At 42.8% G+C, this 144,179-nt stretch overlaps 2 protein-coding genes across 5 annotated transcripts; one reads left to right on the top strand and one right to left on the bottom strand.

The window, feature by feature from the left end:
• The first annotated feature begins 21,880 nt into the window (after positions 1-21,880).
• Fam98a (family with sequence similarity 98 member A) lies at positions 21,881-36,820 on the top strand. Of its 2 annotated transcripts, XM_075955234.1 has the most exons (8): positions 21,881-22,038; positions 26,344-26,492; positions 29,208-29,342; positions 32,746-32,930; positions 33,909-33,989; positions 34,561-34,677; positions 34,812-34,979; positions 35,060-36,820. In XM_075955234.1, exons 1-8 carry the CDS (start codon positions 21,986-21,988, stop codon positions 35,717-35,719), a joined length of 1,548 nt encoding a protein of 515 aa, XP_075811349.1. In that variant the 5' UTR covers positions 21,881-21,985; the 3' UTR covers positions 35,720-36,820. The 2 variants fall into 2 exon arrangements, with proteins under 2 accessions (XP_075811349.1, XP_075811350.1); XM_075955235.1 differs by lacking the exon at positions 32,746-32,930 and having other exon boundaries at positions 21,910-22,038.
• A 5,646-nt stretch (positions 36,821-42,466) lies between these two features.
• On the bottom strand, positions 42,467-141,336 carry Rasgrp3 (RAS guanyl releasing protein 3). Of its 3 annotated transcripts, none has more exons than XM_075955038.1 (18): positions 141,045-141,336; positions 84,006-84,131; positions 81,038-81,237; positions 78,629-78,731; positions 76,394-76,456; positions 75,752-75,883; positions 74,341-74,488; positions 72,611-72,784; positions 71,908-72,024; positions 70,660-70,935; positions 62,935-63,012; positions 60,371-60,487; positions 57,329-57,444; positions 54,539-54,686; positions 47,103-47,139; positions 46,729-46,854; positions 46,049-46,410; positions 42,467-44,408 (listed from the first exon to the last, which is right to left on the bottom strand). In XM_075955038.1, exons 3-18 carry the CDS (start codon positions 81,105-81,107, stop codon positions 44,400-44,402), a joined length of 2,076 nt encoding a protein of 691 aa, XP_075811153.1. In that variant the 5' UTR covers positions 81,108-81,237; positions 84,006-84,131; positions 141,045-141,336; the 3' UTR covers positions 42,467-44,399. The 3 variants fall into 3 exon arrangements, with proteins under 3 accessions (XP_075811153.1, XP_075811154.1, XP_075811151.1); XM_075955039.1 differs by lacking the exon at positions 141,045-141,336 and adding an exon at positions 118,900-118,958; XM_075955036.1 differs by lacking the exon at positions 141,045-141,336 and adding an exon at positions 111,544-111,964.
• Between the last annotated feature and the right edge of the window lie 2,843 nt (positions 141,337-144,179).

Here is a 144,179-nt window from a genome sequence, read left to right as displayed (position 1 = left end):
TCTGAAAAAGCATGGGATAAAACCGGACTTGCTGAACATAGCGGACAATGAGGATTACTGAGAACTCAAGAACAATGGCAATGGGTTTTTGATCCTACTGCACGTACTGGCTTTGGGGGAGCCTAGGCAGTTTGGATGCTCACCTTACTAGACCTGGATGGAGGTGGGTGGTCCTTGGACTTCCCACATGTCAGGGAATCCTGATTGCTCTTCGAGCTTATGAGGGAGGAGGACTTGATCGGGGGAGGGGAAGGGAAAGGGGAGGCGGTGGCGGGGAGGAGGCAGAAATCTTTAATAAATAAATAAATTAAAAAACGAAAAAAAAACGAGAACAACAACCACAACCAACAGAAATGACAAAACCTCCTTAGCAACAACACACAGATGGTGGTCCTTGGGCAGAACAGTGAGATCTGGGAAATACATTACTTAAATCATTTGCTTCTGTGACTTCTTTCCTTAGTATTGTGAAATGACAGCATAAGAAGTCCCTTAGTGCCAGGTCATAAATGCCATTTCAGAAAGAAAATTCTCATAGAACAACTGTTCCAAAGCACAACTTGTATCTACAGAACTGCTTTGTATCTAAAACTCTCTTATGTGGCGTGAGCAGCGTAACAGATGAATGTCTTCTTATCTGAGAACGAATGAACATGCACACGGCTGCTGCCTAAGCATCATCCTGTGTTCTGTCAAACAGCAGGGCCCGTTCAGTCTGCCCTTCCTAAGCAAGTAGCCCATCTTCCCCTTGTGAGAGAAATCGACCTGGCTATGAAAAATATAAGGTGCTATTTAATAACCGTAAACTAATTTTCTCATGAATTTATGAACATGGCTGATGAGGGCCTCTCTCCATCAGTGTCTCGGTGCAGAAAACACTTGGCCTCAGCAGCAGAGATGAGGACCTGATTAAAATGCAGTGGATAAGCAGCCCCCCCCCATACATCATACAGTACTGAGAGGACCTCAGACTTTAATGTCGTAAAAACCGTGGGAGCAGATGCTGGTACTGGCTCCTCAGAGTCCTCAAGGAAACATAAATATAAAATACCAGTTATCAAAGAATGTTTAGGGGTCCCGTGGCAGCAGGGGAACAAGGGGTCTTCACAGCATAGAACCGAGATAAAGCACCCCGGAAAAGTCTGGATTTATGAGAGCCATCAGCTATAGAAGAAGCCAGAGACTTGGCTATCTCTAATAATAACAACTGCATGTAAGTTTTCCCCTGTGGAAATTATTCATGGGTCAACTTACAGTCATTATTCCCAATTCTTCCAATTAAGATTCCAGGAGAAATCCAGTCTTTCAGAATTAGCATTCTGTGGGGCCTTGTCTCCCCAGGATCCTCACCACAGCCAAGGGGGAGGAAAATAGCCCTTTCCAGGCCAACTTACAATTAAATTGCCATCTGCCATCATCAGGAAGATGTTACTGGCGACTGCACCAAGGACATCGCTTCAAGGCCACTGTAAAAAACTTGCTGCATTGATCAGTGCAAACCTGGCATCCGTTACATTTCTGGTCACTGTGACAAATGCCTAAAAGAAATAACTTAAGAGAAGCCAGGATCTTCCTAGACAGAGGGTTCAGTGGTGCACAGAACTAGCTGCTCTTCCAGAGGATAAGAGTGTATATCCCATCACCCATATGGGGCAGGTCACAGTCCCCATTCCTACAGCTCAGAGGATCAGATACCATCTCCTGGCCTCTGCAGGGACCCACATACAAATGGCACAGTGAACACACATGCATACACACTCACACATAGAAAATAAATCTAAACGGATGCGGTATTTATTTTGGCTCCCAGCTTGAAGGGGTCTCCACTCATCATGGTGGGGGAGGCAAGGAGGATTTCATGTTGGTGAGACCACATTAGACCATGGTTAGTTCATTTCAGCTCATCTTTTATCTTTCTCGGCGCCATCAGTGCACAATGGAGTAGGAAAAGATACTCTCTCTAGACTGTCTCTTGCTAGTTTAGTAAATAAATAAAATATACCTAAGCCCCATCAGATACTCGAATAAACCAACCTGGCAAGTTATGGTGTAAGTTAAAAAAAAAAAAGAGTCAGATAATGACAACCTGTTAAGGTTTTAGTGACAACTGACTGAAAATCAAAGTGTAGAAGATTCCAAACAGGAAAATAAGAGTTATTATAAGTTAATTCATTTTTATTTAATACATCAGTGTGCTTCATTGGTTGTCAGCCTCCTCTTCCATCACCTTCCACAGGTTACCATGGACTGGACCAACAAGAGACACCCTTGATATCACTTCTTACCCCTGTGCCTGAAGAGGTTTCCTGATGGCAATTCAAGATCACAAAGCTCTATATTACCCAAGATCCACTGGAAACAGCATATATTTAGGGTTCAATATTATTATTGTTACTTATCTAGGGAGATTCAGGGGTACTGGGATGCAGTTTGTTCACTGGTTGGTTTTGATAACACTAGGGATCAAATTCAGGGCCTCTTGCATGCTAAGAGGATGCTACGCACAACTGAGCTACATTCCACTACCCACCCCCCACTTCTCACCCCCAGGGGATTAATTTCTTTCCCTGACAGTTTTTTTCTAAAGAACAAAAAAGAGAAACAATGCTCTAGATATTTTTAAATCTTTTTTTAACACATCTTTTTTCCTCTTTTTTTTCTTTTTTCCCTCCTTTTTATTATTTTATAAATAATACCAATCAAAATTCCCACTTCCTCCCCTCCTCCTACTTCCCTCCCGCTTCCCCACTCACCCTCTCCCCTTTCCCTCCAGTCTTAAGAGAGGGCAGGGTACCCTGCCCTATGGAAAGTCCAAGGCCCTCCCTGCTACATCCAGGCTTAGGAAGGTGAGCATCCAAAGAGAATAGGATCCCCAAAAGCCAGTACATGCAGTAGAGACAAATCCCAGTGCCATTTATCATTGGCCCCTCAGTCTGCCCCAACTGTCAACTACATCCAGAGGGTCCAGTTTGATCCCATGCTCATTCATTCCCACTCCAGCTGGAGTTGGTGAGCTTCCATTAGCTTGGGCACACTGTCTCAGTGAATGAACCAACCCCTCATGGTCTTGACTTCCTTGCTCATATTCCCCTTCCTTCCGTTCTTCAACTGGACCTTGGGAGCTCAGTACAGTGCTCCAATGTGGGTCTCTGTTTCTGTCTCCATCCATCGCCGGACGAAGATTCTATGATGATATTCAAGATAGTCATGAGTCTGACTACTGGACAAGCCCAGTTAAGGCACCCTCTCCTCCTAGGCTGCCTAGCTGGGGTCATCTCCGTGGACTCTTGGGAACCCCTCCAGAGCCAAGCCTCTTGCCAACCCCAAAGTGGCTCCCTCAATTAAGATATCTCCTTTCCTGTTCCCATATCCATCCTTCCTCCATCTCAACCATCCCACTCCCCCAAGCTCTCCCCAGCCCTCCCCTTCTCCCTTCTCTCTTTCCCCCTCTCCTCTTCCCTCTACTCCCCTGCCCCCATGCTCCCAACTTTTGCCTGGTGATCTTGTCTGCTTCCAATTTCCAGGAGGATCTATATATATTTTTCTTTGGGTTCACCTTATTACTTAGCTTCTCTAGGATCATGAACTATAGGCTCAGTGTCCTTTGTTTATGGCTGGAATCCACTAATGAGTGAGTACATACCATATTCATTTTTGGGGGTCTGGGTTATCTCACTCAGAATAGTATTTTCTACTTCCATCCATTTGCATGCAAAATTCAAGATGTCATTGTTTTTTTTACCACTGAGTAATACTCTAATGTGTAGATGTGCCACACTTTCTTTATCCATTCTTCCATTGAAGGGCTTCTAGGTTGTTTCCAGGTTCTGGCTATTACAAATAATGCTGCTATGAGCATAGCTGAACAAATGATTTTGTAGTATGATTGGGTATATTCCTAAGAGTAGTATTGCTGAATCCTGTGGTAGGTTGATTCCCAATTTTCTGAGAAACCACCACACTGATTTCCAAATTGGTTGCACAAGTTTGCATTCCCACCAATGATGGATGAGTGTTCCCCTTACTCCACAACCTCTCCAGCATAGGCTATCATTGGTGTTTTCGATTTTAGCCATTCTGACAGGTGTATGATGGTATCTCAAAGTTGTTTTGATTTGCATTTCCTGATCACTAAGGAAGTTGAACATGTCCTTAAGTATCTTTTGGCCATTTGAAATTCTTCTTTTGAGAATTCTCTGTTAAGTTCATACCCCATTTATTAATTGGGTTATTTAGAATTTTAATATTTAGTTTCTTGAGTTCTTTATATATTTTGGAGGTCAGACCTTTGTCTGATGTGGGGTTGATGAAGATCTTCTCCCATTCAGTAGGACTGTGTCCTTTGCTTTACAGGAGCTTCTCAGTTTCAGGAGGTCCCTTTTATTTATTGTTGCTCTTATTGTCTGTGCTACTGGGGTTATACATAGGAAGTGATTTCCTGTGCGCAAGAATGGCAGACTACTTCCCACTCTCTCTTTTATCAGTCTCAGTGTGGCTAACTTTATGTTGAGGTCTTTGATCCATTTGGACTTGAGTTTGGTGCATGGTGATAGATATGGATCTATTTTCATTCTTCTACAGGTTGACATCCAGTTATGCCAGCACCATTTGTTGAAAATGCTTTCTTTCTTCCATTGTATAATTTTAACTTCTTTGTCAAAAATCCAGTGTTCATAGGTGTGTGGACTAATATCTGGGTCTTCAATTTGATTCCATTGGTCAGCGTCTCTGTTTTTATGCCAATATCAAGCTGTTTTCATTACTGTAGCTCTGTAATAGAGCTTAATGTCAGGGATGGTGATGCCTCTGGTAGACCCTTTATTGTATAAGATTGTTTTGGCTATCCTAGGTTTTTTGCTTTTCAAAGTTGATTATTGTTCTCTCAAGATCTGTAAAGAATTGTGTTGGTATTTTAATGGGGATTGCATTGAATGTATAGATTGCCTTTGGTAGGACTGCCATTTTTACTATGTTGATCCTACCAATCCAAGAGCATGGGAGAACTTTCTATTTTCTGGTATCTTCTTCATTTCTTTCTTCAAAGATTTAAAGTTCTTGTCAAATAGATCTTTCTCTTCCTTGGTTAGTGTTATCCCAAGATACGTTACGCTATTTGTGGCTATTGTGAAAGGTGATGTTTCTCTGATTTTCATCTCTGCTTCTTTATCCTTTGTGTATAGGAGGGCTACTGATTTTTTTGATCTTGATCCTGCCACATCACTGAGGTATTTATCAGCTGTAGGAGTTCTCTGATAGAGTTTTTGGGGTCACTTATATACACTTTCATATCATCTGCAAATAATGAAAGTTTGACTTCTTCCTTTCCAATTCGAATCCCCTTGATCTCCTTATGTTGCCTTATTGCTATTGCTAGAACTTCAAGCACTGTGTTGAAGAGATATGAAGAGAGTGGACAGCCTTGTCTTGTTCCTGATTTTAGTGGAATCACTTTGAGTTTTTCTTCATTTAATTTGATGTTAGCTGTCGGCTCTAGCTATTTTTAAAGTTTAACACATCTTTATACTGTTTAAAAGGTCCTTTTTAAAAAGATTTAAAATACACAACCCAAAAATATGTTGCTGTGTCATAAAATAATAAAATAAAATTGTTTTGAAATGAGAGATTTTGAGCCCCTGAAGTTCTTTCTCTACCTGAAAATAGAGCTTTCAGATAGAGCATAATTCTCATCCAGTCTCTTCACTGCGCTGAATCTCGGCATGAGTTGGCACCACACTCAAACTCGCATATTCACTTTGGTTCGATTCTGCTTCCAAGGACAGATTTATATTAATGGAGAATGAGTTATTAATAGGAAATTTCTCTGTTGCACAGAAGAGCATTATTGAGATTCTAATGAGTGTTGTCAATGTTCTTTCAAACTTGATTACTTGAATACATTCAAGTAATATATCTCCCCCAAAGAGAAGGGCAGAGGTAAACTCACTTTCATATGATTATTATTATTATTATTATTACTGGTTTATTATTACTATTTAGTTTTTAGCTGGCATACAATACAATGAGATATATTATAACATTTTCTTGCCCTTCACCCTGTTTTGTCTTTCTCTCCTCTATTCTCCTTACTACTGCAAAATCTCCCTTCTGTCTTTATATCTTATACACACATGGGTGAGGGAAAGAGAGGAAGAGAGAGAGAGAGATTTTGAGATTCCACATGCAAAAAAAAATGTTTTGTTCCCTGTTAACTTTTCTTATCCTCTCATCCTTTCAAACCCCTTCCCTCAAGATAGTCTCATTTCTATCTTCATAGTCTATTATTGTGCAGCAATTTCTTCCAAGTTTAAAAGACTTTGAGGCACCTTAACATTACTGCACCCCCTTCCTGGGAACCAGGCCCTTAGCATTACTGCACCCCCCTTCCTAAGAACCAGGACCCTGGTAACCAACCACGCCTGCACTGAAGCTTTGGGTACTTTCCATCCCCATTGTAGTCTTTCTTCAATAGACCCGGCCCCTGGAACTGGGGTGAGACGACCTGCAGGTGTTCCTCCTTGTAATCGCCATAACATTGATCAAGTAGAGTTAGCTGACCATTGAATGAACTAGTCAAAATAGTTGACAAATGATTTTTGGACTTTCCCTTTGATTCTGTACTACCCCCTCCCTGATTTTGTGGTTTTTCCTTTAAAAGAGCTTATAATAGACAAAACGGGCGTCCTTCTCCTCTCAAGGCTGAGGGACCTCTGCCGTGGCAGAATAAAAATTCCTCTTACTATTGCATCAACCGTGTTGAGAGTGTCTCTTGGGGCAACCTCCTCGTTGGTGGGGCTTTAGGGCCCAACATTTGGTGCATTGGCCGGGAAGTGCTGGTCGTCCTCAGACCCATTCCTGACCCGGTTGGAGGTAAGAGCGCGCTCGTCTGAATGTTTTATGTTTGTCTATTTCTGTTATCGTGCTTTATGTTTATGACATCAGTAATTTGGAGGAACATTGTACCTGCGCAGGGCTGGTATTTGAAAGGGACCAGGCAGTGGGACAGACGTGTCCGGGAACACTCCCTGGCCCAGCCGTGGAGGATGCTTCACAGGAAATTTATGAAACTAGGAGCGACCAGGTCATCTTAGTTTCTAGGGAGTGTGGCTCTTATCGCCCACTCCCATCCAGGTTTGTAATACCAGTTTTACATCAGTCTGTCACCGCGTGGCTCTCGGTCTTGAGTCTGTGTCTGTCGTTTTGTATTGTTGTTTTTGTCTTTGTGTTCGTTTTTGAGCTGGAATCTAGTACAATGGGACAACAAATAACTACCCCCTTAACTTTGACTTTAGACCACTGGAAAGAGGTTGAGGACAGAGCTCGCAACCAGTCTATGGTAATCCGAAAGAAACGCTGGCAAGCGTTCTGTTCCGTGGAATGGCCCACTTTGGAACATTTAATCATTGAGGAAGGCTCACTAAGACTGGGGAAGTTCTAAATAGAGACTCATTAAGCCTCGGGAGTAAACAACTCGTAAGTTTCAGGAAGTTTCTGAAGCCGGAGTCAAGAGGCATCTTCCTCCTCAAGGTTATACAAGCACTAAGGGTTGCTGAGCAGAGAAGACTCTGACCTGTTGATCTTCCTGCAAGGTCCACTTCAGGTTCCAGGGATCCAGCTTTTATACATCACTGTGGTACTGGGCTGGTCTTAAGTGATGCAGCAACCTTTGAGTCATCTATCTTTCTGTAAGTAGCCTCAATAAAGTCATTGGTTCACCAAGACAGACAGACACACACACACACACACACACACACACACACAGGGAGGGTCTCCATGTGAGTGTTTCTTCTCTTCTAAATCCCCTTCATCAAATAGAAAATTTCTTATTCACTAGAATTAGAAGCAAAAGAAGAATATAGACTGACTTCTGTGGGCAAAAAGAGGATAAAAATTATTTTACTTCCTAAAGTAACTTTTTTTTTAAGAAGGGTTTCAATGTGTAGTCCTGGTTGACCTGGAATTTGTCTTGTAGACCAGGCTGGCCTTGAACTCACAGAGAGGTACCTACCTGGCCTTCCTTAGGGCTGGGATTAAAGGTGTGTTCCACTATGCCTGGCTTTATCCTTACGTAACTTTTCCTTTACCTTCTCAGATTAATAACCGAAGACTGTAGAGTAAACTGACTGAATTTGTATTTAACAAAATGAAAATCACATGAATTCTATTGACAATGTGATGGTTTGAATGAGGCAGTCTCTCAGGCATTTGAATACTTGGTTTCCAGGGGATAGCACTGTTTGGGGATGCTCAGGAGGTAGGGCCTTGTTGGAAGAAATGTGAATTTGGGGTCAAGCTTTGAGATTTTAAAGTCTCACATTATTGCTAGTTCCCTTTCCCTGCTTCCTGCTTTCAAAATGTAAACTCAGGCCGGGTGGTGGTGGTGCACACCTTTAATTCCAGTACTTGGAAAGCAGAGGCAGGCAGGCAGATCTCTGTGAGCTCAAGGCCAACCTGGTCTACAAAAAGCTAGTTCCAGGACAGGCTCCAAAGCTACAGAGAAGCCCTGTCTCAAACCTCCCCCCCCCCAAAAAAAAAAAGTAAACTCTTAACTTCTAACTTCATAACTACAGCCACCATGCCTCCTCCCCTCTGCCATTGTGGATCTAACCTTTGGAATCAAAAGTCGAAATAAACTCTTTCTTCTATAAATTGTCTCAGACATGCTGTTTTATCACAGTAATAGGAAGCAAACTAAGACAGAAGCCCCTTGTCAACTTAATACAAAACCAGAGTCATCTGAGAGGAGTGAAACTCCACTGAAAAAATACCTCCATCACATTGGCCTGTAGGCAAGTCTGCAGACTTTTTTCTTGATAGAAGTTTCCTTTTCCAAGATGATTTTGGTATGTGTCAATTTGACTAAAGAAAACATCCAGCAAGACTGGGATATTTTTTGTTTCCACAGAGGTTTCACAGAAATTAAGAATCTAAAGAAGCAATCAGACATCAAGACTTAAATCATTTTAACAAAGAATAGGACATTTTAGAGTAGTAGACAAAAAAAGGGGGGGGAGGGGTTGGGGACTTTAAGGGATTTACACCAGATCACAGAGACTAGGAAATACACAAGGACAGCTGTTATTTCTAGTTAGATCTATCCGTGCAGAGTCACTGGAGTATGGTGCTCCAGTCTCCAGTGATACATGTCTTTGTTCTCATCTGGGTACAGGAGAGGAAACAGATTTATGCCTCCCCTGCTAGGCAGACTGCAGAACACAGAACTCTTCTTTATCTGCTCTTTCTCTGTTGCCTTTCCCTTTAAATATTCAATAATGCCAACATGGTGTATATATTTTGGGATGTTGAACCATGATACCCTTCAAAAGCATTAGTTGTTTATTTTACTAGTTTGGAAATTCTACCACTGCTTTGGGGGATATAGTTATGCATAATTAACATGGGAAAGATATCGTCTTTTTATTGTTTATCAACAGCAAAAAAAAATTAATAGAAACCAAGGAGAAGGCAGGCAATGATAATGGCTCTCACCAAACAATAACATATAATTTCCACTCTGATGAAGCATTGCATTTATATCATTCTGGTTTTTTTTTATCTCTTTGCAAGCTAAAAAGAAAAATGAGGTATTTTTGTGAACCTTCATAGCAGTTAAGTTTTCAATACACCTCCAGCAGATCTTGAGAATTTTCAGATTGTTATAATTTGAGATCTACTGGCAAGAGGCTAATGGAGCGGCTAAGACACCCTGTATTCGGAACTGTTTGTTTTTAACGTGCGGAGATGGAATCCGGGGCTTAGTGTACCAAAACACACACTTTACCACTGCTCGACACGTGCAAGCCTGAATACCTTCCATCATCTCAAACACTAAATGCCAGTTCCTCATTTTTTTTTTATGTGCATTGGTCTTTTGTCATGGGTGCTGGGTCCTCTGGAACTGAAATTACAAACAGTTGTGAGCTGCCATTTGAGTGCTAGGAATTGAACTCGGATCTTCTGTAGGAAGAGCCAGTGTTCTTAACCCCTAAGTCATCTCTCCAGTCCCACCCCACCCCCAGTTCCTAATTTATTTTTCATTTATTTACTTTGTTTTTGTTTTTTCGAGACAAAATTTCTCTGAAGCTTTGGTACCTGTCCTGGAACTAGCTCTTGTAGACCAGACTAGTCTCGAACTCACAGAGATCTGCATGCCTCTGCCTCCCGAGTGCTGGGATTAAAGGCAAACTCCACCACTGCCCTGCAAAGAATGCTTTTTTTTTCTCTGTAGCTTTGGAGCCTGTCCCAGAACTAGCTTTGTAGACCAGCCTGGCCTTGAACTCAGAGATCCACTTGCCTCAGCCACACAAGTGCTGGGATTAAAGGCGAATGCCTCCACCACCCTGCTCCAGTCCCTAATTTAAAATTCATCTCTTGTTTAACCCACTAATGAAGAAACATCAAGATGTCTTGGGCCTTAGATATTCATTAAATTTGATACTGCAGAATGAGTTTTCATTAAATATTTTTAAATGTTTTAATGAATCAGGTCCTGGGTTTTTCTATTACTTTCACCAAATGAGGATGTTAATTGTTATGTTGCCCAGACTCGCTTCAGATAAACATCTTTCTGTGTCAGTGCCCCAAGCAGCTAAGATCGCAGACATTCCCCAGTGTGTCCAGTTGATTAGAGTACCTCAACTAACTAGATGGGACTTAACTAGAGGGGACAGGCTAGGAGAATCACAGAAGAGGTGATCTTGACCAGTACTGGAGAAGGTAGGAGGGCTAACTCTGGAGGACAGTGACCAGAGGTGGACCTTGTATGCCTTTTGGTGAAGTAAATGCTTGTACTAAAGAATGCCGCCTCTAAGGAGAATGCATACCCTGCAGGCAAGCAAAAAGTCTAGGAATCCTTGCCTAGCCTCAGGAAATGTGCGTGCATCAGGCCGCTGCAGTTAGACCCCTAGAGAAGAGTAGGGCAAGGGTCTTAGCAGAGGCGACAACTCACGTGCCCATCTTTCCCAATCCCCTAGCCTTAGTCAAACATTCTCTGCCTTGCATTCCTGTTTGCCTACACAACAATTGTTTCTCTGAGTTAATATCTTTCTAATAACACCTTGCAAAAGCAACTAACTGAGCAACTCACATTGGTCCCTAACATTCTGTTTCTCGTGTAGATGCTTAAAGCCAAGGACCATTCGATTATGTGGTTTTTCTCCCAAGTTATTGAAAGGGTTGTTTTTATCGCTGCTTTGCCACTTTGCTACATGGGTTTGAGATTCGTCCTATCTCTAATCTTCATCCGGGTACTAAGATTTTAGATTCTTTCCCTCACAACACTTAGAGATATGGATTTTTCTCTTCTCGCTGTTGTTTAAATCCCTTCACTCTCAGGGCCCATTTACTAGCTTGGAAACATGCTCCAATTACAAATCATAAAATAAATGAAATGTCTTGGATCTTGGGTCATCTAGTAATATACCTCCTGGTCTCACCTTTGCCTCATTGGAACCAAACTTCTGAACGGAGGAGATGGCTCAGTAGGTAAAGAACCTGATGAACGAGGCAAATGTGAGGACCTGAGCTCAAATCCCCAGAACCCATATTAAAGCTAGACATGATAGCAGAGGCATGTGTGGTCCCAACACTAAGAGATTTGAAACAAGAAAATTCCCAGAGTTCATGAGCCAGTTAGCTTGGTGTCTATAGCTGCCAGGAAGAGGTCCTGTCTCAAACAAGGTAGAATAAGGACCGTCATTAGAAGTTGTTTTCTTACCTCCAAACTTGTACTGTTGTATGTTCATGTGCATGCGCTCTCTCTCTCTCTCTCTCTCTCTTTCTCTCTCTCTCTCTCTCTCTCTCTCACACACACACACACACACACACACACACACTTCGTAGGCTCAGTCTTCCTTTCTACCTTTCGTGAGCCATAATGCATTCTGATGTTACTTTAGCCTGCCCTTTTAGGCCAAAACAGCTCTTCAGAAATCTATCAATGACTCTGTATAATCAAATTGAGTGGGCATTTTAAAATGTCATCCCCATCGTGATTAGAAGACCAGCTAATGCTAACTGCCACTGTGCAGACACAAGAATGGAATCCTTAAGCTTCACTTGATTTAGAGAGCAGGAAATCTGAGAAGGCAAAGGGCTGATGCCCTAGAAAACTGTCTTCCGGCTCCCCTTAGCAGCAGATTACATAGGGAAACCAAGCCGAGGTCAAAGACGGCCAACCATCCCAGAGCTGGCACAGATAGCCACATGCTGAGGCTTGGGGCCCCTGTGCTTCTCTTGGGACCACTGCTTGCACTCTGTGGGTGTTTGGGCTCAGGCACTCTTGAAACGCTGAGTCTAGTAAGTGTCTGTTGGTCCCAACTTTGTACCGGGTAGACCAGAGGCTGTGACTGTAGGAGATTATATTGGTTAGGTAATGGAGGTAGAAGACCCACTCCTTCCGTGGGTATCATTCCTGGGAAAGGGATCCTGGATTATGTAAGATGAAGAAAATGGTCTGCGTGTTTTCATCATTTCCCGTTTCCTGACTGAGGGCACAGTGTGACAGTAGCTTCCTCAGGGTCCTGGTGCCATGACTTCCCATCATGATAGACTGTATCCTGGAACTGAGGGTCGAAATAAACTTTTTTTCCTTTGAGTTACTCTTGTCCGGGTGTTTTCTCACATCAGAATAAAATAACAAATACAAGTGGTTAACTAAGAGCAAATCATTAGCAAACGTGGATACTTGTTGCAAGGCTTTTGCTAGTTGGCAGAGGTCACAGTCTCCCTATGGCCTAGAATTTTATCTCAGTAGCTCATCAATACACACGGGGTTCCCTCCTGGAGAACATCCTTCCTCTACCTGCCCTTATCTGTAGAATGTCCCTGGGCCTGGAAGACTGACCTTATCTGAAAGCTGTCTCTAAACCAGACACCTGACTTATCTTTTAGCTTGTACCCTGACTTAGATCCCTGCTAGAAAGCTCCCTGGCTGCACACGTGATAACTAAGACTCGTGCTGGGAGCCTTGATAGGAGTGTGTCACTTAAGGTAAAGTAGGGTTTGTCCCAGGTTCCCCAATCTTATACATTCCTTATACTCTGGAATAGAGTTGAGCTGATTCACTGAAGTTTGTCTCCCAGAGGACTAGCTCATGGACTGCATGCAAAGCTTCCTATCTCCGCTACTGCCTTTTACCCTCTTGGCCTGGTGATCACAGGCCCAGAGGGAAAGAGAATCCCCCCCCAGATACATATTAATCTGTTAATAACATTTATACAAAGATTCCTTTTTACAATATTGAATACAAGAGTGCCCTTTACAATACAGACTATGAAAACTTCTCTATATGTCCCTTCTATCTCCTATCACTATTAGACTTACAACCCATCCTAGAAATTTAATATCTTAGCTTTCCTCCTGCAAGTCTCTTCTCATTCCCTCCCGTGTCTCTCTCTTTACTGTCCCCTTTGTGGTCCCACCAATCCTGTTACATACATGAAAGTTTAGTAAGGTGTTCTTTTCCTTTCTTTTATATATTGCACTGATTTATCTGTGTGTATCTGTGTGTATACATTGTATGACAGACTACTCACCCAGAAGGCACAAAAATACAGATGCCACCAAAATCCAACTTGGTGAACCAATGAGTTGTATTGGGGTAACTTATAGGAATATGAGTGAGGGGTTACTCACAGGAGCAGACATAACTCAAAGATAACTGCATCACCAAAGCTTACCCCAGCATGAGGGTCAGCTCAGAAAATCTGGGAACCTGGAACACACTGCACAGCTGACAGAAACTTAACAGCAAGTGTCCTTTCCAGGTATCTCAGTCAGTCCCAGCCTTTCCCAGGTGGCTTGGCTAATCTTTGTTTCTTCGAATTTGCCTGGCCACAGCTTTATCCAGGCAACTGTTGTCTCGGGCTTCTTTTCAGCTCAGCTTGTCTGAGAATGACTCTTGATAGTGTTTATATACTCTTGTAGAAGAAGCCTAGTGAATCTGGTCAGTTTCAGGGACTTCCTGGGACTATTTTGAGTTGTCTATGTCTTATCCTAAGGAGCGTCCTCGCAGGATTGAATGTTTCAATCATGGAAGAAACTGCTAACAGTAGTATGTGCCATGACGTGGAGGTCACAGAACAATCTGGGGGAGTCATGTCTCTCTTTCTACCATGTGGATCCAGGGGATGGAACTCAGGCACCTCTGCACACTAACTCACCTCACCAGCCCTAACTTCCTTCCTGATTTCTCTCTTCCGATAACGTCTTTCACATTTCAATTTCAAACTATATGGAGGAAGTGCCCACATTCATATCTCCACCTCAGCCCTCTCCACTGAACTCTGTTCTTTTATCCAGGTGCTCACCTGACAGATCCTAGAAAAATATTTCTACCTGTCCAAAACTTATCACATAATCTTGTTTTTCTGTGACTCCATGGTTTCAACTCTTAGTTGTCAGACCAAAGCACTAGCTCTTGTCAGAGACTGGGGAGTTATTAGAGATGTAATTTTGTGGTCTTCAATCCAGATCTACTGTACCAGAACCTGGACAGGGAGAAGACAGCAATCTGTGTTTTTCAACGCCCGTGTGTAACTCGGATGCACGCCAAAGTGTGGAAACCACAGGACTGAGGATAATTCACGCTGTGTCAGTCACATCAGAGACTTGATCCCTGGAGGACATCGTCAGTGACACTAGTTCCTTCCAAGCAGAGGGCTGGCATTCTAAGCACACAGAAGAAAAAGGTTCATTAACAAGTACAGCAAATACCCTGGAGTAGGAGGCTTCACATCTGTCTCAAAAGTGGTTGAGAGGGGTTTATCTAGAATAAGCTTCCAAGTTTCTCTTCAGAGTTAAATTTGTGTGACTTAACCCAGTTTTTTGGAATAATCCATTGCTTTGGAATAATCCTTTTGTAGACTATGAAGATGTGTTGCTCTCATTGTTAATAAAGAGATGACTGGCCAATAGCTAGGCAGGAAGAAGTTAGGTGGAAGAGCCAGGCTGAAAGAATTCTGGGAAGGAGAAGGGCTGAGTCACCAGTCAGACACAGAAGAGGCAGATGAACATGTTGTGCTGAAAAAAAGATACTGCCACATGGTAGAGCATAGATAAGAAATATGGGGTAATTAAGTTGTAAGAGTTAGTAATAAAATGTGATATTTTGTTTGTGATCTAACAAATTAAACTTGTCTGAAGGTCAGTGTGGAGCTAGCCACTAGTTAGACATAGATGCCAGGTAGTGGTGGCACATCTTTAATCCCAGCCCTCAGAAGGGGAAGGCAGAGGTAAATGGATCTCTGTGAGTTCAAGGCCACCCTGGGCTGCCCAAGATTGATCCAGTCTAAAAGAGAAACAGAGCCAGGTGGTGGCGGCTATGTTTTAATACCAGTACTTGGGAGTCACATGCCTTTAATCCCAGCACTAAAGAAGACAAGAAGGGATATGGCTGAGTGGAGAGAGAAATATAAGGCAGAAGGAGACAGAAACCCAGCGTTTTCAGTTTGAGGATTCCTAGAGACAGAATCACCCTTTCAGTCTGAGGATTCAGTAGAGATAAGGACTAGTGACTGGCTGTTCTGCTTCTCTGATCTTTTAGCACTTACCCCTATATCTGACTCCAGGTTTTTATTATTAAGATTAATTAATTCATGCTACAACAAACCTAAGATATCGGTCAAGAATTTATTTATTTATTTATTTATTTATTTATTTTTGGTTTTTTCGAGACAGGGTTTCTCTGTAGCTTTAGAGCCTGTCCTGGAACTAGCTCTTGTAGACCAGGTTGGCTTTAAACTCACAGAGATCTGCCTGCCTCTGCCTCCCGAGTGCTGGGATTAAAGGTGTGCACCACCACTGCCTGGCTGGTCAAGCATTTATAATTAATAAATGCTCTGTATGGTTATTTGGTGAGTTGGTGGTCTCAATGAAATATTCTGACTACAGTCCAGCCAATACAGCAACTCTCAATTATAATTGGTGTCTGCTTAATAAATGTTTTCACCTTCCCTTTATTGTTTGTAAACAATGATCCTATTTTGATAACAATGAAAAACAAAGTCTAATTCTTTGGATGAATTGAGAATTAAGATGTGCTGGAGACACTCAAAATTAGCCCAGCTTGTCTATCCAATCACAAGTACAAGCTCTCCCAGGACTGGGACGCAAAGGCTTTCTTCTGCTTTAATTACTTTCTCTTTCTGGTACACTCCAGATCAGTAGCATCTCCACACCAATGCTAGGATTTTCCTGGTGCCTGGTTGTGAACTGCAGTACAGGGGCAGTCTCCTTGAGGACACAAAGCCCTGCACAAAGTCATAAACCATCACAGGACAGAGTTGTTAATAGCAATCTAAGTCACCAAAAGCATAAGTCATCCTACCATAATAGCCAAGTTTTAAATAACCATGACCGACTTTTAGGATGATCCAAGTGCCTAAAGCAATACCTTGTTGTATACTTATTTCTTTCACTGCAAAGAATCACTTTACTCTTTCAGTAGAAAAAAACAATCTGGTTATAAGAGAGGGAAAGACTGTTTTTTGCCAACTAACAATCAATGCTATTAATGCCTTTTGTGTGCGCTTCCGTGTGACGGGCAAGTTGCAGGACATGCATGTTTACCACAGGAGAAAAACTGATTAGAACATTTGATGCAAGTGATATAAAAAATAAAATACAAATATACGATCCATTACAAAGGATTAGTCATGGAGTCGCCTGAGGCGGTTTCAAGCAATGCAGATTGCAAAGTCTGTAAACTCTGAAAATGCCAACATAAGTGCCTCGAGAGTTTGGGCTCAGGCATCCACATTCATGCTTCTCATGTGCTTGTGAGAAACCAGTCGAATTGCATACCTTTACCTTAAATTCCCAGGCCGGGAGGTGGGGTGGCGCACGCCTTTAATCCCAGCACTCGGGAGGCAGAGGCAGGCGGATCTCTGGGAGTTCAAGGCCAGCCTGGTCTACAAGAGCTAGTTCCAGGACAGGCACCAAAGCTACAGAGAAACCCTGTTTCAAAAAACCAAAACAAAAACCTTAAATTCCCAAGTGGGAGGAAATTCCATCCTAGCCTGTAGAGAGAATTCCTCCTGTGTGGAGCCTTGGCATCATTGCACGTGGCCTTGGCAATGGAGTAGAAGGTGAGCTGTGCACCAGGAGCACCAGCAGACAGGAGAGTGCACTGGAGCCGCCTGTGCCAACATGCTGGCTCAGCAACCTTTTGGGAGGCAATCGAAGATGTCACCTCCTAAACTGAGTCTTGAAGGCTGAGCAAGAAAAATCTGCCAGGCACTGAAGACAGAAGACTCCAGTTTGAGGAAACAAGTGGTACAGAAGTATAGCTTCGGTTGGGAGCTATCAGGTAAATCAAGAAACAAGGTACGTCACCACTTACAGCCTTCCAGTTGACCTCAATTTAGCTTTCAGAAGCTGACAAAGCAGTCGTGCAACAACCTCGAGTCTAGACATGCTATCCTAGATTATGTATTAGGATTGAATTTTATAAATGTATTAGTTAGGCACAAGTGCCCCTCTAATATTCATACATGTATATGAGATGCTGCATACGATTTTTGCTACCAATATTCATGCATGTGTTTGAAATGATGCACATGTGTTTTGTTGCCAATATTCATTCATGTATATGAGATGATGCATACAATTTTTGTTGCCAATATTCATGCATGTATTTGAAATGATGCACTTGTGTTGTATTACCAATATTCATTCATGTATATGAGATGATGCATACAATTTTTGTTGCCAATATTCATGCATGTTTATGAAATGCTGCATATGTGTTTTGTTGCCAGTATTCATGCATGTCTTTGAAATGATGCACATGTGTTGTGTTACCAGTGGCACAGCAGCTGCACCTCAATCGACTGCTGTCTCAGCTACTGCCTGTGGTTCGGCTGCGGCTGCCCTGCTGCTCAGGTGGAGGCCTGGCGGGGCTTCTACCTATGTCCCTCCACTGTCGCCTCTTCTACTGCCACCATCTTTTTTTAACTAAGTCTCTATGGTTCTATTTTACTAATAAATACCTGGAGCCAGATGCTGGGGTGAAGACCTGCTTGCTCAGAGAGGCAAAGAGAGCATGCAGCTTCTTCTTCCTTCACCTCCTTCTAACAAAGAGCACTTATCTTCTGCCTTCCCAAACCAAAAAGGGCCACCAAACCCAAAGTCCCTCCCTCCTACTTCCTGTGTGTCTCCCTATCCGACTTCCTGGCTTCTTCCCACTCTCTATGACTTTTTCATGTCAACTGGTTGCTTGCCCCACCTCTCTGGTTGATTTTACTTAAGCTTTTAAAGGCATGTATGTGATAGGGTTGAACCATGACATGACTAGAAACAAGTTTTTCCAGTAAATAATGTAGTCTCAGGGTTCATGGTGTGATCAGATATCCTGGAACACATATGAGCACATCCAGGAGCTGCAGAGGAAGCAGTGGTGTGTGTGTGTCTTTTGTCGGGGTCCCTGGCTGACAGTACCATCAGCTGTCTGAACTCTACAGGAACTTTTCATTCCCTCCTTGGCTCAGTGAGACTGAAATTCAAGACTATGCAAGGCTGCATTACATCATAGTTGGGATTCACATGCACCAAGGCAGCTACAAAACCCAGTTTCTAAAAATACAGCTCAAAGCAAGCCTAGGCATGGTGTGAACCAGTGTCAGTTTGCTTGAAGCTGCCAGCCTACTGTCCAGAAGTGAGTTGTGTGCCACTGTGGGGCTCTGTGAGTCCTCATTGGTTTGTAACCATCTCAGGTACAAAGTCTTGGAATTTAAATTGATTGACTGACTCTCTAAAGTTGCAGGCAGAGACTGCTCATTTATTTCCCAACCCCCAGGCCTGAATAATCACACAGAATCCGTATTAATTAAAACACTGTTGGGCCTATTAACTCAGGCTTCTTATTAACTAACTCTTACATCTCAAATTAACCCATTTCTATTAATCCGTGTATCACCACGAGGTTGTGGCCTACCGGTAAAGGTTCCAGAGCATTTGTCTCCTTCGGCAGCTGTACGGTACCTCTCTGACTCTGCCTACTCTCTCCCTATATCTCTGTTCAGATTTCCCACCTGCTTTTATTCTGCCCTGCCATAGGCCAAAGAAACTTATTCATCAACCAATAAAACAACACATATACAAAAGGACATCCCACGTCATAAAATTACCAGGAATCACGACACAATAGGTCGACAAACCTAAGGAGGTATGTGGGCTTCTACTACAAACAAAAGGGGCTGTCATCATGGAAAAAGCCACACATGTTCTACCACAATATTGGAAGACTTTTTAGAGAAGCTGGGGGAATATATAATTATCTTTAACTACACTGTTGCAAAAACATGCTTATAAAATTCATACTTAATAATATAGGATAGTTATGTCTGCATAAAGGTATTTATAAAAACCAGACTACAGGCCGGGCGGTGGTGGCGCGCGCCTTTAATCCCAGCACTTGGGAGGCAGAGGCAGGTGGATCTCTGTGAGTTCGAGACCAGCCTGGTCTACAAGAGCTAGCTCCAGGACAGGCTCCAAAACCACAGAGAAACCCTGTCTCTAAAAACCAAAAAAAACAAAAACAAAAAAAAAAAACAGACTACAGATTGTTTCCTGAATGCTTCATTGAATTTCAAAAGGTAAAATATGGTAATGTCTGAAAACTCTGAAAATGTATCATGTTTCTGATGATAACTTTTGCTTTGCTTGTCTTTAAAAATTAAATGTCAGTCTTGAGTAATACAACTAGGGGAAAAGAGGCTGAGTTAAGAATAAAATCTTTTTACTAAAAAGTGATTTTTTTTAAATATAACTTTTCAAGACAAGGTTTCTCTGTGTAACAGCCCAAACAGTACTGGAACTTGTCTTATAGACTAGCCTGGCCTCAAACTCATAGAAATCCACTTGCCTCTACCTCCCGAGTGCTGAGATTAAAGGCATGTGTCACCACCGCCCAGCAAAAATGATTTTTATTGTTACTTTTTTAGCAGCTTCAACATTTCCATGATAGAGACTCATTTTTACTATAACTATATACAACATATACACACTTAAACAAGTTCAGATAACTAATTTTCTTATCTTTTCACATTTTGCTTTATATCATTGTCTGAACAGTCAAGTAAAAATATGGAGGAAAATACCCTCCCGTTTCAAAATGCAATTACTATTTATGAGTGCTAAGGATCATTAAAACATGGAACTTCAGTGTGCTCATCTATAAAATGCAAACAACATTTACACAGCATGATGGGCCCCTACCATAAAATATTGGTGCAAAACCATAGTTCTTCTCCCAAATGGAGAAAATAGTTTCTTCTTCAGTCAAATGTGAGTGGTCATGGCTCAGGCACAGATTCAGATTGCCCCAAATAGCACATTCCATCTGGAATGGAGTTTCATTATTTTATAGTTACATAACACAAAGTCATAAATCAGGGGATTTCTTTTCCAAATATATTTATTGGTGGGGTCAGCAGGTGAGAAGCTTACAGTGATGTGGGAAAAACTGCTATAGTCTTTGGATGTTATCTGACAACATATCTTAGCTCAGGGTGAGCAGAAGCTTATCTAAGTTTATACATTCCAAAAACCTTTACCTCAAGTAGTCAAAACGAGGGAGGTTAAGTCAGACAGTTGGGCAGTGAGTAGGCTCTGAAGGGTATTAAAGACAATCCTATTGAGCCTTGGCTCTGGATTTGCAACTCCACAGAGTCAGGAAGTGAGAGTCAACTAACAAACCTTGAAGAACATTTCACTTTGGTGTGGTTTTCTCGGTGAAACCAGACCACCACGCATGGGTCAAGAGGGTAACAACTAGCATAGAGTAGGTGCATGACCTTCTCCCAACCCACAGAATGCAAAATTAATAACTTAAAAGTGTATTGCTAAGGATAAAGAATTTTTATCCGTTAGATGTAAAAAAATGGGAACCATAAAATAAAATCTGGGAGCAATTTTAAAACTAAACAATTATACAGTATAGCAGCATACCAATTTATGGATAAGTATAATTTTCTAATTATGTCATCACTTTGAAAAAGGTTTTTTCTCCGTTTTTCAACAGTTCTTAAGCATATAATCATAACTGAAAGCTACATACACCCAATCACGTATGACCAAAAGCAATGACAAAGCTGAGAATGGTGGCAGACGCTTTCAATCTCAGCACTGGGAAGGCAAAGGCAGGTGGAGCTCTCTGAGTTCACAGCCAGCCTACTCTACATAATGAGTTCCAGGCCAACTCTAGGCTATATATATATCAAGACCCTGTAGTTTTACACATTAAAAAAAAAAGAAAGAAAGAAATGGACAACGCAGGCAAAAAAGTTACCTAAACTGCATGCAATCAAATATACTCTACTATATTTGTTATGGAGTTAGGTCCTTTTCCCGTTTAAGGTAAAAAATGCTTGGTGTTTGGAGCAGGCTCAAAAAGGACGAGGAAAAACTTTCGACACAAGTTTGTGAAACATCCATACCAAGGGAAAACCGAGACCTCTCTAACCCTGAAAAATTGAGGCTTCTCTGAAGAAAATTAAATCTGCCATTCATTGTTCCTGACCCATCTACCCCTGCCATAGGCCACACAAATTTGCTCTTCCGTGGTGACCCGCCAGTGAGTGCAGCTCAACTGCAGAGCTCACGCCCTAGAAGCCCGGCACGACCTCCCTGAGCGCCTCCCGCGCCTGTCCACCTCGCCCCAAGTTGTGCACATGCGCATTCCAAGAGCTCCGCGCCCCCTGGCTGGGTCCGGGAGCCCAGCTGCCACGCCGCCTGTCTGCCTGCCCTTCTAAGGGCAGCCAGCGTCACTATTTTATAGTACGCATGTGCGTTCGCGGCCATTTTCAGCGGGGGAGGTGGGGCAATGGGTGGGACTAAACTGCTTGCGCACGCTCGGAACATGCGCAGTGCAGAGACTGAGGCGCCAGCTGTCGACTTGGAAGTTCCGGGGAAAGAGCGCAGGCGCGAGTGTACGCGTTGCCGGCGAGAGGGCAGCCTGACGACTCGGAAATTTGAATACCACAGTAGCATGGAGTGTGACCTCATGGAGACTGACATCTTGGAGTCGTTGGAAGATCTAGGGTAAGACCGCGGGGACATGAGTTTCTCCAAGTTCACTCTGCTGGAACCCCGGGAACTCCTTGGGCGCCCCGGTCGGAGCCACCTGCCTCTCCACGCCGCACCCCGACTCCCGCTGTAGCTTCCCGCTGGCCCTGGGACCCCGGTGCCACGTCCACGCCTGCCCTGCCGACTTGGGTCGGTCGCCCCACGTCCCGCCCGACGCTCCCTTCAGCCCGGCTCCCCGCGGCGTGTGTCAGCCGTGCGTGTCGTTGTCTGGGCTCCGGTTCTCACCACCCCCACTCCCCGAGCTCTTCATGCCTCCCGTCCTCCCACCCTACCCCCACTTTTTGGTTTGCCAAAGTTGTCTCTGCTTGCCTGTTTGTCCTCAAGATTTTCTACTCCCGTCTTGAGCTTCAACCCCCACCCTACTTCTCTCAAAAAAAAATGTTTGCTCAGTCATCTCTGCATGCACCTAGGCTTGCAAAGGCGCACGTCTGGGCGATGCAGCAGTTTCTCTAGCCCGCCCAGCTGTGCACCTAACCTTTCACCATCTGCCTTAGGGATCACAGACAGTGACTCCCGACCCTAGCACAGCCTGATTCAACTCCGGGATTCCAAGGGGTCATTTCACCCACCAAGAAATCAACACATTTATTTTTCATCTTGTATCTCCTTGGGTCACCCAGATCAAGGTACACAAATTTGAGAGCTTAGAATTTCTTGGTCTAAAAGTGATTCAAGAAAGAAAATATGTACGATTAAGTATTTGCCTGTGGGTAAACACTTCAGGGGGGAAATGAGCACAGATTTAGCTAGGTTTTTGTTGTTGCTGTTTTTGAGACAGGGTTGCACTATAACCCTGGTTATGTAGATGGCTCACAGAGATCCATCAGCCTCTGTGCCCTGAGAGCTAAGATTAAAGGTGTGACCCCTCATACCCTGCTGATAGTTGTATTTTTTAACTATAATTTTTATCAGAGATTAACTTTCGGCTTTTGGTGACTGAAAAGTCTTAAGAGAAACCTTTTTTAAGAAAGGACACCTTGAAGCCGGGCTGTGGTGCCTGCCTTTAATCCCAGCACTCGGGAGGCTGACGCTGATCTCAGAGTTCAAGGCCACCCTGGTCAACTAGAGCTAGTTCCAGGGTAGGCTCCAACGCTACAGAAAAAAAAAAAAAAAACCTGTCTCGAAAAAACAAAAAGAAAGAACACCTTGCGGTATCTTAAAGTCAACCCATTTAATAACTTGGTGTCCTAGTAGGTATTGTTCAGAAAGAAAGCATAGTTTCTTTCTTTGTTAAAATGAGATCACCATTGTCATTTCTTTAAAACCACTTTGTAAGTGACTCCGACATTAGGCAGCTTAGTTCCTGCATTGGGCCCTAAGTAAGTCCTATTCTGCTTTTAAATGGGTGTCTAACAGTGTTTTGCTCACTGATGTAAACGTTCTTTGAGGGACACTTGCTGTGTGCCAGTGCGGGGCTTACTCGGTATAAGTTCATGTGGGAGGGTCCCATGACAGCTCTTAGAAGGTTCTCTTCACTTGAAAAGAAATGAAGTTCTAGAACTCATTGATACTTATGGTTAGTGTTGAAGGAGTAGATCAAGAAGATGGGGACATTCTGTATGGGTAAGGTCAGTTGACCGGCAGCCATGGATGAAATTGCTTCCTATTACCGTTCTTTTATCCCAATGGTGTCTTTTCTTATCTGGCTTACTATAACTAATGATTCCTGCAACAGTTGCCCTCAAATAAATAGTTGAGTCAAATTGTAATATAACCCATGGGATTTTTCTGAAAGCTTAAAAAAATTATAATTTAGCCGGGTAGTGGTGGCGCACGCCTTTAATCCTAGCACTCAGGAGGCAGAGACAGGTGGATCGCTGTGAGTTCGAGGCCAGCCTGGTCTACAAGAGCGAGTTCCAGGACAGGCTCTATAACTGAGAAACCCTGTCTCAAAAAAAAAAAAAAAAAAAATCAAAAACAAAAATGTAACTTAGTTTGGTTGCATTCAAATATTAAGCCAAATAATAATAATATATATATATATTTTTAAGAAACTCACTCCAAATTACAGTTGACTACTATCCTTTATCTCTAGTGTGGCACACAGTAGGAATCGCAGTTGAATACTCTCCCTATCTCTAGTGTGGCACACAGTAGGAATTGCAGTTGACTACTATTTTTTATCTCTAGTGTGGCACACAGTAGGAATTGCAGTTGAATACTATCCCTTATCTCTAGTGTGGCACACAGTAGGAATCGCAGTTGAATATTATCCCTTATCTCTAGTGTGGCACATAGTAGGAATCGCAATTGAATACTATCCCTTATCTCTGGTGTGGCACACAGTAGGAACTTGGTAGTTTACTGTTGAGTGAATCTTGAACACAAGAAGGCATTTCTAGCTAGGCCTGGGCTTTTAAGTGTCTCTACTATGATTTTTTTTATAAAGACATGTTTGGTTTTTGTTTTTATATGTATATATGTGCATGTCAATGTATGCCATGTGCATACCTGATACCTGAGGAGGCCAAAAGCAAGAGCCAGATGCCCAAGAACTGGATTATATGAAGTTGTTAGCTGCCCAGTGTGGGTGCTGGGAGCTGAACCCAGGCATCTGTAAGAGCAGCAAGTGCCCTTAGCTGTTGAGCCATCTCTCCAGCTCCCCTACTTCTTTTAATCTAGTTGCAGGATGATGTATAATTTCTTTTTTGTGTATAGAAGACTAGACTTTATTGTAACCCATTTCATATGTAAGCATATTTTAAAGGCGTCTCAGCATATAATTTCTCTACCATACCTCTAAATACCATGTTAAGCATATTTAATGTACATTTTGATGACATTATTTTTATTCAGTATTTCACTTAAAAGAGTATAATCTTAAACTATGTTAATTTCTTTTATGATGGGCATGGCAGCACACATCTTTTTCCCTGGGAGGAAGAGACTGGCAGATTTCTGTGAGTTTGAGGCCAGCTTGGTCTCCATAGCAAGTGCCAGGACAGCAGGACTACATAGAGACGCTGTCTTTACAAAACAGGGAAAAAATTAGGTTTACTTGTGTGCATGGGCATGCTGTGCTTGTGGAAGGCAGAGGCAGGTTTGCGGTCGATTCCGTCCTTGTGCCTCGTGGGTTCCGGAATTGAACTCAGGTCTTCAAGCCTTGGTAGTAAGCACCCAAACCCGCTGAGCCATCTCACCGCCCAACAATATATACTTTAAGATTACTTGATTGATTGATTGTTGAGAGCTTGCTAAGTTACACAGGCTGGCTTTGAACCCTTGATTTTCCTGCTTCACTTTCCTGAGTAGTTGATATTCTTGGACAGGTTCCTAAAGCAAATCACCAAAAATAAGATCTAATTGATTTTTGGAAACAATTTCTAGAGAATATAAGTTTTGGTTCTGACATGATTGTTGTACAAGTACCTACTACTTAACTGGAATTTACTACTTAGTTCATTTAGGCCTAGTAAGAAGGTAAACCCTGCAGAAGAGCTTGCAGTGAGTGTGTTGATGTTATTCACTAATACGGGATTACATTCATTAAATATCTACCGATAATTGTGTTTCTCTGTTGAGGGCTTTATTTTGTTGGTCTCTGCAGACCCTAGACTGACCTTGAGTTTTTGACCCTCACACCTCTACCTCTATTACGAAGATTGCAAGCACACGCTACCATGCCCAGTTTATAAAGTGTTGGGGTTGAACCAGGGTTGGGCTGTGCTAGGCAAGCGCTCTCCCAACTGAGCTGCATTCCCAGTTTTGAAGGCTTGAAGGCACCATTGGACTGCTGTTTTGGTTTGGTTTCTTTGTTGTGTTGTTTTGATTTGTTTTGTTTTTTTGGAAAGAATGCTACTTTGTGGCTCTCATTATGGCCTCCAGGTGAAGGTGCTTGACTTCTTTTTCTTTATTTAAAATTTTTGTTAAAGGTTTTTTTTTTTAAGTGTGTGTGGTATGACTATTTGGCTTCATGTTTCTGTACCATTTGTGTGCCATGTACCCACAGAGGCCAAAAGAGGGATGGGACCCCTGGAACTGCAGTTTCAAACAGTTGTGGCCTGCCTTCTGGGCACTGAGAATTGAACCCCTGTCCTCTGGAAGAGCAACCTTAACTTACTCTTGTGATTTTTTTCTGGGCTTTATTTTTCTAATGACATATTACAGTGCTTTTTAAAATACCTTTTGCAACTTTAGGGGCTGGTATTCATACTTTATTAAATTATTTCTGTTTTACGTAAACAGTAGACAGATTTTACCTGCAAGATAACGAACGGGGCATGTTGATTGTCTGCTCACATGTAGTTTCTTATTCCCCAGTTACAAGGGCCCATTGTTGGACGATGGTGCGCTGTCACAGGCAGTGTCTGCTGGAGCCACTTCTCCCGAGTTTACCAAACTCTGTGCTTGGCTGGTCTCCGAATTAAGAGTACTCTGTAAACTAGAAGAAAATGTGCAAGCAACTAACAGTGAGTAAACCTTCACTTTAAAACATAATTTAAATAATAATTCTGAACTTTATTATTAATATCAAAGCTAGAATTTAAAGTGTTTTATACCCATAAGGAAGCATGCCAGGCCCTGTGCTCCCCAGCACATACATACACAGCATACACACACACTCACACACACACAGTGCTTTTTGATGTTGTTTTCCGGGATTAAGTAACTCTAACTGCAAGGCCACTGGATAAAACATGGGCAGAGGCTGAAAAGACCCTTTTACTCAAACAGAAAATAGAGAGTACAAATATGAAATATATGTGCATTCATTGTTTTGTTTTAATGGGGCTCACTATATAGCACAGCACAGACTGGCCTTTCTCATGATCTTTCTGCCTCAACCTGCAGAGTGCTGGGTTATCGACATGGGCTGCATTGTCTGTATTCTGTGAAACATGAATTGTGAGCTCTTGGGTTGGTGGCCAATAGGATTTGGAATGTACTTCTTTTAGGACTGCCAGATTCCAAAACCGTGTACAGTATGTAAAACGTGCGTTTTAATTCCACTGTGCTTGGGAAGAATGGGGAGACTCCATTAGGCTGCTTTCATGGCATTGGAACCCATCATTAGGTACATTGCAACCAGGTGCAGCACCCCCAGATTATGGGATTGAGTGCGCTCATATTTTCCAGTTTTCTTGACATTTACCACTGTTCGTTGACTCTGAATGAGCTTGGAACCTGACACTCCACCTTCTGCTCCTTCGTGCCATAGGTAAAGCTCTAATGGGTAACAAATGAGAACATCTGCCTGTTAGTGTACTCCGGGGACAATGTATCCCCACATAATCCCATTTTGAAGTGCTCACTCTTGCTTGTGTGTGTGTGTGCTTTGTTTCTTGGTACTTTGGAGACACCGTTTCTTGCTGAGACTCAGGCATGCCTCTTGCTCAGGCTGGTTTTAGGAAATTTTACATCAGCCTCCTATGTGCTGGGATTACTCACCTGGCTTGTTAGTATATTTAATTTGTGCAGGTTGATTATATTCAGTTCTAGCAATGGGTGAAGAGAAAAAGGAAGAGAGGAAGAGAGAGAGTGTGTATGTGTATGTTGGAGGTAGGACCTCATCAGGGGTAGAAGAGAGTAAGAGAGGGAGGGAGGAAGAGGGGGTTCTAACCCAGTACCTCAGACCAGGAACTGGACCACTGGACCACATTCTAGCCCAGGTCTGACCAATTCAATTAATAAAATCCAGTGTCATAATAATGATAGCAGACATTTTATTTATTCCTTGATTTCGAAGCAGTATGCACAGGTTGACTCATTTAGATCTGGGGCAGTTCTGTGCGTTAGATTCTATTACTCTTAGACAGTCCATGACAAAGCACGAAGAAATTAAATACATTGCCCCGGGTCACTCACATAGCCAGGATTCAATCCAGGAGAAGTTGAGGAACCAGTGTTTTTAGCCACTTTGGCATTCTGTCACTTACTGAATCAGAAATTCTAGAAACCTTTGAAAATTCTGGATCGGATACTGTCTTTAACTGGGATCGTATAGAAGCCAACGTTTAAACAGATAAGACAGTGTGGTTACCCTGCCTGTGTAGAGGGAGGGGCACCTTAGCACAATGCTTCTTCACCACCCCACCCCACCTGTCTGTAAAAGAGCCTGCAGAACTCTGGGTGATTTGATCGCAGCTGATGAAGCACTGGTGTTTCTCCTCTCTTCTGCCTTGTCTCCCGTTGCTACGTCTAATTGAGATCTGTGGAGCCGTAGAGTTGACAAGTCACAGTTTGATAAACGTGGTGAGAAAATGGACTTAGGTCTTAAAAATGACTCCAACACTTATTAATTTCTACCTGTGTGTGTGATACTGAATAGAAGAGTCAAATCAGTGGAGATGACATCCACACACCCCTTGACTTACCCACTGAACTCAGACTTTGTTTGCATGTTACTGGAATACAGAGTAGTAAGTCACACTTGCCGCCTTCCAGTTTCAGTTAACTGGGAATGTTAGATACAAGGGAAACAACTGGTGGTTGCTATAGTAATTAAACTCTTGCTTCTGTGGTCCACAAGTGGAAGAAATCAATGAGTGTAAGAGTACCTGGGTCTCTGGGCTGTGATGGATGGCAGAGGTTTGCTAGTAGAAAAGAGTGGTCACCCTGTCATTCAGTTATAACTTAAGTAAAGGCTCAAAAGTAGAAATGAGACAGGCTTTCCTGGGACATTGATGAGAGAGGTGTGGCCCTGAAAAGCCGGTATTTGTGGAATTGGTACATAGACGGTTGTGATTGAATGTACTGGGAAAGGCTCGCGTGAACAATTGGGAAGAGTCTTTAAAAGCAGGCAGAAAACCTGGATAGGGTATAAAGTAGGCACCGTTAAAAACTCTGAGGCAGGGGCGGTGAAATGTGGCTCAGCAGGAAGAACAGTTGCCACACAAGCCTGATGACCTGAGTTTGGTCCCTGCAACCCACAAGGAAGATGGAAGAAGAGACCCAACTCTGCAGAGTCTTTCTGACCTCTGTACCTGAGTGCTCCACCCACACATGATACACACAAAACAAATAATAATTTTTAATTGTCAGGTAAGGAACCTAGCCTCAAGCACAGCACAGAAGGGTTTTGCAGTGCTGTGAGGAAGGGTGCATCAGGAAGAGCTGAGGCGGGAAAAGCCTAGTGGGAACTTCTCCCTGTGATTGACACTGTCAATTATTTTACTCTTCCCAAGGTCCAAGTGAAGCTGAAGAATTCCAGCTTGAGGTGAGTGGGCTGCTTGGGGAGATGAACTGCCCGTATCCTTCTCTGACGTCTGGGGATGTAACCAAGCGCCTTCTGGTTCAGAAGAACTGCCTCCTCCTGCTCAGTAAGTTCATGGCTGCTAACTGTAGCTGTGCTCTGCTTCCCATGAGTAACGTATGGGTCATTCTTGTTGTAGTTTGTTTCATTGTGACTTGAATTCCAATCCATTCCATTTAAAAAGAAAAGTACATTTCCCCCTAGGAGCTGGTGGATGCATGCACACCAATGGTGCTGTGTTTTGATAACTGTCCCTCTTTCCTGGCCTCTGCTTTTGTGCTCCTCTGGCTGAAGGGCCTCTCCCGCTGTGCCCAGTGAAGGTGCTGGATTACCGTGGAGTGTGTCATCAACTGTAGTGGGGAGAAGCAGCGCTTGTGTGATTCTAAGGTCAAAGGGTTTGGTTTTCCTGATGGTTCTCTGGATTGGTAAATGGGGTTTGGTTTTGTTTCTAAGCACACAGGATCAGCACTTGAATGGTTACTCTCCCTACTGATCATTCTGGGGAATCATTTTATGACAAGTTCTTTGCTCCCATGCCTCTTAAAAATGACATGAAACCTAAATACAGGCAGTAGACTCGTACATTGTATTGCCTTGTATAAACTCCCAGGAAGCACCAGCAGTGATCATAGCTCAGATTCTGGTAACCTTCTGGAATTCAGCGAGGTTGTCCTGTAACAAGCAAAAGCCAGGGAGTTTTTTTGGTTTTGGAGCTGTACTGTGGTGTCTTAAAAATACTTACACCCCAGTTTTGAACGTTTATGGGTTTTTTGTTGTTGTTCTTCTTTTTAGGGAAAAAATGTATTGCAGCTTTTATGCTTAGGCACTAAAATTTCTGCAGTTACTCAGCATCGCCTTGTCCAGTATTTGTTGCTGGGGTGTATGCGTGTAGGGCCGGGACTTGTTTTAGGTATTGATGTTTTTATCCAGCTTTTACTCATTCATCCAGTCTCCTTCAGGTTGTGACTGGCCTAGCCACGGCAGTCCAGCTGATTCTTCTCTGTAGTATGATTTATCCTGGCCAGTCGTACTTGTCACTTAAGTTATCGACATCGGAAGCTAGCCACTGTGAGTCTTCCTCAGAACTCAGAGTTCAGCGTTTTCCTGCTTACACTTAAGAAAGCCACATTGACTGTAAATCTTTATAAAGTGCCTTTAACTACTTGCCACTTCCTAAGGAGACTGTACCATTTTGGAATCAGGATCATAGTTACTAAGTTTACTTTTCTGAACTGATACCTGAAGATCTTATCAAGAGTGCTCCGGTAGATAAGGGAAGCAGCTAGAGGCCGCTTGCTTTTTACATCCTTCACAAGTGCTCACCTGGCCCCTCCTTCTCCTTGTCACTGCAGCCTGCCTCCCTCAACATGCCTCTTAGTCTGCAACCTCTTTCACTGTAGTACTTCATGCATATGCCATTGCTGCTCTGTGTAACTGTTCTCATCTTGCCAAGAATCCCTTCTGCCCTATGCTAGGGTTTTCTTTCTTCCAGCACTCAGTGTCACTAACCTGAATTGTTTCGCACATTCTACTTTAAGAGAAAAATTAACAAACTTCATTTGAACTAGCAGACTTGATATAGTCTCTGAGCGTAGGGGCTCTGGGCTGTCTACTGGCCTTTTATGGTTCCCAGTCTATACTCACATTTCAGTTAAGTCAGGACTGAATTCCTAATAGATGAAGGGGGAAGATATTTTGATTCTTAACTGGATTGTCAGTAGACGTTCCCATTGGTTTTTGGATGGTTTTTTACTAGTGTCTCCAGTGCCTTTCTAGTGCTCTGAGCATGTCACTTGCTTTAAAGTTTGTTGATGTGATGGTATTAGTTAATCTCATGAATAACTGAACTAGCTCATCCCAAATTTAAACAACCAGTGTACTGTTAAATCATATATGATTTTCTAGAACAGGGGTTGGCAAACTTCCTTAAAAAGCCCAGACAATAAATGTTCCCGGCTGAGCGGACTGTGGAGCCTTAGTGGCAACTGCCCAGCTCTAGTGTTTTGGCAGGAAAGCAGCAATTGGCGTGTGAGAGCCAGTGTGACAGGACCCTGGTAAAAACCTGTTTACAGCAGCTTTAGCTATTTCCATAGCCACAGAGTTTTACTGTTCTCATTGTTTCAACACCCAAGTACAGCTTGCTCCGTGCAACCTACCAAGATTTATTAAAGCCACATGATGTGACCTCTGCAGAAACTAGCTGCATTTATTACTTTGGAATAGGATTGGTGGCTTCTCGGGAAAGACTTGCCAAAATCATGACCCCCTTGACTTCAGCCTTTTGTCCTGGGGATAGCAAGTGAGATATTCAAGCCAATCACACTTTGGTGTTTCAGACGGGATGGAATGATCTAGAAAACACCTCTCAAAAGAGTAGACGCCAACTTTGCTGAATACTCAGAAATCCTATGGTTTAGGTGGAAGTGTCTTAGGAACAGTTACAGGAATGTTATTCACGATTTAGTTAGGCCTTCTGCTGAATTACCTGTAAATGTGGCCCTCATTATACTAGGCTAAAACAGCTCACAGGGATTAATGACAGAAAGTGACTTGAGAGCCCCAAAGGATGGCTCCAAGGGTAGAGGCTCTTCCCACCAAGGCTGACCATTGGAGTGCAAACCCTGACCCGCACAGTCAAGAAAACCATTGGAGTGCAAACCCTGACCCACATAGTCAAGAAAACCATTGGAGTGCAAACCCTGACCCACACAGTCAAGAAAACATTGGAGTGCAAACCCTGACCCACATAGTCAAGAAAACTAACTCCTGCAGGTCGTCCTCTGAACCCCGTACATGTGCTGTAGGGTGCACACACATAGACACACACACATGACAAAGGACTGAAAAGCAGAAGTGATTTGAAAGTTTCATTGTGTTATGGGGGAAGAAGGTAAGGAATGTGGAGAGAAAGGGCAGGTGGGAGGGTAAAGATGAAGGAACACCCAGGAGTTGACAAAAGGCTATTGGAAAATGAGAAGACTTTTAGGAAGTCCAGTACCTTCACACTTTTATTAAAAGGTTTCGGACCAGTTCCAGACAGTCTGATTACTAGAGTGGGCAGGGCGGTTTTGTCATCATGCTTAGAAGTGGCTCAAAGTGAAAAAAAACTTATTGAAAATTGGCCATCTGTCTGTCTCCTTGTGCAAGATTTTTAACAGATGCCAGCCCCTGTTCTGGAGGTAGCGTGGTTGAATTCAAGAGTTCAGATCTTTAGGTGTGATCAACCTTGGTCTCTGGTTTCAAAGTATTTTCTAATTTTAATGAACCTGTAAACCGTGCATAAATACCTGAGTCACATAAGCAGTGTATATGTTATGTCATTAGCAGGTAAAAGTGATTTTCATTTCTTGTTCTGTCCATTCTTGCAGCTTTAAAAGTTACGTATCCTTAGGTCTATAGAGTTGTGACTCCAGACTTAACGGCTATTAACTGTAGTATCTTATTTTGAAATCTCATTTTGTTTACTTCAGCATACCTCATCTCAGAACTAGAAGCTGCCAGAATGCTCTGTGTGAATGCTCCTCCAAAAAAAGCTCAAGAAGGAGGCGGTAGTGAGGTCTTTCAAGAGTTGAAAGGCATATGTATTGCTCTAGGAATGTCCAAACCTCCAGCCAATATAACTATGTTCCAATTCTTCAGCGGGATTGAGAAAAAAGTAAGACCTTTAGTACCGATTGTAGCGTATTAAAGGCATAGTCCTACGTTTGTTTGAAATGAAGCATTAAGTTTATTTCTCTTAATGGGAACCTAATGTACGTATTAATAAGGAATGTTAATAAATGAGTTTGGGGTTTTAAGTCCTAAATGCCTTAAAGAGAAATTAATATTTTAGTGGGCTTTTTGTTTTTGTTATTTTTAAACATTGACATGTTTCTTTTTCAAAAATGAAACTTAATACTTTGGTTTAAAAGCTGAAGTAAGCTAGATATAATGTAAAAATAATTAAGATTCTTAAGGCCTTAATAAAATGATGGAACTTGAGGCAATTTTTATAGTTTTTATCATGATTATTACTATGCTTCCCCCTACTGACTGGACAGAAAGGACATTAATAAGTTCTTTTTTCTAATCCAGTTGCTTTGGGTCTGTATATTTCAAACTAGCAAACTCAATTTGCTGGCTATGAACCTAATTTAGTGTGTGAAAATAGAATCATTTTAATGCCACACACTATCAACAGAATACTGATTTTTTTTATATTTGTAAATAATTAGGAACAAGCAATTTTAATTTTAAAAAATGGATGAGTAAATAAAAGAAAATGGCATTTGTTGTATATAAAGTTACTTCCTGTCTGACTCTCCGCGGGGTGAGCGCTGTGGGGCACGGCATGTATCTGTAGTTCGTAGTCTGTGTGTTCATTCACCATTCAGCTACTGCTCATCCAGTGCCCGCTGGCATCAGGCACGGCTCCAGGTCCAGTGAAGGATCCATGCTTCTCTAGTCACGGAGGAGTGGGACGCCAGTGTCTCACCTTATGGGTCTTTGCATTTATGTTTCAAAACCGCCTCCACCTTTGCCTCTGTCAGGAGTCTTCTTCTGATGGCAAGATATGATGGGAATTGGGAAAATGAGGGAGATGCGTTATTACTTGTAGTTTTTTTTTTTATTCATTCATCTGTTTCTGTGTCAGTTAAAGGAAACATTAGCAAAAGTTCCACCTAATCATGTGGGAAAGCCGCTATTGAAGAAGCCGATGGGACCAGCCCACTGGGTGAGTCACGATCCTCCCGAGTCAACTTCGTAAGGGACCATTTTTTGTGTCAGCACTTGTAGCCCGGGTTGGCCTCACACTTAAGGCAGTTGCCTTGCCTCAGCCTTCCAAGTACTGTGATTACACCTGACTTAAAATATACTTTGATTCATGATTTGCTACCTGGACATCCTTAAAAACCATTTGGGGGACTCCATTATGGAGAAAGAGTTATTTGTGTATGACTCAGAGCACTTACCTCATAATTTGTAAATATTCATTTATTAAATAAATTGAAGTTTGGTATAAATAAATTTTTCAAATCGCCAGGTAGTTCCAAACCAAAACCTGACTGAGCTGAGCCAGCTAAAGGCAGTGAACTATGGGAAAGCTAAACAGAATTTTTGGCTTTCCATATATTAATATTTCGGGACAAACTTAGCTGTTCATAATTAGCCAGTGGGAAGGACCGCGTATGGCGAATGCTGGGGAGTCACTTGTAAAAGCAGCAGATGCTTTTCTGCTTTAGGAGCCGGGGATCAAGATCAAGCTCGTGTGTAAATTCTAACTGGTTTCTTAAACTTTGCTTCAGGAAAAGATAGAAGCCATTAACCAAGCCATAGCCAATGAATACGAAGTCCGGAGGAAGCTGCTAATCAAACGTTTGGATGTCACCGTGCAGTCCTTTGGCTGGTCTGACAGAGCTAAGGTACGCTGAGATAATTGCATTCGAACTTGGGAACATCTTTATCCTTACCTTTATCTTGAACCTTTTTAGTTGCAGTGTTTCCTGCATCGTTCTGAACAATGACACTTGTCTTTGAACATTTCTTTTTTCAACAGAGTCAGACAGAAAAATTAGCTAAGGTTTACCAGCCGAAGCGCTCAGTCTTGGCCCCTAAAGGGAGCATTTCCGTTGCTCATCTTTTGGCTGCCAGACAGGACTTGTCAAAGATTCTGAGGACGAGCAGCGGGTCCACAAGAGAAAAGACTGCCTGTGCCATCAACAAGGTGACGAGAGGATTTTGATTTTCTTTCCCATTTGTCTGTCTGTTAAATGAAATGTCTAAAATATCTTCCTTATTCCATAGGTCTTGATGGGCAGGGTGCCTGACAGAGGTGGTCGACCCAATGAAATTGAACCTCCGCCCCCAGAGATGCCACCATGGCAAAAAAGACAAGATGGCCCCCAGCAGCAAGCAGGAGGCCGAGGAGGAGGGAGAGGTGGTTATGAACATTCCTCATATGGAGGACGAGGAGGTCATGAACAAGGAGGGCGAGGTGGACGCGGTGGCTATGACCATGGCGGCCGAGGGGGAGGAAGAGGAAATAAACACCAAGGAGGCTGGACAGATGGAGGGAGTGGAAGTGGAGGTGCCCACCAGGATGGCGGTTACCGAGATTCAGGTTTCCAGCCTGGGGGCTACCACGGTGGCCATAGCGGTGGCTATCAAGGTGGTGGTTATGGTGGTTTCCAAACATCTTCCTATACAGGAAGCGGGTACCAGGGTGGTGGATACCAGCAGGAGAATAGATACCAAGATGGCGGGCACCATGGGGATCGCGGCGGCGGTCGTGGGGGAAGAGGTGGTAGAGGAGGCCGGGGTGGGCGTGGAGGCCAGGGAGGAGGATGGGGAGGAAGAGGAAGCCAGACTTACCACCAAGGGGGCCAGTTTGAGCAGCATTTCCAACAGGGAGGTTATCAGTATAGTCACTCTGGATTCGGGCAAGGAAGACATTATACTAGTTGAGGCTACAGAAATTTATATTTTGCTAGAGCTCAAGTAATAGAAGCTTAGTTTCAGAATCCTGAATCTGACATCCGTTTTGAAGGAATGTAAGACCACAGGTGGCAGGCATACTCCTGGTTGGGACAACCATTTGTCGGTCTTCATTCGATTCTCTTTTTATTATTAAACAGTTTACATAACACTGTTTATTTAAGAAACATATCTCTCCTTTCTATGAAAAACAAGATTTAAAGGCAATTTAAATTGCCGTTAATTGACCAGTAGACTAATCCAGTTAGAACATACATGCTTTTTTGAAGAAATTACTTGAATAAAATAGTTTTCATGTTTTCAATATGCAAGTTTTGAAAATGAGGATTTGCCTAGACTTTTTTTATATTTACTGCTGGGAAACCTTCCTCATATTAACAACCTGTGTGTGTTTTCCGTAAACTATCTTCTGATGTCTGTTCTCCAACTGTAGCTTTGCCCCTGATTGGCATTTTATTCAAAGAGGTTTTGTCACATGGCTTTGTGACAGCTGTTGGGTTGGTTCCTATTACATGAGCTCTTTTGCAGGTAGCACATTCAGTAGCCTTATCCTGTTGGTGGAATACTGTACCATATGCTCCTCCAAAAACCATGAACACGGCCAAAATCCAGAAAGATGACAAAAGCAAACTAAGTTGTGAACTATAGTATCTGTAGGCACTTAGTGAAGTATAGCAACTCAAACAGACTTGCATCCATTGAGACAGAGTTCCTCCTTCAACCTTGTTTTTACTTGAAATTTGCTAGAAGAAACAACAAGCAGAAATCTGTTTTATGCACGAGTTAATGCCACTGGCTCAAGCAAATACAAGTTAGTTTGCTTTAGGCAAGAGACCTTTTTGTGATGGAAGTGCACTACGGAAGTCAGATCCAATCCTGCTCTGTGCAGGAGGCCCTTTATTATTGCTGCAGAAGACGAAAGCCTGGCTGAGTCGCTCTCCACATCCTTTACCGAAATCCCACCATGCTTGCTGCCGGGTTTTTGTCCATGTAAACACTGTCAAGCTGTGAAAGAAAATGGCTGGAGGTATGTTTTGTGTGAGAGGTGAGCAATAAAGAATCTGTACATTCTCTCATTGTTTGGAGAGTTTTATTTTAGCTATTTTTCACACCAAATTGTTCTGGATATTTGTGTCAGACTTATGGCCTAAGACTTTTGTTCCCAACAAGTATTTTCTTAAGTAAAAGGTAGCTGTTTTTCTGGTTCAAACAAACAAATTGAAAAAAAAAATAGCTATTTCTGAATTTACCTTATAATATGGCTAGAAAGCTTCACTCGGTCTGTCCACTGGGTGTCGCTGTTGCTACACATCTTCGGCAAGATAGGTCCATATCCCTCCCTAATCTTTCAGAGGTTTCCTTTTCCTGTTCTTCCTTAAAAAAAAAAGTGAGACTTGGTTTTCTTGAAAGTGAATTCCAAAATGCAAAGGTACGTATTAGAAGAGAAATTGTATCTTCACTAAGTGGGAATTTTTAGAAGTTATAGTCTACAAAAGTGTGTTGTGTGTCTGTGAGCTGGGGCAAATGTGTTGAGGTCAGAGGACGCCTTTCAGGAGTTGGTTATTTCACCGAAGTAGTGATTTACTAGAGTAAGGCGTATAGAGATTTCTTGAAAAATCAAGATTTTAGGAGATAATTTTTTACATGAGCTACTAGGACATCTCTGAAGCAGACTAGGTAGACATTCCCCAGATGAGCCAGGCATCCGTGCTGAGAAACTGTGTCGGTTCTGCCAAAGGACCTGTTCATATGATGTGGAACCAACCTGGCTGGTGTCCAGCTGGACCAGACATAGACTAAGGCTGGCTGGGGGAAAGAACTGAAACCATTTCTCATGTACAGAACTGATTTTCAGGGACCAAATCAAATCTTTCTCCTTAAGCATTTCACAACTTCATTTGTGTTGCATGGGTTCTTCTTGGGCTCTGCTCACGTCCTTTTAACAACAGGTTTTAATTGGATCTAATTGCCCACTGCTGTCATTAATGGCATTTGATTGTGGTTTTTGTTTGTTTTGGGTTTTCTTGATACAAGATTTCCTGTAGCCCAGGCCAGTCTTGAACTCACTACTGGTGACCTTGAACTGACCCTCCTGCATCTCATTCCCGAGGGCTGAGGTCACAGGCGTGCACCACCACGTCTTGACTCCTGCCCTTTAAAAGGACCATTGGGTTTAAGTAGAAAAATACATTCATGTAGTGTTCATCACCACATTCAGTGTTCTGTGAGACTGAGACTGCTCCCTGACTTCCTTATTGTTTCTATTCCTTTCTTATGATGATAAATAGACATGCTCCTTTTGTTGTTCCGTGGCACAGAAATAAAAACTGGCGTGTTCCGATGTGGAACCTGTATAATTCGTCTAATTTATGGCCATAGAGAATAGGTTTAGTAGCAAGGTGGAAAGCAGAGATTAAAATGAGACGCGGTGAAGCTTGATACACTTGTAATAGGAAAACGTACAGATTGGGAGAATAATGTAGATGGCGACGTAGAAAGTATGAAGTAAGAGAAGAGCGCTAGCCAGGCGGTGGTGGCGCACACCTTTAATCCCAGCACTTGAGAGGCAGAAGCAGGCGGATCTCTGTGAGTTCGAGACCAGCCTGGTCTACAAGAGCTAGTTCCAGGACAGGCTCCAAAACTACAGAGAAACCCTGTCTCGAAAAACCAAAAAAAAAAAAAAGAGAGAGAGAGAGAGAGAAGGGCGCTCAATGTGGCTATTCTGTAACTTTGCTTGGCTGAATGCTTCTGTGTCCCCCGTTTAACGGTAGAGGCTGCAGTGAACCCTGCACGAGGCAGATGGGAACAAGAGCAGGTGGGGCCTCTAGTGTTACAGAGTCTTTTGCAACAGCTGGCATTGCCCACTCTGGGTGGAGGCTTGTCATCAGGATCTCTCACCCTGTGAGAGCAGCTCCCAGACCTGGGGTGTCTGAGAGCCTGCTGTTTTGTCTGGGTGTTTGAAACCTGTTCTTCCTACTTTTACCATCCTTATTGCTGCTTCTGCTGCTGCCGGCCACCTGACAGAGGCTCAGCCTACTGATTGGCTAAGCTATGCCTCTGCCCTCAGTGTTGGCAAGCTGCTTCAGCGAGGTGTGCTGGCTGTTCTGCTTCTTTCTTCCTTATTGCACCTCGGGTTGTTCCTCTAAAAGCAAAGATGATTGGAGAAACCTTTTGTTGAGCGACCATGTCCCATCTGGAGAAGGAACATAGAAGCGTGTCTCTGCTTGGCTAAGTAAGCTGAGTACTTCTATCATATGGCCAAAAGAGTGTTGGTACCCATCTGGGCAAACCCTTGTGTTTGCACCAACCATGGCATTGTTACCTTGGCGCTACTCACAGGCCATCAGGAAGTGGTCCCCCTCTGACCAGGTGAAGATGGTTGCAGGGCCATCTAGAGTTCACTAAGGTGATAGGGAAAGACCTCCTGGTACTTTGAAACAATCATGGTTATGGTTGTACCTTCAGAATCCTGCCCTGTAGTTTTCTCAGTATCTGTGGTGTATTCAAGACAGCAGGCCCTGACGTAAGGATGGGTTGGCTAGTGGCTTAACTGACAGTTACTGTGTTTAAGACATCCAGGATAGCAGAGTCCAACAGCTGCCAAGTAGGGTGTCAAATCTCCCCCCCCCCCGGTGTCCACTTACGTAGAGGAAAATGATTATCAGAAGGGATGCTCACATTGGTAATCATACCATTAGCAATAATGATGACAACACATTTAATGAAGTGTCTAACACCTGCTGAGTGGCCCAGACTAGGGAGGGTCACCAGGAGCTCTCCTGTCTCGAAACTGCTGAAAGAGATGTGAGAAGGGTAGGTTTCATCTGAAAACTCAAGAAAAAGCTTGGGAATAAAGGTTTGGGTTAGCTGGAACAAGGATCCAAGGATTCTGCATTGGGATATTCAGTCAGAATTATGATTCACCATGAATTCCCTTAGAGAGGAGGAGAAAGGTAATGGGTCAGACATATAATCTTGAGGAAATCACGGTTTATGGGACAGGTAAAAAGGGGGGGGGGGTAGGAAAAAGGCCAAGAAAACAGTGACATGCAAGTCTAGGTTTAGTGAGAAACAGTTACTACTATTAAAAATACTAAGCTTGGCCTAAACCTGTCCACTGCCTGTGGGTGATACACAGCCCAGAGCAGCTTCCTTGCACAGTACATGGTACCCTAGCCTGACCAATGAATCATAACGGTGCATCCTTACAACTTAGCAACTCGTAGCCAATCGCAGCTGGTCAGGGCCCTCTCCAGCCAGCCAAGCCTCGGTGCCACCACGCCCTTGTCTCTAGTTGTAAATCTGGCCTGTACTTGCGATGGTCAGGAGCATCCTACATCCTGCACCATTTGGCCTGGAATGCTTTGGGGTTCTAGACCTTTTCTTAATAAAGCTGCTTTGTAATAAGCATTTCAAAAACAAGGAAGGGAATAAGTTGTAGGCTGGGAGATGCCTTATCCATTCATGCTGTAAAGTCCCTTTCAGGTTTGTAGAATTTTGAGGGCCTTTGTCTTTTTTGTAATCGTCTGAAATACAAAGCTGGGATATGGCTCACTGACACAGTGCTTGCCTTACGTACTCATGGCTGAGTTCAATCCCTGCCACCAGCACCCTACCCCCCCCCTTTAGATTTTGTGGTGTTTTGTTTTTGAAGTGCTCAGGCCAGTTGCTAATTGAAATGCCGAGGCGATGTTTCCCCTGTGCTTCCCCAGATGAACGCCCGACACTCCCATTCTCAGTGGACATTCATCCCATGTGACTGCCACTAAGACTAGGGGACGAAATGCAGGAACTGTTTGCATCCACGTGCCCCCTAGTTCCACCCAGCTGAGTCTGGTGCAGCCAGAAGAAACCCACGCCGGGAGAAATCTTGAAAATGAAGGCGGTTCCTGTGCTTGCTTACCTTCTCTCGTTCTAAAACCCAGCCCGGTTGGCAGTGCATGGCACTCTTTAATTTTGAAAGCTAGTTTCTCTTTTCCTCCTGTCTCACTGTAAGAAGCTAAATTCTTTTAGCCTTCTAAACATATTTCTGCTTTGGCCTATTTACATGTGCACAATCAATAGATTTTTTTTCTCTAAACTAATTCATATTTTACACATTCAGTTCCTTCGTCTTGACCACCTAATTTCAAATAGGAAGAAGAGACAAGTGTTAGACCAGAAGGAGGAGGAGATGATTCTCATCATATGATTCTTAAGCATTCTCATTTATATCTCTTCTTAAAGTAACTTTTGATACAAATTTTAATTAAATAATGCTCTCTGAAGTCACTGAAACTGATGAAATGTCTTTTTTTTTTTTTTGCATGAAGGAACTGAATAGATGTATCTATAGATGTCTCCTATCGAAGCATCTGACATGTCCTAGATCCCCTGACTATAGAGAGTAGAGAAGGGGTCCAAGTTCAGTGTAAGTTACATTCCAAAGGTATGCTCTACAAATAGTTTGTTAAGTTTTATCTTGGTCAATCCAGAATCTTTCGAGTTTCCTGTCCCAGTTAACAGTTTGGTGTTCTTATCCCAGGAGTCTGCCTTCATTTTCTGACAGCAAAGCTCTTAGACATTCCAAAGGATGTTACTATGGAAGTCTGGAGACACTGCTGGGGAGCCAGACTTTCAACAAAAGGCTTCAAATGCCGATTGCAGCTGCTCCAGATTAAGCAGATGAATGAAGAATCAATGGAAATAGCTAATATGTCCTGACCTACCTAATTCACTGTGAAGACTTTGGCTTTACCCTTCCTTTTAAAGGGAATAGCGACAAGGTACTATGCAGTACTCTCAAGTGTGGGGCCAGCCTGGGCTACCTAGAAAATTATAAGCCATCCTTGGCTACACCGTGAGACCCTATCTCCCTAGTTAACCATAGAATGACACCCCGCTCAAGGAAATAAAAGTGAGGCCGGAGAGATGACTCGGGGGTTAAGAGCACTGGTTGTTCTTCCAAAGGAATCAGGTTCAATTCCCAGCTAACACTACAAGGGTAGCTCCAGGTCCAGGGGATCCAGTGCCCTCTTCTGGCCTCTATGGGCACTGCATGCATGTGGTGCACTTGCATACGTGTATGTAAAAACAGTCATACACACAGAAAATAAGACTTTTTTTTAAAAAGAAGAAAATCAAGGTGACAATGTACTATAAAAAAGAGGTCTGGAGGAAGAAACATCTTTGTTTTTCTTTGCCATGGTCTTGTCTATTTTATTGACTCTGGGAAATTGATGAAGTCATCATTAAAGTCACTACTGGTTGTAAGTCAACAGTATAATCAGAATTGTGAAGCAGTTCTGTTGTTCCTTTTGCGAACTACAGCTCCCAACATTCCCCTGGACTACGGATACCAGCGCGCGCAGGTGCAGGACACTTCTCGCAGACGCCCTTAAAAGGCGGGGTTGCCACGAGCCCCCTCTCTCTCCTCTCTTCTTCCCCCCTCTCCTTTCGTCTCTGCACACCTGTACCTTACCTGTCGTTACCCCTCCCCCATTAAAGTGCACCCACGTGGGACCGCCGCGTGTCTGTGTCTCCTTTCCTCGCGTGACGTCTCCACTCTCTAACCCCGCAGGCAAGAAAGGGAGCAATAAGAACAACAAGTTCTTTATGGACTACGGTTCCTCTTCAGTGCACTAATAGCCTTCACGTTTGCACAGTGCCCAGGCAAACACATGCTACATACACACATAGAACACACGGAATATTTTTTTTTGCTTGTGTTTTATTTTTCATTAAAGGTACATTTTTGTTTCCTTATCATGGGAAGACTGGAAATACAAAATTCCTTATGTATATGAAAACTCTTAAATATCCAAGCCAAATGGCAAGTGAACTAACTCCTCTGAAAAGAAATATAAAAAAGTCCAACCTTCTTTAACGGGTTTCTGTCTGATCTTTTCTCCAGAACGGTTTCCTGTACTTAAGTTACCATTTTCTGCTTTAATTTGTTAACATGCATTTAGCTGTATGTATGACTAGTAACAGATAGTGTATATACACAGACCCGACAGCACTGCCCTTAGAGGCGCTTGACACTGTTAAATCAGTTCGTTTCCAGCTTAATCTCAGCTCCTATTAATGACTTGACTTACTCTTCAGTATTCCCAGTCCAGATCCTTTCCCATTCCAGAGCCGCTGGAGTACATTACATCAGCTCTGCCAAAGATTGAAGACCCTGGAACTGGGGCTGGAGAGATAGTTCAGTGGTGAAGAGTACTGACTTCTCTTCCAGAGGACCTGGGCTCAGTTCCCAACCCACACGGTACCTAAAGATACCAGAACCACTTAGCTTTCATGTCCTCATGCTCCCGGTCTCTAAGGACCAGAGCAGAACCACCAGTTAGTTTTTACATCGGATACATACACAGTAGCCCTCCAGTGTGGACCAGGGTACTTCTGTGAAAGACTAGTCAGTGGGCACCAGATGGTCCCCTCAGTGACAGACTCAACCACCTCAATTTTTCTTAGACAGAATCTTGCTAAGTTTCCTAGGCTGACCTCAGACTTGAGGGTCATCCTACCCTTGCCCCAAGCGGAAAGACAGAGGGGTGTAACCCCATCCCAGCTTTGTCTCCATCTCTAAGCATCAAGAATCACTATCATAAGATACACATCCAAAGGAAGACATCTAAATTATTAATAATTTAAACTCATAACTAGAATATCAATCCAGAGTTGAAGCTTATGGTAATTTTTCTTTCTGTGAATATTCTTTTAACTGTGGGTAAGAATTTATTAGGAAGAAATTAAGTTACCTTTGCATCCTGAAGTTATCTAAAACCTTCAGGCTGCTTTAGGCTTTCCAAGCTGGTGTTCTCTTTTTCACCTACAAATTCAGTGGGGTTGGTTTGCTTGTTTTTCGTTGGTTGGTTTTTGGTTTTGTTTTCTACTAAATTTTATCCCTTGGAACTCGATTTGATTTCGTAATTAGCATTCTATTTTGGGAATCCTCAGAAAGATTGGGAACACAATTAGGTGTCCAGGCATACCATTTTTTTCCCCACTGTAGCTAGTAGGACTACTAGGGGAGCTTGGGGGCTGTGATTCTCCTTAGTGAGGCAGGATTGGTGAGACCTAGGCAATACACACCACAGCCACTGTGTGGTAAGACAGTCGAAATATCACACAGCTAACTGGCATCAGAGGAATCACTGCTTTCCAGAGTCTGAAGAATGCCTTTGTCCCTCAGCGAAACTTCAAGTCCCAGTCCCATCTAAAAGGTACGCAAAGGAGCTCAATCTCAACACCTTATGAAATACCCCTACACACACACACACACACACACACACACCACGCACACCGATTTATAAAAATAACGTTATCCAAAAGGGCCAAGTTTTGAATTTAGAGAGCAGATATCACACACATGCGCCGGAGCTTGCCTTCCCAGTGTATAAACGGCTCTAGAGAGGTGTGAGAAACTGCCCACTACAAATAACAGTGTTTGTGGCATCTCAGCAGGGGCAGAGTGTGGGAAATAAATAGTTCAGAGTCGGGATAAATCCTCTGTCCTGTAGTCCAGTCACGGAGATCCCAGGATGACAGGAAGCCGTGAACATGTGCGCATCTCTTTTCCAGGCTGCTCCCAGAGCTGGAAATGCTTCCCGCAGCTTTTCTTTTCCCCAAAGCTGACATGATTGCCTTTAGTATCCCCAGCTTGATCTCAGCCATCCTGCAAGACAAACCAAAGCCTGTTGCATAGTTGGGTCTCATTTAACAAAAGCAGGGTGTTCCTAAAATGCTGTTTTCCAGGCGACCGTGAGGGAAGACCAATGACCAGTCCTTGTAGTTTCCATATCTAGGAGGGAATTAAAAGATCATAGAGCCAAACAGTTAGGGCCTGAGCCTGTGATCCCCGCTACCTTAGATTCAGAGGAGGATCCCTTGAGCCCAGGAATTGGAGGCTAGTCCCAGGCAACCTAGTGTGACTCCGTGTCACAAAAATAAACTTAAAAACAAAAACAAGACAAAGCAATGGAAGGTATCAGAAAGATGGGCCAGTGTTTTAAAGTGCTTGCTGCACAATCATGAGAAGTAGAGCTTGAAATTTAGCAGCCCTGTAGCAAGTTAGATGTCCTGGGAAGCCCTGTAACTGCAGCTCTGAGATGGTGGTGGAAGAGACAAGAAGACTGGACTGCTGGAGCTACCTAACTCCCAGCCTAGCAGAGGAAAACGTGACCTCCAGATTCAGAGATAGACCCCCCAATAAAATAGAAAAACAATAAAATAAAAAGGAGAGAGGAGAGGGAGAGAGAGAGGAAGCCACCTAACACCTATTTCTGACCTCCGCGCCTGCACCTAGGCACGTGTGCACAGGTGCACATATTCATACACACATACATGAAATACTCAGACACAAACAAACGAATTCTAAAGAGAACCAGATCATTCACTCGGCACATGGACGTCTTACTCTGTGAGCCTAGAGTTCATATACAGTACACGAGGTGTTCCCATTGGGTGCTACACGAAACATTGGTCCCTCCTTTAAAATGCTCCTTGTTCGAATGTTTCCATCTCAGAAATTCTTTCTATAACATATAGAAGGGCACTTAGAAGATGTAGGTACATATATATGTATATGTTTGGCTTTCTATAGGTACACTGTATATTCATAATACATATTCATACAGTGTGAATTTGATTTACCAATAATTGCATTACTTTACAGATTAGGCGTATTTGATGTCCCCAAATCTATTTTCTTAATACACCATAGACTGTTGACTATTGAATTATCTCCCTCTTGAATCGGTTTATAATTTCAGCAGATTCTAACATTCCATGTGCATACCAGTTTACTTAGGGTGACCCGGATGTGACTCTTGGGTGACAGAGCCCACTTTGTAGAACCTTCCAGCCTCCACATCTTGGATTACCACCCCCTCTTTTTTTTCTGCAACACCATTAAGTGACTCTGTTTTAGCACAGGCAAGAATCTAACTCTCTGTTTACATGTCTTCCCTGAGTTTGAGCCTGACTCTGGCTTGGGAAATGAAGCTAATGTGTAGTGCACTGGTCTTTGAACATATGCAACAGTTACGGGACCCTGATGCACCATTGCAATATAGACATGACCTCCTCACATTGCGGAATTCTATTTTCATTTTCTGCATGGTGAAACAGACCCAAGGGATGAGAAATCATCATTCTGGGGTCCAATAACTAGCTAGTAGCTCTCAAAGGGATGCATCTTGATTTCCAGTCATACTGCTTTGGAAGCCATGAGGTTATTGTCCAGAGCCACCATGCCCATATCAGCACCCTCAGTCTCCTCCTTTCTGATGCTACTTGTGGTTTCACAGCACTGACCTCACCATCCTGTTTGGCTTCATCTTGCCCTTCATCCTGGTCAGGTTCAAATGCGGTGCCTCGGTCTACAACATTCACACCAGGCTGTGCCACGGGCTTCTCGTTTTCCCACTTGGCAAAACCTTTGTCCTTAGCTGCTTTGTCATGGAACTTGGATTTCATTTTGGGGAATGTGTGGGACCCCGAGTCTCCCCAGCCAGCCTCTGACCACACAGGTTCTGTCTGCGTAGCTTGACTAGTGGTGGCTCGCTGTAGCCTCACGGAGATTTTACGAGAAGAGCCCGTGACCAGTGTGATGGCTCTGCTGTCCAGGTCCCGGTGTCCAGCAGTGACTCCAGGAAACTCAAACACTTCATCCTGCACTAGAAGGAAGAGGAGAGTGATTGTTACCTGACGTCAGTCTGTGTAATAGCAAACCATCACTGTTAGTAAAGATGCCAGGAATCTGATATGCAAGGTCTCAGAGGAACCGGCGTGGCTAGAATTAAAATATCAGCAGGTGAGCATGTTAGTGAGTTCACCAAAAAGGCCAAAGAATTAAGGGGTTAGCATTCCGAGAACTCTAAGAAAGCAACTAGCCTCGCTGCTTATAGGACTCAGACCCCTAAGTAGACACAGAACACAGATGACAGACAGGTGTGGAGAGACACCATGGCAGTGAAAAACATAGAGATGCTTACCTGGGGGCAAGGCTGGGCTTCCAGGCAGCGACCCAGGATTGCTGCCCAGCGAAGGTGCCCGGGCAAGTCTCCTGCAGGCCAGAACCAGGAGGTCTTTGCACTGTTTGTGACAGTTGGCGCCACAGTCTGCAAAGATCCCAAAGGTGCCACAGATGAGTGCGAAGCCAGCATGCGTGTCTGACCCTCCCCTCCCCCACATCTGGATTTCAGGGATGAAGTTGGGAAGTTTAGAGCCTTCTTTCAGCACACTTTTAACCCTTCAGCTTCCATTGTCCCAAGAGACCCAAGTTCTCCATCCGGCCAAGAGAGCGTGTACGGTTTAATCCGACAGATTTATTTCCTACCCCAAATGTCCGTGTCTTAACAGGTATTACCTTTGCATTTGTAGCCTTGTTTGATTATGCCCCAGAGCTGAAACAGAAGACAAAGGAACGTCAGGACATGGGAAGAGAAGCCTAGAAAGAAAACAAAGCCATGGAAAAGGAAGCCCTGGGAAGTTGGGTGACTGGCAGCTCACAAACAGGATGTAGCTGCTCTGGACACCCTTCCTTTGGAAGAGGAGCCTTCTCCCAGCCCCTTCAGCTGTGGTGACAGTTTCCCTTTTCTTTCTCAGAGCCAACTGGTAGTTGGCATGGAAAATTAGAGTTAGTAAGTTGATATGTTGCTCAGATGTCAGCGACTCTGAAACCAAATGTAGAAGTGTACCAGCCGGCCTTCCTGTCTTCCTTTATGATCCGGGCTGCTTTGGCGCCCCCTGCAGGAGCTGTAGCAGTCTCCGCGTGCACTTAACTAACTCGCCAGGTAAAGAATGGGCGACTGATCTTACGCATCACGTCTGCAGCAAGGCTGCGGGAGAAGTCACAAAGCCTCCTACTCTGCCAGCCAAGGACATGGTGACTTTCACGAAGTTAGCTAGTAGGAAGTGACTGCTAAATAAAAGCTACAGGCGTTATGAAGGACATAGTTGCTATAAAAGACCTCAACACACCAGAATAAAAATCAGACTATAAGCACCATACTAAAGCTCCACACTGTAAAGCTGAAACTAAGCGTTTTATACGACCCTCCCAGGAACTAGAAGAAACAACAGCCATATTCTCCCTAAATGGTCAGTTTCAATTTGTCGCCTGTCAAGTTGGGATCTTAGGCCCCAGGCCCTTGAATCTATCCCAGCCCCCAGGCCTGGTCTGGACTCCAAATCCCAGCAGGCCAGGTCCTGACCCCCCCTCCCTGGGTATTTAAATGATCTCCCAAAAGAGGAACACATAGTCCCTTTTTCTTCCTTCCGGTGGTCGGTGGTTGCATTTTGCGCAGGTTCCCGGTTCCCCCTCGGAGCGCAGAACTCCCATTAAACCTGGATATTTCTTAATTTGGCTTGTTTTGATTTGGCTTGATTGGGAATTTTGCATCGGCAGGGAGCTCATGTTAGGAAATATTCCTAACATCACCGACACCTTAATCCTTAAATAGGAAGGTGGAGGAAACTCATGCTCTCGGTTCCCTTCTCTTTTTTATTTAGGTTTTCCTATGGAGGCCAGGCTTGTCTCGAACTCCCAATCCTCCTGCCTCAGCCTCACAAGCATTGAAATTACAAGCATGTGCCTTCCATGCCTGGCTTATTTTTTCTATTATCCCCTCTCCTCGCCTCCCCCTTCATGCAGAGGCAAAGACCAGGCTGCTGTGGCTCCAGCTTCTCCCTGTCTGGAACACCTAATTCTGTTCTGTGGAATGACATGGTGCCTGGTTTTAGAATCTAAAATTGCACAATCTACAACCTTTTACTGGAACTGTAATTTTGTCCTTTGACACGACAAATGCCTTAGGTTCAATGAGGGAGGTGTTTGCAAATCAGTCTTGGCTGTGGTGTAACGTCCTGGCAGAAGTGAAGATAGTGAAGATATTCTAAAGAGATCCACATTCCCTTCCCTTGCCCCCTCAAGCTATTGAATGAAGCAATGGTCCCCCCGGAACTGGGACTTCCAGCAATCTCATACCCAGAGAAGGAAAAGGTTGAAGTCTTAGGCCAGCAAGAGGAGGGGCTTGTTTCCCCCCAAGAATTCCCACAATTCTCTGACAGCTTCTCAGATCACCTGACAGGAGAGCCTGGAGCAATGGGTCAGAACTGAGCCAAGCCACACTTCCAGGAGGACAGCTTGGTCATGTATCTCCTTGTTCCTCTTCTCATTGTGGCCACGTTGAATAGCCTTTTTTTTTTTTTGTCTAGTTGGCATCTTGAGGTCAGGAGGCTAAGCCTAGCTTGGTGGGTGGGGCTCCTGGGTCTGAGGTTCCGATCCTAACAACTCCAGTAACAGTGGGAGCTTCCCCCTCCTCGTAGCTCTTAACACTGTGAGGAAGGTGCCCTTGCCCTGTCCTTCCTCCTACCTTCTCATAACATTTGCCCGGGGCAGCAGGGACACCTGCACATTCAGCATTAGGCTCAGCTCCTTTTAGTTTAGGCTTAAGATGGGAAAACCTCATTAATGGGTTAGGTGCTTGTTGCTTGCTTAATAAATTGATGCTGAGCCGGGCTGTGGTGGCGCATGCCTTTAATCCCAGCATTCGGGAGGCAGAGGCAGGCGGATCTCTGGGAGTTCGAGGCCAGCCTGGTCTACAAGAGCTAGTTCCAGGACAGGCTCCAAAGCTACAGAGAAACCCTGTCTCGAAAAACCAAAATAAATAATTAATAAATAAATACAAATTGATGCTGAAAGGAGCGGGGCCAGCGGCCTCCTGAGCCGAGTGGGAACTCTGTTCACAATGCCCCTGAGGACAGGCATCCGGCCCCAATAACAAAAGCAGTTGCCAATGCAGAGTGATATCAGGGCAAGAGGGTGGCTGCCCCTTTCTCTCATGAAGACAAGGAAATTCTGCCAGGGGAACCCAGAGATTCCTTTGACCCTTCATAGTGCCAAGATCTTCTAGAACACAGTAAAATGCAAATGCCTTCTGGCAGGGCTACAGTTTGCCTCAGGAAAGATTTCTTTACCAGAGACAGACAGGTGGGCTCGTAGTAGAGTACCACAGGAGACCAGATGGGGGCAGAAAAGGGAAGAGGGTGGTCAGGTTAGTTACAGGTCTCAGGAGCCCAGGAAGCTTTAAAAGTCATCTAGTTGGCTTCTGCCATAGGCGTGAAGATAACGATCCAGGAAGTAGATACCTTGCAAGTCCCAACCGGGAAAACTTTAGGAGTGATGACATTCTTACCACTGCCTCTGGGTCGCATCTGTATGAACAAAGCCACTAGAACGGAACCAGAAGGAGACTGAAGAAGAGGCAATCTTAGAACTAGAAAAAGAGATCATTCTGAGTGAGGTAACCCAGATCCAGAAAGACAAATATGTATGCATTCACCTATATGTGGATATAAGCTGGTGAATTTGATGATAACGAAATTACAATCCATAGACCCACAGAGGTCAGGTACAAACTAAGGGATGAGTAGGGACAGATAGACCTCCATAATGGAATAGAATAGATAATTATGGTTGGATTCGGGGGGGATCAAGTGAAGAGGAAAGGGGGGAGGAGGGAGGGCATACATATGAGGAGAGTCAGGTAAAATTAAGGACCATTTGAGGAGTAATATGGAAATCTAATATAGTTAGAAGCCTACTAAAATATATGCATGTATGAAATTGACCTAAATAAAATCTCGAAATAATGGGGGAGACACCGTCCCAACTGGACTTCTCTTGTCACCAAATGAAGCTCACTGTACCAGGACTGGGTTACCTCTAATTGAGCTGTGTGCCAAAGGGGTCCCATGGGAACCTCCAAACAACGCAGGCTGTTGCCAAGACTATAGGCTGTTCTCCACAAACTGATGGCAAGGTCCTGTTGCTGAAGACAACACTAAGTGACTCACTGAACACAGAGACGTGGAGCTGGTGCCTGCATGATCCTTCACCCTCGGTTCCAGTGTCTTTGGTACATGTCTCTGTGTGCTACCAAAGGAGAAAAATAAACCCCAACTCAGCCACAAACCCTTTGATCTACAACAGTGTCCTGCCTGTATGATGCTGGTGCAACAGTGGTTCGAAGCTTGTGGGAATAACCAACCACTATCTGATTTGACTTAAGGCCCACTCCACCAGATGGAGCCCATACCCAGCACTACTCGGGTGACCAATAACCTGAAACTAGATAGGCCAGAGACCTGAGGGGAGCCAAACCACTGTGCTGCTAAAGGAACACAGCATTAAAATGACTCCTCAGGACATTCCCCTAGGTCATAGGTCAGTGCCTTCTCAGCCATTGTCAGAGAGGCTTCCTCTTGCAGCAGACAGGAACAAATACAGAGACCCACAGCCAGACATATGCAGAAAATGAGAGGCCTTGGAGCACTCAGCCCTAAATGGGATGTCTCCATCAAATCCCTCCCCTCCAGGGTCAGGGAACCCTACATAAAAGGAGGCAGAAATAGTGTAAGAGTCAGAGGGGACACCAAGAAAAAAAGGTCCTCTAAATCAACATGATCAACACATATATGATCTCACAGAGACCGAGGCAGCACGCACAGGGACTGCACAGGTGTTTGGATCTATACTATGACTTCCAGTTTAGTGCTTTTATGGGATTCCTGGGAATTCAAACAAGTGGGCCTCTGGTGTATATCTGTTTCTTGTGCCTTATCTTGGGCTCTTTTCCTTCTGCTTGCTTGTTTTGTTCTGTTCCAATGTGTTAGTTTTTGTTTAACTTATTTTATTCTGTTTTATTATTATCCCTTAGAAGCCTGTTTGTTTTTTTTTTCTTAAAGAAATAAAGAGGTGGATCTGGAACGGAGACTGCATGGGGAGGAAATGGGAGGAGTAGAGGAAGGGAAAACAATAATCAGGATATGTTATGTGAGAAAAAAATCTATTTTAAATAAAAAGGGGAAAGAAGAAGAAGGAACAGAGGAGGAGAAAGAGAAGGAGAAGGAGGAAGAAGAAGAAGAGAAGGAGGAGGAGGAAAACAGGAGGAGGAAGACATAGCATCCTTTCCAGGTGTGGTGGTGCTTGTGTTTAATCCCAGCATTCAGAAGACTAAGGAAAAAGGGTCTCAAGTTCAAGCCTATCTTGGACTATTGCATGAAACCCCACCCCACCCCTAAAGATAGGACGCCCTAATGAAAGTTCCAATATGTTATTAGCACCAACTGCAGAGCTGCTGCAAAGAGATATAGTCAAGCAAGAGTCCTTTCAGGACTTGGTTTGCTGAGCTCACTTAGGAGCCAGGAGGATACACTGCCAGGAAAGGCACTGGGTCAGTGTGCCAGCCAACAACAGCCAGAGGCAACCCAACTTAGGTGAGTCTTGGGAGCATTTCCCAGGCTTCTTTGATCTGAGACCATGGGCTTGTACAATACTTGACATTCTTTACAATATAAAGAACACTGGACTGAGAGTTAGGAAAGCTGGCTGGGGTTCATGCCCCAGCTGCCAATGACTTACGTGACCTTGGGGAACTAACTCTCTTCACTTCTCCAGCCTTTGGTTTCTTCTTCTATAAAATACGGGGATTACCAACACACTTTCAGTTCTGGCATCCTGATTCTGAAATATATGCACTGCCTTCCTTGCCCTTAAAATAGAATTTATTTCAAAAGCAGATGGCCCAGGCACTGGAAAATGGTTCCTGGCAGTCTCACAATTCCTTTCAAGGATGTACCTTCAGAGTTGTATTTATAAATCCCTTGAAAAATCAGCGGACCCTTGAGTATTAAGTGAGCAAAGCCCAAGTCAAGCTGTACTAATGAAATTAAATAAATTTCAAAAAATGAAAAGGGCTATAAACTTAAAAGAGTTAATTTCAGGCAACCTCTAAATGTGCCAAAAGAATACTTTCAGAAAGTTTACGCTGTTTCCTCTTTGTCCCAACCCCTTGATACTTTCAGACTTGTAACTTGCCTGGTATTATTTATCTCCCCAACAACTTGCCAGGTAAGCAGTGTATTGACTATTTTTTACAAATAGGAAAGCAGACATCATGGTAGTCATTAACTTGGGCCCACAACACGGAGTAAGAGGGGCAAAACTAAGGTTCAAAGCTAAGGTTCGAGACTCCAGGTCCAGAGTTGTGTGCTTCATACCAGGAATAGCAGAGCACAGCAACAGCAAGTGTACTCAGATGAGTGGGCAGAAGATGCGGAATCCAACGTCGACCTTCTTCTTAGAAGCAGGCATCCCCACGTAGGAGGAGGCAGCAACGGCTTCCACGCTGAGACTGAATAAGTACCTCAAATCTGTCCTACACCGCTAAAGACCAAATAAGCATCCCAATTCCCAGTTCTGCCTTGGCAAGTCCACTCAGTCTGACCTTTCCGTCCGAAGGCTCAGGCTTTTGCAGTGGTACCCGTGGTTTCACCCCACTTGCATTTTCAGGTTTATCTACTTCCCCAAACTCCCATGGGAATAGAGAAACAAGAGGCACACGAAAAAGAAAATGCATTCGTTGTACAATAGGGTGGTGCGGTGAAGGACACACCCAGCGGAGATGCTACTGTAAGAAAAGGAACGTCTCTGCCCCTGGGACTGATGAGGCAAACTGGCTAGAATGGTCTGGGGGCTGCTGCTGTCGAAAGTAGAAGTTGCCTTATATACCTGTTCTCAAAGAGATGTGTGCCCTGGGTCTCCCAAAGCCAGGCCTTCAAGCAGGGCATGGGAACAGCGTAGTTGACAGGCAACCCAAAGCAGTCAGCCCTGGCACGTGACAGCTGAACAGAACCAAGAGTAAAGCTCGGGTGGTTTATCTTACCTAGGTGCTGGGCCACCCTCACCTCAAACTTTTCATTCTCTTTTACTTGAGCACCAATTGGAAGATAATCAGAGTTCAAAAATCTGGTAAGGAGAAGGCCCAGAGCTGGCTTCACTGCCCAGTGTCAGGGTAAGTATACAGCAGTGGTTCCCATCCTCTTAATGTTGTGTGTGACCCTTAATACAGTTCCACAAGTCGTGGTGACCCCCAAGCAAAAAATTATCTTCGTTGCTACTCCATAACCATAATTTTGCTACTGCTATGAATCGTAGCGTCAATATTTGATATGCAGGAGATCTGATATCTGACTCCCGTGAAAAGGTCATTTGATCACCAAAGCGGTCGCGACCCACAGGTTGAGAACTGTGGTATACAGTGTTCTGGTACTGCAGAGGTGAGGGCCAAGCGCAGGACTCACACTCAGAGCTCCCGTGTTTGAGTCCACACCTGATTAGAACTCTGCAATCGTGGAGGAGTTGGGCTAGTCACTTTACACCTCTCCATCTTCACAGGGCAAATGCGGAGAAAATGCCTATCTCATGCTGTGGGGATTCCTCACATCGATGCCCAGGGACTTTGTTACTGTCAAGCATTAAGTAAATGTTATTTATTATCATGACTGCCTTATCCCCAAAGGGTTTTTTTTTCCTCTTTGAGTTGGGAAGTATTGAGCCATGCCATGATGGATGTAGTGGCGAACATGTTAAATCAGTGCTAGAAGGAACTGGCTAAGATAAATGCTTCTCTTTGGAGCAATCATTACCAAGAGTGGTGACGAATGCCAGAGCTCTCTAGGCTGATACTTCCCCTGGCAGACAGCAGTAGTAGAAGTTCTTTCTTTAGCTAGTGGAGCTCAGCATCCTTCCCTATCTTGCTTTGGGGTACTCCCAGAGCATAGCTAAACTCACAGATCTCAGTTTGATTTTTATTTCATCTTTAATTTCAGGGAATCACCACACATTTTATTTCTGATGCAGAAAAGAAAATGGATTCTACTGAGGAAATCATTTCCCTGCCTTTCCAAAGGGCTGCAAAAAAAAAAAAAAAAAAAATGGAAACGGAAAATCTGACTTACAAATCCCGCACAGTGTTCACAGAAGGTCGGCTTGAGATAATTCATCTCCTGAAAATTATGGATAAATCCTGGTCCCATTTTGCAGTGTAGCTGGGATTTAGCTCTCAGAAAATAGGCCATCATTTCGTCTTTGCTAATTAGGCCATCCCTGTTAGGGAAGTCAAAGAAGAGAAGAATCTGTGAATACCGTATCACTAAGCAGCTGCGACACTCTGGTACCCACCTCCCAAACCTTTGTGACCAAAAGCAAAAGAGAGATGTTCACTTTACTTAAACATTCAAAAGGAGGATGAGTCTCCAAAGACACATCAAATATTCAAAACCTTCTTCAATAAGTAGATGCTGTGTGTGTGTGTGTGTGTGTGTGTGTGTGTGTGTGTGTGCGCGCGCGCCAGCGTGCATGTGAGTGAAAGCTCTCAGACACAGTCTCCAGAGATTGCTAGAGGCAGGATCGCCATTTCACACTGAGGTAGAGATAAGAGTGACTGACCATTTTGCTTTTCTGACCTTCAGGTTGAAGCCCAATATCTGCCTTGGGTTTTTTATTACTTGTGTTACAACTAACAATAAGGTTGAAATTCCTGCTGTCCCTCTCATCTTTATTCAGCCCGATTCATTGCAGGCTGCACCCCCAGAGACCTTTGCATCTGTGTCCTCCAGATCCACGGCTTATCTAGAGCAAATCCTGCAGATATCATCCCCACAAAACGACTCTCCTCTTCCACCTATGTGTTCTCTGTTTATCACACACCTTGCTTGTTGTCACTGGTCTATCAGTAAGGGACTGAACACATATGATACAGGCAAGTGCCAGGTACAGAGATCTCACCTTGCCTGCCCTGCTCAGGGTCTCCTCATCCTTCCTCTCCTGGCTCTTCCTACAGCATCAGAAGGACCACTCCCATCCCTGCTCTCCAGGCTCCACAGACCTCTGCTCTCTCCCAGGCTCTGCACAATCTTCTCACCCATTTCTCCGGCTTACGGAGATGCCCAATGCTTCCCTTCTCCTCTGATCTCATTCCTTGCTCCAGCTGTCTTCCCCAGCACCAGTCTTTCTCTCTTACCAACTCCCAAAGTTATCAAAAGCATCACTCGTTAGCATTTTCTGTCATCATTCTACAGCACCCAGTCCAGTTTCTCCCGCTGCCATTCTACTAAACCGTCACCATGGACAATCCCCGGTGGTGTCCTCTCATTTTTTGAAAACTCTGATCTCACAACAGTGTGTGACCCAGGGGTATTTATTTGTTGACACCTTCTTCTCTATGGAGCCTGCACTTCTGAGCCATGTTGGTTTACTCTTTCCTCTTCTGCTTCCTCTTCTCTGTCTTTTCTGAAGAATTCTACTTGTTACTTTCATTGTCTATGAGTGGGGAGGGAAGTCCACATATTTCTTTCTGGAGCCCTGATCCCATCCCCCTCCCCCAAATTTCCCACCAGAAAAAACTATTGCACTGAGGTTCCAGCACCCAGCTAGTGTTGTGGGGCTGAAAACTCAGTGTGCACCTCCAACCCTGACTGCCCTCACACATTTCATACTGCGTCTTCCAGAACTGGCTAGACGTCTCTCCCTGTACACACCCCTCCAAATCAACATAGCCTGCCAAAGTCCCTGTCTTCCATTTCCAACTCACATGACCACAGGTTCATAATTGAACTCCAGAGTTAAGGTCCTTTTTTCATCTCATATGCAAAATAACCTGAATCATACTTATACTTTATAAAATTCAGTCATTTAGTATCTTTCCCAGCCTTAAAAACATGTGTCATACAATTTGTGCAGACATACGCATCAATTGCAAACAGACACAAAAGTCTAATGTGGACTGCATTCATTTAGGAAGACGTGTGTGTGTGTGTGTGTGTGTATACACATACAGAGATGTAGAATCATTGAATCATACATGTTCCAGGGATCCGCTTACTATACCATAGGGCAACAGGAGTTTAACCACCAGGCAGTAACCTGGCTCAGGTCCTTTCAGGGCTCAAGAGACAGAGAAAGGAGTAGCTTGCTGCCGAGCATATATCCCATCTTACATTATGTGAAGTTGCTCCTGGCACAGGAGCTTCCAGTTTCCAACAGATGTGATACAAAGCACTCAAAGATCAAAGGAGCTGAAGAAACTCCTGTGCCTGTCTACCGTGCGTTCTCTCACACGCTAGGAATTTCAGGAACCAAGATGTATGCAGAACCACAAGATGGAGGAGCTTACCCTGTGAGTTACTAGAAAGAAGAATGTTGGCTAGTCAGTAGGAATGCTGGACTTAAATAAGTGGAAAATTACACGGCAATTCTTCACCTTGACCTTTATCCTTTAGTATTTTTTATTTTGAGACATGGTCTCACTGATCAAGTGGTCTAGGCTGATGCTGAATACTTTCTCTGTGAACCCAAGCAGGCCCCGAGCTTGAGATCCTCCTGCCTCAGTCTGCCAAGTAGCCTGAGCTACAGGCATCTGCCCTCAGGTTGGTCACTTCCACTTCTCTTGACGGGGGTTTTGGAGGTGGTAGCAAAGCACTAGAAGTATTGATAGAAACTGAGAGCTGGTTCATTTCCAGATGGGCACTTATGCTTAACAGAGATGTGGTCTGCCCTGTGACAGCACCCAACAGGTTAGGTTTAGGGACGCCAAGAAAAACGAGTGGAAAGTCAGACTGTTCTATCAGAACAGTCGGGCAAAGCTTGTCGGGACGCAGGATGCAGGTTTGCCTGTCCCACTGCATAGATAATCTTCTGCTTTAAGCTAGATCCACTAAAATAAAAAAATTAAAAAAAATGGAACTCACTGGTCTTTGTCTAGCACACAGAAGGAATCCAGGAAGGGGAAATTGGCAGCTATGCTCTCAAAGTCCTCTTGGGAGATGTAGCCATCGTGATCATGATCGTAGTTTCGAAACACAGACTGCAAAGGAGAAAAAACCATTTACCTTGAGTGTGCATAGGTTGGCCATTAATCTTGTGAACAGCAATATGTGGATTGTACACTCAATCAAAGAGCCTAGAATCTGGTGGAGGATCTGTAAACTCACACTTAATTAACACTATAAAGCAGTAAGTGGTTTGAATTGGAGGTTTGAATTTAGATAAAGATTTCCTGGAGGTTAAAAAAAAAGTCTAAACTGAGACCTCAGGGTTGAGCAGGAGTTAGGCTGGTGAGTTTATTGATTACAATTCTATGAAAATGGAAAATGAAACTTTACAAATTTAAATAACTTCAAAAATTGAAAATGTGTTGAATGGTGTTGAATGTTATCCCCCTAAAAATTCCAGTAAGGATTTTTTTTATTCATATTGGGAGACAAGAAGTGTTTACAAATGAACAAATAGATTTTACAGTTCGAATCCAAGTCAATGTACAGGCTAAAAATCATTCAGAATGGTAAATGAGACATGCGGACTCTCCCCTTTAAAAAGTCAAGCACTCTAAGGGTCTACTTAGCAACAGGAGAGGCAGCTTGAACCAAGAGTCCCCAGATACAGGCAATGTCTAAAAGCATTTATCTGGAACCACCTCATCCTGCAACCCCCCCCCCCCCCCCCGCTCAGAAGAGAATCTCTATTTCCCCTCCTTCCCTTCTCTCCTCTGTCCTTCACCATCTCATTTTCAAATCCAATCCGAATTCCTTGGTGAAACGTTGGCCCAGTTTGGGTTAAAATGCTTACCATTAGTTTAATCAAATGAAAGGCAAGTTTATTAAAAACCTGTACTAAAATTTGTTTTTACAAAATTTTTGTACTCTATAAAAAGTATGGATATTCAATGACAATATTAGATACTTCAAAATAGTTAACCTTTAAGCTGTTTTGCTAATGAATAATAAGTATTGGGATGATGAAAATGCGGTGCACACACGATAGGAAAAACCTTATTCAGCTGTTTAAAAAAAAGAAAATTGAAATTTTCAAAAATAACCGATGGATTTGGAGAGTATTATATTAAATGAGGTGATCTAGTTCCAAAAAGAAAAAAATCGCTCATTTTCTCTCATTACATGCATATTGTGGCTTTGAATGTTTCTGTGTGTGTGTGTATAGGACTGTGTGGACATAGATATAAGCTGAGGAAGTAGAAAGAAAAGCATGAGAGGGAAATGGGGGGTGTTGGGAGAGCAACAGGACATATGAGACAGAAAGGAGGTTAGTGGGGAGTGAGAGGGCACAAACAGAAACGGGGGCTGGAGGAAAAGAGAAAGCCAGGAGAAAAGATAAAAAGGAAATTTGTTTGACAATGCCTTAATAAAATCTAATAGGTTATATGTTAATTTTAAAAGATGCAAGAAAATGAGAGAGAAAAGGATGTCAAGAAAGGAAGGAAGGAAGGAAGGAAGGAAGGAAGGAAGGAAAGAAGGAAGGAAAGAAGAGAGGGAGGGAGGAAGGGAAAAGGAAGATCTCTACCTTTCATTTTTGATTTTCTATCATCAGAGTATCCTGATGTGCAATGTTCTCCTTGGGTCCTTCTGGTCCCCAAACTCTGTTCCTCTTTGCCCTGGACTGTACAGACTTCTTAGTCCCTTCCCTCAGCAAAAGTCCTTCCGCACCACCTTTGTGATTATCATTGGCTTGCTTGGGTTTTCTGTTTGCTCGCTTGTTTGCTTAGATCTATTTTATTTTTGAATCGTATGTGTGCTGGTGTGTCTGTGTCCAGGCACGTGCATTCAGGTACCCACGGAAGTCACAGTGGCATTGGGTCCCCTAGCTGGAGTTACAGTTACGGTGTTAGCCACCCAATGTGGGTGCTAGGAATCAAATCCATGCCCTGCAGAAGACCAGGGAGTCCTTTTAACCACTGAGCAATCCTTCCAGCATTTAACTTGTTCTTGAGATAGGATCCTGTTTTGTAGCCCTGGTTGCCTTTAACTCTCCTGCCTCAGCCTCCCATACGCATTGGCACATCGGGCCCTCCACACTATGCCTTTTAACTATTTCTTTATGCCTCATACACAACATAAAACTTCTCTCAGAAATTACCAGATTCCTGGGTTTTCCAAAACAAAGAAGATCCTTTATGTTCTTCTGAAACATCTCTTTCCAGCAAAGAACACTATGTATACCATAGATACTCTGTCTCATAGAGTCAGCCTTATTTGTAATAGATAAAGCACCAGTCTATGAAATCAGGGGTTTAATCAATTACCAATGACAGAGATATTCCTACTTCTTCCTCCACACTGGTGCTTCTCCTCTTCTGTGTTCTCTCTCTCTCTCTCTCTCTCTCTCTCTCTCTCTCTCTCTCTCTTATCCTTTGAGGCAGAGTTTCACTGTAGTCCAAGTTGTCCTCAAACTCACCATCCTTCTGCCTCAGTTTCCCCAAGTGCAGGTATTACATGGGTACACTACCACACCCAAATCTGTTTTGCTTTCTACATGGAGAACCCTGAAAAAGCCTTGACTTGGATTGAGTGATTTTTCTGACCTTAGTGGAACTATGTAACCGTATCATTAAACCCTCATCATATACAGCAGGTGAAAAAAATCCAGCTCATAGGGTATTTCCCTGCTCTGAAGTAACAAACTCATCTGGAGTGGGTTTTCCAAGAATAATTCTAATCCCTAATGTCCTTCATGACAGTGACAGAGCTGGCAAATGGCCAAGAAGGGAGCTAGAGAGAGCTGAGAAAACTTGAGACAGAAGGGTACTTTCTGATAAATTCTCTTGGGGCCCATGCAGGAAGCATGGAGTTTCAGTTGAGGAACTTGTTCCTCAATCAAGCTCAATTGTTCCTATTTGCTGTTTTCATGGTCATCTGAGTTCTGGATAATCATAGCACATTCAGGAAAGAGAAGGAGGCTTTCTAGAACATTCTACTTACTCTTCTTCAATTACGTACCTCCACCAACTTCCTTATGTGTTTGTTGATGATGGTGGGGTCTGGCTTTGGTATCACCCCTGAAGCCCACTCCAGGGGCACCACAGGCTTGTTGGGCGTTGTGGGGGAGGTAGGCTGCTAAAAGAACACACACACATTTTTCACTATTAGCTGGAACTTGATCCACCAGGACAGAAAATTTAATATATGAATAGAAGTAAAGACTTAAGTTTATATAGTGCTCAAGTGTTTACTTGAAACAGTGTCTCACTATGTCACCCCAGTAGGACTGAGACAACATAGACCAGATTGGTGTCGAATTTGTATAGATCCTCTTGCCTCTGCCTCCTGAGACCACCATAGCCAAATTTACATGTTTGTAAACCAACATCTTTTGTTAATAGAATCTAACCAGTAACATAAAACATGCCTTCCCTTAGTTTGTGCTTTTTGAGACAAAGCCCCTTGCTATGTAGCCCTGGAACTTACCATTCCATTGCCTTGGCCCCTGAGTGTGAGTCTTCTAGGCGTGCACTAGCACACATGGCTAAGGATATGTTTTGATAAGCCCTTTGTTTAATAGCCACCTCCATTTATAGTCTTTTAAGTAAATATATATACATATATTTGGGCATATATACATACATACATATATAAAAACTGTACTCCTAGACCACTCCAATAACCCATCCGGGTTCACTAACTACAGAATATCATCAGACCATTTCTAAAGGTTTACATGGTAATGCAACATGGACTTTTACATATGTATATATGTATACACACATGCATACATATAAATTATAATTGTCAAGTCAACCACAGTGGCACAGGCCTGTAATTCCAACACCTGGGAAACTGAGGTCAGGAGTTTGAGGCCAGCCCAGGTTTTATAGCAAGATCCTGTCTCAAAAACAAAAGCTATCTAATTTTATCTGTGTTTTACATAGCGTGTGTTAGTGATCGATTTGCATTGAATGCATACAACAGCTCGTAACCAACACATGGCCAAGTTCCTGTCCTTGCACCCATGCTTTGGTTAAGGTGCTAATTTCCCATCCAACTGTTGTGTGAATGCTTGGGTCTCTCTGTCCTCTCTCTGGCCAGTGACTTCTCTGCAAGCTTTTCCAATAGGGCTTGTCTGTCTTATAAGACATTTTCTCTTAGTCACATGGGGAATGTGATGACAATAATACACAGCCTGAACAGGACACACAATCTAATCGGGAGTCAAGCTAAGGCTGTTGTACGGTTTATTGGCTGCTCTCTGTGGGACCCTCATCCATGGGCTCTGTTTCACTGGTGCACACAGGCAAACCTGTTCTGGGAGGTTCTTTATTTGATCTGAACTGGGAATACATTTTTTATTTTTTGCAAGAGGATCTGAAAGGAACCGTAACTCAATTAAACCCCAAACAATGATGAGGTGGGTACTACTGGTGGGCAGTTAGCAAGACCAACACCTTTATACAATTTAGATAGATTCATGCCCACACTCACGGTATTGCATCCCTTCTCACACCATGACTCTGGGTGTATGAATGTGTGTGCCTGCATGTGTGCAAACATGTATTGCATGTGTATGTGGGCTCTAGAGGTCAACCTTAGGTGTCTTCTTCAACCATTTTTAATCAGATAGTTTTTGAGACATTAACATTTTCTTAAACTACTTTTATGGGGCATGAGGAGGTCTTTGTGCTGCTCTCATTGATATCTTTGTTTTTGTTTATTTTCTTTTCTTTTTATTTGTGCATATGAGTATTTTGACCTGCATGTATGAATGTGTCCCATATGGAGACCAAAAGAGGGCATTAAAATCCCTAGAACTTGAGTTGCAGGTGATTGTGAGCCACCACATGGGTGCTGACAACCAAACCCAGTTCTCTGCAATAGCAGCAAGTGTTCTTCACCACTAAGCCATCTCTCCAATTCTTTCTTTCTCTCTCTCTCTCTCTCTCTCTCTCTCTCTCTCTCTCTCTCTTTCTTTGTCTATTTATTTATACAAAGCCTGGAAGGATATAAAGGATCTAGACAGAAACCATACCTAACATAGGATCTTAAATACTAGAATGACTGACCTTTTTTTCCCTACTTTTGAAAAGTCCTTTGTGTAGGTGAGTTCTTAGAGAGGGATACAAAAGATAAAAGATCAATGATAAAACAGCATATTGATGATATTTTTCCTTTCCTTTATCATTTGATGATGTGAAGAAATAATCCAGAAACTCATTTGGAAATAAACCGGCCCATTGGTCAAATGGGAATAATGCAGATCTCCAGAGTTCTTCAGTTTTAAAAATACAAAACACCATCGAAATGACCAATGGCAATAAATGACAAACAGTGGTGTCTGAGCCCTGAGAAAAAAACAATACCTACCAACTGGGTGGTGGTGGCGCACACCTTTAATTCCAGCACTTGGAAGGCAGAGGTAGGAGGATCTCTGTGATTTCGAGGCCAGTCTGGTCGACAGAGTGAGTTCCAGGACAGCCAGAGCTGTTACACAGAGAAACCCTGTCTCAAAAACCAAAAATGAACAAATAAACAACAACAACAATAACAAAACACACGGTACCTCTACCTACCGATTTGGAATTTCTAGGCTCCAGCACCAGGGACAGTTTGTAAATATCATCCTCAGTGTGATAGAGGTCCAGAGAAAGCTATGACAGAATCAAACAACATGAATGATTATGCTAGACCACATTTCTTTATGTACATTACTGAAATGTTTTCAAACGGAAGGCTCTAAGTCTCGTGCTCAGTAATCTGGATAGATGCAAGCGAGATAAAAGATACAGAGGCACGCAGGGGTGGGAAATAAAAATTTCAAAAGAAAAAAGTTAACCCTGGTGTGGTCATCAGCATCAAGAAAAGCACAGTGGACTCCATTTTCTTGCAGTGCTGGTTGGACAGATCTACATGTTCAGTCCTGTGTCACTGGGGGATTCTAGATTTTTACAGGCTGCAGACTGGACAGTTGTATAGCACAGGACCAGAATAAACTAGTCCAGATTCTATTGCCCTGTGCAGAGTCCTGGTGACCCAAAGGGTAAAAAGTGACTCATTGCCCTTGAGAGTCTGGCGGTTAATTTGAACAAACAAAATTCAAGCAAACGGCAACAACAAAATTGTGTTCCCATCACTGTGTGTTAAGGTATGAAGTGAGATGTCCCGCTCCAGTTGGAGTTACAAGAGTTATTCTGGGAAAGAGGAGTAAATGCAAAGACCTGAGTCTGTCATCGGTGAACTCTGGAGCCCGGGTAAAGTTATTTGTGCTTCCGTAACTCGGATTCTGTATCTGTTAAATGTGACTAGCTATACAATTCTCCATCAAACTAGCTGCGGATCCTATGAAAAAATATGTTCAAAGTATTCACAAGGACTTGGCATATGGGACTGTCTCGTGAAATGCTATTTGATACTGTTATTATTGGTATATGTGTATTCATTGCTATTATTATTATTATTACACACATGGATCCCTGGAGACTGAAATGATCAGGAAAGATTCAGGAGGTAGCTGTGACCTGGAAAGAATTAGAGGAAGAGAAACCAGCGCAGGCAAGGACAACAGCTCACACCAAGGTTAGAGAGTGTATACAACATGTAAACACTTTAACATGCATGCTCCCTGGCACCTGAAGCAAGCCATGAGCTTTACAGGAAGTCAGACAATTCCACCCGTGCCCTTTAATGCCAGGAGACTCAGTGAACCACACCACTCCTTCAACAACGAGAGAGTCAGTGCTATTGGCCTTTAGGCACGACAAATGTCCTCTAAGAACTTTGTGCTTTGTTTAAGAATAAATCTTCATCATTTGTGAGTCTGGAGCAAAGAAGAAGAGAAAGAAAAAGAGATGAAAAGAGAACCAGAGTCCAACTATTGTTTTCTCGGATGCTTTAGCTTGAACTCCTTTACAAATGAAGTCGATGCCATAAAATCCCAAAGCATTCATTGGTTTGGCAAATGTTTGGTCAATCATATATGTGCCAGAGCCCGGTCACATCACTGTTCTAGCAACCACTCCTCACATCCCTTAAACTGAAGACTTTGTTACCGGAAGTTCTGTCCTAAGAAGAATAAAATTGACATTGCTATAAAACGGTCTCAAAATCCTCCCAGGTCCTGAAATCCTTGTTTGCTAAGAATGGACACAGTATTGACCTTTCTCTAAACGGTCGTCACACCTGTTCATGCTTGTCAGAGACAAAAGCCTCTAGGAAGCAGCCAATCATTCAAAAGAATGAAACGGGACACACGAAAAGGATATTTGATGGGCACATTGGTAGCTGTGATGATAAGTATCACCCGTTCTTATGGATCTATTTACACACCAAAGAGAGAAATCTCTGGGCAAAGCTGTGGGGGATTATCTTGGTTAGCTTAATTGGGTGGAAAAACCCAATTAGCCTAAATTTCCCTAAGCTGGGTCCTGGGCCGTATAAAGGCGAGAGAAAGCTAGGCACATTTCAGCTTATCATTCTTTGCATCCCGAGGGAAGACGCACTGGGACTAGTTACTTCAAGCTGTGCCACAGTGTGATTTTCTTGTTATAGTAGACTGGATCCTTGAACGGCGAGACAAAATATTTTTTTTTTCTCTTTTAAGCTGCTTTTCTCATATCGTTTTTAGAGACGGAGGTCTCACTATGTAACCCCGACTGACCTGGAATTTGCAATATAGAGCAGGGTGACCTCAAACTCAGAATTCACCTCTTTCTGCTTCCTGGGATTAAGGGCATTGCCAGATATTTTGGTGCAGCAACAAGGCAATAGCGGATACAGTACCACACTGACTTATTTGGAAAAAGAAGAATCCTTGTGGATGCTATTAGGTTTTCAATCTTCTCTCTGTGCTGAAGTTTGTTATGGTGCATGGAAAGGAACACCAGCTCTCTGATAAGGAAGCAATAGGGGGTGACATGGTCTCTGAAACGTTGAAAGCAGCTGTTATTCAGGTATAATACATATTTGACTGCTGACATTTGATACCAAGTTACCAGCTCGGGTTTGTCAAAAGTCAACAATCTGGAGTTTAATGGTCACCAGCAACAAATAACTTTCTTGTTACTATATAAATAAAACACAGCCCCCATGGGAAGTCGCCTACCACTTGGTAAATCCCCAACTGAGGATGCTGCTGTGCCCCATGCCTCATGAAAGTGGGCTGTTATATCTGGCTTTTTGCCTCAGTTGCACTTTGAGGGCTTGCATGGAGGATCTTCCAGAAATAAGAGAGAAAGCCAAGTGCAGTCTTCCTTCCAAACTCCTTGTTATCAGGAGTTAGCTCCAGCTTTGAATGACAAGCTTGTTTCCTTCCTCCCAACTTGCCTCCAAGTCCTGCGATGTCCAAATTCCATAATGATTGGCGCCAACATCTTCGAATGAGGTAACAGCAGCTCCAAGATATTCAATCAGAAATGCCCATAAGACACCACTAAGTTCACGAGATGCTCTTGTGAGTACCCTTGTTAGGTATTTTCCCATGGTAGATGGGCATATAACTGACCCAGCGATGGACATGATTTGGTCTTCTCCAAATATCTTCTTTCTTCTTATCAATGCTGTCATCCTGAGCAAGCAATTAACTTTCTTGATTTCTTCTTGATCAGCATAGCTTCCAGCCAGGACTTTGGTGAAGATTTCAGTTTAATGGCTTTGCTTAGAAGGTCACGGATGCAGCATCTAGGCAATGTAGCAGCCGCATGGCATGGTGCTTATCTGTGAGCAGAAAACTGTGCCCTGAGCTACTGCGACCATTTCTGCCCTGCCAGTCGCAACCCTATTTCCTCTCTCAGACCTCCTTGGGGACCTAAGGATTTTCCCTGTCTACTTCCCATTTTTAAATGAAATAAACAACTTTTGTCTAACATACTTTGTCCCTGGAGGTTTCAGGCAATATTCTAGTCCACTGTCAGTTACATTTACTCTCCAATCCCGTCAGCACAGCTGGATCTAGAGTTAGACTTCATGTTCAATTTTGCTTATTATGAAACAAAACTCTGTCTCAAAAAACCAAAAAAATGCACTTGTTCATCAAAGTATTTATATTCATAAGTTTAGCAATCATTTTTTTCCTTCTCCTCCTCCTTCTCTCTTTTTTATTTTCTTTAGAGAGAGAGAGAGAGAGAGAGAGAGAGAGAGAGAGAGAGAGACTGAAAACACAGGGGCTTTCCAGCTATTTGCATGTGCTCAAAATGGTAAAAGTAACTGATGGGGCTAAAAATACCACGAAAAGAATTTGTCTGTTTCGTATGTTATGAAACAGAGGCACCCGTTTTGAGACCTCCTCAGTATATGTCTTGGGTCCTCAAGGGGAGATGCCTTCTCCAGATCGCCCCTAAACGGGAGAGCTAACTATCTAAATCCCAATAGCCTACCGCTCTGTTCCTCCACTCTTCACTTACCCATGCTGTTCAAGGGACAAAGGACACCATAGGGAAGGTGACATGGTCTTTGCCTCATAAATTGTATTCTCTACATAAGTAGTGAGAAGGGTTGGGGAAAACATTGTTTAAATTTTCAGTAACACAAAATATACTATATGTTAATAATATGTCCACAGTAGAGAGCAGATGTCCTTCCAAGGTCAATCAAATACAATTTCCTACAATCAAATACAAATTTATTTCCAGGGCCTGTAGGTTAAAAGCTCCTGCCATGGCTTGACTCTATTGTGATGCAGTGGGACATTATAAGGTGAAGCCCAGCGAAAGGTCTTCAAATCATGAGATCATGTTTCCAAGGGCATTGTGGGACCTCAGCCATGTCCTCCTCTCTTCCCCAGTCATGAGATCAGTGGTCTCCTTCACCAGGTGTTGCCCCTCTGACGTGCAGTCTTGCCACAGAGCCAAGACAACAGGGCCAGCTGTCAACAGGCTGAGGTAAACAAGTCTCTCTTTTCATAAATAACAATCATACTGGAGATTTGTTATAGCAATGAAAAGCTGGCCTAGTCCATTACCTAAGGGAGAAAGCTCCCCACCCTTATACCCAAAAGTTAGCCGCATTTAGGCTTTTGGGGTATCCATAAATCTCAGTTCCTTCATCTTTGAGAAATGAAGGAACAGAGGGGGTGTGACATTTTCTGTTTTCCCCAGGATTACAGGGCCCTTGTGAGAATATATCAGAGAGATACATGGGGAGTGTCATGTAAATCGGTGGTCATGGAAAGTTCCAGCCTTGGTAGACAGCCTGATGCACAGGGCGGGCATTTAACAATTGTTCACTAACTTGAGCTCTCCCTTCTTGGCTTCCCATGTCTGAAGCACATGGTGGTCACCTGAGAACACAGTCACTTTGGACAACAACTTGACCTGGAGAAAAATGAATCTCTTCTTAAAAGCACTCATGCCTCAGACAGTTACAGTCTTGTGTTTCAAATCCAAACATGGATGTGTTTCATGAGGTGGCCACTAGACTCTAGTGAACACGTTTGGTTCCTCAGGACTCGTGTTGGGGACTTTACCTCCCCAGAAGTCAGGAAAAATACCGGACATGGCTTTGTGAGTGAAAAACATTTTGCTGAATTGTGGGGAGAGGAGAAAGATATTAGACCTACATAGAAATTGGCTCAGGTGCGTGACTCCTCTGCAGGCCTGTGCTGCCCCAGGGAATCAGTGGGCCATGTGCCAACACCACAGAGATACTTCTTTATTTCCATGCTCTGCCATTCTGTATTTCTAGATTTGTAGACATTTAGACCTCAAAAATTACCACAGAAACATTATGAAAAAGCATGGGATAAAACCGGACTCGCTGAACATAGCGGACAATGAGGACTACAGAGAACTCAAGAACAATGGCAATGGGTTTTTGATTCTACTGCACGTACTGGCTTTGTGGGAGCCTAGGCAGTTTGGATGCTCACCTTACTAGACCTGGATGGAGGTGGGTGGTCCTTGGACTTCCCACAGGGCAGAGAACCCTGATTGCTCTTTGGGCTGATGAGGGAGGGGAACTTGATTGGGGGAAGGAGAGGGAAATGGGAGGTAGTGGCGCGGAGGAGGCAGAAATCTTTAATAAATAAATAAATAAAAAGAAAAAGGCAAAGTCAGAATGGCTTAGCACAGGGCAGGGCTGAGATCAAGACCTTTCATCTAGGATTTTTGCCTTCACTTTGGGCTACGCAGACCTCCCCTTCAATATGGTTCTAAGTAGTTTCTACATTTTCCCTCAGTGCACCTAAAAGAAAGAGTGAAAACACTTGGATGCCATTTCTTTTCTTTTGTTTTATTTCTAACAGAAAAAGAATTGTTTCTTAGCTTTTTTTTAATTCAGTTTTCCATTTGTACTATTGAACTTCCATTTTAAAAGTATTCAAAATTTTTCTAAACACCTCTTTTTGATAATGTTGCTTGGTGCATTTAGGTTTTGTTTTGTATAGAACTAGGACTTTGTGCATCCTAGGCAAGTATTTTACCATGGAGAGATACTTTCCTTGGTTGACATTCTTAAAACAAATTTAATGTCTCTACATTATCTTTTCTCCCAGACTTCATATACACTGTTCCTAGAGCAAGTAATTGTTATCAAAGGACAATCATCATTGCCTTTTAGGTGTTTGAGACACTGTCCAAATGTAGGCACTTGCCTTCTGATGTTATACGCAAGGTTAAGAATACAGCTTAGAGGCAGACACTTGAAACTTAGGGTCCACGGTGGCACTTCTTGTTAGATATCACCTGTCTGTCCTGTGGTTTGGTGCCTGGTTGGGGCAACAACTCTGGGCACTGGTTCATGGAAACATATTTACATGGCAAACGATTAATCGGTGCAGGTGCTTGAGTTATTATTCCCCGCTGGAGAATGCCTTTTTGTTTATTCTTTATTACACACACTCAAGAGATCTGTGAGCTGATCACTTCAACTTCACATTAAGAGTACAGTTAATAAATATTATCATTCTACTTAGGGATGTGTCCTTTGATATCAATTAGTTGCTCTGGGAACCGTGTGTATGAAGTCTGGGAGTCCAGTGCACCCGTCCTAGGGGATTTAGACTGTCGGAGCCTTAGAGAAGCTATTGTTTTCATTTTCCAGGGACATAAAAAGAAACCATCAGTGCACCACGGCAGTCTGGCTTCAGATGCTACACTGTTATGAAGCCAAATAGGGAAGTTGTGCCTTCCCTTGTTTAAGCAAGGGTAAGAGAATCTGTTTGTGTTTCTTCCTCTTCGAAAAGAAGAACCAATGAAAGATGTCTTCTTCTATACACCTGTTGTGTTTAAAAAGCTCTAGACCTGAAGATCATCTAAACAATCTGCCACTAGTGTCAAAGTCAATAAATAATAAGAGTATCTGACACTCATCACTCCTAAATATAACATTCGCTTTGTCTTCTGAGTTCTCAGTCATGCCAAGTACTGTGAAAGGTGCTGGGTAAAAAATGAATGAATAAGTGAATGAATACATAAATAAATCGTGAACAGAAAGAATGCATCTACTGCAGAATAGTATCTTGGACAGTTAAGGAAAAATGCAAAGTACAAGGGTGAAACGTGATAGATTCATCACCACTTTGGAAGAGACTAATGAATATCCTAGAAAGTCTTTAAAAGTAGCACATAATCTCCCACAGCAACAATTCTAGCACTTCAGAGACTGAGGCCAGAGGGACCACAAGTTTAAAATTATCCTGAGCTAAATTGCATGACCCAAGTCTAAAACAAACAAGCAAACAACAGCAACAACAAAACCTGAAGACTAAGCAACAACAACATAAGAGCAAGTAGGGGCCAGCAAGATGGCTCAGCAGGTAAAGGCGCTCCTTGCACAAATGTGAAAAGAGAAAGCAAACTCCACGTCTTCTGACCTCCAGCTGTGGTATGTTCAAAGGCTCCCCCACCTCCCTCCCCACCCCGCCCACATACACCATGAACACACATACATATAATACAAAATGAAAACTTTTCAATTAAGAATAAAGATAGCGTCTTTGAATTCGCAATCAAAAGAGAAGCAGAAGACTTGAGGACCCGAGGAAGAACTGATCAGTTGGGCAAGCATGCTGAGGGAGAGCAAAGGGTTAAAGTGGCTCTTGGGGGAGAAAGACCTACAGAAGGGGTTCCTATGGACAGAGCTACATTCATCCAAAAGAAGAAAAATGTGTTTGCTCCAAGGCTATAGTCTCAAATCGCACTCCTTATTGGTGTTAAGTTCCCATTTTCCTCCTTCGTTGGGACTCCTTATCATGTCTTAACCCCTAAATCAATTTTTCACCGAAAGCGAATTGTTGCGACATGTCTTTCTATGGCACTAGAGATAAGGAGAAGAAGCGCTGTGCAGCTCAGGCCCCGGCAACTCACAGTGAGCAGGTTGATCAAATCCATGTTAGGTTCTAAGTGGTGAGAGGCATTCTGCAGGGAGACCAGTTCACTCAGGGTAACGGAGAGCTGGTGCATTTTCACGATGTTCACTTTGTTCTCTTCCATCCAGTCTGGGAAGATGACATGGACAGCTATCAAGTCTTTCAAGTGCACGCCAAGGATGGGGATTTTGAAGCCATCACAGTCGGCGAAGGCCTTGCGGTAATTGCAATAATTGCCATTGGAAGAGACCAACTCTGTCATTTCATTCCAGTTCTGGGAAGAGATGGAAAAGTAGAGTTTTCAACCAACAGCTTTCTCTCCTGTCCACTCCCAGATTCTGGAAGATGTGACTTGGAATTCCTCAGCTACAAGGAGGAGGATCTGCTGCACCAGTGTTGATGCGGGGGAAATGTCAACCAAGAAGAAGAAAAGCAGAAAAGAGTACTGGGCCTGGCTCTCCAGTGGGCAGCCTGCTGCATTTTCCTCTGCTTACCGCTGGGCTACCAGGGTTGTCAGACAACAGACTGCTTTATTATTGAACCAATTTAAATGGTCTCCATCTTCATCGTCCTTAGGGTTAAAATAAAACACACCCTAATGCTACTACAGCCCAGGGTTGGTATAAGGAAAAATGTTCCTTTCTGCTCGGTAAGCAAAATGATTATTTGATATGGTCTACAATAAATACAGTAGAGAACTATTACAAAAAGTTTGACAACTGACTTTTAAAGGTACACGCCTTTGAGTCTGTATACTAATCAGGTATCTTCCGCACCACTCACACAGTAAGTACCAAATGAATATTAGGTGATATTTACAATATATTCACCTTTGCTTAGTATAAGATTTTTTTTCTTTTTCTATTTATGTCTTGGAGGGTAGGCATTCATGGCTCAGCCTATGTCTACAGATCAGAGGAGAGTTGTTGGGAATAAGTTCTTTCCTTCCACCATGTGAGTTCCAAGGATCAAACATGGGTCACCAGCATTGGTGGCAAGCATACTCATCTACTGGGCCACCTCACCAACCTGGCCAGAACATTCTTAGTGTAACCCTTCCCACCAGCAGCAATCTGGTTTTCGGCGTGTACTCTGCCAATAGGGCTAATTCCTTCCGGTTTAGTTCCCTATGTGTAACTTTGTATTGGTTTAAGAGACAAAGGTTGCCTTCCCGTGTAATACTGGTCAGAGCACATTACCGCCATCTGTACTGCTTGCTCAGAATGCAGATCAGAACCCGCCATACCTTTGTAACCTCTGAAGAGAGGTGAGAATGGGTCTCTTTGAGTCGGGAAATGGAGCTATGACTAAGGCCGCCAACCACTGCCATCAAGGTGTTAAAATTTTTTAGCTGAAGGAGTTTCTGTAATGAAAAAAAAAAGTTAACACCAGTACTTTGTGAGGATTTTTAAAAGTTACTTCGAGTTTCCCAAATTGCAGGTGAATACAAGCATAGTGTTAATAACAAGAATCTGGGGAGAAAACACATCAACTTGAGATGAAGTGAAAATTGAATCCTCGGGGCTGGAGAGATGGCTCAGAGGTTAAGAGCATTGCCTGCTCTTCCAAAGGCCCTGAGTTCAATTCCCAGCAGCCACATGGTGGCTCACAACCATCTGTAATGAGGTCTGGTGCCCTCTTCTGGCCTGCAGGCATACACACAGACAGAATATTGTATACATAATAAATAAATAAATATTTAAAAAAAGAAAATTGAATCCTCTATTTTTTTTAAAAAAAATGGTATTATATTTCACAGAACACAATCAAATATTTCTAAAGCAATGGTGTTTAAAACAATCTTGTGATGTTAGGGGAGTATGGATTGTTAATTAGACATCTATGAGTGGTTGAACTGTCCAGTGCTCTTCTGTTGTAAACACCACAGTTCTCAATAGTATTAATGACTACACAGACTCCCTAAACCCAGAGCTGAGTATGAGACGAACCTGTGCTACATTGATGAACTTGGTGATGACTTCTGCCCTTTGCTGGGGACTTGGTTTGCTGAGAACCATCAGCTGGACCCACTTAGAGATTCCATTAAATAAAGCAATAGATCGCTCCAAAGTTGGGTTATTCTCCAAGCAGCCATGGATGACGTAGCTCTGATAATCGGTGAACTGGGGAGAGGAAGAATCAGATTCTAAACTAGAATGGAGCTATCACAAAAGCAGCCATTAGACAGTTGGGTAAAGGGGGTGAGCTAGCCTTTCATGACAACGTGGTGATTTCTTCCATTTTCATAAAGGATTCTTTCAAGTTCGAGACCTCTGCATCTTTAGCATTTGGAGGAGGGAGGGAAATGGGTAAAATTCAAAGTTATATTATAGAGAATTCTGAACTTCCCAAACCCTCAGATCCATCTAGGCCACTAGCCTGGGAATATTAAGGCAGACAGGATCAATATCATGCCGGGAAAGAACTAAGGTTTTCCATTTTTAGTTCTACCAGTGGCGCCAAAGAATAAACATGTTTAAGATACAATGACACACACTGAAGAACAGGAGGTGGATGGAATATAATACTCTCAAATAAAAATAAGCTTCTAGTATTTCAAAGAAAAAAATGGAGATCGGAAAAAATAAAGTAAGAATGCTCTTTAGCAATCTAGATGTGTTTTCATGGTGTGAGGGGAGATGCCATCACCTAGGGTTGAGCCTTGTATCCTATCCTATACAAATCAGGAAATCACCTTCCTTGGCCTGGCTGAGAAGCATCATAATGGTTCTTTACTAACACGATTTGCTTGGTGAATGTATCAGTCTTTTAGAAATCTCTGCTTTTGGGCTAAAGATGCAGTTTCTAGAACATTTTCCCGGCATGTATGAGACCCTAGAATGACCAAAAGCTTAAAAAAAAAGAAGAAAAAAAAGAAGGAAGGAATGAAGAAGGGAGGGAGAGAGGAAAGGAGCAAGGAAGGAAGAAAGGAAAAGAAAAAAATCCATGCTTCTAATGAAAACCATAGTGTTTGCCAGAAATGGTGTGATTTGCTTCAAGCTCCTTGGAATGAGAGTGATTTCCCCCGAGCTCATGAGATACATTGAAGTAACGGTTGATAGAACCGCCATAAAGAAGTGGGTAGCGGCAAAGAGGCATCTTGAAGGGACTGCAGGAGAGGAAGGAAAGAGAACAGGAAGGAAAAAGGAATGTAGGAAAGGAGTGAGGGTCCATCACGATGTGTAGGAAGGAAAGTCTATTGCAGGACCTGTGTCTCAGGGACAGAGGCCATCTTATGTTGAGAGTTCTTCAATGCCTGCAATTCTTAATTCTCGACCTATTTCCATAGGCAGTTGTGCAGATACCAAAATGAGTTAACCGTCCACTGCCTCTGTGCTATAAATAAAGGTTGCAACAGAACCATTCATTTGGAAGAGGTCACCCGAACTAAATAAACCTTGAATGGTTAAATCTCTGCTGAATATTTAGAAAAATCAGGCTCTAAGTCTGTGAAAGGAGACATTGAACACAGTGACAGAAATACAGCTTCTGAGCCGTAAACTAAAGACAGGATAATATTTATATTTGGTTAAAAGGGATTGTTCCTGTGAATTGAGGGCACATTTCCAACAGAGCCTGGTGGCGGAGGCTGCCAACACTTGGGAGTATGAACACACAGCTCTCGGGAAAGTTGGCACAGCCCATGTTACCCTTGGAAGAATAACCGTCAAGTTCTTACTGAGATCCTTCGAAAAGATTTATGCTCCAGAAAAGTGAGGTGCTCGGCCAACTCAATGGGCTCCAGATGGTCAAATAAGAGACAAGCCTTCCCCTTTTTCGATACTTTTTTCCTCTGCGTGACTCTCCTCATCCAGTCATAGGAAGGGCTGTGAAAGAAGAGAGGCTGGTCAACGTGCCGAAAACGCATTTCACTCAGTGGAAGATATTAACCTACTGACTGGAACTCTTGGCCTACTGCCAGGAGCATGTGTGAAATACATGCCCTGTCCTCCATATTTGAAGAGAAAACCACCCACCCTCTGCCAACAGAGCCCAGACTTGGCGTTGTTTTTTCTAGGCAGGATAGGTTTGCCATGGCCTATCCTGAATCTCTTACTTGGTATTCCTTGTGACCAAGAACAACTTGAAATTTAAAGAAGAGATCAGGGTGAGGGCTATAAACTCGGAAGTTTATTGGCATCTAGGAGGTGATTCAAGGCACTGGGAAACAACTGTGTTTACCACAGCATCACGCGGACTATCTGAAAAACTCATTATGAAGACAAAAGCCTAGATCTCACTTCCAGAGACTCTGAATTTACTGTTTACTGAATTTGCTGGTTTACTAGGAATGAATCTGAATTACAGGCATTGTAAACAAGCCTCCCTGATGACTCCTGGGTCATTCATTGTCAAGTAGTCTTGAAGAAGTATTCCAGGTGAAGAGAATGCCTAAGACGCAAAAATAAGTGTTTTTGATGTTCGCCTGTAATCCTAGCCCTTGGCAAGCCAAGATGGGAAAATCATCACAAACTCAAGGACAGCCTAGGTTACACAGTGAATTCCAGGCCAGCTTGGGACAGAATAAACAATTGTAATACCGACAACTGTACCTAGGTTCATGAGAAAGCTTTCCTTGTGCAGAGTTAGCTGGTCTGCATTAAATGAATCTAAGTAGTATAAAGTCCCTTATAAGATAACCAGTCAGGATACAACTGTGATTAACATTTGTAACTTCAGGGGGAGCCTCTGAAGCACTAGGGTGCAGAGCCTCTCAGGCTTGCACTGAGAGTATGAATTGAATAGGGGTAATAATGTGATAATCTGAGTAGCTGGGGCATAGGAGACAATGGCTAAATTCCGACTTGAGAACCAAATACTCAGCATCCATTCTGTGCCTGAGACTTTCTTGTGTTTCCTTGTGGAATTCTTATACATAGAAAATCCCATTAAGGTACCATTTTACAGACAAACTGCAGCTTGGTGAGAGAGGTTGTGTCTACTATTGCTATAGCTATGTTCATTGTAGCCAGACTATCTCCAAAGGAGGCTCCTTATAGAACAGTAGGGATTCCCTCCAGCAGGGTCATCACTAGCCCCTCCCCAAAGGGGTGGACCCATGAAGACCTAAAGACTTGCACCACTCTTACACGCTGGATATGTCCATGAGGCTGAGGTGCTTTTCATAGCCTAGTTGGCTAGCGACTTCCCGGAACTCCTCAGTCATACGAATCAAACCGAGATCCAAATTAAACTCGGCAGGGAATTTCAGAATCCAATACCTGCAAGGAATAGAAAGGACTTTTGACAGCTGGAAGATTTCATTTGGACCTCTTTAGAGACTATGGTACCTTTTTATAACCTGAACTTTACACAGACTCCAGGACCCCTTAGTTCCAAGTTGTCGGCTCATATTCCCAGCAATTCCACCATGTGTCTTTCTGCTTCTTCCATGGAGAACCAAGATCCAGCAACCCTGAACTTCTTCCGAACTTGCTACAGAGTACAGCCGAGGGGAGCACACCCCCCCCCAATTCATGGTAATGTATATGGTGAGGGAGTAGAAACCATCGAATCTACTGGATCTTTGAGCTGGTTTGGCTCTGTAAGGCGCTAGCCCCTACCTGGTATCTAGTCCATAAGGTAAATTCTCCCATATTCACCAGGAACAGAGAAGAATTAACAGTTGCAAAGACAGCGAGGTGAAATATTGGCTGCTTTGAACAAAACAGGAATTGTTGACAGGTCCAGAACCCAAAGCTATGAGAAATTAAATCTGTAAGTGTGTTTACCTCATGAAATAGCAGACCTTCAGTCGGAACTCGTCACAGCCTTCTCCCCTGGCATTCTGATACGTAGGCCCGTTAAAGAAAATGTTCTTATGTCTTCCCTTTGCACATGTCTAGCCAACACTGTTCCAAAAATTTACCCAAAATCCAGGCAACCCAAGTTACAGGCTAAACAGCTCTAATTCAAAACCTTGAAATGCAAAATGCCCCAAAATCTGAAACTTTTGGAGAACCAACAATACTAGGAAATAAACATCAACTCCTGAACTAATACGATGCTATAGTCAAATGAGAGTCTATTTAAAACAATGTAATTTTGGACCTGTATGTTATTATTATTGACATGCTATTATACAAGTGTAGTAGATTTATATACTTAAGTGTACTGCTGATTCTAGAAATAGGCTTCATCTAGTTTCCTCTGTGTGATTTTGGGCCTGAGTCTAAAGCAGGTAACTAGGATCTAAGTTTGTGTACCCCGGATGTATTTAATGGATTGCAATCCTTTAACCCCCTCCAATATGCTGCATATGGCATTTGAATTGTTTAAGTTTCCTGCAGTGAGCCATGACTATTCCTAACATGTCAACACAGTTATTCTGAAATTTGTCAAAATTCCAAGATATGAAATGGTTGGGTTTCAAAGCTGTGGATGATGTGAACTCAACCTGGAGAGAGTCAAACGGGCATAGAAGTGGGCTGTGAGCATGTGGACACCGAGGAGTCAAACTTGACTTGTTAAGCTTCTGGGATGTAGTTTTGGTCTGATGGAGAAGTCACTTACAAATTAGTTACACCCTCCTGAGTACTTATCAACCAACAACCACAAACTGGGGTTACAAGCATACTGCAAAGTATACATAATTCCCAATTAAGAGTATGCAGAGGCACCATTTTAGCTAGAAAGATTTCGAATTTAGGATTGGTATTTTATATAACAAGCACTCAGATCTCATAGGTATTTGAAAACATCACGCTCAGGTATGTTGACACTAAGGTTGTGTTATTTGTTCCTAAGTCTATCCACTGGTTCTCCCAGAACAAACACCCCTACTGTAGCCAGACACAGTGGGCATGGAGGAGGTAAAGAATCCAAGGAGGAAAACGTCAGTCTTCAACGTTCATACCATCTGAAATTTCCCACATGCTCTCACAGGCTCAAATATCCCTCTTTATTTGTGTTTCATGCGTTGACAAACACACTAAGGGTCAGAATGCTGCTTGCGGATGAGCTCTAGGAGCAGTGTATGGATCGTGTGGTCCACTCCCCCATCCTTCCCTACACTCTGTCACGGGTGGGACAATGGACGCAGAATCTTGCTCCTTTCTAAGCCTGCTGCATTCAGGGTGAATATCCTCTTAACTTCTCTGACATCCTCCTATCCCTTGAGCTTGTGGGAAGATGAAAGGAAGAAGTATGAAGTGGACAGGCTCAGTTCCTTCTTGGCTCAGGAAGGCTTGGCAGGCAACAACAATGTTTGGGCAGACTTTCTAAGTCTCAGTCTCTCCCTTCCTATAAGTAAACCCATACAGGAGCTCCTTGTTAATATAAGGTAGAGATGTAAAAACACACTTGGAGATTATACACAAACACAGACCTTAGGAAATCAACTTCCCCAAACTCTGAGACTACTTGCATTATCATACATGCATCTTTTAATTATTTTTTAGGACCATATTACACACAAAACCAGTAAGCAGCTGCTCACATTACAAAGTGGGTTTTCAGCTATGAGGAATTTTATTTTCAGCCTTGTACAGATTTTTTTGTTTGTTTGTTTTTTGTCAACAAAACCAAAAATTAGCATTAATCAACAAATCACAGGGTCTCCCTTCTAGAACATTCACTTTGTCTTAGCAGCAAGGGGAAAATATGAAAACTAAGCTAGGTTTTGTTGTCCTCACAGAAGGAAAATATTGAATCAGTGTTAAATAATCTTTCGTTACACTAACAGTCTAAATGTTTAGGATGAGTTCGGAGCCTTCAGCCTACAATTCCTCTTCCACTTTACATCTTTCTGACATCTTCAAGTTCAGCCCCAACACCAAATATTTAGTCAACTATTCGGTCCATCATCTTGATGTCTCATCTAACATCTCTATAGTCTCAAAACATCTGGATGACTGACTAAATAAGACCATTTATTTATTCATCTTAATTTACTGGCTTTAGATAGACTACCTAAATACAGAACTTGATTTATGGCTATAAACATTACACAGCAGTTGAAAAGATATATGCAGAGGAGTTTTTCTGCCAGTTCAGTGGAAGATAAATACCATCGGTGCATCAGCAGAACTATTCTTGGCAAATAGCTGTCATTCAATTCTCCATTGTCATCTGTGGAAAGTAAAATAAGAGGTGAAGAGATGGCAGGGTTAATCTCTTCTTCCTTTAATATCACTTGAGAAAATGATATTAAATGAGTGTCAACAACTCATAAGCCCCATTATATTTTGTAAGAATTATTTTTAATTATATATATATATATGGGGGGGTGTGCACATGAAGCCAGAGGTAGCAATAGGAGTAATGGACAGTTATGAGCCGTCAGACACGGCTTCTGGGAACTGAACTCTATCATCTTTAAGAACAGCATTCTCTCTTAACCTCCAAGTCATCTCTCAGCCATCTCTCCATCCCCAAGCCCAGTATCTTTTTTACCTCCAATGTCTGCTGTTATTTCCTTGCAAACTAATGTAGGTGGTATCACCATTCTACTGTTTTGCCACCAACAAATTTAGCAAAAATAAATTCAGGACACCCAAGTAAATTTGAATTGGAAATAAATAGTGATTAAGTTGTTAGAACAGGTATGGCCTTGGCATATTTGAGATATACAAAAACATGTTGATTGTCTAAAATTCAAATGTAAGTGATCATATCGCATTTATTTATTTGGGTAGGGGTGCTTCATGTGTGGAAGAAAGAGGACAACTGTCAGGAATTACTTCTTTCCTTCTACCGTGTGAGCTCTGGGGATCAAACTCAGACCAAGGGACTTGCTGGCCACAGTCATTCTATATTTTATCCAGTGGCCCTACTCTGGCTTACTTCTGATTTTCTATCAATTAAAGAAATTAAATTGGTAAACAAAGTTCTCTTGAGTGACTCCAATGCTCAATGATAAAATAGACACACAAACAGCGAAACAAATGTGTGAAGCACAATGAATAACAACTCAGAGACTGACATTGGGTTCAACCTGAAGACCAGAAAAGCAAAATAGCCAACCACTGCCTCTTTTTTTTAATTAATTAATTTATTTTTATTTATTTTTTCTATATATTTTGTTGAAAAAATTTCCGCCTCCTCCCTGCCTCCCATTTCCTTCCCTCTCCCCCAACTCCTCTCCCCCTCCCCCCACTCTATTCTCCCTCTCCCCACTCCTCTCCCCCTCCCTCCACTCCATTCCCTCTGGAGTCTGAAGAGCAGTCCAGATTCCCTTCCCTGTGGGAAGTCCAAGGTCCTCCCCCTTCCATCCAGGTCCAGGAAGGTGAGCATCCAAACAGGCTAGGCTCCCACAAAGCCAGTACATGCAGTAGGATCAAAACCCAGTGCCATTGTCCTTGGCTTTTCATCAGCCTTCATTGTCCTGAATAAGCATGGGATAAAACTGAACTCTCTGAACATGGCGGACAATGAAGGCTGATGAGCAACCACTGCCTCTTAACTTGACATCAGTATGAAAATGGCGACCCTGCCTCCAGGAATCTCAGAATGAGACTAAGATGAGAGCTGTCTCCTCCCCCCCCCCTTTTTTTTTTTGATTTTCCGAGACAGGGTTTCTCCGTAGCTTTTGGTTCCTCTCCTAAAACTAGCTCTTGTAGACCAGGCTGGCCTCGAACTCACAGAGATCCGCCTGCCTCTGCCTCCCGAGTGCTGGGATTAAAGGCGTGCACCACCACCGCCTCGTTTCTACGGCAAACTAGAGTGGCTACTGGGATTAAAGGTGTGTGCCATTGTGGCTACTGGGATTAAAGGTGTGTGCCATCGTGGCTACTGGGATTAAAGGTGTGTGCCATCGTGGCTACTGGGATTAAAGGTGTGTATCATTCCTGCCTGGTCAGTAAGGCTGGCCAGTGTGACTGTCCTATCTTTCTGATCCTCAGGCAAGTTTTATTTATTAAACTATAAGCGAAATGCCACTACAAAGGTGCATAGATATATATGAGATATATACAGATGAAGATTATAGTGGATTGCGCAATACATGCACGCACAGAGAAATACAAGTCAGAACAAAGCAATCATAATTGTTTCATGTCCCTCATGATGAGAATATACACTGAGAAGTGGGACGGTAGAAGTTAGCACCATTTCTGATAGGTTAGTAGGAATTATGACTATTTAGAAGGACAACTAATGGCCTCAAAGAGAATCCTAATGAAAGGAGAAAAACATGGAAGTAGAAAATGATACAGGGAATATCCCAGAAGTAAGTAGATAGTTTGTCTGGAGTATGAGCCGTGGCCCGGTGAAGGAAAATAAATACAGAAGCCAGTGAAACCGGAGAGACAGAACGGGCCCACCCTCCAACACCAAGGTCTAGAGACTGAAACCTATTCCAGAAAGAACCTGCATGTGAGCTGAAGCAAGCGACAGCGTCAAGACATACACAGGGACCAAGGAGGCAGGGGTCGTACCGAACATCTCAATGCACGTGCTGAGCAGGTCATCTAGCGTCGCTGCTTTCCCGAGGCCGCTGGACCCCATGGTTGTTTAGCCGTTGTCAAAAGTCTGGAGACATTTCCAGCAGTAGACAGGTCATCTCTGTAGTTGTAGCAGTCAGTGGTTTCCCTCACCCTATGTGAGCCTCTGTTCCTAATTATACTGCGAGAAAACTCTAAACAAAGAAGAAGAAAAGATTGTTGCAGACTAGATTTAGACCACATCCAAGGACGGCTTTCCTAGCTTTCCTAAGCCTGCCCAACTGCCATTGACTGTATTTTCTACAAGCAGTACAGATAGGCAGATGATCTCAATTGCCATAAGATAAAACAGCTGGCTAGAACGTCCCTTAGCGTGCACTGGGATGTGAGAGCCCAGAGGTGCTCTATCTTAAACACCATGCCTTTCTGGCAGCTGAACAATTTTTAAAATGATAGCTTGCACTTTCTTCCTATTCTTACATAACAAGGCGTTCAGGAATGCCACACACTCTACTCAGTTTAATGGCACTGCAGATGTGTTTAGGGACATACACTTTGGAATACAAATGTAGTTGTAAACATCACCCTCGCTGATCATGTAAATGTTCCGCAACGATAAGAAAAAAGTCTGAACTTTTCCTAAACTTGCTAACAGCAACATTATTACCACCAGTACTTGTCTTAGCACATCGTTATTACTGTTAAGAGACACCATGACCTAAGCAACTTATAAAAGAAAATACCTAAGGGGCTCATGGTTCCAGAGGGTTAGAGTCTACGACGACTATGGTGAGGAACATGGCGACAGGCAGGGGTGCTCCTGAACAGTACCAAGACTACAGCCTGATGTACATTCCCAAGGCAGAGAAAGAGCTAGCTACAAATCTCAAATCCCACCCCCCAGTGCCACACCTCTTCCTAAAAGGCCACAACTCCTAATCATTCCCAAACACTTCAACCAATGTATGAGCCTATGGGGCCATTCTCATTCAAAACAACACTAGAGGCTTTAGTGCTATTCCCCAACTCTGTTGATGAGGTCTTCATAATGGACGCTGCGAGGCCACAATTATTATTCTTTACATAGAGATAGACTTCACAGAGACTCAACAGTTTGATCCGAGCTATCCCATCTTTCAGGCCTAAAAGCAAGAACCCCATATTAAAACAAATCTCTGGCCTCCCTTTCCCTCATCTGATTCTCCCAGATATGAATCCTGTGAGCTGTCACCGCACTGTCCCCTAATCTAGTATTAAGGGCATTACTCTTCTAGAGCATCTCAGAAAGAGCATGCCACCATAATTATTCCTCCTAGATGTAAGAGAAAGCCATGGGGCAACTGGAGATGACAGAATCTGAGTCATTTTCAGAAAGTGTCCCTGTTAGGGAGACAGTACCATCTTATTTCGTGGAGCCGGCCTCTGATGCCAAATCGTCATAGGACATGGAGAAGCACAGAGGTCACCATGCTGTGAAGCAGTATCCACTTTGAATAGTGGGGTATATAAATAAAGCCATTAGAGACTCTTCTGGAGAGCAGTTTGAGTCAAGGTTTATTTCCCTCTCCAGTGTTGTTTACTTGGCTGTCAGTCAATGAGCATCAGGCAATGCATTAGAAACAAAAGCTACCCAGGTGAAGGAAGGAATCATTCTGTCTTTGCCTTCTGCAGGCTTACAGTTGGCTGCAGAAGGCAGGGGGAACAATGGCTAATGTCCACAGACATGGCTGTATTCATTCAGTGAGGTCGGCAAAGGACAGCATTTGGGTGAATCTATACACTGGGCGTATATTGAGCCTATGGGCTTCATCAAATTCCAGATGAGAGAAAAGAAAATTTCTTGTCAATTCATTCTATACAGCCATGTCTTTGTGACTGGGGTCCTTTCTGGAGGAGAAAAAGAATGGCTTCATGAGAACTCGCACAACCATGCAGAGGCAAGTCTTCCACATCTCATAACAAAACCATCTTATCAGCAAACATTTCCTGACCATCTATCTACCTTCACCAAAACCACCTTTCTCTCTATGACACCTCAGGCTCAGCATGCCTTAACTCTCTTCCTGGGTTCATCTTTCTTTAAATGCCTAAGATCATAACTCTCCATAGAAAATTCCTCAAAACATTTAATTTTGTGAATGAGTGTTTTTATGAATAAACAAAGTAAAAGGATTGCCCAAAGTTTGTCCGAATATGTGCAAATTTGTGAGAGAATTAGAGATCCCTTAAATACTTGAAAGATTTTGGTTTTTTCCTTTTTCAGTTTGATTCACTAATTTAAATTAACTTAAAAAATTCCTGTAAGCCTTTTATATTTAACAGGGCCCATCCATAGTCATAATAAGAATTTCATACCTCTTTTAGAACCTTCTGGGCAACACTTCCCCTGTTATTCTCTAATGTAAGCTCCATTAGTGTACTTAAAAGTTGAGACTGAACAATTAGCTGGAAATAGCAGTTTGTGGCTGTAAGTGGTTTTTCAGGCCAAACCCCAAAATGATTCTTGAGTTGTCTTGGAAGTGCTGAGTTCCCCACAAGTGGTTAGAAAGAACCCTATACTAAAGATCTGTCACTATATTCGAAGCTGTATTTGTGAACAGTGAAGAATCTGGTTTGTAATGGGCCAAGTGCACTGGCCTATTGGGTTACAATCTGTTTCTGCAATCATTAGGCCTGTCTGTGTCTCTACTTATCCTTGTCTCCTGCACAGTTACCTGCTCACATTTCACTCACGTGGGCTTTATTGTGTCTACAAATGCATTTTTCAAAACAAAGATTTCACCATGCAAAAACAATAGCCTTTGTGTCTTAAAATGAATGGTAAGGAAAGACATTACCTATTATCTCATCATGCAAGCATATAGCTCTCACTAATGTCAGGGTGTGCTTCCTTTGTTCTGCTGGGTATATTTAGAGTTGCTTCTTATGTAATCTTAATGGATTTGTTTTAAAAAGCACTCACAATCTATTTTCATACAGAGAAAGTTCCAGGTCTGAAAAGATGTCAAGGGCAGTTGTCATCCCCGGAAAGGGCATCAAGACTGAAGAACTGGTCCATTCAGCTCAAATTATAAGTGCTCTGGAAACCCTGAAAAAGAAAGCAAAACGTCAGAAAAGAACCCAGTTAGTAAGTAAAAACCCCAAAAACCCTTAGCATCGCAAAGTCATTCCCAGAGGTCTATGTGATGATTGAGATTTGGTGTGAACTTCAACCTTAAGATCAAATAAAAGGGAAACTTATTCAAAATTTGGTGGCATGATTATTTTTAACCAATTGGCAGTTTTAAAATTCTACTTTTTAGGCACCTGCGAAATGGCCCAGATGGTAGTGTTTTCTACAAAAACTAGAAGACCTAAGTTCAACCCTCTAGATCCAGGTAAAATTGAGAGAGGGAAATGGCTCCACAAAATTGACTTCCACACACATGCCATAGCATGTGGACCACACCATCCCAGAATAATAATAAATAGAATTAACAAAACTCATATGTGTTGTGTATGTTTGTTTGTGTAATGGTCTGTCATATCCCTTTAAGAGACAAGCCCTGCCCACTCCCTCCCCCATCCATTGCCAAGGCAGGCAGGTCTTCCTTCTGCTTCCAGTCTGAGCCCCTTCCTTTTCTGTCTCTCCCCTGAAGAGGTAGCTGCTGCCGTGGTTCCTTTTCCCTGCCCCATCTGGTTCTCTCTCTCTCTCTCTCTCTCTCTCTCTCTCTCTCTCTCTCTCTCTGCCTCTCTCTGCTCTTCCTCCTTCTCCCCTTCTCCTCTTTCTCTTCCTTAACCCACTAAATAAATATCCAACTTCATTCTGCATGATGGGCCTATCCATCTGTCTCTCACCTGCGGGGACTGCAGCTCCTCATGGGGACTGGCTGCCCTGCCCAGGTCTCTCACCCTCCATGCAGCTCCCTGCCTGAGACCCCATTGCCTTCATGGCCTGCAGTGGTCTCATGGCCCACTGCCCACTGCTGCCCCTCAAGGAACAGCGCCATTTTACCATTACAGTTTGTTTTTTTTGTTGTTGTCGTTGTTTTAGTTTTATGCACCTAATGTAAAATCTTATTTTGGTTATATACTTATCTCCATGAATTACTCATTTAGAGTTTCCAAGAATTGACCCAGAATGTTAACAAATTCTGAAGCACTTTGCTATGGTTAATACCACTCCAACCCTAAATCACGTGGGATTGTCTCAAAAGGAATGTCAGTGTTATTGTAGCTTGAGTTCTTGAGTCTCCTGGTAGTTTAGAACTTACTATAGTGTTGATAATTTAAATTATTTTCAGTTGTTTTTTTTTTTTTTTTTTTGGTTTTTCGAGACAGGGTTTCTCTGTGGCTTTGGAGCCTGTCCTGGAACTAGCTCTGTAGACCAGGCTGGTCTCGAACTCACAGAGATCCGCCTGCCTCTGCCTCCCGAGTGCTGGGATTAAAGGCATGCACCACCATCGCCCGGCTTCTTATTTTTTTCAGTTTTTTTTAATATTTAATATTTTTTTTTAAATTCCTAGAGATACCTGGGGACATACCAACCCCACAGTGATCCCATACCAACACCTCACCAAGGGCTTCTCCTAACTCCAGGAAAGCAGGATTTATAAGGTGAAATGCCATATCTAATAAGGAGCAGTTTGAAATGATGCTAGCCTTATTAGAATTCCCAAAGATGGTCTTGTCTACAGCATTTTCTCTTTCCAGAAAAGATTCAACAAAATCTCTTAAAGACCCTCTCTTCTCATAGTACACAATATTGTTATACATATATGAACATGGTTTGTTTGTTTGTTTCTTAATGCAATTATTTTGGGGGAAGAGAACAGGATCTCACTATGTATCCCTGACTGTCCTGGAACTAACTATGTAGGCCAGACTGGCCACAAACCTTTAGAGATCTGCCTGCCTCTATCTGCTAAGTGCAACCTTGCCCAACAAAACACACTTTTTTTATTTTACATATATCTGATCTTCATATGGAGATAATTTTTTGTAAGTACCTAAATTCTATAGCAAAACAGGTAGTATTATTAAAAAGCTTTAATCTTGAATTCTGTAAAAGAAATAACGCTAAGGCTCTGCCAGGTGATTTATGTGACAAATACTAAGGATGTATTCAATATGAGATGCTAAGCAAGGTACTAGTGTGGCTGCTGAAGGATAGGGGATGGAGGAGATGACCCAGAGACATACAATTCTTGTTTCTATGCTCTAACAAAGAACTAGAGAAGCGGTAACAGTAAAATAACCTCTGAAGCACAGCACAGAGTGTGTTGGGAAGGGTCGCTTACTGAGTCTAGGACCTGAGAGAGTTTTAGCTAGGCAAAAAGTGGGCAAGAAGACAGCAATGGGGAGGGTGTGAAAGATGTTTGGGACAACTGGGAGTCGGCTGTGGCAAGGGACAGGCCTAGAGACAGAAGCAGTTAAGTCGTGAGGAAACAGCATAAGCTACCAAGGAGTACAGGACAAAGGACAAGGGGAAACTATGGTCCTAGCAGGGAATAGCACAGAAGTGGGATCATTCTGGAATCATAAAATTTCTTACAGCTATGGTATGGAGAAGAGACTGAAGAAGCAGATAGCAAAGACAGTGACTGGGGGCTGCAGCTATATCTTAGCGGCTACAGTACCTGTCAAGCATGCACACAAAGTCCTGGGTCTGATCCCTAGCACTGTAAACCAGTGGTTTTCAAGCTCTAGGTCATGACTCCTAGGGGGAATCAGATGACCTTTTCACAGGGCTTGCCTAAGACCATCAAAACCCACAGATATTTACATTACAATTCATAATAGTAACAAATTTACAATTATGAAGTAGGGCTCACCAGAACCCGAGGAGCTGTATTAAAGGGTTTCAACATTAGGAAAGTTGAGAACCACAGAGCATGGTGACACGTGCCAGTATTGCCAGCACTTTGGAAGTGGAGGTAGAAGGATCATGAGTTCACGATCATCTTCTTAAATAATAAGTTCAAGGCAAGCCTGGGACAAATAAAATACTGCCTCAACAACAACAGCAACAAAGGTGGGGAAATACAACCACCCAATAACAGAGAAATCACCTCTCTCTTACCCACTGAGTTGGTTCAGGTTATTTCATCTGGCAGCTACCACCAATCACCCACCATGATCACCACCTTCCCAATTAGGTATTCACGTCTCTGGATAACCATTTACCCTCTGGTACCTTCATTACCTGCTGTCTTTAGAAAGATTGAATAAACAAACAGACACAACTACAAAGTAGCACAGCTATTCTCTTGCTAGTTCCCACTTCCTAGTTAGTTTTTGCTTTTGCTGTTTCAACTTTGGTCTTGTTGCTTCAGCTTTCAGTCCCAGCTTTTCCAAGCTCATCCCTCACTCGGTTCTTTGGATTCCTCTCTCTACCCTGCTTCCTCTGATCAGTTGCTTTCCCAGCATGCTCCATCAGTTTTGTTCTCATCACTGTCAAAGCTGTTTGTGTCACAGACCTGCTGGGGTAGTTGGATCATGGAGGATGGGCCCTGTGTTTAGAGCAAGGGTAAATCATTGTCCATAGGCCATAAGGGATAACATAAAGAACAAAATCCCCACATTTTGCATGGCTGAGGATGAGTCCAAAGGTCATCGCACAATGAAAATAGTGTATTCTTCAACTCTGAAACTATATTCTGTTCCTGACAGGCTTATTTAATAAGATTTTCCCGGGTCTTAAGTTATATGCTACCTGTTCACTCATCATTTTCTTCTAAAAGAGTTTACTAAACTAATAGGATATTAACTAAAATTAGTAGGATATTTTGTCCTGAATTAAAAAATAAAGCAATAATAGCATGTAAAAATAGCACTTATTGCTAGAAATACAGCATGAATGTAACATTCTGGGAGAGTATCTGATAGCTAGTCTAATAAAATTCAAAAGGCTAAGTAAGTATTGTTAGCTTTATGGCATAAATAGCAATATAGAGGCCTAAAGAGGTTGAATTGATTGTCCAATAGCAAATTCCTAAAATCCCAAGTCTGACTCCAAAATTTATCCTCCTGCCCATGATCTGATTAAATCCATTTCTAGGCACTTTCGAGAACACATGCTCACGACTCCCTGTGCTGACTCTTAAGCATCTATCACTGGCTATATTGTCTATAGATGAATAAGCTTCATTGTTACGGAGCCTTGGCAACCCAGGGGAACACTGGTACCAAGTACCAAACAGGAGCAGCTCAGAGTTCATCTCACTCACAAGACCTCGTTGCATTTGGGGAAGCGGTGGGGGTAACAAGAAAATAGCAAAGTTCAGCTGTGTGTTTTCTCCTTAGTTGCTGACAATTAATGCTACCAGTCAAATTAGTGCACTTAGCGCTAGCTGACGCAAGTTGAATACGGAAGTCCAGGGGACACTCTAGTAATAAACTATGAAACTCCAAAGTCCAACTCAGAGGTGTTTTCCTGGCATTTGGAAGGAGCTAAGTGTGAAGTAAAGCCATACACACATGTTACACACGCTGTAGACACCGGTGGGTAGGGGCATACAGATGCATTCATCCACACCAAAGGCTTAGGACTTACTATGCTAACCCCATATTCTAACTAAAAATAACTTTCCAAAATGAGAGAGCAGCTAGGAAATGTTTGAGCCCAGAAATTAAGATTTGTGACTTTGGACAAAATAGTTATTTTCTAATAATAATAATAATAATAATAATCAGCATTTTCTTCTCAAGATGCCAATCTTGTCCTCACAGTAACCCTGTTGGTTGTCCTAACACCCTAGAAGGATCTGGTATAAAGTCACCTGGAACAGCTATATGCCTGCCTTCCTCTGAAAATTGTTTTACTTCCATCAGAGTAAATTCAATGATGATAATAATGGCAATGATGGTGAGAATGGTGGCGGCGGAGGAGGACACAGAGAAAGGGTCACTTTTAATGTTTTCCATACCAGTCACTGTCTGAGCTTCTTATCTCCCACCTTCACCCCACAAAAAATCCACTCTAGCGGCCTTGCCCTTCCCCAGCACTCCAGCAGTAAATAAACATGCAGCTAAAATCTTATTAATTGTTACCAAAATACAGCGAACCCTCATGAGAGGGATTCTGAGCTGATTCCTTGCCCCACCCCTCCCCTTTCCCAGACCCCACTCATACATTCTGGACAACTGCTCTACCACTAGGCCACATCTGCCACCCAGGCCTTGGATTTAGTGAAATTACTCATCTTTTGGTTTGTTTGTTTGCTTGCTTAGACAGGGTTGTAGTATGTACACACTGGTTTTGAGCTTGCTGTGTAGTCCAGGCTATCCTGGAACTCATGAGTCTCCTCCTTCCAAAATCCCAGTTCTGGGATTCTAGGCATATTCCACCATAACGAACTCAGTTGTGAATTTTTGAAAAATTCCCAAATCGAGCCAGGAGTGGTGATGCTATCTGGGAGACTGGTTTAAGTCCAGAAGTTTGAGATTAAACTGGGTGATGTAGCTAGATTCCAATCTCAAATATAATAAAACTGCATAAGTAAATGAAACCATTAAAAAACCATAGGGGTCATAGGCCATAAAATTAGGAAGATGAACATGAGAGAGGAGAATGAAAAATGGAAAGAGAGATGGAAGGTGTGTGGTAAGAAAACACGTGATGAGAAAGTAGCTGGGGAAGGGAGGGACTCGGCCCGGTTGGGGAGGGGACACGGGAGCAAATGCAGAGTCTAGTGACACATATGTGCGAAGATACCACAATGAGACTCATCACATTATATACTAACCTAACAGTCAAGACAGAGCAGGGACCGGAGAGGTGACTCAGGGCTTAGTTAAGAGCACCGGCTGCTCTTTCAGAGGCCTCAGGCTCAATTATCAGCACCCACCTAGAGGGCAATTCACTGCAAGCTCCAGGTCCAGGTCATCTATGTCCTCTCTCTGATCTCCATGGGTACCAGGTATGCATGTGGTACACAGACACACATGCAGGTACAACACACACATGCATAACATAAAGCTAAATTAAAAAAGAATAACACAAGGGGACATAGAGCGCTTTATTGTCATTACTAATTTTATGACCTCAACAATTTTATCATTGTCAGTGGTAAGTTTTAAAAGATAAACTTTCTTCAACTTTTTGATACCAGTTTCATGTGCACAGATAATAAATCCACCAGAACTGGTAATGAGGATTATTTTCCTTCTCCAGCTGAAGCTGTCTCTGTGCTAACACGTAAGTGAAAACACTTGTTCCTATTTAGAAACCTGCGTGTTTATAGTACTCTTTTATGAGACGGTAAAATCTCGGTTTAAATTGCTTCTGAATCGGGGATTTGGAGCTAGACTTTTTATTGGAACTGACTAAAAGCCAAACATAAGAACTAAAAAAAAAAAAAAAAGTCTTTTAAATTCTTCCTTTGCTTTTAGTTACATTTGCACAGCTTGAAGCATCCAGCTGGAGGGTTCCCCTTGGTGACACTGCTGTTCTCTTTTTATTTTAGGTATCTATCCTATCACAAATATTTCTTCTTTTTTTTTTCTAAAAGGAAGGAAAACATGTCCCCACAGCTAAGACATCAACTTCCTGACTCCTGAAGTCATAGCTCATGCCTACTGAAAATAAAGCATAAGTTACTAGAACATTCTATGGTACCACAGGTCCCACTTAGTTTCCCTAAGGTTCACTGACAGTGTCCAACAGGAAAGAAGTCACTCCGTCTTCCTCACTGGAACAAAAGAATTCCCGTGTCTAAAGTTGGAGAGCGTGAACCACAACGCGATTTTAAAATTAAGAAGTCCTGGACTTGTGAAATCTTCCCAACAGAATTTGCAAAGTAGACTTCTGGAATTTAAAATACAGTTTCCTTCCATTAAGACAATATTATGTATGGATTAACAACATATTTACATATGGGAGCTAGGAGCCCAGTGTCTGTCAACATACTGCAAAGAACTCTGGGATTTCTCAAGCATTTAGAGTTTGGTTCTCAACCTTCCTAAAGTTGCAACCCTTTAACAGAGTTCCCCATATTGTGCTGACCCCCAGCCATAAAATTACTCCATTGCTACCTCATACCTGTAATTTTGCTACTGTTGTGAATCGTAAATTGTGCAAATATCAGTTATGCGGGGTCATTTGGTGTGCAACCCCAGAGGAGTCGTGACCCACAGGTTAAAAACTACTAGTTTAGAAGTTGGTAGTGTAGGTTGGTTATGGCTAGCTTCCAAAGTTACACACTTCCGAGAGTCAGGAATCTGATGGTGACATCTAACCTATAGAGATGGAGGAAAAGGATAGAAGGAACAGAAGATAGCTTTTCATGAAGTAACAGTTAGAGGAGACCAAGAAATGGGAAGAAGCAGAAACAAACCCTAAGTTTAAAAGTCATGTTGGAAGAGCAAAAATAATGCATTGTCAGAGAGAGAGAGAGAGAGAGAGAGAGAGAGAGAGATCCACATTGAGGTATCAGACACACTTCTGCATAGAGGGTCTCTAAAAGAGCAGTCCCGTTCTTTAGAAACTCCCAGGGAGACAGATCCAGGCGGTGATATAAATCACACACCGAATAGAGGAAACCAGTTCACGGGGTGCCAAAGTCTTGTCTGGAAGGTCTTGGAGGGTGGAGAATTGCTGAAAAGTGCATTTGCTATTGCCAGTCTAAAATGTGTCACGGGTAGAGCAGCACTTTAAAGAACAGTAAAAGACAATGTGCAGAGGGGACTAGGAAAAAGAAGTTCATTTTCATAATATTCTAATGCATGGAGGAGCAGAGAGGGCTTGAGGTGGGTCTGGGGGAAGGAGGTAGGCCTTGGGTAAGGGGTGGGCCTGAGGTAAGGGGTGGGCCTAGGGCAAGGGATCGAAAGTTTTGTATACCATGGCTAAGATCCTAGAGCTATGTAACCCAACAGGGAACTGTGCAAAGATTTTAAAAAGGATATTCTGTGATCATTTAGAAGACAGGTTTGGCTCCAATAGAGAGGAGTGATAAGCAGGTGTCAGTCTCAAAGCTTGAGTAAGCCAGTGGCATGGCCCAGGGGACAGAGAATGATATTGCCAGGCATCCTAATGGGCTCACATTTGAGGGAATTCCCATTCATTAATTCCTCTTTTATGGCCCAATGCACCAGTCTTATTCTGCCCATTTCCCGGTCTCCTGCTCTATTACTTCATGAGAAACTGTGTCTACTTCCCTCTATCTCCGTCTTTCTAGATCAAAGTTCGCTATGAGATTCCAGGAATAATGCTTGCCAGTTCCTAACATCCCTGAAACCAAGTCACAGGGAAGTATCTTCGCTAAAAGTCTTGTGAATGGACCTGCTGGTCACAATAGGATGTTGAACACTTGAAATAGTAACTGAAACCAAGTTGGTTGTAAATTTAGAACCAGAGCACAACAGCTTCTGCGGTAACCTGTGGGGATTTTACAAGTGTGCCAGTTCCCACAATATCTGACCCTTGCCAATTATATCTCACCAAAACGCCTAGCAGCTTCTTTTCCATATTTGCTTCTGATTTGTAGCCCAGGAATCAGAGCATGCACCCCAGGTCTAGTAGCACACGCCTTTAATCCCAGCACTCTGGAGGTAGAAGCAGGTGGATCTCTGTGAGTTCAAGGCCAGCCTGGTCTACACAGAGAGTTCCAAGACAGCCAGGGCTATATTGAGAGACCCTGTTTCAAAGAAAAAAAGAAAAAGAAAGAGAGAGAGAGACATACACAGAGAGAGACAGAGAGAGAGAAGGGAGGGAGGGAAGGAAGGAAGGAAGGAAGGAAGGAAGGAAGGAAGGAAGGAAGGAAGGAAGGAAAAAAGGAGGGAAGAAGGAAGAAGGGAGAGAGAAACAGAGCATGTATTTATTGATCTTATTGTTTATCTTACTGTCTTCTTAATAATCATACAAACATTCAGTATTCACCAGAATTTTAGGTAAAAAGATAATTCCTCACCACTAAATGTAACATAAGTTACATTTAGTTGTATAATTAAAACTGAAAAATACAAATAAAAGTGTGTAAACATCTCATTCATTTGGTGCTACATTCTTTCATTGTTCCAGAAAGAAAATACATAGCATGGGGAGATTTCTCAGTGAGTGAAGTGCTTGTCATACAAGTGTGAGGACCTGAGTTTGGACCCCCAGAACCCATATAAAGCCAGGGGTGGCAACAAATGCCCTCACTGTTCCCACAGTGAGATAAGAGACAGGGACAGGAAGATCTGGGTACCCCATAGGCCAACTAACCTGCACGCACAGTGGTAAACAAGCGTCTCAAACAAGGTGGGAGGTAAAAACTGTACCTGAGGTTGTCCTATGACCTGTGCATATGTGCTAAGGCATGAGCATGCCTGAAGTCACACACACACACACACACACAAACACACACACACACATTAGCACATGCACACACACAAAAGCACGTGCACACATACACACACACACACAACACATGCACGTGTGAGCACACACACCATAAAAATATTCAATGACTAGGAAAAGTACAAAATTGTCTAGAACTGCCTCAACATATGAAAAACAAGAAACACTTGAGACCCATCACGTCCCAGTTTTATGTGTTGCAAACAAATATGTTGTCATGGTTGATTTCTTCTTCTTTTTTGTTTTTAAACCTTTCTGCCTCAATCCCCTGTTGAGTGCTGGCAAATACAGATATGGGCCACAACGCCCAACAGGGTTATGTCTATCATGATAGTTTCTGTCCTAAAATTTAATGTTTGGCATTTTGAGGGGGCAGTTATCACTTTAATAAAATGTGAACAAAAGCCCAACCACCTACATTTAAAAAAAAAATCTCGAAAATCTCTTCTGTCATCTGGACATTTCCAAGCTACGGTACCTTTGTTGTAACTCGGACCATGTCTGAATCATTCCACCAAATTTTGAACTGAGGACTGTGTGGACAGTAAGAGAACAGTCAGAATGCCACGTGGATGACACCAGCAATGTCTCTCACAGATGTTCTTACAGGTCCAAACACAACCCTGCTTCACATATCCACCCCAAGCTCTGTCCCTAGCGTGAAGCAGCGAATAGAAGAACACAAACCCTGTGATGACGTCATGAATACTGCCTGCACCGTTGCCTTTGCACATTTCCCCCTTTTCTGAGAGAACCTACCTAATTACAGACGATAATTAACGGCAAGTCCCCAAGCCTTCCTGACAGTGAAGTTCGCGTGCACTAATCAAGTCTACCTCCTTGTACAGATAGGAGGCTTCTTGGAACAACACAGCCCATGGCTATATTTGTTGGTGCTGCAGCTGGCATTTAAAGTTTTTCAAAAATTTTTTAGCTATAGGTAAAAGCAATGTACAAACCCAACTTCCACTTTAACATCTAGTTTTTCTGATTCTTGTAGGAAAATCAGACCTGCACATCCTAGATTTGCTAACCACAAGGCAGCATTTAATTGAGCCAACCAGCAAGGGCCTCCCAGGTGCCCTAAATCCTCACTACCTTCTGTTGTCCCCTGAGACTGAGACCAAGTGTCACTTATCATTCCATGATGTGCCTTTCCTCCTTTGGTAGATTTAGAAGGGACAAGCAGTGTCTTTTTCCTCAGCAGGGAGAGAACTGGATACCTGCTTGCTCCCTCTTGACATTTCCTCTGCTAGCCCCACCTTGGGCTCACTGGGTGGCCCTCACAGATTCAAAAGCTAAGCAGCACCTTTCAAGTTGCAGGGCCCCAGAATGGTCTTACATGTAGATTAGATAAGGGGGAAGACAAGGCTGCTGCTGTGCTTCCTCAAGCTTCTCTTCATGATCACTCAAAGGGGAGGGTCATACTGCAAGGTAGATTTCATCTCTCACTAGGGCACAAAGCAGTCTGTTGAGAATCGTGAGGCTAAGCAGGTTATGGGAAGTCCCTCTGTATATGTGTTGTTTCTATTGGTTAATGAATAAATAAGCTGCTCTCAGCCAATGGCTTAACAGAAAATAGCCAGGCTGGAAAAGATATAAAGAGAGTAGGTGGAGTCAGGGAGAAGCCATGAAGCCACCATAGGAGAAAGATGAGAGCCCCGCCAGCTGGAACCTTGCCAGTAGGCCACCAACCTCACCATAAAATATAAAATAATAGAAATGGGTTAATTTAAGATATAAGAGTTAGCAAGAAATATGCTTAAGTGATTGGCCAAGCAGTGATTCCAACAATATAGTTTCTGTGTGATTATTTCGGGAGTCTGAGCAGCCAGGAAATGAACAAGCAGCCTCCCCTAGCAGAAGGTATTATTTATTTTCGTCCCTATTACCCTTAAACATCTATATTACTACAAGGTTTGCAATTTCCTCTGATTTCTGTGTTTTTCTTTCCTAATAAATTCTCAGGCAGGAGAGCTAGCTCCATGAATAAAATGGTGGGCACACAAGCCTGAGAACTAGAGTTCAGATCCCCAGAACCCACACGGCAGCTTACCTGTAATTCCAGCGCCGGTGAGACAGAGACGAGAGACAAGATTTACAAGCTGGGTCCCTAGACCTGATTCAGTGGCCTTAGTAAATAAAATGGCGTGGTAGAGGAAAATGTCCAACACCAACCTCTGGTCTCTACATCTACACAAACACATCCGTCTGTACCTGCACACCCATGCTTCACACACACACACACACACACACACACACACACACACACACACACCTGTAAAAAAGTTCTCAGTACGATGGCATTCACTAATGAATCACTTGGATCAGTGTCTTCTAACATTTCCCTTGGTGTATTCTAGGAAGACGAAGAAAGATGCAAACTTCCATTGAATTGAGCTATCTTTAAATAAAACGTACCGCGTTGCACTTAGAGGTACATTTCTTCGGTCCTGTACACTATAGAGAGTGTAGTGTTACACTCTGTCCTGCTTCTTTTTCCTGTTACTCTGGGTTTGTTAACTACAACCAGGGACATCTGACTTCTCCATGCAGGCTTGCAGAAGTCACATGCGCTCCCACTGTGGGCTTTCCAGGATCATTTCCTGTGTGTTGTTCTATAAACACTTGAATAAAATAAAGTCACAATATAGTTGGGTATTAGGTATTATTATTATTTACTCTTTGGTGGAGCTGTCACCCAGCTCCCAAACAATCACACAGAGGCTAATTATGTATGTCTGACCTTAGCTTGTCTTGTTTCTAGCCAGCTTTTCTAACTTAAACTATCCCATCTACCTTTTGTCTCTGGACTTTTACCTTTCTCTACTCTGTATACCTTTCTTTACTTCTTACTCTGAGGCTTGCTAGGTGGCTGGGAAACTGGATCCTGGTGCCTTCTCTCCTTTTCCTTTTCTCCCTCTTCCTTTTTCTATTTTTCTTCTATTTGTTCTCTCTGCTCGGCAGCCCTGCCTGTTCTTCTCCTGCCTAGTTATTGTCCATTCGGGTCTTTATTAGACCAATCACCGCTTCACAGAGTTAAACAAATGCAACACCAAAGACTTCAATACATCTTTGCAGTGTTAAATAAATGTTCCACAGCATAAACGAATATGACACATCTTCAACTAATATTCCACAACATCACAAGTAATTGTTGACTGAGAAGCTGAACTGGGGTTCCTCATTTGTTGTTTATGTTTTGTTTTGTTTTACTCTATGGAGAGAAACCAAAAAGAACAGAATGCTGGTGTACTGGCCAGAGCAGCTGCAGGATGAATTCCCCACCGCCCAGTTTCATCTTCCCGTTCATTCAAGTTTTCTGATACTATTTTGGGTTGACCTGTAAACTACACCTCTAATTCAGAAACAGACTCTGGGAATGGGAGACCCAAGGTGTATTTCCACTTTTCAAGAGGACTTTTTGCTTAGTTATGAAGTGTGCCACCTTCTTCCAAAAGAAGATCCCTGTGGCCAAAGTGATAATGACTGAGCCATGTTTCAGCAATGAAGATAGTGGCCGAAAGAAAAATATCACACTGTAATAAGCATCAAAAGCCAGATTCACAATGGGGTGAGAGTGTCTCCAAGACACACAAACTGAATGCCAAAGAAAGCTGATTTTGAAGTAAAGCACCTAGCTATGGAAGTGGACTTTCTATTGTGAAGCTGTCTATTTGTCCTTTAGATATGGAGAGATGGCTTGGATATCCACTGACAGTCATTCAGGCATGGCATTCTGCCCCCTGTATTTGTGTGCACGGGCGTAGGGCAAGGGCAAGACTCTTCTCCAGGGTCTCAAAGGGGCCTGAAATAAAAATTTAAGGCCTCTCCTGAAATGTGGCAAGACCGTTTGTTCTAGTACATGTATACAGCTTCAAACAAATGGATTCACCCAGGACAAGGAACAAGTAGGAGTCATCTTCCTAAGTCTTGTTGGCTTTTCAGAGCCACAAAAAGTTAAGCCGCTAAAATTGTATCCTGTTGTGGGAGCTGCGGGCCTGCTTTTGGTCCAGCCTGGCTCCCACACGGCTAGCTTTACACCAGAAATAACAACACACAAATTGTATTCATTTAAACACTGCTTGGCCCATTAGTTCCAGCCTCTTGTTGGCTAGCTCTTACATATTGATCTAACCTATTTCTAATATTCTGTGTAGCACCACTAGGTGCGCTTACCGGGAATGATTCAGCATGTCTGACCTGGCAGCTTGCTTCATGGCGTCTGGCCCTGAGAGGAGCTGCATGATTTCTGAGCTCACTTCCTCTTCCTCCCAGCATTCTGTTCTGTTTACTCTACCTATCTAAATTCCACCCTATCAGATGGGCCAAGGCAGTTCTTTATTAGCCAATGACCTTCCTCCATCAGTATCATCTTCCAAACAGCACATAAGCAACCTCAGTGTGAATAGTAAAAAGTGTGACCAGGCACAACAGCACAAGCCTATAATCCCATCTCTGGGAAGTCAAAGCGGGAAGATGAGTTCAAGGCCAGCCTGGTCTATAGAGTGACTTCCAGGACAGCCAGGACTACACAAAGAAACCCTGTCTGGAAGAAAAGAAAGTATTTATTTCTCCCTCAAGGTCTAGAGGTGTTGTTCCTTATTCCCACCTGGGAGCCTTCAGCACCTTGGCCAGATGCCGCTTTGACCTTGGCTCAGGCCTCAGCAGACAGCCCCTCCCACAAGGGCTAATGAGAAGAGCCTCCAAGTTAGCACAGACGCCGGGGTTAGTTCTAGCTCCTTCACAAAACCTCTAGTCAGTTGTATCTTTTTGCTATGGTTTGCATCTGGAATGTCCCCACAAGGCCTGTGTGGTGACAGCTTATTCCCTAGCATGGGGCTGAGATGATGAAAAACATAAGAGGGAAGAGGAGGTTATGGGACGGTCCACCCTCTCAATTTTCGCCCATGAGTTGAGAGGTTTCGTTCTGTCCCATGCTTCCACCATGACTGGCCACCAAAGGCCCACAGCACTGGTGCCAATGGGTCATAATCTGAAACCTCAAAATCTGTGAGCTCACGTAACCTATTTTGCTTGTAAGATGATAGTCTCAAGTTCAGAGGCCCAAAGCTGATTGGTACACTCCCAAGGAAGGCTTACAATAACAAAGACTGGCAATATTCTTCTGGTTTACAGGCAGGAGAGTTCAGACATTGGTACAGCACAGCCCTCTGGCTAAAAAAACCTGACAGTCCACCCACCTCAAGTGGAGTACTATATGCATTTGATGTTTTTCTTCAAAGGATATTAAAAAGCACAGCATTACTCTATATAATAGTTAAACGCTTTATTTCTATACTATAAGTAAATAAAATTTGGTTGACTTTCTAATTGGTTAATCTATCAATTATGATCTTGGGTTGGGTTTTTTGTTTTTTTGTTTGTTTGTTTGTTGTTTTGGTTTTTGGGGGGGTCATTTTCCCCCGTGGAGCTTCTTCAATGTGCTCTTTCAATCAAATTTAAAGTATTTTGGAGACTGTTGACATCTGAGGCTGGATCACTCTTCCTGTGGCGATTGCCCTGTGGACTGTAGGATGTTCAGCCACATCCCTGGTCCCTGCTGAGTAGACACCCTACCTCCATCTAGGACAGTCGTAGACATCTTCATACACTGGCAAATATCCCTATGGGTAAAGTCTCAATTAAGAACCACTGCTGTAGCAGACATAACCTCAAAACAGAAAGCAAAAATTCCATCATTGAGGGATGGCTCTGCAGGCAGAATTCCCTATGATGACCCAAATTTGATCCCAGAAACCCAGAGGAGAAGCTGGATGTGGTGGCCCATGATTGTAAATCACAGCTGGCCTGGAGTACAGTGTAGGATGAGAAACCAGAGCCTGCCTCAACAAGACAGATGGGGAGAAACGACTTCCTCCTCAGTGTACTTTGGCATGCATGTAAATGAAAACACATATGAATAAACAAAAATAATAAATGAATAAAAGTTGAAGTCCGTTAGATACCTACATTTGTCTGTTACCAGAGTGTCTGCTTTGGTGTGAGCAAAGGCCTAACTCTTTGGTTGACTTTTCCAGGGTCCAAATAAAGTCTACATATTTTTTTTCATTAGCAGGAAGCATTTGGAGGAATGTATCTTTGGACATCATCTTAACCGGGTTCTTTTTCTTTTTTTTGGTTTGGTTTTCTGTTTCCTAGGGCCAGGGATCAAACCCAGGCCAGTGCATATGCAACACATACCCCCTCTGGCTAAGTTTAAGTTACACCTCACCACCTCTGCCTGCCTTTAACTTTGGAATCAATCAGCAAGAGGTAACTTTCAAAAATTGCCATAATTAGGAACATTTCAAAGGCTTTCTAAAGCTCAAATTTGTTACTAACTGAAATAATTTGTCTCTGGTTGTCCTAATAGTTCCAATTATATTTTATTTGTTTTTGCCACCTAGTTCAAACAACTTTAACCCATTTAGGAGGGAATTAGAAGATGAATAGGAACACAGCGATTTGTTCTCTACACACCAGAGTTCTTTTACAGAGGAGCCCTTCCTCTCCTTCCCCTGCCCAGCTGGGCCGCTTGTACCCTCTCTAGGGAGTCTGTGTGGAATGCATTCGGCCCCTCTTCACCTCCAAACCAGTTACCTTCCTGCGCTATTGACCTACAGAGTTGGGAGAGGCGCTGTGATGCTCGCTGTGAAGCTGTCAGAGCTGGTTTGCTCTGGCTCCATCTCCTTTACTCTGAAGCAACACGTACACAGCTCTGGGTGTCAGTTGCTTCATATTCAAATTCAATTCATATTCACTGAGAGGAACGTGGCTTTGCCAAGCCCACATCTGACAATGCCTTAAAGCCGTGGTTCTCAACCACCCTAATGTTTCAATCCTTTAAGACAGTTCCTCATGTTGCGCTGATCCCCAAACCAGAATATCATTTCGTTGCCACTTCATAACTGTAGTTTTGCTATTGTGAATCTTAATGTAAATATCTGATATACAATCCATAAGCTGAGAACCACTGCCATAAAGGTTCCTCAGTTCTTCAAGATTGAAAGGCTTTCCACCAGTATCAAGGTTTATAGATATCCAGAAATAATCAGATATGAGCTGTTCTGATCTTTCTGGAATCAGCAACTTTTCTCTGGAAAAAATACATACAGATAAGCTGAACTTCTCTTGTAAAAAGCACAGATCCTGCATAACATTGTACTCTTATTAGGATGTGCCTGATGAGTTGATTGGTAGTAGAGTATATTGCTGTCTGCATTTTATTTTGGAAACAGAAGGCCAATGGGAAAGAGAGAGGAACAGATGCATGGACAGATGTATTAAGCCACAAACACAGAAAACTGTCTTCTATTTAGCTTCATTAGCAATATTTGGGAATTCATTGTACAGCTCTTGCAACTTTTGTTTGTTTGTTTGAACGTTTTCATCATATGATGAGGAGGTCAGGGGAGTCCTTTCATTGATTTAAATTCACCTCTTGAAAACTCCTAGTGTTTTGGAGTTGGGTGAAAAAGTCACGTACCTTTTAGAGTAGCCATCAGACCTTGCAACTGGACGTCATACTTTGATGCAAGGCCATAGTTTTCAGTATATCCACACAGTTCCTCTGTTCCCTTGAACTTTAGTGTTGTCTGAGCTAGAGTTTCTATTGCTGTGAATATCCACATAGTTCCTCTGTTCCTTTGAACTTTAGTGGTGTCTGAGCTAGGGTTTCTATTGCTGTGAATATCCACATAGTTCCTTTGTTCCTTTGAACTTTAGTGGTGTCTGAGCTAGGGTTTCTATTGCTGTGAAGAGACACCATGACCACGATGACTCTTATAAAGGAAAACGTTCATTGCAGTGGCTCGCTTAGAGGTTCAGGGGTTTGATATCATGGTGGGACATGGCAGCATGCAGGCAGACATGGTGCTGGAGAAGGAGCTGAGGGTTTTACATCTCCATCTGCAGGCAGCAGGAAGTGAACTGTGACACTGGATATAACTTGGGTCTAGGAGACCTCAAAGCCCAGCCCACAGTGACACACTTCCTCCAATAAGGTCACACCTCTTAATTGTGGCACTCTTTGAGGGATCTTTTTTTTCCCACACAGCCACAGATGCAGTTTCCTGTGTGTCTGCCATGTTTTGTTAATATTTTTTTTAATTTTATTAAATTCTTTCAAGCCGGGCACAGTGGTGCATGCCTTTAAACCCAACACAAGGGAGTCAGAGGCAGGCAGATCTCTGTGAGTTGAGGCCAGCCTGGTCTACATAATGAGTTCCAGGACAGCCAGGACATATGTGTGTGTGTATTTGTTCAGCACACATGTGCATACATACACATGCATGCATGTGTGTGCACCACAGTGTGCATATGGAGATCAGAGTGCAACTTGTGGAAGTCAGTTCTCTCCTTCTATCATGTGGGTCCCGGGGATTGAACTCAGGTCAGCAGAGGTGGCAGCAAGTGTCCTTACCCACTGAGCTAATAAAGATTAATGGTGGCAAGTGAAGAGTACAGATAAAGATAAAAAATAAAATATCTTAAGGCCATGTGATAAAAACATGGGTATCCATAGGGTCATTTCATTTACTTTTGTATATATTCAAATATCCCACAATAGAAACTTGGGTTTGGGGGTTATTGCTTTTGTCTTCTTTTTAAGACGAAGTTTCACAAAGCTCCGCAAGTTGACCTTGAACTTCTAATCCTTCTGCTGAAAACTGAAGTTTTGTTCTTTTGTAAACTTTAAATAGTTCTTGAGCGCATCTCAATGGGTCAGAAAAGCAAGCACTTCTCTTGTTGACCTGGGAGCACCTGTCTTCAAACTCTTCTCCACTTTGCCTTTGTTACAGACCCTAGGATTCCGCTCCACCACGATAGGTGAGACTCCTGGAGTAGATATTTCAAAGTGCCCCTTACTTCTCAACAATAACTACTGACTGCTGTTTGTGTGTTTGTTTTTCTTTAGTTCAAATACCACCAACTCCAGCAAACCTTCCCTAGCTAAAGCTGACAGAGTTAGCTCTAGTTCCTGGGCTACCACAGAACTTGGTGAAGCACATCTTTATAAAAATTTATTCATGTCTTGCAATGTCCTTATTGCAATATTTTAAAATGTATGCACAATTAACCAGGTGATTATAATCTATGGGGAAAGCCCATATAATTATCCATGCTTGATGTTTAAAAATACAGAATAAATCATCTTGTATGAATAAATATTTTAAATTTTTAAATTCCTTTTGATGACTTCTGCATGGGGGGTGGACCCTGTAAACTAGACTGTATTTATTAAGACTTGAAAAGTTTTGAATTCAATAATATTTCTAAATTTAGGGACTAATGGTCCAAACAACTTTCCAAGTTTATGAATTTCTAAATTCATCTTCCATAAGCTTGGTATGAGATAAAACACAAGCTAAGTTGCAGAATGCTTTATGCATGATGCATTTCATTGATTCTTACAGTTAAGTCTCCAATTCTTTCATCTTATTCGATATCACATTGCATGCCTAAGTCAAAAATCTTGTAACTTGAAAAAGGGTTTTCTTTTTTTTTTTTAACATAAAGATGAAATGTCATGAGATACCTTACATTGAGTCTGCCCCTGGCTCTGTCCTTTCAGTTTGGCCCTTCTAGCTATCTGTAATAATGGTCTCAGAAACATTTTATGGGAATGAGTATGACCGCCCTCTTTCAGTGTGAACATTATACCACTTCTTATAAAACTTAAATACAATTCTCAGCACTTTTGGCGGATGTGCTAGTCCTATAGTCATGACCATTTTATCTACTTGTCATTCTAAGAGAGAGTATAATCATGCTTTGTGTTGGCAGAGGCAGAGTTCTGCAAGACAAACCTGCACACAATACAGAGGACCCCAGCGAGAGAACACTACAGTAATGAAAACGGGGTGTGTTTTGGGTAGGAACAAAAGAAGTGACTGTGGGGGTGAAGTTACAAATGCACAGCCTGAGGATGCTGCTCTGTCTTGGAGAAGCCTACAAATGGAAATGGCAGAGGTTTGGGTCATGATGTAACACCAGCTGCATGACAAGGCCAGCATCCTTCATTGCACAATGGTTCCCCTTTGCATAAACAGTACCAGCTTTAAACATGGGCAGACTGAGAGATGCTGTACTGGGCTTTTTATTTTGGGTCACCAACCAGTTGCCAAATCATGACACAGAGATGTATTATTAGTTTTGAATGCTCAGTCTGGCTTAGGCTCTTTTTACTGCTTCCCTATGTCTGGCTGGCTGGCATCTGCTTGGCTTCTTGACACAGGCGTCTCCCTCAGCCTCATCCTCCTCCTTCTCTTATTCCTCCTCATTCTTCTTCCAAGCCTAGATTTCTTCTTCTATTTATTCTCTTTTCCTGCCAGCCCTGCCTAGTTTTTCTCTGCCCAGTTATTGGCCACTCAGCTCTTTGCTAGACCAATCAGGTGCCTTAGGCAGGCAAGGTGGAACAGATGCAACACATCTTTTCATAATTAAGCAGATGCAGTTGAAACGAAGGTGGCACACCTTCACACAGGTAACTTCTGCAGCATCAACAAGTATAACATGTCTTTGCCTGGTTAAAATAATACTCCATAACAAGATGGCACCACTACATTGAAACTTCATGGGCATCGTTTCCAGCTAGACTCTCAGCCTGCATGGCCTTTTAAAAGGAGAGGTACTTAACTTTTCTGAAGTTTGTCCCATCTCTCCCAGTACAATGCTCACAATAGTTTACTTTTTGAATGAGGTGAAAGTAAATGCTATTTTATTTCCTCTTTATACCGCAGGCACAGTTTAAATATTTACTACAAAAAAAGAAAAAAAAACAAACAAACAACAAAAAAAAAAAACCCTCACAGAGGCAGGGCCAGGGCCATCTCAGGACCAAGAGTGGCTGGGACGAGAAGCAAGCCACAGAAAAACCTGCAGAGCTACCCTTCAGATCATCCAGGCCACAAAAACCTAATGATCTCTAAAACAGCCTGTCAATGGGTTTTGAGTGGCAGGCATTCCACACATACATGAAATTCTTTCTACTCTGAGAAACAGAACCGAGAGATGGCGCAGATTCCACTGTTCTCTCAGATTGAAACGGCAGCGTGAGTGCTCAAAACCAAGTAAGGCTGTACTCAGTTCTTCAATTTAAAACTGCTTACAATTCTTGGATATGTATGAGCTCCAGCAGTCTGTATTAACTTGAAATCTGAGAAGGAGCACCCTTCATGGACATAGTGTGAGTCACTACAGTGTAGCTAAGAAAGGATCTTTCTTCTCCCTAGGTCTTTGATTCCAGTGCTTTGCAACAGGGACCTGCGAGTGCAGATTTCTGGGAACAACTCTCTCCTGTGACTTCCGGTGCTAATTTATATAGAATATACCAAGGAAGCCTAGTGGGAAGCAGTTCTGATTCTTGGGTGGAAAGAAAATGCCCAGGGTCCTAAAAGCAAAGGATAGGCGGGGCTGTTTTATAAACTTGGAGTCCGGCTCTGGGTAATTGATGGCTGTATCTAAGTCTGCTCCTAGTCCTTCCATCTTCCTTTGGGCTGATTGCTTGGGTCTCTGCCGCGTTACAGATGCCGCTGACGGGAAAGAGGAAGGCAATTAAAATCACTTAAACACCCTCTAATGCAGTTACTTGTGTGTGGGTTTGAAAAAATTAAGCAATAGGAAAGCAATAACTAAAATGGAGCTCTGGGAGGAGGTGTAAATTTCCACGTGTTCTTTCCACTCCATTGCTAGTTCTCTGCCAGGCCGTACCAGGAGCACGCTCTCAATTAAAACTCTGGCAGCGTTTATAATCTTCAAGCAAATCAATGCCATAATAACGTGGCCTCCTGTAGGGTGGTGACAGTCCATCCGGTTAAGAGAAAAGATGAGACAGTATTTGGGAAACAAAGAAGCCAACAGAAAACACAAGTGCCAATCCCGTTAAACAGAAACCTAAAAGACATTGGTATCACTGCAGCTGTTTGAGTCATGCCACTAAATGAACGTAAATGAAATCCTTCCATTACAGTAAGGACATCAAGGTTTACATTTCTTTGGATTCCACAAACAGAAATGAAAACCATGACGGTAAGCCTACAACCAACCATCTCACTGTCTTTCTTTTTAAAAAAAAAAATGTTTTCTTGTATGCTCTTGGAAGGTGCAGAAAATTCTGATTATTACAATAGGCACTAAGGAGGGGGGAAAGACCTTTTGGGTCAGTTTACGAATTAAATGTTTTTCAAGACTTTTTTTAATTCAAAGAAAGTTACTTTAAATAGCCATACTACAAAGGTTATTATAATAGCTTTTATTACAAAAACCTATGCACTTGTATTTCCCCTGGGTATCACTATGTATAGCTGCACTTTCAACCAACAGACAGCACACACTGCCGTTTTTGAGATTTTACCAACATACTGATGATGTTGTTAGCCAACAAATGATGAACATATAGGAAAACTGGTCAAAAGCAGAGAGTCCCGATTAGTCTATAAACTAAAATCCTTCTAGTCAGTAAGTGCACACACAGAAAAGTCATAAGCATGTTAAGAATGCCCTCTGGCTCCCTGGATGTAAGGGTGTTGTGATTGGCAGAACTCCCAAGAATGCTAATGCTTTTGCTAGGCAAGGAGAATACACGCAAGGGGACAGACTGAGTACTTTGTATTTTAATCAATTAATTACGTAATTAACTTATTATATCTCAGAAACAGACTCCCTCAAAGCTGATGCTACATCATGCCATCATTGCAAAGACTCACATGTAGCCACACCAAAGAGTACAAAGATCACTAAATTCCATTACAAATATTACCTTAAGCCAATATTTTTGTATCTGAGGCTAAAATGGCCTTACTCCTGAATCAGCTGCCCATAAACGTCTTTAACACCCACAGTATGCATCGGCCAGTGTACCCTGAACCAGTCATTAATTTATCTTTTGCCTACCAGATCATGACAAGCTACAGCCCCTTTCACTACAAAAGACAACTCAAAATATGCACAGTGATGGCATGGTTGAAACTCATCTTCCATGATGACACCATAAACAAAGAAAACTTCCTGGGATTTGGGGCCAATAGACTATACTCTATACTGCATTCTGTCATCGACTCCTTCCATAACTGCGGACAAGTTCCCTACATCTTCTCATTCTCAATTTCCTCTCTGTACACAATGGGAATGATGCCCACACCCCTTCAGGAAATGGCTGAAAAGCGCCAGAGAGTGCCCAGTGCGAATGAATTCCCGAGGAAAAACTCTATTTTCTCAATCCCAAAATGGACTCAGAGATCAAAGCACAGTAACTTCACATACCACAAACTCTGAGAAGACAAAGACTGCTTGAAAGGGTAAAACACCCAATAATTTGGGTTCATAAAGCGATGAGAACATGGCACTCCAATGGCTAACTTCAATTAGTAAATGAGAGACTGATACAAAGAAAAATAAGGGTCCATGGGCTAGCTCTTTGGAAATGGTTGGTTTTAAATCACAAAATGTCCTCTGCATCATAGGATTTGGTTCTGTATTGTAAGACGTCCAAGAAACTAAGCAAGCATTTGATTTTTCTACAAACCAGCTCTCAAGTAAAGCTTACAAAAGACATCAAAAATCTGAGTCCATTCTTTGTGTCTCTGCCTCGCACTCACCGAATTATGCCATTTCCTTGGAAATAAGCGATTCCCGTTAAAAACTGGGTCCTTCATATCCTCAAGGTTTTATGTCTTTAAATGCAACTAACCAAGAACTTCAAGTATGTTTTTCAAAATAGTGGTATCTGTAGTGAACGTGTACAACCTTTGGTCCTTTTCATTATTCTTTAAACAATAGAGAAGAGCAATCTTAAGTCACAAGTCCAAGCAAGACACAAACGATTTAAATCACACCAGAAGATCAGCACAGGTTCTGTGAAAACACCACGTCATTTAACACGGGGGACTGGGGCATCTAGATCATGGTGTCCATGGTTTTCTGGACCTTAGCATCTAAGGACACTAAGGGGCAACTCCAATCCCCACTGAAGGTAATTGCCAGTGTTTTGGTTTAGGAGATGATCCGGGAGCTACTATTGAGTTGGCCTTACTTTTGGAGGGATACAGTGAGTAAAATTAAAGTTTAAACTTGTTTCCTCTTTGTACAAATAGTTTGATCTTCAAAATAGGTCATCTAGTGATGATGGCTTTGAAAAAAATTACAATTTTCTCAAGGTATCCATGAAAGGCCTATTTGGTCACGGTTCCTCCCAACTGACGGAAAATTTCTCCCATTGCACATGCTCCTTATGTATCATACAGAGCCTCTTGCTCTCTATGATTTTGGCCTGTAGCCCCATGAAGTGATGTAGAGAGGCAGGTGAAATTTGTAAAAAGATTTAAAAAGTCGCTTTCTGTAAGGGCTTCACTTGACTGATGACCCAGAAAACCCCCAAGTTCACAGTCGGCAAGTGAGACAGCCAATGTCTAGATGCGTAGCCAACTGGGAGATGAGAGTGACTCATAGCGAAACGGCACGTGCAAGAGTCATCAGCTCTCCTCCTTCCCTACTCCCAGCCAGTCAGCCCCCTGCCGTGGGACCCATTCTGCATGGGACTACGCAGTCACAAGTGTGATCACACACGCACAGGTGTGAGGTTTACTGTGCCTTTTGCTGTGCAGACGTGTGTGTATGTTTTCGTAGAAAATGCATGGTAATGCTACATGCTACTGACCCAGTCCTTGGCTCGTGGTACTTTAAGATAACGATTTTTTCAACTGTTTGATGCAGTGGTCCATCTGTGTTGGACCACTTAACAGGTGACACTTTGGGAGTGTCAGAGTGAAGGCTTGTGCCGTTTCTGTGACTAAGCAAATAAACAGTCTACTCGGAAGACCAGCCTTCTAAGCTGAACCATGCAAACAGGGTCTGAAAATAGTTTCCCCACTACCAAGGTATTCAGTGCTCGGCCTGGGTAGAGTGGCTATCCCCTAAAGAAAAGAACTTACCAAAGGGAAAAAAATATTGGAAAAGCCACAAGGGACAGGTGTGCGGAACAGTCCAAATTAATAACAAAGCTCTCGGGGCTGGCTTTACAAACACAAACAGTTCATTGTGAACTGTTTTTCAAAGAGGAAAAAAAGTGAATCATATCTCAGTGCTCCTATGGAGTCTGGGTTGGGACTGTCACAGGGGAGACTAGCCTTCCTCTTCTGGAGAGTTTAGGAAGCCATCGCACACACATATTGTGTATCTAATGGTATTGAGATAGAAACACTCATTTTCATTTGAAGAGATCTTTAAATGGCTGGATATACATATAAATTCCACCCTTTAAAAAGTGTATATGAGTCAAGACTCTAACCCAGGTGTCATCTCTGCCGCTGAGCCTCACTTTCTTCAATATATATAAAACATATACACACTTCTTAACCGGCAGTGGGGTTCTCTCTTGATAACGCCTGTCGTAACTTGAAAGTGGCATCAGTTGAAAATGCATCCAACAGTTAAGGAGAGATAACATCAACACTCAGCAGTGAGGTGCCCTGTAGGGTACCAGTGGCTTACCCTTCTTATCACCTGGCTAAATGAGTGTGGTAACTCACCCCGCTATACAGCCTGTCAAGAACGGAAGACCCAAGTTCAAGACTCAGAGCATGGTTGCCACTGAAATCCTGTTCCTTCCACACCATCCCACAGTTGAGAAAAGTGTTAAGTCAAGATACCTTCAGCCGAAGACTGAACAGACAGCGCATAACAGTACCATACATAGTCTACGACAAGACATACACGTGTGTGCATCATTCGGTTTGGTAAATGCACAATAAGCACACCCTATGCTTACCACTGCTGCTGACCTCCTGTATCGGTAACAGAAGCCTTAGGCACTTTTTTCCTGCTCCTCATTGAGAACATACTACAGTAGAAAGAGGTACCGCAATTTCCCCAACTTCAAAACGCATGTGTTAAACTGAACGTTTTATAATTCATATCCAGACCTAAAATTCTTTGACACTGTGATATATATTATTTGCATGTAAAATTAATGATGTTTTAAAAATATTTCTCTATCAGTACTTTGAAAAGGGCTTTCACAGCATTGCTTAAGATCTTTGAGTGTTCAAAACTTCAGCAGGTAGACAATTCAAAGGACACTGAGTCTCAGGGAGACATCCCATTGGCTGTGCTTGGTGGGGAGGAAGTGTCTACCCAGGGCCTCAAGGATGCTAGACAAGTGTTGTACCACTGAGCTCTACTTCATCCCTGTACACTGTCATATGTAATGTCTCTGCAGAGAACGGTCCTTAGTTTAGACTTCACTAGACACTGCCTTTTATTGTGAGAGGTTCTATTATTCTGGAGACAAGATTTCACTGCCGAGGTTTTCGGTTTTGTTTTGCTTTTCCCCACCATCAACCTGTGGAAGACGTGGACTCTGCTAAACATGAACTCTCAAGAATGGCCCAGGCAAGAGCAGTCATCTGCAGTGAGACACGGAAGAAGTCAGAGGCTACACAGGGAAGTCACAGGCTAGACAGATCCCAGCTGACTCCAGGACCACATAAAATGGCATAAAGAGGAACAAAGAATTAGAGCTAATTTCTTCTCCTCCAACAGTCTAGATTTTTGCAGATTCTTTCACATTTTAAGGAATGTGCCAAACTAGCCAGATTAGCCTTGTGTTGTTGTTGTTAGTTGGCTTTTTTTGGTCACCCTTCAGCACCCCAACCCCACAGGGCACCCAAAGTTGTCTCCTGAGGGATCACGGCTGAAGAGATGTTCAAGTTTAGCTGTGCTTCGGAGACCCAGTGACAGAACCGCCACACCCTCCATTATTTTCATTCCGTCTCCTCACGCAAAGGGGTGAGGCAGGGGGTGAAAAAGACCCTGTGTGCCCTCCAGTGGAGGTCACAAGCAAATTGAGCTATTTGACCCTTGAGGACAATCCATCAGTCATCTTGGGGAAGCTGGACTCGGAGTATCCTAGTCTCATCTCAAGCAAAACACCACGTCCTGAGAGTTCCAATGAATACAGCCCCTCTCAGGTCCCTCAGGACTGACTGTCCAGACAATCCAGAAAAAGATACTGCCTGTTCATCTTCTCTGCTGCGCTGATTCAGAGGCTTGCCGCTTTTAGAGGCTACTCTGAGACCTCTGCCTACTCTATCCTCCGCACAGACCAACCATCCCTGAGCTGCAGCTCAATCCCACGGGCGTTCCCACTTTGTTGCTCTCTCTGGAGCAAGGGCTGTAACTGAGCACTTTTATAATCCACATCATCAACAAGGAGGAAGAAAAAAACAAAACAAAAGTCCTGAGTACCACATAGCCACTGAAATTAGAAGGACGCAAGTGTTAGCTTTAAAGTCACAAGAGCGTGAGAGATTATGGGGGAAAAAAAAGCATTATAAAGTTAAGCACTTTATACAGAAAGCATGTATAGAACTTGATGTGACATTTGATGTCTTTCAGACTCTTACACATACTTACGTAAATCTTTCTTTCAGAATTGACTTGGAATGATCAAATCACCCCTTACCATAAATTCACTAGTTATTTTAAACAACTGTGTTTTCCAGTTTCAGTGGTAACAAAGTTCCAGCCATCAGCTCCTGTTCACCAGTTCACTACTCTGTGATTTAAATCCTGGCTATGAACCTAAACATCCTGGACACTTAGAAATCAACTCCTTCACTAGACAGGGGTCCAATCTCTCATCCTCAAAGTCAAACAATACAGTGTCTAAAAAGAACACATTCTTTAAAAAAAATTAGTAAAAACCACGAATTAGCAAGTACAAATAAAATGTCCTTCTACGGTGTCACAGTGTACCAAAATCCAGATAAATAAAAAATTGGTGGTGGCTTGAAACACGCCCACACCCACCACACCCACCACACAGACACACACCACACCACAAACACACACACACCACAAATACACACACACCACACACGCACACAGACACACACGCACCACACATACCATACGCACACACTCCACACACTCATACAGACACACACAAACCACAAACACACATACCACACACATACACCACACACACTACAAACACACCCACCACATACACACAGACACACACACCATAGACACAGACACACACACACACACACACCTCATACTACAAACACACCCACCACATACACAGACACACACACCATACACACACACACACCACACACAGACACACAGACACAGACATACAGACACACACAGAGGAAAGTCTCTGGTTACTTACTAGGGAGATTTTCTCTTCCTCACACCATCACTCTGCCTGTCCAGCTGCTGTCCAAGTGTGGAGCATGCCGCCAGCAGCTGTTTCCTTCCAGCCAGGCTGTGCGTCTTAACCAGTCATATGCACCTCCTGATAACCACCCGAGCGGTGCCAGGAGGTCAGAAACTGAAGCTTATTATTCTCCCGGTTGGCAAACCTTCTCCTAGGCTGTGGGCTGGCTCGGCCACTTCATCAGCATGCAGGGCAGGGCATTCCACCGTTTGTTTTCTTTTTAGAGACAAATGCCCTAAGAGCTGATAAGTTACTCTGGGAGGACAGGTCACTGCAGACAGAAAGCTAACTGCGCTTCTGTGGGGGCAGGGAGGCAGACGGTCACTACTCTCCCACCCCACTTAAGTTTTCTCTAGGGTGTCTAGTCAGCAAGAAAAAGGAACCAGGAGTTCAGTCAACAGGTGGAAGTTGCTCTATCAGTCAGGTGCCCTGAAAGCACTCAATCCGATTGGTTTCATTTTCTCAGAACTCCAGGCTCCAGTATGGGTGGGTCTTCACACACTAAAAGGACTTTCCCAAGGAAGGCAAACATTAACCCTCCAAGAATGCTTAGTCGTGCATGTCGCCACCCCACCACTCCCTCCCCACCCCGATGGGCACACCTCTCCAAGGCCAGGGCTGCTGCAGCCAGAAATGGCCAGAGGCACGGACAAAAGGGGTGAAGGAAGAAAGTCTCATGCAGTTTTGTTGAAAGAGCCATTGGGAATGATTTTCTGTGGCTTCAAACCTCCTTTCCACATGGTTGTCTGCTGCCTTGGTGTCAGCATTCTGGGGAACCACAGGGCGGTTGAGATTGTCAGCCAGGGTGACACTCTGCAGGTGTGTTGCTGACCCACCTCGTATTCTGGGAAGCTGGGACAGAAACAGCTGCTGCGTGGCTCACAGCGGCAGCCCGCCAGCCTGCCCATTGTGTTGAACCCATCGGTCTCACCAGAGTTGAATTCTTCTTGTTGCCTTTAGCATCTCTCTCTCCTAAGGAAACCCCTGTCGTACATGACTTTAGAAGGTGTCTGGCCTTGAGTCTCTGACTTCTTGGAATGTTAAGGTGGCGCTTCCTAAAACTATGTCGGAACTCACCTTCCAAGTAAGAGCGGAAGATCTGGCAGAATCAGCTTATTTGGAAAAGAGTCCATCAGGAATGGATGACGAAAGTTTCCCAGGGGATTTCTGGGTCGAAATTAATATGCTACTATTGGCCTTGACTTTTAACGAGTGTCAACTCTCTCCGCACAGGGGCATGTGCGGCCAGCCTTCCAAACTGAGGCTCGTCTTATAACTATTTGTGGTGAAATTAAACTAGAAAATTCCCTCTGTATAAAAGTTCATATGAAGAAGAAAAGGGGGAGGAAGATGTGGAGGAAGAGGATCAATTTCTCAGGTCTCATTTTTTTTCTTAGTTGTAAAAGCCCAGAGTATAAATGGAAGACATTGGTAATATCAAAACCTATTAATGAAAGTTTAAAGTCAGCAGCAGCTATAAACTTTAGACCTGGGGGTGCAGCGCCCTAAAATATGTCACCTCCAGAGACTTTTTCACTCCTGTGTTGGTGACTGAGTCTCCGCTCAGAAACAGCAAAGGAAGCCGGCTAATCATTTGAAATTCTCTCCTGATTTATTAATACTCCGTGTTTACAGTAACAGAAACTTCTGGACCTCATGATCCGCATCAGTCATCTACAGCAGAATGGGTTGGTTATTCTGACAATCCATCTTGCACCAAACAGTCAAGGAAAGGAGAGATTCCGGGAAGCTATTCAGTGACTAATAGCGAAAACAATATAGAGATTCTTCGCCAATTCTATTTACAACCAAGGGCAGACCCTGATGGTACTTATGAGGCAAGATGTCAACCTGGAGATCAAGACATTGGCCCCTTGTACTCTGGGACTAGTAAGGTGACAAATGGCCCCACAGCGCATGGGGAAGAGCACTTTTGTAGCCAACCTGCCTATAGGTGCTTATCATTCTCTTCATCCCCAAAATCTTGCCTCCCCCTGAGTCCCCTCCCACCTTGGTGCCTCTCTCCCTGTGCATCCCAACGGTCCTAGACCTTCACCTGTAGCCACACCTGTCTCCCACTCAGCTCATCTTCCTAACCACCTAGCCGTGCCCATTCTCATTGGCTCTTACGTCAGAACAACGAGCCTTCTGATTTGTTGCTCGTATTCTCATAGCTCATTCTCTCTTCCCAGCTAAGTTTCTGGAGAAATCACTTGTCTTCCATCTCACATTCCGAAGGCCTAGGCTGCTGTGGTCTGACTTCTCCCGCTCCACAGACATTGCTTACTCCGCCTGGCTATACAGCACGAGCAATGGACGAGTCTTCTTCGTTCATCTTACTTGAACTTTTGGCTACATTCAGCCCAGCTGACTTCATGGTGCCGAGAATGTCCTGTAGCTTCCTTGAAATCTTACTGCAAGTTCCTTCACCTCCTCTGTGAACTTCCTTTCTACTTAACCCTGAATGTGAAAGCCCTCTCTCCAAATCCTGTTTTCTAAGTCTCAAGCATGTTGACTGATTACTAAATTGCTACAGACTTGCCTCAAAAATCCCTATTTATGACACCAATGCCTCCTTTATACTTTACCTACAAGTGAAGTCTCTCGGGCAGGGGCCATGTGGTAGCTTAAGTATTTTTTTGTGTCCAGTAACTATGGGAATAGTTTGAGTTTGTCTTAAGTAATAGGCACTGTTTGCCATAATCTCCCTTTGTTCTTTATACTTCTCTCCCTCTCTGTCTTTGTCTCTCTGTCTCTGTTTCTCTCTCTCTGCTCTTTTGAGACATACACTGAAATAAAATGATTATTTTCATAAGCTTAAAATTATTTCAATTAAAATTAAATTAAAATTAAAATTCTTTAAACATCATGAAAATATTTTAGTCATGATCAAAAAGTCTAAGGCAGTGAAAAATTAAAATATGTATATGGTAAGATGAGATTTCTGTGTATAGACTATTGTTCCACCATAACCAAAGTTAAATCACAGATGTCAAAACAAACAGACAGGTAACTGATAAATAGCTTTAATATGTAAGCCATTGACAAGTAATAACTGAGCAGAGGGTATCAATAAATATTTCACAAAAGAAGAGATCTAATGTGCAATCTGCATGTGAAAAAATTCAGATTCCCTACAAAGAAAAATTAAATGAACATAAAATATCATTTGTACTCTACGAACTTGACAAAAATGAAATAATGATAATTTCCAATGTGAGAAGGAGGTTTAGAAAGTAAAACCTTCACATTCAGTTGTTAAGAATGTAACTGCCCCATTGTCTCAGTATGTGGGTCGGGAACTCACCAAGGCCAGCTGGCCTGGGTCTGAAAAAGCATGGGATAAATTTGGACTAGCTGAACATAGCAAACAATGAGGAAGAATGGGAACTCAAGAACAATCGCAGTGGGTTTTTGATCCTACTGCACGTTCTGGCTTTGGGGGAGCCTAGGCAGTTTGGATGCTCACCTTTGGAGACCTGGAAAGAGGTGGGCGGTCCTTGGGCTTCCCACAGGTCAGGGAACCCTGATTGCTCTTCGAGCAGATGAGGGAGGGGGACTTGATCGGGGGAGGGGGAGGGAAATGGGAGGCGGTGGCGGGGAGGAGGCAGAAATCCTTAATAAATAAATAAATTAAAAAAAAAGAATGTAACTGCCAAGCCAAGCGTGGTGGCGCACGCCTTTGATCCCAGCACCCGGGAGGCAGAGGCAGGAGAATCTCTGTGAGTCTGAGGCCAGCCTGGTCTACAGAACAAGTTTCAGGACAGCCAGGGTTACACAGAGAAACCCTGTCTCAACCCCCTCCTCCCCCCAAAAAAGTAACTGGTACAACATGTGAGGAAGCTAGTTTTGCAATTCGATGTAAACACCCTTTAAAATGTGGTTTCCCTTCCACTCATCAGTTCCTGTTATAAAAATATATTCCAAGAAAAGACTGTGGATTGCATTACCGTGAGGCTGCTCCTTAGGAACCTCTCACACTCGTGAACATGATGAGCGTCTGAGAGCCCACCGAGGCTGCTCCAGCGCCTGTCCCCTCACAGGGGCAGTGCTGTGCAGCTGTGGCAGAAGAATGATGCTCACCTGTATTACTAGCCAGGAAATATTTGCTGTTTAGTATGTGAAAATCACACCACATAAGTTTCTTCAGAACAATTTCATTTTTTAAGGGAAGTACTATGCTAATATTGGAAAAGACCTGAGACAAATATCAAAAATTTTAAACAGTTTATCCAATTGTCTCTAAGAGTTATTCTCTCTCTCTCTCTCTCTCTCTCTCTCTCTCTCTCTCTCTCTCACACACACACACACACACACACACACACACACACACACAAACACACACACTTTTTTATACAAGATCTTTTCAAAATTAGACAGGGGAAGCCAGGCAGTGGTGGCACATGCCTTTAATCCCAGCATTCAGGAGGCAGAGGCAGGCAGATCTCTGTGAGTTTGAGGCCAGCCTGGTCTACAAAGTGAGTTTCAGGACAGCTATGATTGTTACATAGAGAAACCCTGTCTCAAACAAAACAAAACAAAACAACAAAATTAGACAGAGGAAAATACTGCTAAGGATGTGGCTCACTTGGTAGAGTACTCGCCCTAGCGGGGTCACACCTGAACTCCCAGGATGTGAGAGGTTGAAGCAGGACCTCCAGAAGTTCAGGCTATCTCTGGCTACATGGGGAGTTCAAGGCCAGCCTGGGATACGTAAGACCTGTCTCAAAAATAAATAAGTGAACAAACAAATGAATAAATAAAACAAATAAGAGAGAAGTGATGTAGAAGAAACCTTGGTGCATTCAGTATTGACACAGAGAGGAGAAGGCCATTGACAGGAAAAAAGATTGTGGAAGATGGGGGGGGGGGGGACAAAAACAAAACAAAACAAAAAAACCTCAAGTTCATAAGAAAGTTGGATACTCCTTAATTCTCTCACTTGGGCAAGTCCTTGACAGAATATTTGACAGGAAATTGATAGAAGTGATGGGACCAGAGATTTCATGAACACAAAAGAGGAGAGAACAGTGGTCCAGCCTAAGCACCCCAGATTCTACCTCTGAGGCGCCCTCCTGGACTTTGTGCCTGCACAAAGCACTCCATTACACAGAGATCCTCAAATGTCCCATTTCAGACCGGCAGACAGAAAGCACTACTCTTGCTAGAGGCTCCCTGCCTTGTGCCAAGCTCCACACAAGCTGCTCTGAGTGGCGCCACACCACCTGCTGTTGGCTTGAGGCACTGGCATGCACTGTGACTTCAACCCACCTCCACTTTCCTTGCAAGGGACCTTGTGTTCAGCATTGCTCTGTGCTTCCGCCAGCAAAACTCCCACCCCTCACTCACCCTGACACATGTCTTTTTTTTTCTTGATATTTTCTCAGCTTTTCTTTTTAGCTTTAACATTTGTCTAAGAATCTTGGTGGGGGCATTATTCTTTTCTCTCTCTCTCTATCCCTCCTCCTTCCCTTTCAACTATGAGAAATCAAAGCAAGTAGCCAATCATGGTGAACTTCAAGTTCTGCTCATCCTGGGTGGTGGCGCACGCCTTTAATCTCAGCAATCAGGAGGCAGAGCAGGTGGATCTCTCTGAGTTCGAGGTGAGCCTGGTCTGCAGAGTGAGTTCCAGGACAGCCAGGGTCACACAGAGAAACCCTTTCTCAAAACAAACGAACGAACAAACAAACAAACCAAAAACAACAGGAATGAAGTTCTAGCTATGCTCCTGCTCCAGAAATGAAAAACTGTTTTCTAAGCAGCATTCAGAGTTGCTCTTGCACGAAGCAACCAACGTCAACAAATGAAGAAATACAGCGTCTGTGTTCAGTCTAGTGGAGATCATCAAAATGAGACAAAAGCCCCTGATCTCAAGTTCATGATCTCCTTGGTAAACAAAGAACACATAGAGAGTCATACACAAGTCCAAGTAATTGTCATAGCAATAATACGGTATTAATATGTATGCATTATGCTAATACTATACCATATAACCTGCTAACTACTATGCAAAAGGTTTATTCTCAAAGCAAATCTCTAGGGATGGGCTCTCGTCACTCACGGGTGACTTTTACTGAGGTTCGCCAGCATACCCACGACTAGCAAGCAGTCTAAGGAATGAAGATGCAAACTCAGAATGTCACTCTGACTCCAAACCCTGCACATCACCCCCAATCCCAGTGATTTGGTAGCCACTGAGGTTTTCTTAGAAGCCATAGAAGACTTGTTCATCTTGTCACGCCTACTTGCCTGCAGGCACGGTGATCTAGTCAACTGTACTGCCTTTGGGGGTCTAATTATTGGCATGGTGGGAAGAGTTTCCTAATATTATCAACCGCAAATGTGGTGTTTAGCCAGTTACAACGATTAAGTGGCTATGTGGTCGGCAGGCCGAAGGACATCTGCAGCATACGCGTCAATGGGATAAACACAGCTGAGTTCTAAACAGCCCCTTTGCAGGTACATCTTTGGAACGCATTCTACAGATGAATTGGAAGCCTTCTAAATGACAACAGAAAAGGAGAGGGAAAAGCCTCCCTCAGAATTGGTCTTTGCACCCAGCCCCCACAGCTCCCCTGTCTTCAGTGTCCTTGGAGAAACTCCTAAACTTGCAGACAGACTAGCCCTGACTAAAATAGACTCCGCCTTTCAGTTCCCAGTTCTGTCCTGCTTTCTGGCTCTCCCTTCCCCTCTCTTTCTACAGATTCTTGTTCACTATTTAAAGACCTCATCCTCAGCATAATTGTGTTTTTACATTTTAATTTACTGAGATTTACCTTTATGGCTGTATTTTTCTCTGAAAACATCCCCCCTCACCTCGCAGGCTCTTTAGACCCAACTGAAGCTCCATTCCTCACAACAGGGGAACAATCGCACGCCTGCCACAAGACAGCTCGCTTGCATCATTACTCAGACAACAGCTTTTATTGCTAGTATTTTTATTTCAAAATCGGAGTCAGCAGAGATGTTTATTAATCTGTGAGGTCGTCACCCCAGACTATAAATATTTTTTGTTGCTACTTCATAACTGTGATTTTGCTACTGAGCAGTGTCTCAGTTCCTAAGACCAACAGAAATACATGTTTTCCAATCGTCAAGATTCATAGGTTGAGATCCCCTGCATTAGTGATTTACTCCAGTGACTGGAACATAGGCACTGTATCACACTGGAGGCTGAGGTGAGGATGCTCTGTACTTCACAAAATCGGAAAAGCAGCACTCTTGTGCTTGACTTTATGCTTACATTTAAAAGCATTACCTGCTCACGGTAGCACACTGAGTAAGACAGCGTGTGCATGAGGAGCTTACCCGTGTTCTTGTCTCGCTGGTACAGCATATGTCTTCTGTCATGCCCACAGTATGAGATTCTAAAAAGATAGATACCATAGATCTGCTTTTCCATTTTTAAAGTTGATACTCTGCCAGTAATACTCTGCCAATTGATTTTTTCCTTTAATAATTTATAATGGATATATATATATTGGCTCCAAACTCAATAATACAGCTTTTTTATTTCTACAGTCTACTGCACTGTACAGCCACATCAGAGTGTACCCATGCATATTATACTGTTGATGAATACTCAAATACCAGTTTTGCCTCGGTAAGCACCGTTGCCCACAGCATCATTGCACGCATGTCTTTCATTTCTGTAGTGTAAATCCCCAAACTGGGATTAGTAGGATTGAAAATTTGTTGATTTCTGCAGATAAAGATTCCCTTCTTGATCAAATGCTAGCCATGTTCCTTACCTTTCTTATCCACCTAGAACTACTAGGACTTGAACAAACTCAGGCTGTAAAGATGGCTCAGTGAGCTTGTTATAGAAATATAATGACTTAATTTTGGACCCCAGAACCCACACAAAGTTGGACATAGTAGCTCATGTTTGACATCCCAATTCTTCTATAGAGAGACGGTGGTAGAGACAGGAGAATGTCTGGAAGGGGTAGTTAACCTAGCATGCCCCGTGGCAAACAGCAAAGAGACCCATCTTTGACAAGGTGGAAGGCAAGGCCCTGCACTTGAGGGTATCCTTTGATCTCTTCATGTGTGCCATGAAACACCCGTGCATGCTTACTTGTACTCATACACATAAGTGCACATACATCACACACACACACACACACACACACACACACACACACACAAATACATCACACACACACACACACACACACACACAGTTTGAACAAACTCCAAAATAGTTTCTAGAATGTCAAAGCAACATCTGTAAGATTAATTTGTCATTACAAGTATGTACCTTCCCAAGAAAGCTCAAGGCTGTCAAAAACGTTTCCTGCCTGGTCCAGCCACCAGAGGGACAAGACCGATGTTATTCAGTCTCTGTGGAAAGATAGATCCCTAACTTCCTGCCTTTGAGAACTAGCTAGTATCACTAACACCCACCAACCCTCTGACTCTACTGAGACCCGACTTGGTTGCTGCCTCATTTTAGCTGTAAGATGTCTGGATACCTCTGTGCAAACCACAATACCTCTAAGTCTTTAGGTTGGGCTCTTTTGCCATAGTTCTTACCGACAAAAATCTGTCCTTGTCTCTTGAGCTTATGTCTGACTTGACAAAAGAAAAAAAAATCTGTTCTTTTTTTCCTAATCTGAACTAAAAACAATACAAAGGCCACAGTTCTGACAAATGTTGACTTGGAAGATATGGATTATAGAAGGAGAAGCAATACTATTTCATTGCACAGGCTGGAGAGATGGTTCAAAGGTTAAGAGCACGTGGTTGCTCTTCAAGTGGACCTGAGTTCAATTCCCAGCATCCACGTGGCAGCTCACAACTCTAACTCCAGTTTCAGGGGATTGGACACCTAAACACCACACTTTGTCTTGTATATAAAACAAAGTTAAACTACAGAGGAACCCTGTCGTGAAAAATAAAAAAAAAATTCATAATTACATCCTACCAGCCATGCCTGTTCAAGAACTGAAGTGGAAAGTGCCTGCTTAATTTTCATGAAGAAGAACAAGTTTCTTCAAAGGATATTAAACTTGACTAAATTCAGTCAAAGTTAAAATATGGAGTCTGTCTATTTCTGCTATTTTCTTACATTTTTATCTTGTGTATTAGTTTGTTTGCAGAGTCAGGGTCTTGCTGTGTAGACCAGGCTTGCCTCAAGTTTAAAATCCTCCTGCATCAGCCTCTTAAATGATAGGATTACAGGTGTGTACCACATGCCTGACACCCCTGGCTATTTTAGTATTTGTTCATCTGCACGTCTCAAGGCTCCCGTGAACTCTAAGACCGTTTCAATCCTGGGATCAATTCCCGATAGGCAAACTTGTAGAGTATTAGGAAACAAAATGCCAAAGGTGTCCTGAAGCATAGTTCCAGCATGCACTGGGAGTGGTGAGGAGGTCAGTCCCTCCCACACACCACTCTGTGTGACTGAAGAGGCAGCACCTCGCATGGCACCTGAGGTAGGAATAGAACGTCAGCACAGGGCCAAGGATCACCAGTATCAAAATCTACATTGCTCCAGGTGCGGTGGTTAATCAAAACAAAATAAAAACAAATAGCAACAGCGATAACAACAAGAACAACAAAAAGCCCTAACCAAAAAGCTCTTCTACAGCCTAAGTCTTTATTGCATACTTTAATTTGATAGACTGGAGTGAGATCTTAGAATGAGAGCATTTTTAATAGTGTATTTACTATTAATTCAGCACCAGCCACCGCATTCTAAGTCACTAATAACTACACACCAGGTTCCTGATTTAAATATATATATTTCTTATAGCAAGGAAACTTGGTTCACAATTCTCAAGCTTTCTTTGTTTTTAGAAAGGCATTCGTTTAAACATTATGAGCAACGGATAAGTTCCTGGCCTGGTTTGTGAAAAATGACACCTCATCCATCGAAATTCAACACACACTATTCAAGAACACATTTATTAAATATAATAAGCGCAAGTTCAATTGTGGATCCAACTTACTGGCCCAGATGAGAGGAGTCCTTTCCCTCAGAACAAAATGCAGGCAGGCAATTCCCCGCTGCCTGTGACGCACAGTGACTTCATGACACCCAAGTACCCAGAGGGGACTGACTATAAATAAACGCTCAGCTTTCACCTTAGTGTCCTCAACCGAAAGGCCAGGTGAGACTCTAAGGGCTTGAAATAAGTCCCCTGTGCCCCAACGCCATGGACGGCTATTTGTTTAAAATTCCTAGCGATCTTGCTGACAATTCTCCCATAAATATTTCATCTTTCTCTGTTAGTCCTTTTCTAACCTAGTAAGGCAGTGTGGTGCACGGGGTGCTGCGCACCGTGGAGCAGGATATGGGATTCTTATTCCCCATCCTGTCATGTACAAACTGAACCTTTGAAGATTAAAAAAAGTATTCATTTTTATTAAAGAAATGGAAATGCCCAATTCAAAAGCTGGATGCACTGGTTACCCACATAGGTTTTTGAAAAGAAAGAATGTGCTGGGCCCGTGGTGGTGCACGCCTTTAATCCCGGCACTTGGAAGGCAGAGGCAGGTGGATCTCTATGAGTTCCAAGTTAGCCTGGTCTATAAGAGCTAGTTTCAGGATAGCCAAGGCTACACAGAGAAACCCTGTCTCAAAGAAAGAAAGAAAGAAAGAAAGAAAGAAAGAAAGAAAGAAAGAAAGAAGGAAGGAAGGAAGGAAGGAAGGAAGGAAGGAAGGAAGGAAGGAAGGAAGGGGAAGGGAAGGGAAGGAAGGAAGAATTCTACTTCAGAAGTGTAGCCTGTGAAAATAGTCAACAAGGCAACAGAGACGCATGAAAAGCAAAGTCAGTGTATATATGTCATACTAAAACCAGGAACAATGCAATGACCAGAGGAGAAGGGAGGAATTGGATGCTCATGCCTGTCTAGTAATACTTAGGAGACTGAGGCAGGATTTTGTAAGTTGAGGGCCAGCCTGGGTTACAATAATGAGTTCCAGGCCAGCCTTGGGTACAGAATAAGATCTGGTCTTAAAAATTAGTTAATTAATTAATGACAAGAGTCAGTTGGTGAAAATAATAAGAATGAATATTCAATGAAGTATGCACCATGCAGCTATGAGAAAAGATGAAAGCAAGCATATATCCACGCTTATAAAGCCAAACAGGATTCTCCTTTCCTTTTCTTTTATGACTAACTTTAGCATTGAGTATATTTTTAACAAGCAGTACAACTTCTATAAGTAACATTTAATATTGCTATTATTAGTGGCAGGGAGAGATGCAGGTATATGCATATATACAACTCTGTAGAGCTGGTTCTCCCCTTTCCCCTTCAAACACGTTCCAGGAATTGAATACTGGTCATCAGGCTTGTAGAACAAACACATTTAACCGCTGAGCCAACTCAACGGCCCTAAAACTAAAATTTAAGGGAAGTACAAACTCAGTACTATTGTGATTTGGATAAATGTCACAGTGCCCAAGTGTTAAAGGCTCAGCTCCTCCCTATGCTGAACGAAGGTGACAAGGGGTGGGGCTTAACGGGAGACCCTTCAGTTCCTGAAGGTGTGCCCTTGGAGGGCATCATTAGGACCTCCCTACTTCCTCTTTTCTTCTCACTTTCCAGACATCAGGCCTTTAGGACTTCGAAGGCGACAGGAAACTAACAGAACTTCCTACTATACAGTCAGTCATATCTGAGTGTGAACTAGCAGATCTTCTTACCACACAGTCGGTTGTGTCTGAGTATGAACTGTGTAGGTTTGCTGATGTTGATTACCTCTGTTGTTATGGTGGTGGTTCTGTGCATGCGTGCTATGAAATCAAACTGTAGATTAAATGTACATTAGTTATTCTGTTACTATTGTACCATTGCTTTTTTTTAAAAAAAAATCTTTTTTAGAAGAATTTAAATTCTCAGCCATAATCAAAGGGTTCTCTCACAGACCCAAGCATTGCAAACATGGCACTGGCAGGCCTTTCTTCTGCCCCCCCCCCTCTTCTTCTCCCTTGCTAAACTATTAGATTACATTCCTAGAGCTAGCCCCCAAGGTCTTTTTAGCCACTTACTTTCTTGTGCCTAACTAAAGCTCCAAGATCCAACAATCAAAATTCACTACCTGACTACACCGGTTAACATGTTCAGATTTACCAACTCACCCTAACACAGATTTCCCCTTTTTCTCCCTAAAATCCACTCCTGCAGGAACACCTGCTGCTGTCTCTGTCCAACCCAGAGGCAGCCACCCCTACCTCCTGAACCCCCACACCTGCTTGTCCCTGCAGGGTGAAAATCTCCTTTGTGCTGAGAATTTGGTATTTATGTGTGTTCAGTGCTGACTCCAGGCACCCCTTACAGTAACAGCATCAAAGGAGAATGAGTTCAGAGTTTAAAGTCTCTAAGGTCTTAATTATTTAGAAGAAGGCCAGGTGTGGTTTTTGTTCTTGCTGATTTTATTTGGTTTGATTCTAGTTTTTGAGACAAGGTCTTGGTGAACAGCTAAGTCTGACTGTGAACAAAGTTACTAGGTAGCTGAGGTGGGTTTCAAACTCTGTCTTACTGCCTCTCAAATGCTGAGATAACAGCTGTGTGTCACATACCTGCCTTAGATCAAACTTGTTCCTATTAGACTTTGTTAATTCAAGTATGTGCTCCAACTATAAATCAAAGATCCGTCTGTAATTCTCTTTCTTAATTGCGTCTTTGTGTAGTTTGGGTATCAGGGTAACTGTAACCTTATAAAAAGAATTTGGCAATGTTCCTTTTATTTTTATTGTGTAGAACAATTTGAGAGGTATTAGCTCTTCTCTGAAATTTTGGTAGAATTCTGTGCTGAAACCATCTGGCCCTGGGCTTTTTTTTTTTTTTGCCATCAGAGAAATGCAAATCAAAACCACTCTGAGATACCATCTTATACCTGTCAGAATGGCTAAGATAAAAAACACTAATGGCAACTTATGTTGAAAAGGATGTGGCATAAAGGAGACATTCTTCCCTTACTGGTGGGAATGCAAACTTGTACAGCCACTTTGGAAATCGGTATGGCAGTTTCTTAAAAATTGGGAATCAATCTACATCAAGACCCAACTATCTTATTTTAAGCATATACCCAAAGGATGTACAATCATATCACAAGGACATTTGCTCAGTGATGTTCCTTGCAGCATTACTCATAACAGCCAGAACCTGGAAACAACCTAGATGCCCCTCAACCAAAAAATGGATAAATAAAATGTGGTATACTACTCAGCTTTAAGAAACAATGGCCTCATGAAATTTGCTGGCAAATGCATAGAACTAGAAAAAAATCATTTTGAGTGAGGTAACCCAGACCCAAAAAGACAAACATGGTATGTACTCACTCATAGGTGATGTCAAGGATGAGATAATTAACCTACAATCCACAGCCCTAGAGAGGCTACATAACAAGGAGGGCCAAAAGAGAGATGCATGGATTTGCCTGGGAAGGGGAAGTAGAAAGGGTCTCCTAGGTAAACTGGGAGTGGGGGTTGGGAGGATGGAGAAAATGGGAACTAGAAGGAGCAGGTTAGGTGACCTGGGTGTGGGAGGCAGGTTGGAGGCAGGATGATGGCCCAACAAGAGATGTCTTGTTGTGGGGGGTGGCATTTCAGGGTTAGGGAGAACCTGGTGCAAGGGAAATCCCCATGAAGCTACAAAAAAGACCCCAACTAAGATTCCTAACAATGGTGGAAAGGGTGCCTGAACTGGCTATCTACTGTAAACAGATCGGTGACTTCCCTAATTGCCATCAGAGATACTCTGTCCAGTAACTGATGGAAGCAGAGGCAGAGATCCACAGACAAGCACTGCTCTGAGCTCTGAGAGTCTTGAAAAGAAAGGGAGGAGGGATTGTACCAGCCAGGGGGTCATAGTGAGGGAACACACAAGACAGTGGGCCTGAGGTCATGGGAGCGCATGGATGTGGGACCAACAGTCAGGGAGCCTGAATGGGACTGACCTAGGCCCTCTGCATGTGTGTGACAATTGTGCAGCTTGGTCTCTTAGTAAGGCTTCTAACAGTGAGACCAGGACCTCTCCCTGGCGTTTAGCTGGCTTTTGGTAACCTGGTCCCCATGCTGAATTACCAAGGCCCAACTCAGTGTAAGGGGAGGAGCTTAGTCCTGCCTCAACTTGATGTGCTATACTTTGTGCAAGCCCATGGGAGGCCTGCTCCTTTCTGAATGGAACTGAAGGAGGAGTGGATGGGGAGTGGGTAGATGGGAAAGGGGAGAAGATGGAAAAAGAGGAGGGAGGGGAAAATGGTTGTATGTAAAATAAATGGAAAAAAAGTTATTTAAAAAAAACAAAAGATAACCATAATTCCTTAAGAGCAATGGTTAAGTTGAAAATATAAGGAAATATGATGGATGGGCGCCTTTGGGTCATCCCGTAAAATAAGATTACTGATAGAGTTACCTTGGCATTTTTACTCTTGCTAAGTTTTAAACAAACAAACAAAACAAAGGACACAGAATGTGTAACAGCCAAAACATGAATGGGGAAAAAATGGAATACCATGAACTTTAAGAATTTAAAAGAAGGCGAAAAATGGAAAAAAAAGGGATACTAAAAATTAAAAGTTATATGATATTTTGTTGGCCATGGTATGGATTGTCTAAATTCACCACCAGAGTGTAAACACTCATTAAACAATAAACAAGAAGACAGACCCAAGCTCAGCTCAGTTCCCACGAGGTATAAGGTTGTATGTACATCAGAGGACCAGAGAGACGCCTCTCATCAATGCAACCCCTTTAAACTACTTATTCCAAAGTCTTGAAAGTAATTAAAAGCAAGTTCTTTATATCAAAAATGACAGGAGGCACTGACTGATTCAGTTGAAAAAGCGAGGGACGGGATAAGTGCCACGGAGACAAAGGCCATATCTGTGCCATAAATTGAACACGAAGAGAACAAAACTCACAAGAAAACTCACAAGAAACTACCCAGCACATGCCCAATGAGCTGGCTAGCAGGTGACCAGCCGTTCTAAGAGAACTCACACAACATTTGCTGCCCGAGTGGGCCATCTCTGGCAGGCAGAGTGCACAATCTCTAGCACCCGTAAACGCCTATTCTTCCTCAGATTCGGGAAGGTGAAGTCTTTGCCTGCATGACGGAGCCAGAACTCCTTGAAGAGAGCTGCACTAAATTTAGCCAGGCCAGATGGTACAGTGCGCCGCCTGCTAGTTCAGAGTGTGCACAGCTAGATAGATGGTTCTAATCAGTCTTATCAAGGAAACAGATGGAAAATTCTTTCCAGACTAATCCTTTCGTCTGATTCCAAAAGGAGGCCATGTGGTTTCCCTGGGCCGCCCGCCTATGTTTGGAAGTACTTTCTCAGCCTCCATTCATTTTACATGTTGGGGATGAGGTGCAGGAATTGGTGGGTGAGATACAAGGAAACTAGGAACATGAGGGCAATTCTTTACTTGAAGACAGCACCTTACCAAACGTTCTTCCCCTTCCCAATTTTCAAGAACTTTGTGATTGTCCTGATCACTCTGTCGCTAAAATAGAAAATTGAACAGAATGAAGAGCCCAAAGACCCAACTTCTCAGCTACGTCCTTCAGCCTGAGTACTTTTGAGGGACGGTGAGCAACTCTACACCACTGCTCTTAGGAGTCTACCTTAAACAACAAAATGAGGGGTGATGTGCGTCTCATGAATTTGTTTTCAAAAGGAAAAGAAATGGCACAGAGAAGGTGTTTTTGGACAACTGTCCTTCTGACATTGTTACCAGACACAATCTCCCAGCAAACTCCCTATTCCTCTGTCTCTTGCAATCTTTCTGCCCTCCCCCCCTCCTCTGCAGTGATTCCTGAGCCTTAGGTGCAGGAATTGTGTTGTAGATGGATCCATTGGCACTGGGTACCACAACTCTGACTTGTGACTCATTGTGGTTTTCTGTAATGGTCTCTGGCTGTTACAAAGAGAAGTTTCCTGATGAGGGTTGACACTTATCTGGGGGAAAAAGAACGAACACTTAGAATGTAGTTAGGGATTGTGTTGGGTTAGTAAAGTGGTTGGTGTAGAATCTCCTCCAAAGAGTGATGGCTTCACTAGACAGATGGCAATGTTAAGTACCAGAATTGATTTCCCTCTCGTTGAGTGAGTCTTAAGTGAGTCTTGAGTCCTGAGCAAGGATACTGCCAGTGGACATGATAGTATCGGTAGGGTGTGGGAGAAGTTCATAAATACATATATATGCATACACACACATATAAGGATTTATGGTGTCATATGTTTATACACACACATGCATGCACACACATATGACACAATAAATTTTTACCATAAAAATTTAACACATTGAAGCTGGGTGGTGGTGGCACATGCCTTTAATCCCAGCACTTGAGAAGCAGAGGCAGGTGGATCTCTGTGAGTTTGAGGCTAGCCTGGTCTTCAAAGTTAGTTCTAGGACAGCCAGGATTACACAGAAAAAAAAAGGGGGGGGGGAATAAGATTTTGTAATCACAGCGTTGTGACGTTTGTATAGAACACACTTGTAGCAGCCTGTAGATGTCACTCAGCTAACCTCTCAGACTCTTAGGTAGCTCACACTGGATCCAGGCAGATTCTCTCTGGCCAACAGGATACATAAAAAATGATAGTTCAGCTTCCAAGGTAAGACCATAAAAAGCATTGCCTCATTCTGAAAGAATTCTGATGCTATGCCAGGAAGACATTGCTATTTCCTCCAGTCAGCTTCTGCCCTGTTTACTCTATGTATTCTGTGAATCCCATAGTGCGCAATTGAGTTGACAGAAACTTTGTAAGATCTAGACGGAAAGATAAACATTGGGAGCCCTGAACTCCAATAAACCTCAGGTAGTTAACATAGAAAGATATCGTCACGCTGACACAATGGAACCATTTCTCAAAATTCAAAGACAAAGCAAATTTGGAAGAGCAGCAAGAAGAAAAACAACTCATCACGTAAAGAGAAAACTTTCAGAAAACAATCATCAGGTTTCTCAGAAGAAACCTCATAGGCCAAGAGAAAATGGAATGACGTACACAGAAGCTTTAAAACAAATCTGTCAACCAGAGATAGCAAACCTGGCAAGATCATCTTTCAGAAAGGAAAGAGATGAAAGGGAACCCCCAGACACACAAAAGGTGTGGGTTCATCACCAGTTAGACACCCCTTAGGAGCTAGAGAGAGGTCTTCGAGCTGGAAAGTCAGTAACTAACTACAGGAAAGTGTCAAACTTCTCTCTAGGCCTTAGAGACTGACTGCTCTTCTAGAGAACCCAGCTTTGGTCCCCAGCACCCGCACGGAGGCTCACAGCTGCTATTCCAGTCCCAGGGAAGCTGATGCTCTCTTCTAGCCTCTGAGGGCACTGGACACACACAGTGCACACACACATACAGGCAAAAATACCCACACGCACAAAATAATAAATCAAATTTAAAGATGTTAAACCCATCTCTGTTAAAAAGTAAGTATTTAGTCGAGTTCAGAATGCAGATATTCCCTAATTTACAATGGCATTGCATCCCCCAAAAGTTCATCAGATGTCAAAAATATTGAAAGTAAAAGAATGCATTTAATTCACTAAACCTTTGGTGCATTGCAGCACAGGAGGGTAGAGAGGGCCAGATGTTTGTTCTGTAGTTGTACACCTGGCAGGGAAATAGGGCTCACGGCCACTGCCCAGCATCACCACAGACTAAATGTTGTATATCACTGGCTGGAAAATCATCAAAATATGAAATTTGAAATATGGTTCCAACTGAATGGACTCAATTTTGACCATCACAAGACTGAAAAGAAAATGGTGAGTTCATTGTAAGTATGCATCCACCCATATTCTTTGTTTTCTTAAGATTTATTTATTCTGTATACAGTGTTCTGTCTGTATGTATACCTCCAGGTCAGAAGAAGGTGCCAGATCTCATTACAGATGGTTATGAGACACCATGTTGTTGCTAGGAATTTAACTCAGGACCTCTGGAAGAGAAGCCAGGGCTCTAAACCACTAAGCCATCTCTCCAACCCCTCCTTCCATAGTCTTATACCACAATGGTGACGCTCTAGCCACTTTAAACTACTGTATGAAAACGGAACACAAAATGTATTAATATTAGCTATAGCTACATTCATTTGTTAGCAGATACACAATATGGAATGATGTAAATTGTGACATTAGTAACAAAAAGTTATTGTTTTCAGCTTAAAATAGATGGCTAAAAATATCAGATGTTTTAAGCCTCAGGTGGTAACTACAAAGCAAACCTTGTAGAACAAACAAGAGATAAAAAAAAGTTAGGAATCAAAGCATACTTCCCCAACGACAACAAAAAATCAAACCACAAAGGAAGTCAGCCTCCAAGGAAGAATGAACCAAAGACCTCGAAAACAGTAGACAACAGGCTGGGGAAATGTCTTCGTTGGTGCTTACGCACAAACATGGTCTGAATTTGGAGGTCAATCACCCATGTAAAATACCAGGTGTGGTGCACCCATCACTGGGGTGAGGGGCAGGTGTGTCCCAGAAATTTGCCCATCAGCCCGTCTAGCCAATTAAGAGCTCTTGGTTCAGTGAGAGACCCTGCTTCAAAAAATAATGCAGAGAGTGATAGAAGACATTCAACAAAACTGTGGCCTCTATGCACACACTTACAGGCAAGCACATTCGTGCACACACAAGTACATAGGGTAGAAAGCAGCCAAAAATGACAATATAAAGTCCTTACCTATGCATAGTTACTTGCTAAGTAAATGGATTAAGTCAAAAGATATAAAGTGGCTGAAAGAGATGCATCCTTGTTTGGTTTCACGAGACAGGGTTTCTCTGTGTGGTTGTGACTGTCCTGGAACTCACTGTGTAGACCAGGCTAGCTTCGAACTCTAGAGACCCACCTGCCTCTGCCTCCTGAATACTGGGATTAAAGGCATGTGCCACCACCACTCGGCTGGCATGCATTCATTTCTAAGAGATATGAACTGGGGAGCTGCCAGGCTTCTTCCTAGTCCCGTTTGTGGGCATGTGGTGAGGTTAAGGAAGCAAGAGAAAGAAGGAAGGGGCCAGGTGAGATTTTGAAGGGAGGGAAAGAGAAGTGATCATTGTGCTCCATTATGCAGCTTTAGCTGCTGACATTCCGGTTTCTAGAGAAAAGACCTTACCTCCCTGGTCACTTCTTCCATTTACACAACACACAACTTTTCTTGAAATGGATACAACGCTTTTTTTGTTCTGTTTCTGGCAACCTGGGCTAAGACCGTAGGCAGTTTGCACCCCTTCCCAGACACACTGTTCTCTCAGGACTTCAGAAAGCGGAGTTTGTGGAGAGAGTTTCTGGGGTGGGAAGTCAGCTGTAAGGTCACTAAGAGAATTCACGAAGGAGGTAAAAAGGAACAAGAATGGCAGGAGGAATGCTGGGAATAGAAACAAGACACATTAACTGGGTTCAAGGTGGGTGAAGGACATGATGGGCGTATGGCCCCAGTCGAATGGAGTGATGCCAGCATCTCAAAGAGCATCGCCCACAGAGTGGACATCAATAGAGGATGGAATTCTTTTCTCAGTAACACTAAGTTTGAGAGCATGACAAACACCAAGAAGAGGGATATTGCAAGCAAGTAGACAACCCTGGGCCTAGAGCATAAACTCAAATTCTCCCAAAGCTCTTTAAGTAAGGTCGGGATTGGTTGGTTAGACGTTGATGGCAAGAACAAGTGTACCTGGGGAGAATGGGTTTAGAGAGAAATGGGAAACAATTACATTTGTGGGAGAGGGTGAAATCCTTTGGAAGGTAGAAAGAGCGAAGGGGAAGGCTCTGTGGGTAGAGAGCACTTACCACAGAAGCTTGACCACCTGAGTTCAATATCCGGAATTCACATTTTTAAAAAGCCAGCTATGGTGATGCACACACATCTGTATTCCTGGCACTCCCACGCAAGATGGGCAACACAGACTGGGAAATCAGCTGTAGACTCTTTCACCCAGCACAGTGGTAAAACAAGAGAGACCCTGCTTCAAAACCAGGTGGAAGGAGAGAACCCACTCCCCAGAAGTTGTACTCTGACCTCAACTACATGAGTGCAATGGCGAGTGAACACTCACACATGTGCAAACACACACACACACACACACACACAATCAAGCAATAAAGTATTTACAGCTTGAGGAACATCAGGACTGTGGGAGAATCAAGCAGAGCGAGGCGTTCTCTATTCCCCTTCCCAAACTTCTGTCCCACGCCTCTTAGAGGTCCCTGGATTCACTTACTGCTTTGTAAAACTAAACACTGGCTCACTTGACCCAGATTTATTGACCTTGACTGAAAACAAAAACAAAAACTGGCAGCGAAGACTGATTGCATACCTTCCCTCCCTTCCCCAGATCTGGAAGCTGCAGTCACTCCTCCAAGCCCCGTCTCACCCTCTCCACAAGGAGTCCTGAGCAATTTTGTACAGTTTGATTTTCAATATACTTCACTGTTTAATTCTAATTGCCTCTGCGATTTGCTGTCTTCTATCCTTCAGCGAAACTCACCTATTTGTAAGTCAAGGAAAGCCTATTATAGGGCTACACATCAAGTATATAGCCAAAGGTATTTCCTTACAGAAAAGCCAAGGCCAGCATTTGGAAGTAAGCTTCGACATAAAAGACTAAAGAAGAGACGGATGGCGGTGGCGCATGCCTTTAATCCCTGGCAGACTATGAGTTTGAATCTGGTCTACAAAGCTCACTGCAGGACTGCCAGGCCTATACAGAGAAACCCAGTGTCAGTGGTGGGGGTAGGTGGGGGCATGATGACTAAGAAAAACTTTGTCCCCGAGTCACTTAGATAAGTGACTTTCTAGAGAATTCTTCGTTAATGGATTGGCTTTTCTACCAACATGAATAGATAAATTTAAATAGGATTTACTTCTTAGGCTTGTCCTGGAATGCAGGACAGCATTTGCTTCCTGCAATCTTTACTACTGCTTGGTTCTTTACATACAAGGTGATAATAAGTTAACAGTTTATGCCATTTCATTTATTAACATGGCATTCATATATTGTTCATATAATAAAATCATTAACATTTTAATATAATTAGTGTATAAAGTATATTTCATCAATGGAGAAACACCATATAAACCATTGCATTCCTATGTAAATAAAACAATTTCAGAAATGTAACATATTTATATTAAACAATAACTTATCAAACAAGAACTTAGTTCATTATACATTCATCCTAGGTACATTGAAGCAATTTCATTGAAGACATATGGCATTTTAGGTGCATCTGCTCGATCACTATTTATAGCTTTGCTTCTGGGGAGAAAATGGAAAGTGGACTCAGAAGTCCAAGAAAATCCCCAACCTTCTGGAGCATTCCCAACTTGTGAGCCACACCACAAGTGGTCATTACTTGCGTTTTAGACGTCTTTAGCTTTTGTTCTGAGTCTGGAATTTTTCTGACTGTTCTAAATCTACCTTCCTAATTCAAATCTTGTGTAACACGAAAGGAACCCCAAATAGGACTGCTGCAGTTGGCCGCAGCCCCTCGTCAGGGCTCCAGGGGCCTGGATTTCCAGGTCTCTGCCTTTGGCAAGGCCATGGGAACTTACAGGGTCTTCTGGTTTGATCCTCTTCCACAGGGTTATTTTTGGATCTCCTCAGTTAGCCCACAGAGCTATCTTTATCACCCAGCTGACTGGCATGGGAGTCCCCAGGGCAGAGAGTCACGCGAGGCTATTGAAGTGCGCTTCCTACCCTTCATGAAGGAGCATCAAGTAGTCACAATGCTAGAACTATGTGACGTGTGTATGTGCGTCTGTGTGTGTGTGCACACGAGTGCACACACACATGCACATTTTACTTGCTAAAGATATATTCCTTTTTATGCTTCCTGGAGCTCAGTTGCAGTCTGTGTAGAGGAATCTATTTTAGGTCTAGAATATGTGCACGCACACACACACACACACACACACACACACACACACACACACACAATACCCACAAGCAAGTAATGCAGATTCAAGACCAATAAAGTCTATTACAAGCACGTAGTCCAGATTGGTTTTGAATCTGCACTAATCTCCTGTCGGTGTTGTATGTATGTGTACAGATACACTAACACGGCTTCTCACCCTATTTTTTGAGTCAGACTCATACTGAACATGGAACTTGCCATTTGAGGCAGACTGGCAGACCAGTGAGCCTCAACACCTGTCTTTGTCCCCAAAGTTCTGGGGCTACAGAGACAGACCACCCCTTCCACCTCTTCTGTGCCTGTTAAGGATGCAAACGCAGGTCCTCCAAACTTCCCTGTAAGCTCTTTACCCACCGAGCCCTCTCCCCCCAACTCCTGCCTGTTCACCCGCATTTTCAATTGAGAACTCCATAGGTGCTCAGACTCAATAAACTCTGAGTTGTTCTAATAGAGCAAACCTCAAAGGCCACCAACCGGTTGTCTGCTTCCAACTATTCCATTTTAGTTGAGACCTCAAAGAGTTGCCAGCTCTCTGGCAGGATGGAGGAGACCAGGGGTCCTGAACACTGCAGAGGCATAACCCACACTTACATGGGTGGCCGTGTAGAGCAGCCACTGGACACCAAAGCCACTAGACTTCGAAGATGGTAGGAAAAAAGGAAAATGTAAAATATCTCATTAACAGTTTTTATAGAGATCAAATGTTGAATCAGTAACAATCTAGGTATAGGTGGTTAAATAAAACAAATTGCTAAAATTCACTTAACCCTTTTATTTTTATCTTTTTTTTTTAAAATTCAGTCACTTGACCAGGTGAAATGAATCAGGAAGCTCATTTTCTACCCCTGTTGGATTCCACTGGTGTTCAGGCCTCCTTAATAAAAGCAGTAGCCAGAGCCACTGCAGAATTCTATTCCCAACTGAATTCACTGGAAGCAAATGGGACTGGAGCAAAGGCTGCAACAGCCTGTACTTGTTCAGCCGTCCATGCACAGAATCTTAATAGTTCCCAACACATCAGCCATGGATAGAAGCCCTTCAAAAATGGAACTGCCTTCAGTCCCTCAAGCCTTTCCCAGCGTATTGATAATACACTCTTCATTTTCATCTAAGACGTTATTAACTATACCCAATTCACATCAAGGAAGCTGGACCATGAATCATGAATCATTCATCCTGAGTTTTTGCCCACCAACCTCACTTTTATTCCCTAGTCCTGTCTTCTGCTGCTGAACAAAGGCAAGAGATCATTTTGTAGAAATAGAAACCCGAATGTAATTGTTTCAAGTTCAATGGAAAGTAAAAATTTTAACAGCTCATGTCTGAGCTGCAGACAGCTAGTTCTGATGCAGGAAAATTCCAAAGATGTTGCTGAGTAGCGTTCCTGGATGTGTGCGCATGGAGAAGCTCACCTTGGCCCAGAACAGCAGTGGACAAAAACTATTCAACACCAATACCTGATATGGATGTCGGATTACTGAATTCAGCACATATTGGTGGTGGTGGGTGCTACAGCAAAGAACAGAGTCACTGCCAGTAAAAAATAAATAAATAAATAAAATAGTGATTTCACAGTAGATTGAGAACAAAACAATAATGTCTTTGTGGGGTTCTGCAGGGAATACAGAAATAACGCCGAGACAGGGCCCACTGAAATCCCCAGTCCGAGCTGCTGCAATCTTGTCTGCCTATAATTGTTCTCTGCCATTCATTTCCTCCAATTGTCAATTATTACTAAAACAATTACGGAAAGAAAAGAAAAGCATGTATGTGTGTGTCTTTGTTTCCTGTTACCAATGAATACAGTGAAGTCATAGAGCAGGCCAGTGCATCACAAGCCTTACCATTACCATAAATTACGCTGTCACAAACAGGATACGGCTCTTAACTGGGCGAGGAGGCTGCAAATGGCGCTGAATTAGCACAAACATATTGTCAACCATGACAGCAGGGCATAGGATAGAGACTCGGCTCTCTACTTTATAGATAGTATTGGGGTTTTGATCCTATTGATAAAGTAGTGTGTATTTATTTATCCCAAGACGGAGTAGAAGAGTCACTTTGACGTCTCTGACTAAAGATCCCTGCTGTTAACACATTAGTTTATAAAGTCTCAAAGCTTAATTCCTTCACATATGCGTGCAAGTTTGACCATACCACAAATATAATCATATAGCCTTTTCTTTCACACGTAACATTAAGTATGGCTATTTCCCAACACCTTTAAATATTCTAATGGAGACTAATGGCTCTATGAAATTGAAAATTATGAAATAGCATTAAACAACTCCCTTATGTCTTTGTATTTTCTATTTAGTAATAACGTGTTACCTGTTGCTCTTTTGCTGTTGTTTGTTTTTCAAGACAGAGTTTCTCTCTAACAGCCCTGGCTGTCCTGGAACTCCCTTTGTAGACCAGGCTGGCCTCGAACTCACAGAGATCCGCTGCCTCTGCCTCCCGAGTGCTGGGATTAAAAGCATGCGCCACCCTCCCCCCCCCACACACACACAAGTGTTGCTGTTGCAAATAAAGATTCTTCTACAGAGCCCGGAGACTGCTCGCCTGTTGAGAGCACTTGCAAATTACAGGGCCAGAATTGGGACTCAGTTCCTAGCACTCGCCCCACAGCTCACTTCAGTTCCAGAGGACCAGATGCCGTCTTCTGCCCTGAGAGGGTACTGCACGCAGATAGTTTACCTCCACCCATGCAAACAGGCAAAACACAAACAAGTAGTTCTTTAAAAAGAAAATAAATCTGCACACATATTTGTCTGAATTTGATTGTTTCCCAAGTTAGACGGTTTTCATTTTCTCCTTAAAAAGATACATTGTGATGTTCAAGAAGTTGTATTAACAATAGTCTTACATGTGTATCTTAAAGTTTATCTTTTATAATGCTGTATCATCTTTTATAGTATCTGTCATAATATCTCTATTATCTTTAATATTCAAACATAATAAAACTAATATATTTCTTTTTCATTCTTTGCTTGTGGTGTTTGTCCTGAAATCTGGGGCCTTGCATGTGCTGGGCCCTGAAGGGTCTGAGTAATTTTATGAAGGGTTTTCCACAGCCCTACTAATATAACAAATAAAGTCGATTGTAATGATACGTTTCTGTAATCCCAGCACTGGGGAAGCTGAGACAAGATTGCCAGTTTGGGCTACAGAGTGAGACCCTGTCTTATGAAAAACCAAAGATGATAACAATAATAACTCAAATCTCTTTGTATAAACTATTTCCATTTCTTCAGAGAGATACTAACCCAAAGGTGTTGTGCAATATCCCTTTACACTGTATGGAAATATGTCACGGTAATTGGCTTCATAAAAAAGCTAAACAGCCAATAGCTAGGCAGGATTTTCGAGGCAAGAGAACGCTGGGAAGAAGAAGGAGGAATCACCAGCCAAGGGCAGAATGAATAGTACGCACAAGATGGGACACAATGAATAGAAATGGGTTAATTGAAGTTATAAGAGCTCGTTAGAAACAAGCCTAAGCTATCGGCCAAGCTTTCATAGTTAGTAAGAAGTCTCTGTGTCATTATTTTGTGGGCTGGCAGTCCCAATAAGAAAGTACTACTAACAAAGGCAAAGCATTCTATGAAGTCTACTCAGATTTAGAACAAGAAGAAACCAGGAATCTAGATCATAGCAGAACATAGGCTTTGGTGCCATTTCCTGTTGTCTTTCAATGACTGTAGTACTGAAATGTGGACAGCTGGTACCATCCTCTGGGCTCTATTCTCACCTATCAGACTTGACTACCAACCGAATCTTCCAGGAACTGCTTGGGAACACCTAATATGGTGATGGAGATCAGTGTCCTGACTTTTCATTGAGATACAGTACGTGCTCAGTAGTAATAAGCTGCTGTAACAGCCATTCCTTGCCTCCCTTCTCAGCTATTCCATGTTTCCAACTGTTAGTTGCTCTTATACCTGGCTATTCTACCATCAAACTCCATACAACTCTGATTAAAATCTAATCAAAATCCCTGTGTCACTCCCTGACTCAGAGCTACCTTTGATAGGCTTTGAGTAAACCCTAAGTTTCTCTTCCTCTCTCTCTCTCTCTCTCTCTCTCTCTCTCTCTCTCTCTCTCTCTCTCACACACACACACACACACACACACACAGAGAGAGAGAGAGAGAGAGAGAGAGAGAGAGAGAGAGAGAGAGAGAGAGAGAAGAGAGAGTCTGTTCTCTCCTCCCATAGCCATGTCTACCTAGTTTTCAAAACCAGGTCAATTTGATCCCTAATGGATCCTTCATTTTTTCATTTGCATCCAAACCCAGGCCTTAGGAACCTGCTCTCCCTGTCCTAGAAAACCCTGTGTCAAATCTTATCCATGTCATCGCCCTGTCCAGCATCTCTCCGTGTCCCATGACATCACTGAGATCAACATTATATCCCTCAGTCTGGCATCAGATCTACGGCAGTATAAATTCCACCTCTTCCAGGCACTTCTCATGTGCCCCACATGTTCCCTTCTCTGCTCTGGTCAAGCTGGATGACCCAGTTCTCTGTCTAGGTTGCCAGAAAATGGAATTAAAAATAAAAGTGAATTAATTATAAATTAATTTATAATATATAAGACCCATACAATTGTCCCCATGCAAACCTATGCAATAGAACACAGATACTAGAATATATATGTGTATTGTGAATATATATATATATATATATATATATATATATATATATATATATACTTATCAGAAATTCACATTTCAGTGCGCATCCTCCATCTAATATCCGTATTCCTTGAGCATGCCATGTACACCTCCATCTCTGCCCTTGCTCCCACTTCCTTTCCTACCGTGTTTTTTCTCATCTCTGGGCGTATCATATCATTGCTCTCCAGGAACCAACTTAACTTTCTATCTCCATCAAGCCTCCCGACTGAGGTCTTCCTTATCTAGGATTCGTTATCTATATCATTAGTTTGGTTCCATATGTGGGATTTAATTCTCCAATTTTATAATTTAATTCTACTTTCAATTTTTTTTTAATTCCTTTTCTCTAACTTAATGTTAATACTGCTAAGATCTGACTGACATGATTTGAACAACTAGGAGAACTCTATCGATATGCTTTGGTCGTGGGGGTGGGGATGCTGCTTGCTAGCCTGAATTTCAGAGCTTGAGGGAGGAGAATGGGACTGTGCCAAGACCCTTAATCTGAAATTTAGGGCCTTCTGTAGAAACATAGAACCCAACACACAGCCTACCCTGTCCTCTGCCCAACTTCAGGTCAGATGGGAGAAGACTCTAGCTTCCTGATCTTGGCCTGATTCACCCCACACCCTCTTTTACACGTCTCACAAATTGAACGCTGTTCTCACGGACTGTCTAAATCACCACAGCTTCACGTGATCATTTGACTCTGCTTTCATTCCTACAAAAAACGAGGCCCAGTGTAACGATTCTACATCACCTGTAAATACAGTGATTGTAAGAGTTACCCTGGAGATAACGTACCTCTATTTAGTTAATAGAAAAGTAGAAAAAAAATCATAAAAGTTTTTAAAAATTACCTAACTTAAAATACTCTCAGGAGCCTGAAAATGGCTCAAGTAACTTATTATGCTGTTAAGCAATTCCCAAGATATGCATCTCATGAATATTTTTATTAAGCTGAGCACCCAGAAACCAATAGCAAACAATATGAATTTGGAGATATATATGTGTGTGTGTGTGTGTGTGTGTAATATTCCAAAATAAAGCCTAAACTCATCATTTTTATCTACTGTTTAAAAGTTGATTCATATTAAAACGTAACTCTCATAATGTTCACCGTAAAAGTATCTTTTTCTTTTTGATTTGTGTGTGTGTGCTGTGTATGTGTGTATACGTGTTCTCACATGCAGAGGTGTTAGGATGACCGGAGGTCCTCCTCTGATGCATTCATTGAGGCAAGCACTAGGTAATGAATCCAGAGCTTGCCACCCTGGCTATCTAGGCTACCCAGCACCCACGTGAGGGCAGGGGAATGAGACCTCAGACCTCCTGCTTGCTGCCTATGTGAAAAGCACTTGAATGAAACCATCTTCTTAGCTGGCAAAAGTGGTTTAGCCATTTAGGGAGGGATGAGTTCAGCATTAGCAGGATCAGGGTTATTGAGAGTGAGATCCCTGTCCCTAGAGTCACGTGTGTGACGGCTCAGTAGAACAAAATGGATGCAGAATTGGCTTTGGAGTACTGTGGTGCCCTGAATCAATTTAAGAATGATCGTTTAGATCTCTTATATTTAGTGCTTTTTCTATGATAAAGAAATATCCCTGAGTTGGGTGGTGGTGGCGCACGCCTTTAATCCCAGCACTTGGGAGGCAGAGGCAGGCAGACCTCTGTGAGTTCAAGGCCAACCTGGTCTACAAGAGCTAGTTCCAGGACAGCTAAGACTGTTACACATAGAAGCCCTGAACTCTGAGCACCATTTCCATGGAATGACTTACAAATTTCTGGTCAGAAACAAGACAAATCAAAATGACTTAAATTCCTTCAGAATAATATGAAAGGGCCAAAGAGAGCCGCCCTGACCTAGAAGGAAGCCCTAGGCTCCTCACCAGTTCTGGCAGACTCACGGTTCTCTTTCAGACTTGCTATCTTCTTGCTGCAGATTCTAAACACACCAGTCTCAACAGGGAGGGGCAGAAAGAACAGCAACCAGTTTCCTTCCCAACAACCAGGGAGCCTGCTCCTTTGTCAATCACTGAGCTGCCGTCAATCAGCCTTCTCTATCTGCAGCTGCGGAAGCGCCCAGGCTCATCGGTTAAACAAACACGCTCACTTAGTGGCGAGGAATGTCATTTAGAATGTCCCCAGGAAACTTCCGAGTTTTTGTGAGCATTCTTGGGTTTAGTTTCCCTCCTACTTTTTCATTTCTAAGCACAAGGCCATGTTTCAAGACCCTCAAAATATATGCAGCAGAAATGTGTTGGGGGAAAAAAATTAAATACAAATAATGATTACGAATAAATAGTTCGTAACAGTGGAAAATTCTGTGCTGGGTTGTTTTTCTATCTTCTAGAAGGTTCATTATTGTTTAAAGAATGATTGATCAAAAAAGAAAACTTTGTACTAGAATCATTTTCATCTTCCTGATTTTACACAAAATTTAATTTTCAGTAAAATACTAAGTAACTTCGGTGATTGGCTGTGTCTAAAGACATGCCTATTATGTATACTCTAAGCTGGTATTGATCAAAGAAACGGCAGATGGATTATTGATCAGCACAACAAAAATCACAAACAGTATCAGGCAGATGTTTTATCTAAAGTGGTCATCAACGAGGTTATAGATGATGCTGAGATTAGCAGAAATTACCACAAGGAAACAACCACCTTCAATCACCTTAAGAGAAGCATTCACTATTAGAAGCTCAGGATGTCATCGCTGGGGCTGCTGGCTGCTCTTGAGAGACACAAGCAAAGCTCACTGAACAGTTACAGGAGGACGTGCCCACAGGTCACAAATACTGCCTTTGGCCAATATGCAAAGCCAATGAAATGCCTTAAAACACACCAAGAGGCAAACTTAAAAATGACACGTACCTTAATTCGCAGACACGTTTGTCGTTCACGACACTAGCGAATCGTCTTTCTTTCACCAAGTTCTTGGAAGTGTCTTTTCAATGTATCTGAACACCAACACATTGCTGTTCTCCCTTTGGAAAAGCTGTCGTTGCCGCCATTGATCAAGGATAGTTCAAAAGTGAAGAGAAGAAAGAAAGAAAGAAAGAAAGAAAGAAAGAAAGAAAGAAAGAAAGAAAGAAAGAAAGAAAGGAATTTGCAAGCCTATTACACCTAACCACCACCACCACCACTGTGAAGCCACTAAGCTTTGAGCTCAATGAAGTAAAGGTTGTTTGGCTAAATGGCAAGCCCACTTCCTCCTATTCTTTCCCTACTTAGTTTTCCGGCCTCCAGTGGAGCGTTGTTTTTTTCCCCTTTCCTGGGCTATAAATAAGTTGGTTGTGTGAGTACTGAGAAGAGAAGAGGCAGGAAATGTATTTGATTTCAAAAGCAGTCAGAGGTGTGTGTGTGTGTGTGTGTGTGTGTGTGTGTGTGTGTGTGTGTGTGTTCCTTTCAAGTCAGCACCAGTAAACAGGCTAAAGAAAATTTGGTATGAGCAGAAGAGTTGTCCCCTAGGTCCCCATTAGCAGAGCTTGAATTTGGAGACGTAACATCTTCTGTGTAAACCACCATGAGCAGATCTGCCGTGCCTCTATTTCAGACACTTCAGGCAGTGTCTTGCTACATTACCCAAGCTAGCTTCAAATCCATGATCCCCCTGCCTCAGCCTCTCAAATACAATACTGGGATTACAAGCATTCACCACCATGTCAGATTCGGTCTTTCCTTTGGTTTAAGAAGATGTTGAGTCTAGAAAGATAGCTCAGCAAATTGAGAGCCCTTGTTAGCCATCATGAGGACTGGAGCTTGGTTCTGAGCATCCATGTAAGTCCAGCTCTGACAGATCCAACATCCTTTTCTGGCCTCCCTATGTGTATGCATGTGTGTGTGTGTGTGTGTGTGTGTGTGTGTGTGTGTGTGTGTGTGCATGCGCACACGTTAATTAATAAAGTCTATAAAAGATAAAGTAGAAAATTTCCTCAAAGTACCAAAAAATGAATGTAGCATCTGAATATAATGTGAATGAGAAAAGCACTTTTACAAAATTCAGTCTGAAAACATATCATCTGTTCATCGCCACTGATAATAGCTTTTCCATATTCTTGCAATTCAAAGCTGTTCAACTTCCCTAGTGATTGTTGACAATATAAGCAAGCACAAAAATTAGAGAGTATTTTCCACATATCAGATGGGCAGCTAAAACTTCAGCTGATCTTTGATTCTGACTCGTGTTTATTAATTCGGTCTGATTCGGCTTATTGCATCAGCAGAGGAAGCCAATAACCAGGGGGCCAACTCTTATTAATGACATGTAGAGGAATAACCATTTGTGTAACAGAAAGCAGCAATATAAAACTAGTTGGTGTGATTTTTTTAAAGATTTATTTTATTTTAATTAAATGAGTGTGGTGAGCAGGTGTGAGCATATGAGTGCTGGCACCCTTAGAGATTAGAGGTGTCGGATCCAACAGAACCGGAGTTAAAAGTGGTTGTGAGTTGCTTGGCGTGGGTGCTGGGAACTGAACTCAAGTCCCCTGCAAGAACGCTATGAACTCTTGACCACTGAGTCATCTTTCCAGCCCTGGTCTATATTCTTTTGTGGGCAATTCTCACCTTCTTTCTAAAGTTTCAGTTCAAGTTACTCCAACAAGGTAATGAGATCTAGTTTATTCTTCAGAGGGAGAGGTAAGTTAGGGATGGGAAAACAGTTTGGTTTACAGCACACTATAGTTTTTAAATTACTTTAACTGCATATGTCAAGCTTCACATTTTGTTTTTTTTTATTTAGCACTAAGGACATAGCTTGCTGGTAGAGCACTTGCTTGGCGTGCTTAAAGTCCTAATTCAATCCCCAGTACTTTAAAGAAAACACTAAAGATAAAAATAAAACTTTATTCAGTTAGTAGAGAATTTGAAAAACTGTACTACTTAAAGAGGTTCACAAGACTGTGAACTGCCCAGTTATTGCCTTCCTATCATCTCTCTATCCATCTCCCTCTGTATCCATACTTTCCTGCCTTACCACAAGCTGCTCTTTACACAGGAATAACACGGATACAATACAGTACCGGCTCACCTCTTGGAGGAACCACTCAGAAGAGCAGTCAAGAGCCACGCACACCAGTGACACCCACATCAGAAGTTCCACGCATGAGTCCCGCGTGATTCATATCAGCTGATTCTCTATGAAATTATTTTACAGCTTATTTATTAATATTTCAACTTCTAAAAGAAAGCTTAGATTTTAAATGCATGAATAAAAAAATTAAATGTCGGTTATATCGAGTACTCTCAGTCGGAAGATGGGAGCAGCTTTTGCATGTAGTGTTAAGACACTGACTCTGAGTTACTTCAGAAAGGTTATCTGTGGCATTGGAGGACCTGTGGGGAAAACTAAGGAGCAACCTTTTTTGGTTGTCTTGGTTCTGTTAAGTGAATGAAACGGCAGACGTCTTATTGCCGTCACCTTCAAATAATTTCACTATGCGCAATATAGAAAAAACCCAAACCCATGTCCCCCTAAAAAACAAACAAAAAGGATCTGGTTGTTATTGCTCAGAGGAGAAGAACACACTGCATGTATCTGAGCCTTAATTAGGTGTTTTTAGTCACAGCCCGTCTTTGTCTATACGGAGAGGAAGTACAGGGTCACTGCGGGATTGTGTCCTCTGACTCCACCGTTGTATAATACATATTAATAAAACACGTCAGGACCTCTGTGATGAGTGCTCAAAACGACCCAGGCTTTACATGACTCTTTAAGAGGAATAGGAAGAAGAAGATGATTAAAAGGTTAGGGGTTCTACATTCTAACATTAAAAAAAAGATTAGTGAGATAGAAAAGAATCACCCCTATTAATCTAATTGAAATAAATGTATGTGCATTAGCAGTTCATTTTCACCTGGCCAAGTTCTCAGTAGATATAACATTAAAGGTACCTTGCAAGATTACAAAAATCCTAGCCCAAGCCTGGCGTTGGTGGTGCACGCCTTTAATCCCAGCACTCGGGAGGCAGAGACAGGGGGATCTCTGTGAGTTCGAGACCAGCCTGG

Source organism: Microtus pennsylvanicus, chromosome 21 (genome assembly GCF_037038515.1).
Source record: "Microtus pennsylvanicus isolate mMicPen1 chromosome 21, mMicPen1.hap1, whole genome shotgun sequence".
Taxonomy (NCBI): Eukaryota; Metazoa; Chordata; class Mammalia; order Rodentia; family Cricetidae; genus Microtus; species Microtus pennsylvanicus.
Note: the sequence above shows the minus strand (reverse complement) of the source record. Positions and strands in the feature narration are given on the sequence as shown.

Bases quoted from the DNA above. Each gene is read 5' to 3' on its own strand.
- Fam98a (XM_075955234.1), top strand. From the start codon at position 21,986: ATGGAGTGTGACCTCATGGAGACTGACATCTTGGAGTCGTTGGAAGAT. The intron at 22,039-26,343 runs GTAAGACCGCGG...CTTATTCCCCAG, and splicing joins GAGTCGTTGGAAGATCTAGG to TTACAAGGGCCCATTGTTGG. The intron at 33,990-34,560 runs GTGAGTCACGAT...ACTTTGCTTCAG, and splicing joins CGATGGGACCAGCCCACTGG to GAAAAGATAGAAGCCATTAA.
- Rasgrp3 (XM_075955038.1), bottom strand. From the start codon at position 81,107: ATGGGGTCCAGCGGCCTCGGGAAAGCAGCGACGCTAGATGACCTGCTC. The intron at 75,884-76,393 runs GTAAACACACTT...TATTCCTTGCAG, and splicing joins AAGGTCTGCTATTTCATGAG to GTATTGGATTCTGAAATTCC. The intron at 72,025-72,610 runs GTTCGTCTCATA...TTTTCATTACAG, and splicing joins AGTTCATCAATGTAGCACAG to AAACTCCTTCAGCTAAAAAA.